At 42.7% G+C, this 103,835-nt stretch overlaps 7 protein-coding genes across 9 annotated transcripts; all 7 read left to right on the forward strand.

Annotated features, from left to right (window-relative positions):
- The first annotated feature begins 7,913 nt into the window (after positions 1–7,913).
- LOC142665089 (olfactory receptor 5AR1-like) lies at positions 7,914–72,463 on the forward strand. Of its 3 annotated transcripts, none has more exons than XM_075844632.1 (3): positions 7,914–7,993; positions 69,992–70,059; positions 71,503–72,463. In XM_075844632.1, the coding sequence occupies exons 2-3, from the start codon at positions 70,043–70,045 to the stop codon at positions 72,461–72,463; spliced, it is 978 nt and encodes a 325-aa protein (XP_075700747.1). In that variant the 5' UTR covers positions 7,914–7,993; positions 69,992–70,042. The 3 variants fall into 3 exon arrangements, with proteins under 3 accessions (XP_075700747.1, XP_075700748.1, XP_075700749.1); XM_075844633.1 differs by lacking the exon at positions 7,914–7,993 and adding an exon at positions 22,639–22,711; XM_075844634.1 differs by lacking the exon at positions 7,914–7,993 and adding an exon at positions 22,658–22,743.
- On the forward strand, positions 11,835–12,785 carry LOC142665049 (olfactory receptor 5V1-like). The gene has a single exon (XM_075844588.1). The coding sequence runs from the start codon at positions 11,835–11,837 to the stop codon at positions 12,783–12,785; it is 951 nt and encodes a 316-aa protein (XP_075700703.1).
- On the forward strand, positions 22,639–49,445 carry LOC142665050 (olfactory receptor 2G6-like). Its single transcript, XM_075844590.1, has 2 exons — positions 22,639–22,711; positions 48,485–49,445. The coding sequence occupies exons 1-2, from the start codon at positions 22,665–22,667 to the stop codon at positions 49,443–49,445; spliced, it is 1,008 nt and encodes a 335-aa protein (XP_075700705.1). The 5' UTR covers positions 22,639–22,664.
- LOC142664290 (olfactory receptor 5V1-like) lies at positions 23,580–24,515 on the forward strand. Its single transcript, XM_075843317.1, has one exon. The coding sequence runs from the start codon at positions 23,580–23,582 to the stop codon at positions 24,513–24,515; it is 936 nt and encodes a 311-aa protein (XP_075699432.1).
- On the forward strand, positions 31,807–32,769 carry LOC142664992 (olfactory receptor 5AR1-like). Its single transcript, XM_075844519.1, has one exon. The coding sequence runs from the start codon at positions 31,807–31,809 to the stop codon at positions 32,767–32,769; it is 963 nt and encodes a 320-aa protein (XP_075700634.1).
- On the forward strand, positions 43,828–45,208 carry LOC142664993 (olfactory receptor 5V1-like). The gene is made up of 2 exons (XM_075844520.1): positions 43,828–44,759; positions 45,115–45,208. Exons 1-2 carry the CDS (start codon positions 43,840–43,842, stop codon positions 45,206–45,208), a joined length of 1,014 nt encoding a protein of 337 aa, XP_075700635.1. The 5' UTR covers positions 43,828–43,839.
- LOC142665096 (olfactory receptor 5AR1-like) lies at positions 71,519–100,709 on the forward strand. Its single transcript, XM_075844643.1, has 2 exons — positions 71,519–71,590; positions 99,749–100,709. Exon 2 carries the CDS (start codon positions 99,765–99,767, stop codon positions 100,707–100,709), a length of 945 nt encoding a protein of 314 aa, XP_075700758.1. The 5' UTR covers positions 71,519–71,590; positions 99,749–99,764.
- Positions 100,710–103,835: the final 3,126 nt, after the last annotated feature.

Raw genomic sequence — 103,835 nt, forward strand, 5'->3', positions numbered from 1 at the left:
CAATGGGCAGATGTTTGGAGGCCTTCTGCTTCCGATTTTTCAGCCATCTTTCGGGACGTTTACAGCTCAAGAAACGGCTGAAAACAGTACGTGTGCACATACCCTAAGGGTAAGGTAAGAAAAATGGCCAAAAAATCGGAAGCAGAACGCCTCCAAACATCTGCCCCCTATGTAATGATGGGGGTAAGGAAACAGACAAGTGAACCCTAATCTACCCGCCACTCAGTCCCTGCCTACTTGCAACGACCCGCCCTAGGCGACGGGGTACAACTGGGCGACGGTCCCTACGCTCAAAAAGTGCACGACAGACAAACAGACAAGGGTACACAGAAGCAAGGGAAAAGGGGCAGTTGCCCACGGCAACACCGTGAGCAGCAAGAGTGGTGAACGAGCCGAGTCAAACCAGGAGTGTACGAAGTACCAAACGCAGAGCAGGAGAGTAGTGAACAAGCCGAGTCAAATCAGGAGAGCACGAGGTACCAAACGCAGAGCAGGAGAGTAGTCAGTAAGCCAGGGTCAGTATGAGGTAGGGTCAAATAGTTCAGAAGCTGCAGCAGGGCCAGGAAACCAAACGAGAAGAATCACAAGCAAGGAGGAACAGGAAAGGCAGGTATAAATAGACAGAGGGCGGGAGCTAGCTCCGTCTGGCCAGGCTGTGATAGGTTCTCCCACTCCTAAGCCTGCCATCCTGAGTGGTGGAAGATGGAGTCAGTCTCAGAGACATAGAAGCAGGTGCAGACTGATTACCTATGGGCGTAGATACAGAAGCTGTGCCTGGCAGATCATTAACACCCTGATTTCAATGGGAAATACAGCATTCTGTTCCGACGTGGAGTTGCTAAAAAAAACGTCTGAAAATCAGGAGAAGTTTTCCCTTGAAAACAGCTTCGTATTTTCAGACGTTTTCGATTTTGTGTGTGAACATACCCTAAGGGTATGTTCACACGGCGGGGGTCCGTAACGGCTGAAATTACGGGGATGTTTCAGCCTGAAAACATCCCCGTAATTTCAGCCGTACCGGCATGTGCAGGCGCTTGAACGCCGCGTCAATTACGGCCGTAATTAGCGCTGCTATTCATTGGAGTCAATGAATAGCGGCTCCAATTACGGCCAAAGAAGTGACAGGTCACTTCTTTGACGCGGGCGTCTAGTTACGCGCCGTCATTTGACAGCGGCGCGTAAATATACGCCTCGTGTGAACAGACAAACGTCTGCCCATTGCTTTCAATGGGCAGATGTTTGTCAGCGCTATTGAGGCGCTATTTTCAGACGTAATTCGGGGGAAAAACGCCCGATTTACGTCCGTAAATAGGCCGTGTGAACATACCCTAAGAATGATGAAAGTGTGAATGACTTTTCAGGTTCACACGGCGTGAATTTGACACAGTTTTTTTTGCGCATTTTACGTGACAAAATTTGCATCAAAAAACTCTTGATTACGCTTTTCATTTACATAAGTATTAAAGTGCGCTTAGTACATACAACGCGCGTTTTTACAAATGCGTTTTTTAAAAAACGCGTTGTGTAAATAAAGAAGTGTCGAGTCAATTCCTTTACACGTAAAACGCGCCAAATGTTCCCATAGTCAATGGGAGTCCTAATTATGCTCCAAAAAGCGCACACAAAATGTGTCACAAAACACGCAAAAAAAGCGTCAAACGCTTGATTAAGCTTCCCATTTACATCAATGAGAAAGCGAGCCTTTAGTTTGTTACACAAGCGTTTTTAAAAAATGTGTAAAAAAAAACAGTGGGGTGGGGTTGTGCGTGGTGTAGTTGCATGTTTGAGGGGATTTGTGTGTGTGTGGGGGGGGTGCTCGCCGCTGATTCTTCAAAACAGCTGATAAGCGGCTATGAAGGATCAGCGGCACACTTGCATACTCTGCTGCACAAAAATAGGACACAGCTCTGCTGTGCACACTACATGCACAGCTCTGCTGCTCGCGCATACACACACAGCTTTGCTGCACGCGGGCACACAGCTCTGCTGCACACGCACGCACAAGCAGCTCTGCTGCACATGCACACACAGCTCTGCTGCACACACAGCTCTGCTGCACACGCACACACAGCTCTGCTACACACACACACACAGCACTGCTGCGCACATAAACACACAGTTACAGCAGGTGTGCGGGTGGGGTCGTGAGCGGAGGGCCGCAGGGGGGGGTCGCGAGGGGGGCTGCGAGAGGTGTGGCTGTGAGAGAGAGAGAGGGACAGACAGAGACACACACACCTTACCTGCAGTGCGGCCGGTCTTCATTATGGCGCCTACAAACCATCTTCTATGCTGTGTCGCTCTGCGCTTGCACAGTACAGAGCCAGATGACAGATGCAATGGACGGGAGACGTTCGTTATGTCCTATGCTGCCGTATTCCAAAAAAACATTGTGTGTGAAAAAATAAATAAAGTCAATATAATATTTTATTAAACAAAAACATAAATTAATAAAAATCAAAAAATCATGACACTGTCCCTTTAATGCCCCAACTACGGGCTCACAACTAGACTGGCGGGATCTGAGAGGGCACGGATCATGCCATAGAGAGTCAGGGACAGGAGTACAAAGTGCCGGCGTCAGCTCCCGGCGAACACGGGCAAGTGCCGGGGCCCACTGCTCTTGCCGCCCAACTGTAGCCGTCCGTGGAGCGCGGTGGCAGATTGCTCAGAGGAGCAGAGCGGAGGCCCCGCCTCTCGCATCCATAATGACAATGCGATGCGGCGCAGATGACGTATTCATGTCACGCTGATGCGATTACGTCATCTGTGCGACTGCGCCGCATCGCTACGTCGTCGTGGATGTGAGCGGCGCCAAGACCAAGTGCCAGTAAGAAGACAGTGACGGGGGCTGCGCCAAATGAGTAAAACTTTTTTTATATAAATTTTTTTTTTTTACAACCCCCTCCCTAGTTCTCCACTGGACTAACAAGTAGAAAATGGCGGGAAAGGGGGTTCACGTACATGCTGCACATCAGAGAGGAGAAATGTTCCTTCCTCTCGTCTGCTGTGTGAAGTGAGCGCTGATTGGTGGAGCAGCAGGGGCCTCTGTCTGCTCCACCAATCAGCACAGCCTGTACTGCACAGTCACACAGACTCCCTCCTGCTGTGCTGCCGCCACAGTGAAGACTCCTCCACGGAGCTCCGGAGTCCGGTAAGAGCAGCAGCTTTAGGTTAAGCCATGTTTATTTATGTGCTGTGTGAGGGAGGAGGAAAGAGGGGGCTACAAATGATGTGTAACAGGATGTATTTTTGCAAAGATCGATTTTGTGGGGGAGGGGAGACTAGGTTTTGTGTGTGTGGATTCTTTACAGATCGATTTTGAGGGTGAGGGGACATTGCTCTAAATGCTATAGGAGTGTGGGGGTATTCTTTATAAATGTATTTTGTGGGGAGGGGGACTTCTGTATAGTTTATTTTGTGGTGTAGGAGCTTATTATGAATCATGGGGGAGGGGAACTTGGCGTTATGTATGGGGAGAAAGGATTCTTTAGGGTACGGCCGCACGGAGCGGCCCTCACACTGTCGCAACGCGGCCAACAACCGGTTGTCAAATACCTCGTTAAGACGTATTCCGGTTACATTCGCGTGCGCACTGCCGCTCCATTCATTCTCTATGGGAGCGCCGGAGATAGCCGAGTGCAGTGTTCAGCTTTTTCCGGCGCTCCCATAGAGAATAAATAGGGGGTAAGTTGTTGTAATTTGCAAAATCGTGCGGCCATAAAGGGTGTATTAATTCATGGCCGCACGATTTTGCAGATAAAGGGACGAATCATGATGATAATTTGCTAAACTAAATAGGCCTGTAATGGGGGTATATTCAGGCTTAGTGCCTAGGGCAGCGTGAGCTGTAAATACGGCCCTGCTAAGGACGCAGATACGATTTAACACTAGCAGAGCAGGGAGGTATCTCCCTGCTCTGCTATCTACTATGCTGGTGGTCCCAACATGAGGTTCCCATGAGAATCCTCCAGGGGTGCCACAACACTCCTCTGAACAACTGCCATGTACGTGCTTTCTCTCCTCATAGCGCAAAGTGGATGTGAGGAGGAGGAGATTTTTTTGCAGAACCCCTGTAGATAGCACCCCCTGACTCCGTAAATGGCACCCTCACCCCCTTCCTGTACATAGCTCCCTGAAGGAGCGGAATCCCCCTGTGCCCGGGGATTGCGCTCCTGGATGGAGCGCTTTATGTCTCCGTCCATATATGGACAGTGACATCAGGGGCAACTCCTGAAGCGGAATCCTCGCCCACAGCAATGTCGAAACGTTGGCCAGTGATTCGGCTCCAGGTGAAGCCCCCGACGTCACTGCCCATAAATGGACAGAGACGTCAGGGGCTTCTCCTGGAGTGGAATCCCCGGTCACAGCGTCGGCAACGCTGTGGACAGGGATTCCGCTTCAGAAGTTAGTTGCCCCTGATGTCACTGATCATATATGGACGGAGACATCAAGCACTCCGTCAAGGAGCGGAATCCCCAGCCACAGGGGGATTCCGCGCCTTCAGGGAGCTACAGTGGCACTACCTACAACGGGGTGTGTGGCACTACAAGGGGGCTGTGTGGCACTACCTACAAGGTGGCTGTCTGGCACTACCTACAAGGGGGCTGTGCAGCAAGGGGGGATTTGTGACACTACCTGCAAGGGGGCTGTGTGGCATGACCTACAGTGGGCTGTGTGGCATGACCTACAGTGGGCTGTGTGGCACGACCTACAAGGGGGCTGTGTGGCACTACCTACAAGGGGGCTGTGCAGCAATGGGGGATTTCTGGCACTACCTACAAGGGGGCTGGCTGTGTGGCATGACCTACAGGAGGCTGTGTGGCATGACCTACAGTGGGCTGTGTGGCACGACCTACAAGAGGGCTGTGTGGCACTACCTACAAGGGGGCTGTGTGGCATGACCTACAGGGGGCTGTGTGGCACTACCTACAAGGTGGCTGTGCAGCAAGGGGGGATTTCTAGCACTACCTACAAGGGGGCTGTGTGACACTATCTACAGGGGGCATCTGTGAGTGGCGGGCTGATGGTCATTTTACTGTGAGTGGGGGGGATGATGGTCATTTTACTGTGAGTGGGGGGCTGATGGTTGTTTTACTGTGAGTGGGGGGCTGAAGGTTATTTTACTGTGAGTGGAGGGCTGATGGTCATTTTACTGTGAGTGGGGGGCTGATGGTTGTTTTACTGTGAGTGGGGGGCTGAAGGTTATTTTACTGTGAGTGGGGGGCTGATGGTCATTTTACTGTGAGTGGGGGGCTGATGGTTGTTTTACTGTGAGTGGGGGGCTAATGGTCATTTTACTGTGAGTGGGGGGCTGAAGGTTATTTTACTGTGAGTGGGGGGCTGAAGGTTATTTTACTGTGAGTGGGGGGCTGATGGTCATTTTACTGTGAGTGGGGGGCTGATGGTTGTTTTACTGTGAGTGGGGGGCTGATGGTTATTTCACTGTGAGTGGTGGGGCTGATGGTCTTCAAGTGGTTTCCACCTCTGACCTCCAATTGAAATTAATAGGAGGAAGAAAATAGCTGCGTCGCTCGTTTGGAGCTTTTTTTGCTGCGTCTTTTGCATTCGCTTAAACGGCTTAAAAAAAATCCCCCAAAAAACCCCATCAAATGACGCTGTCAATTCAAAAGCAGATTTTTTTCTGCCTTACAAAAAACGCTGTGTGAACATACCCTAAGAATGTAGTGCTTATTTTTAGCTATTTTCTGTCTTTCTCTAAACAATTTTTGGCAGGGGTGCCCAAAGGATTTTTTTTTTTTCCAGGGGTGCCTCAAGTCCAAAAAGGTTGGGAAACTCTGTACCAGGCTACAGAGGCGCCTGCAGCCTATGAGGTGCCGGGACAGGATCCCTGCGCAGGTCGGCGTGATGACATCACTGGATCAAGCCGGCCTAAGCAAGGATCCTGTCATCGGCATTGTGGATCAGCTCCATTCGTTGTGGGAACGAGGCCTAGAGGAGTACAATTTTTTTTGTTTTTGAACACTGTTTACAAAGGAGAGGTGGGGGCTGAATGGCACAGTCTACAAGGGGAGGTGCGGGGCTGTATGGCACACTCTAAAAGGGGGAGGATGGGGCTGTATGACACTGTCTACAAGGGGGCGATGGGGGCTGTACGACACTGTCTACAAGGGGGAGTGAGGGGCACTGTGTACAAGAGGGAGGTGGGGCTGTATGACACTCTACAAGGGGCAGGTGGGGGCTGTATGGCACTGTCTACAAGGAGGAGGTGGGGGATTATGGCACTGTCTACAGGGAGGCTGTACGGCACAATCTACAGGGGGCACTTTTTATAAGGGGGGCTGTGGGGGCATTATACTCTGGAGGCCACTAAACGGACATTATACTGTGTAGGGGCTCTACAGGGGAAATATAATCTGTGTGACACTTAGGGGGCATAATACTATGTGGGCACAATTGGACAAAATACTGTGTCCTTGAAGGGGTTATAATATATTACATTATTAAATATTATTATACTGTGTGTGGGGCACTAAAGGGGCATTACACTGTGTGGGGGCACTATATAGGGCATTATACTGTGGGGAGGAATTATACTTTTTTATGAAGGATTTTTTATAATGGTGTGGGGCGCCGAAAGATAATTTTGCATCGGGCGCCATCCACCCTAAGGCCAGCCCTGGCCGTAGTCTGGTATTATTAGGCTGGGAAAGGCCAGAAACAATGGTCCCTCCCATCCTGGTAATGCTAGGCTGCTGCTGTGTTGTATCTGGCTGGTTATGAAAAATTGGGGGGACCCCACGTAATTTTTTTTTTTTAAATGGAAAAAACGACCCCCCATTTTTCATAACCAGCCAGATACAACACAGCAGCAGCAGGCTAGCATTACCAGGGTGGGAAGGGCCACTGTTTTTGGCCTTTCCCAGCCTAATAATACCAGCCTACGGCTGCCCCAGTACCCGACCATCTGTAGCTCTTCTCGGTAGCCCTGGTGGCGGTGGGGACTGGGGTAATAATGGGGCTTAGTGCTAGCCTCTGCACCGGCTAACACTAAATCCCCCCTTAGTAATGGACACTGTCAACCAGCCAGCGGACATTACTAAGGCGGTAGTAATAAAGTTTAAAATAATACAAGGAGATAGAAAAAATATTTTATTGAAATAAAAAAAACACACAACCCTCGTTAACCATTTTATTGAGAATAAAAAAAGCTGTCATCGAAGTAGTCCCAATTCCGAACGTGTAAAAAAAAACAAACACACAAAAAAATTTGTAACATATAACAAAGTAAAACAATTACATACATACACACGCACACATTTGTTTTGGGGGGTGGGCGTAGGTTAGTACAAGGATACTTACTTCTGGGGCCATGTATCTAAGTATATCATGTGTGATACTGTATGCTGAGACAATGCATCCAATTCTATCCAGCGGTGTACCTATAGGGGCCTTAGTCTTAAAGATATGCTGTCTCTGATATGTATGTAAAAATGTATTTATTTTTCGTGGGGGGGGGGGGTAAATATGTCTTGTGCCCCTGATCTTTTAAGACCCTAGCAACGCCCCTGGGCCTAACTAATATATGGGAGCACAAGAGGACCTAAAAAATATATAGGGACACAAAGGGCGCCTAACTAATATATAGGGACACAACTAATATATGGGGGCACAAAAGAGAACTACTATTCTTAACGGGGAAAAAGGGGACATTACTACTGTGTGGGAGCACATAGGGAGGTATTACTGTGCAGGGAGTACAAAGTTGGTACTAAAACTGATCCATAACTGTTTTCTTAAAGGTCACCTTTTTTTGGATGGTTGGCGCACTGTAAGGGACAGTATAGGTGGTATTGGTAGAGGGAGTTTATCAACATCACGTTTACCTCTAATTCCTCCAGGTACAGAAATACTCAAGCTTACAGATACCAGGTCTTCTGGAAATCACAACCTCCATGTAACAGGTACATCAAGATTCACACATCGCAGAAACGGCACTATCTGGATTAATTGGCCCATGACTTACATGTGAATGGTAAGTGATCCATGGTTACATCCTTCTGGCATTATGTTTCTGCCGTTATACTGCCGCCGCTCGAGTTACACCGCAAAGGGGCCCACTAAGGTTCTGTCGCACAAGGGCCCACATAAACCTGGAATCCGCCCTGGGAGTACAGTCACTAGCACTCAGACTGTCAGGGACAAAGGTACACATACCACCCAAACTTCAAGTATCACAAAAAGGGACAACCATAATTTTTTTAAATTTTAAGCAATGCCTCTAACCCTGCCCAATCCACACAGCTGCCTCATACAGCATAATGTCCCCATAGCTACCCCCATACAGTATAGTGCTCACACAGATGCCCCCATACATTATAATACCCCCATAGCTGTCCCCATAACGTAAGAGGCCCACACATAGAATGCTATTTTTTTTGGGGGGGGACCTGTTTTTTTATAGTTCTTACAGGGGTGCAATAATTTGAAAGAGATTTTTAAAGAGATTCCCCCATACAGTATAATGCCCCCATAGCTGCCCCTTACAGTCTAATGTCCCCATAGCTGTCCTCATACACCATAATGCCCCATAGATGCCCCCATACAGTATAATGCCCCATAGCCGCCCCATACAGTATAATGCCCCATAGCTGCCCCATACAGTATAATGCCCCCTTAGCTTCCCCCATACAGTATATTGCCCTCTTAGCTGACCCTAGTGCCTGTGCCCTGAAATAGAGTGCCAGTGCCCACATAGTGCCACCATGCCCATGTGGATAGTGCCACACATAGCGCCATAGTGTCCCTTCAATATAGGCCCACCCCTCTGTAGACAGCGCTACCCCCCTGTAGACAATGCCATTGGGGCTCCTTCTAGGAGCGTAATCCCCAGCCAGAGAGTCGGTAACGCTCTGGTCGGGATTCTGCTCCTGGAGGAAACCCCTAACGTCACTATCTACTGTATATATGGACAGTGACGTCAGGGCCTCCTCCAGGAGCGGAATCTCCGGTAAGAGCATCGGCAATGATATGGCCGGGGATTCCACACCAGGAGAAGCCCCTGACTTCACCGTCCATATATGGATATTAATGTTAGGGACTTTGAGATGCCGAAATACCCGATCAGATCTTTGGCAACGCTCTGGCCAGGGATTCCGCTCCTGGCAGAGCCACTGACGTCACTGTTCCTATATGGACAGTGACGTCAAGGGCCTCCCCAGGCTCGGCGCTTAAAGCAGCTGAGGATGCAGGTACAGTTGACACTGGGACATGCCACCAGACACCCGGGACAGCTCATTGATGCCACCTACTCCTTTGAATGCCTCGGTTCTTAAACTTCAACTGAGGAGGAATTATAAGAATTGTCCATCATAACCGCAGAACACCAAATGTGGATGATACTTGGAGAAGTCAATGCTTGGATAGATGAAGGCCTTTCGCAATTTGGAGCTACTTGGTACTATGGCGGATCGGGGCTTCTCTCAAGCAGTCACTCACACTAACAGGAAGGGTCACACTATTGATCTGATATTTCACACAGAGATGTAAATCTCATATATAAAAGTAAATCCAACTCCATGGTCAGATATCACACAAACTACTTCTCATTTCTCCAGCTGTCATTCACCAAAACCAAGAGCCAAGAGAATATAGGATTCGTAAAATCCTATCTCCCCAAGATATTAGGGGCAACCTGAGATTCAAGGAGCAGACTAACATCTTTTCAGCCCCGAACTCCCTAGTGCAACAATACAAAAAATCTATGACTTCTGCTTTTCATGTTTTTCCTCCCCGGTGCTCCAAACATTTCACCCCAAAACATCATGAACCCTGGTGTGACCCTTCCATCAAGAAGCTTAAAATAAAGGGGTGGGTTCCAGGGGCATTGCTAGGGTCTTAAAAAATCAGGGTCAAGACCTCCAAGGCATGTCAAGCCATCAGTTTCATGCCCCCACCGCTGTATAGCACTGTCTACAGGGGGCGCTGCATAGCACTGTCTACAGGGGGTGCTGCATAGCACTGTCTACAGATGGGGCTGCTTAGCACTGTCTACAGAGGGCGCTGTATAGCACTGTCTACAGGGGGGCTGCATAGCACTGTTTACAAGGGGGCATGTATGGCACAATCTACAGGGGGTACTATCTACCAAGGGGGGCTGTGTGCAGCACCCAGGAGAGGGGAGGGGGCACAGTCAAAAGTTTTCTATGGGGCCCTGTGTTTCCTAGTTATGCCCCTGTAAGACAGATTAGATATTTGAGGCCCATGCTTTCTTGGACAGTTTCAATACATGAGATCATGTGACTCCTTTCACCTTCACACCTGTGACAACCCTTGTGTGCTTCATGAAACAGTGCTCAGAGCAGTTGTCACTTTTTGGAAAATGATCATAGACCCAATGAAGAACCATAAATCCATTTAGCAAATCCAAATAGGTCCAAAACATTTGCCTTGCTTCTCCATACACTCTATGGTGGAAGCGTATTTACAACCTATATGGGACTGTCAATTCTCAGAAACGTCCAACTTTGAGATCATTATAAGACTTAATTCAGATCAGCATATTGTACCCGTGTCTAACTGTCCGTATTCCGGATGTAATACCTGGAATCCCACAGTTCGACTGTAAAGGATCTGCCAGGTACTACGTCTGTGTATACTCCCGGGATTAATCAGTCGACACCTGAGGCCAGACCTCTTAGACTGACACCGGCTCCCACCAACCAGGGTGGCAGGCTCAGGAGTGGGAGAGCCTATCGCGGCCGGGTCAGTCGGAGTTAGCTCCGCCCCCTGTCCATTTATACCTGCCGTGTTCTCTTCCTCAGTGCTTGTTATTCTTCTTGGATTCCTGGCCCCACTGCTGCCTTGCTCCAGCCTGCTTCTGCCGTGCTTCTGCCTTGCTTCAGTTCCCGCTTATCCTGCTTCGCTCTGCCCCTGGCTTGCTTCCTGCTCCGTGCTCTGCGTTTGTATACTCCACTACATCCTGATCCTGACTGACTCATTCACCGATCCGTTTCCTCGCGGCGTTCCGTGGGCTACTGCCCCTTCCCTTGCGTGTTCCCTGTTTGTACTCCCTTGCACTTAGACAGCGTAGGGACCGCCGCCAAGTTGTACCCCGTCGCCTAGGGCGGGTCGTTGCAAGTAGGCAGGGACAGGGCGGTGGGTAGATTAGGGCTCACTTGTTCCCTTCACCTCCTTCCTGCCATTACATCGACCATCAAAGATCAGTTCCAAATGAAGCTCCTCTTTAAAAAGCATAATGTGTCATTACATAATAATGTATTATACTGTATGTATTCAAGAAATGTCTTTTTCGAAAAAGTTCAAGAATCTTAAAAAAGACTTGTACACTTTAATTAGACCGGGGCTCTCAAGTCTTCATGGTAAATTCTTCAGCAGAATTTTCAATAATTAAGACTACAGGGGACAAAAAACGCTTTGGCTCTACTATGTTAATTATATAATGAACCGATAAATTATTCTGAATTTTCCATCCACTGAGCTTTCATGATGACAATACCGTGGATATCTCCACAATGGCTCCTACAGAGAACACATGTATAATACTGGAACATCTAAAGACCAAAATAAGGAATACTGAATTGTAAAGTACAGATAAGCTACGTGTAAAGATAGATACGGACTATATTTTAATAGCAGTCAGCTGGTCTCATCACTGTGGAGTGTCTTTTGGTCTTAAGTTCAACCTTGCTTCCATTCTTCTCAAACTCATCAAAAATGGTTCCAAAATTGACCCCTGACGTGTTAGTGAAGTCAACACCGAAGTCAACACCAAGACAAAGAAAGAACTATCAAAACTTAATCTACCCATTAATAATTCAGTATTTATTTTTGTAAGTCTTTGAGCCCCCCAAAAAATGTCCATAGATGTTTTTGAAAACGCAAACCAGACATCGGTGAGAACATTTATTGTCCTAGCTTTATCTAACGTCCTTGGTCTGAGGGTTATTTTCTCCTTGCTTTTTACTGTCATTTACGCCATCTCAATATTGGGAAATCTTTTACTGATTGTTGTGGTCACAGTCAACGTCAAACTGCAAACCCCCATGTACTTTTTCCTGTGTAATCTCTCGTTAATTGACATCGGTTTTTGCTCAACGGTGGTACCTAAAGTCCTGATCAACACCATCTCTCAAGACACAAGTATTTCATTCTTAGGATGTGCAACCCAAATTTATTTCCATTTTGCTCTAGGGTCTTCAGAGTGTTTGATCTTAGCGGTAATGTCCTATGATAGATATAATGCTATCTGTAAGCCTCTTCGATACAAAACCATCATGGACAAAAATTTTTGTCTATATCTGGCTGCCGGATGTTGGACCGCAGGATTTATAAACTCAATGTTTCTAACAATATTCACCTTCCAGTTGCCGTACTGTAAGTCCAACAGGGTCAACTACTTTTTCTGTGAGATGCCCCCAGTTGTCCGCCTCTTGTGCAAAGATATATGGTTTGCTGAGCTGGTGGAGTATATCTTGGTTGTGGTCACTGCTGTTGGGTCTTTCTTACTTATTCTTACATCTTATCTATGCATCACCTTAACTATTCTAAACATCCGCTCCACCCAACAGAAGAAGAAGGCCTTCTCCACTTGTGCCTCACACCTAGGAGTTGTTTCACTCTACTATGGCACAGTTCTTTTCAATCATTTACGCCCTCGATCCAGTTATTCCCCAAATCAGGACAGAGTGGTTTCCATCCTCTATACTGTGGTGACTCCTATGCTGAATCCCATTATCTATAGTGTTAGGAATAAGGATGTCAAAGGAGCTTTAAGAAAAACAATAGGCATTATGGGATATCACTAAATTTTTCTTTATAAAAAAAAATTGCATCAAGAGTTTTTGGAAGTCCTTCAGTAAATATATGTATCTGTATGTAGCTTAAAACAATGTTTGATTGTTAAAAAAAAACAAAAAAAAAACATTAATTAAAATAAGTAATGGTTGGAACAGCAGATTTTTTGGATATGAAATTATTTGTGATTGAACCCAAAAATTGTATTTCCCGTATCTGATATTCCTGTGTGGAACATAAACGTGTTTTTGTGCGTTTATATCCTGTAAAATTCCTTTAATCCAGCACCTATAGGACCCAAAAAAGGAGCAGAATTGATAAGATTTTCAGATGGGCATGTAAATGTATATAATATGTAAAGAAACATAAATATTCAAAAACATTTTCCAATTTTAAAAAAAATTGTGGAAATTAATTTCACTTGGACGGCATACCCTTGTCATTACATACTGAAGAAATGAGAATTTAAAGAATGTTTTTGAATTTTTCCAAATTTCCAGATTCAGGGAAGGTTCAATTGGTTGCGCATACAGTATGTGTACAAAAATATCAACATTGAACTGTGACTAAATGACATTAACATTTTTAACTATTCACACCCTTCTTCAAGGGGGGGAAGAAAATTAAAATGTAACTTTTAACTGATAAATCATATAATAGATCAAAAAAGTCATAGTTAAAACATACATGTGCAAGTATATCCATATCAATGGGAAGCAAAAGAAAATCCCACTTTAGGAAAGACGCGATAACCCAGTATCAGTTTTTAAACATCATGTATATGACTTCAATGTAAATATCTAGACAGGGCAGAAAAAATTGGAACAATTTGCCCAATTCTAGAAGATCACCTGGTCAGTGGAATGGTCTTTGGTCACAGCTAAAGAGGGACATTAATAATTTCCCATAGAGCCCTGTTGTAAGCCCCCATCTACAAGCTGCCTGACCATGTGGAGCAATCGCCCCTAGAGGGACGTCCCCTTCCAGAACCTGTTCCTTATTTTAAAAAATTAGCCCTAAAAAGTTGTCCCTTACGGTTTGTCCCAACGGGTTTCATCCAGTCTATAACGCTGGACTCATCAGGGGATACAGGGGTGAAAGTAAATAACTTTTCTTTTAAGGCGAGAGCCTGTCATCCAGCTCCTAGTAGTCGCAAAATGTGGTATGCGTATGGCACTACCCCACAGGAGCTGGATGACAGGCTCCTGCCTTTAAAGAAAAATTTGGAAATTCTATTGTTTTTTTTTTCTTTTCAGATATTGCCAATTCATTCATTCATTTAACCATTATGCACATAATGGCTGTTTGGTTACAACTTAACCCCTTAAGGACGCAGCCTTGTTTTGGCCTTAAGGCTCAGAGCCCTTTTTTGAAATCGGACATATTTCACTTTATGTGGTAATAACGTCGGGATGCTTAAACCTATCCAAGCGATTCTGTGACTGTTTTCTCGTGATACATTGGGCTTCATGTTAGTGGTAAAATTTGGACGATATATTCAGTGTTTATTGGTGAAAAATTGCAAAATTTAGAGACAATTTATAAAAAATAGCATTTTTCAGAATTTCAATGCATCTGCTTGTAAAACAGATGGTTATACCACCAAAATAGTTACTAGTTCACATTTCCCATATGTCTACTTTAGATTGGCATCGTTTTTTGAACATTCTTTTATTTTTCTTGGACGTTACAAGGCTTAGAACATAAACAGCAATTTCTCATATTTTTAAGAAAATTTCAAAAGCCTTTTTTTTAAGGTACCTGTTTGGTTCCGAAGTGGCTTTGGGGTGCCTATGTATTAGAACGCCACATAAAACACCCCATTTTGAAAACTAGACCCCTCAAAGTATTCAAAACAGCATTTAGAAAGTTTATTTAACCCTTCAGGCATTTCACAGGAATTAAAGCAAAGTAGAGGTGAAATGTGCAAATTTCATTTTTCTTGCTGAATTTCTATTGTATAATTTTTTTTTCTGTAACAAAGAAGGTTTTACCAGAGAAACACTACTATATATGTATTGTCCAGATTCTGCAGGTTTTAGAAATGTCCCACATGTGGCCCTACTGTGCTCGTGGACTAAAACACAAGCCCTAGAAGCAAAGAAGCACCTAGTGCATTTTGAAGCCTCTTTTTTATTAGAATATATTTTAGGCAGCATGCCAGGTTTGAAGAGGTGTTGAGGTGTCAAAACAGTAGGAATCCCCCAAAAGTGACCCCATTTCGGAAACAACACTCCTCAAGGAATTCATTTAGGGTTGTTGTTACCATTTTGACCCCACAGTTTTTACACGGCACGTATTTGAAATGGGCTGTGAAATTAAAAAAAATTAAATTTTTTCCAATAAGATGTCATTTTTCATCACAATTTCTTATTTTCACAGGGAACAAAATACCCCATTTTGTTGCCCAATTTCTTTTGAGTGCAGCAATACCCTATTTGTGGCGATAAACTGCCGTTTGGGCCCATGGGAGGCCTCAGAAGGAAAGGAGCGCTGTGTGTTCTTTGAAGTGCAGATTTTGCTGTATTGGTTTTCGGGTGCCATGTCGCATTTGCAGAGCGCCAGAGGTATCAAAGCAATGGAAACCCACCAAAAGTGACCCCATTTTGGAAACTACAAATGTGACCATTTTTACTCCATAGTTTTTTCCCAGAACTTATTTGAATTGGGCTGGGAATTAAAACAAAATTATTTTTTTCCAATAATATGTAGTTTTGGCCGAAAATGTCTTATTTTCACAGGAAATAAAATACCCCATTTTGTTGCCCAATTTGTCCTGAGTACCCAATTTGTGGCGATAAACTGCCGTTTGGGCCCATGGGAGGGCTCAGAAGGAAAGGACCACCATTTGGCCTACTGGGGATTTTCTAGTGCGAAGTCATGTATGCAGAAGCCCCTGAGGTACCAGTACAGTTTAAACCCCCAAAAAGTGACCCCATTTTAAAAACTACACCCTTAAGGCATTCATCTGGAGGTGTAGTGAGCATTTTGACCGGAGACATACACCCCATAAACTGTAATGTGGGTTCTCCCGGGTACGGCAATACCCTACATGTGGCTGTTATCAGCTGCCTGGGCACGCAGCAGGGCTCAGAAGGGAAAGACGAGGGGGGATAAGCTGTGTGGAGTGCATCAGGGTAAGTAAAGCTGGGGTAAATTAAAAATCATGGGATGTATGATACATTTTGAAACACTCTTTCATAAGGAGCCTTAGTTTTTCGGGACACGTGTCACATTTATATATTGTGTCCTTCCTTACCCCCCTCTTATAGCAGACTTTGCACCTCTTTTGACTTTTTCCTTTCTTACCAGTTTGGGGAACTTCTCCTGGAAAGTGTTGCCCTGATACGATGCGTGTGGCCCCGCTTCCAGAAGTACTGGGTGCCCCCCCTTCTTGGTCCCTAAAAATTAAGTTTTTGATAACCATCTCTTGAAATTCCAGGAAAGTTCCCGTCTGGCCTGCACATCGACGTAGCACGTACGCATTGTACAAAGCCATCTGTATGATGTGCCCGGCCAGCTTCTTATACCACACCACATGGCGCTGTAGGACTTCAGGGCTTGATCTGACAAGTCGACCCTTCCAAGGGACCTATTGTAATCCAGGATGCAGTCTCGTTTGGGGTCTCTGTACTGGTACCTCGTACAGGTACATGGGTACTGGTGTGATATCTCTCTTGTCTTGTACTTGACACACAATCTGTTGCTGCTGGATTGTGCCCTGCTCTCACCCCTTCTTGTTTGCCTAAGCAGAGTCTTAGGGAAGTCTCTCAGATTTCTTCTAGCAGTGCCGCATGCCGCAGGACTTCTGGAAGCGAGGCAGTTGAAGAGTGGGATGCCGGTATAAAAATTATCCAGGTAGAGGTGGTAACCCTGGTCCAGCAGTGGCTGCACCAAATCCCACACAATTTTTGCATTAATTCCCAGTAAGGGGGGGGGGGGGCATTCTGGGGGCTGAATACTGCTGTCCTTCCCTTCATATATCCTAAATTTGTAGGTATACCCGGATGCACTCTCGCACAGCTTATACATCTTCACGCCATACCTTGCCCTCTTACCCGGCAGGTACTGGCGGAATTGAACCCTCCATTTAAAATGTACCAGGGACTCATCAATACAAATACACTTATCGGGGGTGTATGCTTGGGAAAACCGGGCACTGAAACAGTCTACTAGGGGTCTCCATTTATACAAACGGTCAAAACTGGGGTCATCTCGGGGTGGGCACGGCTCATTATCAGTATAATGTAAGAAGCGAAGTATTGCCTCATTTATTTATTTTTTTGGGTTCCAGTTCAGTTCTGAAGTTGCTTTGAGGGGCCCATATATTAGAAACCCCAATCAAACACCCCATTTTAGAAACTAGACCCCTCAAAGTATTCACAACAGCATTTAGAAAGTGTATGAACCCCTTAGGTGTTTCATGGGAATTTAGAGGTGAAATTTACATATTTATTTTTTTTGTCAGAAAATCCTTTTTAAACCATTTTTTTTTATAACACAAAAGGTCTTACCAAAGAAACGCAACTCAATATTTATTGCCCAGATTCTGCAGTTTTGAGAAATATCCCACATGTGGCCCTAGTGCGGTAATTGACTGAAACACCGGCCTCCGAAGCAAAGGAGCACCTAGAGGATTATGTGGCCTGTAAGGGGGTCGAACACTGTACTTCCCCTTACGTAAAAGAACTGAGTTTATGCTTTTTATTAAGTCTGTTCCATTGTCTATTTGTTTTGCCGTGTATGTATTACATGTGTATCTGCTGTAATGATTTACTTTGGCCACTAGATGGCTCCATCCTGGCAGGAAGGAGGAAGTGACGTGCAGGGCAGTGTGACTGGAGAAAGACTGAGAGGGGCTGCTCAGAGTGTGTTAGCGATGAGGCCCAAACACTGACCATGGAGTAAACGGGTGAGCTGCAATATACACACGTGGCAAGGGCTCGAGTGAGGGATCTGAAAACCCTGAGTACTGAGAGGTGCTGTACAACTGGGTCCGAGTAATAACATGGTGATTCAAGCCAGTTTATGGAACACATGGAGCGGTGAGCAGTAAAGACTTGTCCTCCCCTTTGATAGCCAAAGACTGGTCTCCTGAGGACACGAGTAAAGTAAGTGACCACAATAGATGGCCACAGATAAGGGTGTGTGTGCAGTGTCTAGATATGCCAGGTGGGGCTGGAGCCACCAAGGACTGTAAATACCCAGATTGCTAAGCAGGGCATAAGCCACGGAGTACTGCTCGAACTGTATGCCAAGCGGGGCGGGAGCCGCTGAATAGGCCTAAGTGCTGGATTGCCAGACGGGGCGGGAGCCGCTGAATAGGCCTAAGTGCTGGATTGCCAGACGGGGCGGGAGCCGCTGAATAGGCCTAAGTGCTGGATTGCCAGACGGGGCGGGAGCCGCTGAATAGGCCTCAGTGCTGGATTGCCAGACGGGGCGGGAGCCGCTGAATAGGCCTCAGTGCTGAATTGCCAGACGGGGCGGGAGCCGCTGAATAGACCTCAGTGCTGTATTGCCAAGCGGGGCGGGAGCCGCTGAATAGGCCTCAGTGCTGGATTGCCAAGCGGGGCGGGAGCCGCTGAATAGGCCTCAGTGCTGTATTGCCTAGCGGGGCGTGAGCCGCTGAATTGATATAAGTGCTGGATTGCCATGCGGGGCACAAGCCGTCAAGGGCTGGTAATGACCAGGTTGTCAGCCAATGTATATAGTTGCATTTATTAAGAGACTGTGTTATTGTATTTGTAACGTTCAAGAATTCTGCCTCCAAGAGAGTTTATCTCCAGTAAAGTGTGAACATTGAATCAACTGTGTCTGCTACATTATTGTACCTGTATAAAGGGGGCTGCAATTTCTCCTGGTGTGGACTATTTAGTTGCAAACCAAACTTGTTAAGTTAGCCACGTGCGGCTGTGGCCCCCCATGCACCCTCTAACAGGCCTCCTTTTTATTAGGCACCATGTCCGGTTTGAAGAGGTCTTGTGGTGCCAAAACAGTGGAAACCTCCCAAAAGTGACCCCATTTTGGAAACTAGACCCCTTGAGGAATTCATTGTAGTTTTCATGGGGTGCATGCGGTTTTTTGATGAGTTTTTATTCTATTTTTAAGTGGCGTGGTGACTAAAAAACATAAATTGTACTATTGTTTTTTTGTTAAAAAAATTTTTCAGCGTTCACCGTGCGCTATAAATGACATTCACTTTATTCTGCGGGGCGATACGATTACGGCAATACCAGATGTTTATAGATTTTTTATGTCTTATGGCGTTTGCACAATAAAATACTTTTTAAATAACGAAATAATTTTGTAGTTCAGGCCGTTACGGACGCGGCGATACCAATTATGTATAGTTTATTTGTTTGTTTATATATTTTTATTAGTAATAAAGGACTGATAAGGGAAAAAGGGGGATTTTTACTTTTATTACTTTTAAAACTTTTATTTTCATATTTTTACACATCTTTTTTTTTACTTTATTACTTTGTCCCACTAGGGGACTTGCGGGCAGGAGGCCCTGATCGCTATTCTAATACACTGCACTACATGCGTAGTGCAGTGTATTAGAGCTGTCAGCTACTCACTGACAGCAAGCATAGTGGGTCCTGACTTTGTCAGGACCCACTACGCTTGCGTCGATGGCATAGCCGGACGCCATTGTTAGGTGTCCGGTTGCCAAAGTCACCATCGCTGACCGCTATCGTGGTAGCTTAACCCCTAAAAAGCTGTGATCGCTATTGAACGCAGCTTTTATGGGGTTAATCAGCGGGGACACAGCAATCGGTCCCCGCTGTAGGAGCTGTGACAGCTGCTGTACGAGACAGCAGCTGTCACAGCTCCTGTATGTGTCGGGAAGACGGCCGAAATGGCCGTTACTCCCGTGACGTACTATTAGGTCATGGAGCGTGAACGATACAGCTACCATGACCTAATAGTACGTCCAGGAGCGGGAAGGGGTTAAGGGGGTAAATAATAGAGTATCCATTAATTTGTGTTTAAAGGGAATATGTTCCTTTATTATATGTCCCAATGAATCTTAAATTTAAAAAAATGAAGCAGCTGATTGAAACTCTTCATGTGTCTACAGCTTCTAGGCAGACCTATGTGTCTCCATGGTTACAGACGACAATCCCTGTGTGTAGTCTGATCCTGAAGTCACATGTTACTCTTCCATTCACCCTCTACTTTTACTAATCTACAGTGGATCTCTACAGCACAACTAAATTTGAGTAGCTATTTTTTTAAATGATGACTCAAAAAACGTCCTATAATAGCGGTTATTTGATTAGGATTTGTCTCCGGCATGGAAATGCACTCTACATCAAAGTCGCACTTTGTTAAAGGGGTTTTCCCATCTTGGACAATTATGGCCTATCCACAGGATAGGCCATAAAAGTCAGATGGATGCGGGGTCCCCTAAACCCCATACTAGCTTCGCGGTTCCCGCTGCTTCCGACCACTTCCTGATTAGGTGGTCGGGTGGTAGGGAAACAGCCAAACTCACTGAGCTAAGCTGTTTCCGTCACTCCCATAGAAGTGAATGGGAGTTCCGGAAACAGCGTAGCACGGCGAGCTACGCTGTTTCCATAGCTACCGAGTTACGGAAACACTGTTTCCATAGCTACTGAGTGCCGGCGAGCTATGCTGTTTCAGTAAATCCCATTCCCTTTTATGGGAGTTACGAAAACAGCATAGCTCAGTGAGCTCGGCTGTTTCCGTACATCCCGACCACATAATTAGGATGTGGCCGGGAGGTAGTGGAGCGGAATAAGCTGGAACATGGTAGAAGGGGCCCCGTTCTAGAGATAGGTGCGGGTCCCAGAGGTGGGACCCGCATCATTTGTGGCATATCCTGTGGATATGACATAAATGTCCAAGATGAAAAAAAAACTTTAATGTATTTGCATCTTTTTTTTTAACCATTCAACTCCAAAATAATGTCCAAGGGCCAGATGTACTAAGACCGGTGTTTCATCTGTCAGTTTTAGTTAGATGCCTGTAGACGTAAGATGCAAGTAATTTATTAAGAGGAGCATGATATATATGATCACTGATGTAATGCTTTGGTATACTTAAAGGGAACCTGTCATGTCGGTCATGCTGTCCTATCAGTCTGCAGGCAGCATGTTATAGAGTAGCAGGGGCTGAACAGATTTATACATCGTTTTGTTGGAAAAGGTTCAGGATAACCTTTAATTTATTGATTTAATCTCATGCTCACTGTGAGCTAAAGAGTCCAGTGGGCGGTGTGAACCATTAATTGGCAGCCTACCCTGCATACAGAAATAGCTGCCAATCACTCAGTAGGACCGCCCACTGGAGTCTTCAACCTACAGTGAGCAGGAAGTTAAATAATTAATTTACATGTTATACTGAAGCTTTTCCAACAAAACTATATATGGGGAGAGGGGTGAGCCCCCTCTCTATTTCGAACTGCTCAGATGCAACCACAGTATCTGAGGGGTTAAACTACTGGAATTTGAGTTTTGTCTGATTTTGAACAGCCATATTTGGGTAGCGCACATCTGCCGTACATGTACAGTGGATGTCACTAAAGGGTTCATTTAGATTTTGGCTAAAATTATGCCAATTTTGAAAAATGTGGGTCAAAGAATTAAAGAATACATTTCTGGTTGCCTGCAGCCACCACCAGAGGGAGCGAAGGAGTTTTCTGCATATTGTTGATACATTGAACTCAGTATTAAAACAATATGTGGTAGCTCATAAGCTCCCTCTAGTGGTGACCTCAGGCAGCCAGAATATCACATAACCCTACGTCCATGCAGTAGATATGGAGCTCTCTCTGTATCAGAAAACCAGGGCTGTTTCCGCTATAAAGGTATATTATGAAATGAATCAGAAAAGAATGGTGGACATGAAAATGACAGGATAATAACGGGTGGAGATTCCCCTTTAACCCTTTCAGGACCAAGGGTCATCGATGCCTCAATGACCAGCCCCATTTTTTCAAATCTGACGTGTCATTTTATGTGGCAATAACTCTGGAATGCGTTTGCTTATACAAGAGATTCAGAGATTGTTTTCTCATGACATATTGTACTTTATGTTAGTGGAAAAATTTGGTCAATAAATTCATAGCTTATTTGTGAAAAACACCAAAATGTAAAGAAAATTTGCAAAAATTATAATTTTTCTAATTTTAAATGTAATCTACTTGTAAACCCGATAGTAATACCACACAAAAGTGTTGCTAATTAACATCCCCCATATGTCTACTTTATATTTGCATTATTTTTTGAACATCCTTTTAGTTTTCTAGGACGTTACGAGGCTTAGAACTTTAGCAGCAATTTCTCACATTTTCCAGAAAATTTCAAAAGGCTATTTTGTCAAGGACCAGTTCAGTTCTAAAGTGGCTTTGAGGGCCTTATGTACTAGATAGACCCCATAAATCACCCCATTTTAAAAACTGCACCCCTCAAAGTATTCAAAACAGCATTCAGAAAGTTTATTAACCCTTTAGGCGTTTCACAGGAATTAAAAAATTCTGATATAACATAGGAAATGTAGATTGTGAGCCCTACTGGTGATAGCGAGTGGTGCCAATCATGGTATAGCGCTGCAGACTATATTGTCACTATATTAGCAACAGAAATAAATAATGTCCATATTTACTGTAAGTTATGTTACTTCTTTCAAAAAGTAACATTTTTGGATTTTGACCTAATGCCTCTCGGAAGACTGGAACTGATAATTGATCTGGGAATCTCATTTTCCCAATGCACAGTTCTTAGTGAACTTGTCAGTGCATGAAATGAGCCGCCCTATTGGGAATAAACAGTCTCTGGAAAAATATTTAAACCCAAGTTTTTCTCAGCTCATCTGTTTTACTGCATTCACCTTCTAGGTTTATATGATGGGCCAAGTACAAGATGCAAGAATGTATTTCATTATTCTACAAGGAAAAATGGACATACAGGTAATTGGAGAAGACTATTTCTAACTTTAAAGGTTGGTTCGTCATTTTAATACATCATTCCTATTGATCTAAATCTCTTAAAGGTGCTTATTTTAGCCCTTTTAAGGCCCGGGGTCTTTTTTAACTTTATTGCTAGGCCAAAGTGATTCATTTTAATATGTTCTGGTTCAACGGTTAGATATGTGTAAAAATTATTTAGACTATCCGCATGAAGATAAATTTTTGGGGGAAAAAAGGACTTTTATTTTTGTAACTCTCCTTTTTTACGTTTTATTAGGACCATGATGTACAAAAATTTAACTTGTTCACATTTATAACCCTTCAATTTTTTTTTATTATTATCATTATTTTTTTCAAAAACTTTTTGGGGGTTATATGTAGACATTACATTAATCCAACTGTGACCAATAGTTTTATTTTCGAGTCACTCTTAGTGCTGGTCCTGTCACCAGTATCCCAGATAGATATGAGAGAAATATGGGAAGCGTGGGTGGTTGGGGCGCCCTAGGTTCCCATGATAGTATAGACCATGGGTAATATGACCAGTCAAGTGACCACCGGGACCAAGAAAGACAGTGGACCTTCTTCTTGCTCTGTTCTGCTTTCTCTTGTCTAGGACCAGAAGAAATGTGTCTTATTAGGTAGCAATATAACAAAACATGTAGTCATTTGCATATATTTTACTTTTTTGTGCATGAGATCTACAAAGATGTTGCCTCTCAAGCATGGAGCAGCTGACTATACAAGAAATACTGCCTAAGAACAAGCAGGATTTGGTAATTTTGAAATATACATAAAACATCTAGAGACAAACGTTTCATAACGAAGAACAATTAAGATTTGCAGAAATTTTGAATATTGATTTTGGATGGAAAATTCAACCCAAACTTTTGTGAAAAAATTCTTTCTTCTCGGACTCTCTTCAGTCCCTGCTCTTCAAGTTTTCTTGTCTTTGCTCTTCTTTTTGATGTACTTGTTCACATTCTCAGGGAACTTTATATTGATCCTTGTGGTTCAATTTAACACTCGACTCCAGACCCCCATGTACTTCTTCCTCACCAACTTGGCTCTCATTGATATTTGCTTTTCCACAACCGTTGTCCCCAAGATTCTCTTAAATACCTTGTCTGGAGATAAAAGTATTTCCTTCTTCGGATGTGCAGCTCAGTTATACTTCCATCTCGCTCTGGGGGGCTCAGAATGTTTATTATTGACCATCATGGCCTATGATAGATACACGGCTATTTGTAAACCATTACAATATAACAATATTATGGGCAAAAAGTTCTGTTTTTATCTCGTTGGTGGATGTTGGATTGTGAGCTTCGTAAACTCACTCTTTCTCACATTGTTAACCTTTCAACTTCCTTTCTGTAAGTCCAACCATATCAGCCATTTCTTCTGTGAAATGCCCCCCCTCTTCCATCTCTCTTGTATAGATACTTGGTTCAACGAGTTAGCAAAGTACATTTCGGTTGGGTTGATAGTCCTTGGTTCCTTCCTCTTAATACTCATGTCTTATCTCTGTATCACCTTGACTATCCTAAAGATTCGATCCACCAAAGAACGTCAAAAGGCCTTCTCCACATGCGCCTCTCATCTTACTGTGGTTTCTCTCTACTATGGTGCCATAATGTTCATGCATCTCCGTCCACGTTATGCATATTCTCCGGAACAAGACAGGGTTGTAACTATTCTTTATACAGTTGTGACTCCAATGTTGAATCCCATCATCTACAGTATCAGGAATAAGGATGTCAAAAAAGCCATAAAGAGAACAATGTCTTCGAAAGTTTACCACTGATTTCTGTTTTTTTGAGACATTAGGTCAAGTTAAAAATTTTAAAGTATAATAATATTGTCTGGGCTGTATTGGCCATATGAGAAAATGTGTTATGTGTCTGCAATACTCTCGTAGGATTTATTTTATGACTTAATTTTTGCCATTAGAATAGTGGATGGGGGAAGGGTAGATCAATAGGATATAAAATCATTGAGATCTCCAATGGTACTTTGAGTTGTTTGGCAGGCAAAACTTTAATTAAAGACAGTCATCTATGTAGTAATTTGGGTTAATTTGGGTTTCAATATATTTTTGGTTATATACATTAATTCAATTTTTTTTGTAATAATTTTTTATCACAAGAGGACCTGCCAAGAAAAAAAGGTCAATTTAGTGTGCATTTTAAATGTGAAAGTAATTTCTTAATATCTTACTTCTCTGCTGAGATATGGGCACTTGAAGTTGCAGGCCTAAAGCCTGAGGCTGCACTACTGAGAGATTCTGATGATAACATGTCAGGTACAGTGTTGTCATGGGGACCTTTTGTAGGATACCAACCATCAACCATTTCAATATTTAAACTCTGAATGGCTTGAATTCGGGCAGTTATGACAGGAATCGGGAAGTGTTGTCATCAGAAATTCTCAGTACTGCAGCCTCAGGCTTTGGGCCTATAACTAGAGATTAGCACATAGTTTCTCTGCAAATCGAATTTGGTCCGAATTTTGGCTTTTGTGGTCTGCGGAGCACAAAACGTAGCAAAATGGTGGAAGTGGATGACATTATACCCTCCCCCACAGAAAAACTATAACTAAACTTTTCCCTCGCATAACATCTACAGCTAAAAGTCGCATGTGCTCCAAAATGCCACCAATAAAAACTACAAGTCGTCCCACACAAAGAAAAACCCTCATGCAGCTGCATCGGCGGAAGAGTAAAAAAGGAATGGCTCTTAAAATATGGCGACACAAAAACAAATCATCTGAATATAAATTTAATGGAAAAAACTGGGCATAACAAAATACGGGAAGGTTTTGGGTATTCTGGTTACAATTAAAGCGGCTCGGTCACCAGTTTATAATTTCCCTATCTCCTACATAATCTAATAGGCGCTTTGATGTAGATAACTACTTTTTTTTTTTTTAAAACGTTTATTATTGACCAAGTTATGAACATTTTTTGATTTATGCAAATTTTTTCTAAATGCCCAACTGGCCATTTTTTTTTCTATTCACCAAGTGGGCGTTGTATAGAAAAGTGTATGACGCTGACCAATCAGCGTCAAACACTTCTCTCCATTCCATCCCAGCTTGATTCGCAGCACAGCATGATCTCGCGAGATCACAATGTGATGTCACTTCCTTCCGCAGGTCCTTCAACGGAGCGACGGTAGACTGAACAGACATCGCCTCCAGCCGTGTCATGACGTTTACCCAAATCTGCAGCGGCTGGAGGCGATGTCTGTTCAGTCTTCCATCGCTCCAGTAAAGGACCTGCGGGAGGAAGTGACATCACATCTTGCAAGAACACGCTGTTCTGTGAATCAAGCTGGGCTGGAATGAAGAGATTGGTCAGCGTCATGCACTTTTCTATACAACGCCGACTTGGTGAATAGAGAAAAAACCCCAGTTGGGCATTTAGAAAAAATTTGCATAAATCAAAAAATTTTCATATCTTGGTCAATAATAAAAGTTTTTAAAAGCATACAAACAGTAGTTATCTACATCAAAGCAGCTATTAGATTAGGTGGGAGATAGGGACGTTATAAACTGGTGACAGAGCCTCTTTAACCCCTTAAGGACGCAGCCTAGTTTTGGCCTTAAGGCTCAGTTTTCTCATGACACATTGGGCTTTATGTTAGTGGTAAAATTTAGTCGATATATTCAGTGTTTATTTGTAAAAAATTGCAAAAGTTTTGAGAAAATTTAGAAAAAATAGAATTTTTCTGAATTTTAATGCATCTGCTTGTAATACAGATGGTTATACCACCCAAAATAGTTACTAGTTCACATTTCCCATATGTCTACTTTAGATTGGCATCGTTTTTTGAACATTCTTTTATTTTTCTTGGACGTTACAAGGCTTAGAACATAAAACAGCAATTTCTCATATTTTTAAGAAAATTTCAAAAGCCTTTTTTTTAAGGTACCTGTTCAGTTCTGAAGTGGCTTTGAGGGGCCTATGTATTAGAACGCCACATAAAACACCCCATTTTAAAAACTAGACCCCTCAAAGTATTCAAAACAGCATTTAGAAAGTTTTTTTTAACCCTTTAGGCATTTCACAGGAATTAAAGCAAAGTCGAGGTGAAATTTGCACATTTCATTTTTCTTGCTGAATTTAAATTTATTTTTTTTTTTTTCTGTAACAGAGAAGATTTTACCAGAGAAACACTACTAAATATGTATTGTCCAGATTCTGCCGTTTTTAGAAATGTCCCACATGTGGCTCGAGTGCGCTCGTGGACTAAAACACAAGCCCCAGAAGCAAAGAAGCACCTAGTGCATTTTGAGTCCTCTTTTTTATTAGAATATATTTTAGGCAGCATGCCAGGTTTGAAGAGGTGTTGAGGTGCCAAAACAGTAGGAAACTACACCCCTCAAGAAATTAATGGGTGTTCTGACCATTTAGACCGCACAGTTTTTCTCACAGAACTTATTTGAATTGGGCTGTGAATTTTGTTGCCCAATTTGTCCTGAGTGCGGAAATACCCCATTTGTGGTGATAAACTGTCGTTTGGGCCCATGGGAGGGCTCAGACGGAAAGGAGCGCTATGTGTTTGTTGGAGTCCAGATTTTGCTGGATTGGTTTTCGGGTGCCATGTTGCATTTGCGGAAAACCAGAGGTATCCAAGCAATGGAAACCACCAAGTAGCGACCCCATTTTAAAATCTACACTCCTTAAGACATTCATCTAGAGGTGTAGTGAGCATTTTGACCCCACAGGTATTGTCTAAAAGCTTCAGGGCTTGATCTGACAAGTCCACCCTTCCCATGTACCTATTGTAGTCCAGGATGCAGTCTGGTTTGGGGGTCTCTGTACTGGTACCTCGTACAGGTACATGGGCACTGGTGTGACATCTCTCTTGTCCTTGTACTTGACACACAATATGTTGCTGCTGGATTGTGCCCTGCTCTCACCCCTTCTTGTTTGCCCAAGCAGAGTCTTAGGGAAGTCTCTCAGATTTCTTCTAGCAGTGCCGCATGCCGCAGGACTTCTGGGAGCGAGACACTTGGAGTGGGACGCTGGTATAAAAATTATCCAGGTAGAGGTGGTAACCCTGGTCCAGCAGTGGGTGCACCAAATCCCACACAATTTTTGCATTAACTCCCAGTAAGGGGGGGGCATTCTGGGGGCTGAATACTGGTGTCCTTCCCTTCATATATCCTAAATTTGGAGGTATACCCTGATGCACTCTCGCACAGCTTATATACATCTTCACGCCATACCTTGCCCTCTTACTCGGCAGGTACTTGCGGAATTAAAGCCTCCCTTTAAAATGTACCAAGGACTCATCAATAGAAATACACGTCTCGGGGAGAATGCTTGGGAAAACCGGGCACTGAAACGGTCTAATAGGGGTATTTTTGAAACTAGACCCCTTGAGGACTTCATTGTAGTTTTCATGGGGTGCATGCGACTATTTGATACATTTTTATTCTATTTTTAAGTGGCGTGGTGACTAAAAAACAGCAATTCTACTATTGTTTTTTATTCTATTTTTTTTACATCGTTCACCGTGCGCTATAAATGATACATTCACTTTATTCTGCGGGGCGATACGACTACGGCGATACCAGATGTTTATAGGGGTTTTTTTTTATGTCTTATGGCGTTTGCACAATAAAATACGCTTTGTAAAAAATCATTCACTTTTGGTGTTACCTTATTCTAAGAGGCAGAACTTTTTTATTTTTCCATCAACAAAGTCGTGCGAGGACTTGTTTTTTGCGTAACGAACTGTAGTTTCGATCAGTACCATTTTTTAGGTACATGCAACTTTTTGATCTCTTTTTATTCCATTTTTTGGATGGTGAAGTGACCAAACAATTGGGATTCTGGTACGGTTTATTGTTGTTTTCTTTTATGGCGTTCACTGCGCGGGATAAATAACAACATAATTTTGTAGTTCAGGCCGTTACGACGCGGCGATACCAATTATGTCTAGTTTATTTGTTTATTTATTTATTTTTATTAATAATAAAGGACTGATAAGGGAAAAAGGGGGATTTTTACTTTTATTACTTTTAAAACTTTTATTTTGTTATTTTTACACAACTGTTTTTTACTTTTTTACTTTGTCCCACTAGGGGACTTGAGGGCAGGAGGCCCTGAACGCTATTCTGAAATACTGCACTACATGCGTAGTGCCGTGTATTGGAGCTGTCAGCTACTCGCTTTCAGCAAGCAGATTGGGTCCTGACTTTGTCAGGACCCACTAGGCTTCCGTAGATGGCATAGCCGGACGCCATTGTTAGACATCCGGTTGCCATAGCAACCATCGCTGCCCGCTATCATGTAGCGGGCTGTCGATGGTTGTTTAACCCCTAAAAGGCTGCGATCGCTATTGAACGCAGCTTTTAAGGGGTTAATCAATGGGGACACAGAGATCAGTCCCCGCTATAGGAGCTGCCGCAACTGCTGTACGAGACAGCAGCTGTCACAGCTCCTGTATGTGTCGGGAAAAGGGCCGAAATGGCCGTTACTCACGTGACGTACTATTAGGTCATGGAGCGCGAACGATACAGTTACCATGACCTAATAGTTCGTCCAGGAGCTGGAAGGGGTTAAGCATGGAGCTTTACTCAATGTCAAGCAGCAGTTGCAAAAGCAAATACGATTTTAGGGTCTTCAAAAAGATCTAAATGTAATATTGCCGTTATAAAAATTCCTTAAAGGCAAACTTATTAACATGTATAAATATATGTGTGGTTAATACAAGGAACTGGCACATAATTTATTTATTCCAAGAACTGTACAAAGGGCCAGGTGACATTCTTTAGGTGTGGAACAGTTCTGAAACTCATTTTTAAGAAGAAAGAGCAATGAATTGAGCAGATAAGAAAACAGCGACGCAATTGAAAGGATTGTGAAATTTGAATAATTTTTAACTTATCAAAAATTCAGGTGTTAGAAGCTCATATTGCACTTAAAAAAATAACAACACCCTGGAGTCATTGGGAATCAGTAATTCTCCTCTTAGCTATTAGATCAATTAATTGAAGTAATTACACAGGAAAACTCATCTGCCCCGGGGACCGAGATCCTATTTATATAATACATGAATTGTCACCATTGTTCAGGTTTTATAAATATTCAGACACAGACCAGTGCTATGAAGAATAGATGTAATGAAAGGTATTAATAACTAATATGTTCAATTAGATTTTTGGTAAATTCTAGTTTAATAAAAGTTGCATTTATATTTTTGATATATATTTTAGATTTTTCCATAATTAGATTCTAGCAAGCAGTTATATTTTAGTATTTTATGTGTATTTTATACTTTATACTTTAAAGGATATACCTGTAATTATATCTTAGTAAAACAATTATATTTTATAATTATATATATATATATATATATGTATATATATATATATATATATATATACAGTATATATATATTTATTTTATATATACTTTATTTCATATTTTCAAACAATTGGTAAAATATCCCATATAAATAATCTACCATTTAATCACTTTCTGTTAGTACTACTATTATTATTATAATAGAATTTTTTATATCAATTTGTGTGTTTTTTTTATTTATTTGATTTCTCTGTAAATATATATGGAGAAAAGTATTTTGACACTTCTTCATTATTGAATTCTGGATTTTCATTCAGTCCCATTCCCCCAGGTGTATAACATCCGGCACTCACCATGCAGTCATCTTTACAGACATTAGTGATAGAATGGTCATTGTAACGAGATCACCGAATTCCAGTGTGGTCCTATAATAGGACGCCACCGTTGCAACACCTTAGTCTGTGAAATTTCTCCCCTCCTAGATATTCCACCATCCATTGTGAGTGATATTATTGTAAAGTGCAAGGAACCGCAGCAACTCAGCCACGAACTGCAGACCACGTAAAGTTAGAGTGGGGTCGCAGATTGCTGAGGGGCATAAAAGTTGCCAATGCTCTGCTAAATCAATGAATGCAAAGTTCCTAATCACCGCTGGCATTAACTACCACACAAAAACGGTGCGCCGAGACCTTCATTGCATGGGTTTGAGCAGCTGCATGCCATACGTACATAACCAAGCACAATGCCAAGCATCGGATGGAGTGGTGTAAACCACGCCACCACTGGACTCAGGAGCATCGTTTTCTGTGGAGTGACGCTTCTCTATCTGGCGGTCTGATGGACGGGTCTGGGTTTGGTGAATGCCCGGAGAACGTTACCTTCCCGACTGCATTGTGCCAACTGTAAAGTTTGGTGGAGGAGGGATAATGATATGGTTAGTTCCAGTGACTGGAAATCTTAATGCTTCAACATATAAAACATTTTGGACAATTGTCGCTTCCAACTTTGTGAGAACCGTTTGGGGTTTGGCTCTTTTCTGTTCCAGCACGACTGCGCCCCAGTGTACAAGGTCCATAAAGACATGATTGGGGAAGTTTGGGGTGGATAAACTTAACTATCCCTCACAGAGCCCTGACCTTAACCCCATTCAACACCTTTGGAATGAACAAGAACGATGATTATGAGCCATTCCCCCTCCCCCAACATCAGTGTCTGCCTCACAAATGCCCTTCTGGATGAATGGGCAAAAATTCCCACAGACACTCTCCAAAATCTTGTAGAAAGCCCCCATCAGAGTGGAACTCCCTATTAAAAGATTTAGAATGGGATGTCATAAAAGCTCCTGTAGGTGTAATGTTTACATCTCCCAATGCTTTTGTCCATATAGTGTATGTAGGACATTATTCTAGTCCTCAAGTACTCCCGACCGGCTATTTTTTAAGCATTTTCTTAAACTGTATTTATGATTAGACAATGACCTGTTGTTGAAATACAGTTTTGTATTGATATAGAAACCTCATTTCCTCTACATTAGCTCTTCCTCCTCCCCTCCCCTGCGAAGTGTCTACAGCACGTCACAAAGCATGCTCACAACAATCTCCCATGAAAGACACTGAGTCATTTTGTAAATGTTTTAACTTTCTACAGTAGGTCATATGGAATTTCCCAATGTTTTACCGTCTAAAGCAGTTGAAGGCATATATACCACCAGTCAAGAAATATTACGCAATTTATTTAACTTTCCATTATATTCTTTTACCAGGCACCGTATAATTTTATGGAACATTCAAATCAAACAGCTCCAGTCCGCTTTATCCTTCTTGGATTGTCAAATGTCCCTCACCTACAGTTTATCTGTTTCTTTGCATTTTTATTGATGTTTATGGTCACAGTATTAGGAAACATTCTACTTATCATTGTGGTAACGATGACCCCGACATTACATACTCCCATGTATTTTTTCCTCAGTAACCTCTCTGTTATTGACATTAGCTTCTCATGCACAATAGTCCCAAAAATACTGGTGAATACCCTGTCCGTGGATAAAAGTATCTCCTTTATTGAATGTGCCATCCAGATGTACATCCATTTGGTCCTAGGAGCAACAGAGAGCATGTTACTTGCTGTCATGGCTTACGATAGATTTGTAGCCATTTGTAGACCATTGCATTATAAGACCATCATGAATTGTAAGTTTTGCGTTTGTCTAGTTGCCATGGGATGGACTGTTGGTTTCATGAACTCTTTAATACTTGTCGTCCCCACCTTAAACCTTCCCTTCTGCGGATCTAACCATGTCAACCACTTCTTCTGCGAGATACCTCCTCTTCTCCAAATATCCTGCACAGATACTCGTCTCAATGAGGCATTATTATACATCTCAGCAGGGACCATTGTGATGTGTTTTTTCCTTTTTATTCTAATTTCCTATGTCCATATCATAACCACTATATTGAAAATTCATTCAATGACCGGAAGTTATAAAGTGTTCTCCACATGTGCCTCCCACCTCACTGTCGTCACGCTCTACTACGGGACCATCATGTTCATATATTTGCGACCCCATTCTACATACTATCAAGACACAGATAAGATTGTTTCTCTCCTCTACACTACAGTGACTCCAATGTTGAACCCGTTCATCTACAGTATGAGGAACAAAGACTTTAAAGGTTCCATAAACAATCTCAATAAACAGGTCAATTTACAAAACCTTTTTTGTCTTGATGGTCAAATCTAAATGCAGCTTTCGAGATCAATAAGTTGAAGTCTTTCATATAGTCTTGTATCATGCCTCAAGTGGAACCAAATGGTGGCTGAGTGAACTTAAAGTGTACCTATTATTATAACTTAAAATCAGTAGTACTTGAAACTTTCTAGTATATATTGTATGGGAAAGTATAATCTTTTGCACCTTCCAGCAGCCTGTGGTATTCCGTACCTGACCTTCAGACTCTCTGTAAATGTTTAGAAACTCCTCAGTCCTCAAAATATCCATCTAGTGTAAAATAGTTTAGTAATGACTGTTTTACACTAGATGGATATTTGGATGGAGGAGGGGGATGCAGCTGCAGCTTCTTACTCAAAAAGGGGAATTTATTGAGACTGACGTTTCACATGCCAGTCTTAAAGGGTAACTAAACGTTCAATAAACTTCTGACATGTCATAGTGACATGTCAGAAGTTTTGATTGGTGGGGGTCTGAACACTGGGACCCCCACAATCGCTAAAACGAAGCACTAAAATCAATATAGCGGTGTACGGACTCAATAGAAAGTCTATGAGCCCGTACACCACTTCATCGGCTTTCCGGAAAAAAGCCGAACAGAAATTTAGCAACTTAGCGCTCATATGGGTGCTTCTGCCGCTTCGTTTTAGTGATTGGTGGGGGTCTCAATCCTCGGACTGGGACCCTTCACTATGACATGTCAGAGGTTTGTTGAACGTTTAGTTACCCTTTAATCTAAAGAGTGTTTGAGTAAGATGTGCCTAATTTATTAAGAGGTGCACGCTTCTTAATAAATTAGGCGCATTCCTGGCCGACTCATTTGCGACTTTCTGGCATAGAAAAAATAATACAATTTCCCCAATGTTTCGATTAAACAGCATGAGAGTGAGAGGGGGAGGGGAAGCAGCAGGTTGGGGAAATCTCTTACATAAGAGCAAGCTTAGTCCACCCACCTAATATGTATTGAAAGAGAAAATGTGCCATAGAGAATAAAATTGTCTAAATGGAAGAAATTTAAAATTCATTTTAATCTTTTAACTCCATGTTATTTTTAGGTCTAACATTATATGCTTATTCATTTGATAATATACCTTTATCGTGGTTGGAGTTACATTTTTCTGATATAGAGTTCCCAATTCTCTACACAGTCATTGAGTTAAACGATAAAAGTCTGTCTTATTGCCGCTACCACTAGGGGGAGCTTAGCAGCTTACTGAAAACGTCTTCCATTAAACGCAGTTATAAATCTTTAAGCAATAAACTGAGCTCCCCTTATGGTTAGCTGCCGACAGTTGTAAATTTATTATTTAACTATATGTTTATGTAGAGGATTTGTAGCTCTGTACCAGGAATAAGGTCTAAAGGGTAACTAAAATGTAAACATTTTTTACATAGTCACATGTCAGAAGTTTTGATTGGTGGGGATCCGAGCACGGAGACCCCCACCGATCGCTAAAACAAAGTGGCAGAAGTGGTCGGGTGACCGCTAAGTCGCTTAGTTTCTGATCGGCTTTTCTCGGAAAGCCGAGCACTTGTTGTGCGGGCTCTTTAGAAAGTCTCAGTGCTCGGACCCCCACCAATCAAAACTTCTGACATGTCACTATCACATTTCAGAAGTTGGTAGCGTTAATAGTGAAGTGCGTTACTACAAGTTAAAAAAAAAACGGGCTGCAGAATGTTGGTGCTATATGAAGTTTATTATAAAGAATATTATTAGCATTATTGGGATTATATGATATCGTTAAATGTGTTGTTTTATTGAAGGAGAAAAATTAAACTTTGCACAGTAGTTACATAGTTACATAGTTACATAGTTAGTACGGCTGAAAAAAGACACATGTCCATCAAGTCCAACCAAGGGAAGGGAAAAGGGAAGGAAAAATTTCTACACATAGGAGCTAATATTTTTTTGTTCTAGGAAATTATCTAACCCTTTTTTAAAGCCATCTACTGTCCCTGCTGTGACCAGCTCCTGCGGTAGGCTATTCCATAAATTCACCGTTCTTACTGTAAAGAAGCCTTGTCGCCTCTGCAGCTTGAACCTTTTTTTCTCCAGACGGAGGGAGTGCCCCCTTGTTTTTTGAGGGGGTTTTACAAGGAACAGGATATCACCATATTTTTTGTATGTGCCATTAATATATTTATATAAGTTAATCATGTCCCCCCTTAGTCGTCTTTTTTCAAGGCTAAATAGGTTTAATTCTTTCAATCTTTCCTCATAACTTAAATTCTCCATGCCCCTTATTAGCTTCGTTGCTCTTCTTTGTATTTTTTCCAACTCCAGGGCATCCTTTCTATGAACTGGAGCCCAGAACTGAACTGCATATTCTAGATGGGGCCTCACTAATGCTTTGTAAAGTGGCAATATTACATCTCTGTCCCGCGAGTCCATGCCTCTTTTAATACACGACAATATCTTGCTGGCCTTTGAAGCAGCTGATTGACACTGCATGCTGTTATTGAGTTTATGATTTACAAGAACACCCAGATCCTTCTCAACAAGTGAATCCGCCAGTGTAGCTCCCCCTAGGACATATGATGCATGCAGGTTGTTGGTACCCAGATGCATAACTTTACATTTATCTACATTAAACTTCATTTGCCAAGTGGACGCCCAAACACTTACTTTGTTTAAATCTGCCTGCAATTCACAAACATCTTCCATAGTCTGAACTATATTACATAGCTTGGTGTCATCTGCAAAAATAGAAATAGTGCTATTAATCCCTTCCTCTATATCATTAATAAATAAGTTGAATAATAGTGGTCCCAGCACTGAACCCTGGGGTCACCACTTATAACCGGTGACCATTCAGAGAAGGAATCATTGACCACAACTCTCTGGATACGGTCCTTGAGCCAATTCTCAATCCAATTACAAACTATATTTTCTAAACCTATAGTCCGTAATTTACCCATTAGGCGTCTATGGGGGACAGTGTCAAATGCCTTTGCAAAGTCCAAAAACACTAAATCCACAGCGGCCCCTCTGTCTAGACTTCTGCTTACCTCTTCATAAAAACAGATTAGGTTAGTTTGACAACTTCTGTTCTTAGTAAAACCGTGCTGGCTGTCACTTATAATGCTATTTATTGTCACATAATCCTGTATATAGTCCCTCAATAGCCCCTCAAACATTTTCCCCACGATGGATGTTAAGCTTACTGGTCTATAATTACCCGGGGAAGACCTAGAGCCCTTTTTGAAAATAGGCACCACATTTGCCCTGCGCCAGTCCCTTGGCACTATACCAGTCACTAGAGATTCTCTGAATATTATGAAAAGGGGGACAGAAATAACTGAACTAAGCTCTTTAAGAATTCTAGGGTGTAACCCATCTGGTCCCGGAGCCTTGTGCACATTTATTTTATTTAATTTAGCTTGGACCATCTCTACATTCATCCAATTCAGTATATCAGCCGATATATTAACAGCACTGGCACCGGCTACATCAGCTGCTCTTTCTTCTGTTGTATATACAGAGCTAAAGAACCCATTTAGTAATTCTGCCTTCTCTTGATCCCCTGTGATCAACTCCCCATTACCATTATCTAGGGGTCCTACATGTTCAGACCTTGGCTTTTTTGCATTTATATGCTTGAAGAATTTTTTAGGATTTGTTTTACTATCCTTGGCCACCTGCCTTTCATTTTGTATTTTTGCTAATTTTATTACATTTTTACAGATTTTATTAAGCTCTTTATATTTTACAAAGGCTACAGCTGTACCCTCAGATTTGTATTTTTTAAATGCCTTTTTTTTGTCATGTATTGCCCCTTTCACAGAAGGTGTAAGCCATGTGGGGTTTAATTTGAGTCGTTTATACTTATTACCTGTAGGAATAAATTTTGCACTATAATAACTCAAAGTAGATTTGAAAATCTCCCATTTATCATTTGTTCCATTATTTGACATTAGTTCTTCCCAGTCCATATCCTGAATTGCAGCCCTCATCCTGGGGAAATTGGCTTTCTTAAAATTAAATGTTTTTGCCCTCCCAGCCTGCGTTTGTTTTTTACAGTATAGGTAAAATGTAACTATATTATGATCACTGTTACCGAGGTTTTCACGAACATTGACATTCCCAACAAGATCTGCATTATTAGAAATGACCAGATCCAACAGAGCTTCACCTCTAGTCGGGTCTTCCACAAACTGGCCCATAAAATTTTCCTGCAACAGGTTGAGGAAATGTCTCCCCTTTGCAGTTGAAGCCGAACCATGACACCAATTAATATCCCGGAAATTAAAATCTCCCATTATCACTACAGTACCCGCCTGTGCAGCCCGCTCCATCTGTTTATATAGCTGACCTTCCATCTCCTCAGTTATATTGGGGGGTCTATAGATTACACCAAAAGTAATTTTTTCAGTGTTTACCTCCCTTTCTAGTTCCACCCACAAGGTTTCAACCTCCTCACAGTCTTCACCCACTATTGTCTCTTTCACACTCGCCTTCATATCACTTCTCACATACAGACATACACCACCACCTTTCCTATTTGTCCTGTCTTTACGAAAAAGTGTAAAACCCTGTAGATTTACAGTCCAGCCATGTTTCAGCAACACCAACTATATCTATATTTTCTTCCAGTATCAAGGCCTCCAGCTCCCCCATTTTGCTTGCTAGACTTCTGGCATTTGTGAACATACACTTTAACTTGCCTGTCAGTTTTTCACTTTTATTATCAGAAATGTGATTTGACATTAATCGGTCCTTTTTATTTACACTGATGTTTTGTAACGAAAGGATCTCCTTATCCTGTTGTCCAGTCCTCTCCCCACATTCTGTTTCTCCCCCCACCAATATAGTCTGACCCCTCTCTAACCTGGCTACCCCTTTTTTTTCTACATTGACCTCCCTCCTCAGCCCTAGTTTAAATACTCCGCCACCCCAGCTAGAATTCTCTCCCCCAGCACAGCGGACCCCCTTCCATTTAGGTGCAAATCATCTGCAGAATACAGTTTGTACCCCAATGAAAAGTCAGCCCAGTGCTCTAGGAACCCAAATCCTTCTCCTCTACACCAAGACTTCAGCCATTGACATTTTATTTTTTTCTGCCAACCAAGGTAGAGGTTTCAAAATACCCCACACCCCTTCGTCCCCTGCTGAGCATGCATATTGTGTCTGTATGTATAATGTTCATATATATGTGTTACAGTTGTGTCCCTTCTGTGTCAATTGACTGTACTCTTCACCCCAAAGGAGCCCTTCTTGTCCCGGCCCCGCTGTCAATTATACATTGAAGGACAAATCTCATAAAAAAAGGAGATTCACGCTCAATGTTCCCTTTAAGCCTTTGTAGCTAGTCAACGGGAAAGTTAGGGACCTGGGTGCTGTTCTTTCTATATTGGGAAATACAGCAGCGAATAAATTTTGCTGTATAGCTTTAAATAATTTGCTATGATTAGCTAGGGTAGTTAACGGTTTAAGGGCTTATTCAGACGAACGTTATATACGTCCGTGCAACGCGCGTGATTTTCACGCGTGTCGCACGGACCTATATTAGTCTATGGGGCCGTGCAGACAGTTCCGTGATTTTTACGCAGCGTGACTCCGCTGCGTAAAACTCACGACATGTCCATTCTTTGTGCGTATTTCGCGCATTACGCACCCATTGAAGTCAATGGGTGCGTGAAAATCACGCGCACAACACGGAAGCACTTCCGTGGGACAAGCATGATTCGCGCAACAGCAGTGAAAAGGATGAATGAAAACAGAAAAGCACCACGTGCTTTTCTGTTTACAAACATCAAAACAGAGTGTCATAATGATGGCGGCTGCGTGAAAAGCACGCAGCCGTGTTTCATATGGTGATGACACACGGAGCTGCTAAGTGCCTTTTGCGCACGCAAAACGCCGCGTTTTTTGCGTGCGTAAAACGCACACGCTCGTGTGAATCCGGCCTAAGGGTATCATCCCTGGGGTATAGGGCAGAGTAGGAATTAATGTTTCAAACCATAGTGGCCCAGGGTAGTGAAAGGGTTAACACCAGTATCCCTGGTGGTCTAGGGCAGAGAAATTGATCTTGTTGCATACCTGTGGGTTACTTACCCCTTCAGGCTCCAGCGTTGTCCCTGTAGTAGGAAGGCTGAGACTAGAATGGACAGACATCCCTCTTCTCACACATCTCTCCCCATCTCTCTCCCTATGCCCCCCTCTGTTACACAGACGGCTCCCCGTGCCCCCATCTTTCTCACAGACTGCTCCCCGTACCCCCATCTCTCTCACAAACTGCTCCCCATGCCCTCATCTCTCTCACAGACTGCTCCCCATGCCCCCATCTCTCTCACAAACTGGTTCCCATGCCCTCATCTCTCTTGCAGACTGCTCCCAATGCCCCCATATCTTTCACAGACTGCTCACCGTGCCCCATCACTTCCACAGACTGCTCCCCTTGCCCCCATCACTTTCACAGACTGCTCCCAGTGCCTGTAAGAGGGGGGGGGGTGATACTGCCCTGTTTAAATTGAACTGTCTTCCCTGTACATCTTTCATGTTGGTTGGTACTTTCATTTAGTGTTTAGTATATGCCTGCCATGTTATTAGCAGCCACTAGGTGTCACTGCAGAACCAGTGGCTTAAGATATAGAGCTGTCTGACAGGAAGTGCAGGACTGGGTGTGACATGTAAAACACATGTGGAGAGAGGAGGCTCAGGGGAGGAGCTGAGAGGAGCCAGAACCAGGAAGAGCGGGGATTAGCACTGGAGCAGAGGATTGGTGAGAGAGATAATACCACCCCAGAGAAGGTGCCAATAGGAAAAAGCTGAACAGGAACAGGGAGAGGAGCCATGGAGCCGGCCAACACCTGAGATAAGTGCCCTGTGTAACCTGTGCCCACACTGGTAATGGTGTCTGTGCGGAACATTATACTGCTGAGAATTACTTCAGAGGACTGTGTAAGCTGATTAATCTGGAATAGTGAATCGTTCTCTCCTCTTCTTTGCCTGTTGAAACCCGTTTCCCTGAGATGAAGGAAAAGAGAATATGTTGTAATGTTGGGCAGAGATTTGTGCTAAACTGTTTAAGTGGATGAAAAGGGACTTCATTGGGAGCAGAAAGTTCTTATAGGGACAGGGTGACGAACAACCCAGGACGTGTTGATGGACAAATAACAGACTCTCGCACCTCTACCCAAATCTTGGTTGCGTTCCTAGGCGTGTTCGTTCCCTATTGGCTGCCGGCTGAGGGTGGGAGAGTGAGGCCGCGAAAGGTAGCGGTTAACGCCGCCATGACCCGCGGTGGTGCCGGAAGGTTAGAGTAGAAATTCAGATACCCACAGCGCAGTCAGGGGACGGGAGTGTGACTCTTACCCCTGAATATGCTCACAGTAGCGGGTAGCTCCTGCCGTGACTGTCAGAGTTGCGTCTCCACCCTAGCGGGTAACGTGGGATCAGGCACAAGCTCTCTCAGGGGGACTCCAGCGGGATCGACGTCCCCAACCTCAGTTTCCTCCTTGTCTGCTCCCCAAAGTAGGAGAATCATACAATAATTGCATTGTTGGGTTTACAGTAAAAGAATAGAAGTGGGACCCTGTGTTGATTTAATCTTTTCACCTCACGCCACCCCAACATGCCCCCATCTCTCTCACAAACTGCTTCCCATTCCCCATCTCTCTCAGACTGCTCCCAGTGCCCCCATCTCCTTCACAGACTGCTCCCCATGCCCCCATCTCTTTCACAGAATGCTCCCCGTGCCCCATCTCTCTCACAGACTGCTCCCCATGCCCCCATCTCTTACACAGAATGCTCCCAGTGCCCCCATCTCCTTCACAGACTGCTCCCCATGCCCCATCTCTCTCACAGACTGCTCCCCATGCCCCCATCTCTCTTAAAGACTGGTCTCCGTGACCCAATCTCTCTCACAGACTGCTCTCAGTGCCCCCATCTCTCTCAGAGACTGGTCTCCATGCCCCTATCTCTCTCAAAGACTGCTCCCTATGCCCGATCTCTCTCACAGACTGCTCCCCATGCTCCAATCTCTCTCACAAACTTCTCCCTATGCCCTCATCCCTCTCACAGGCTGCTCCCCATGCCCCCATCTCTCTCACAGGCTGCTCCCTATGCCCTCATCTCTCTCACAGACTGGTCTCCATGCCCCCATCTCTCTCACAGATTGCTCCCCATACCCCCATCTCTCTCAAAGACTGGTCTCCGTGCCCTATCTCTCTCAAAGACTGGTCTCCGTGCCCCAATCTCTCTCACAGACCTCTCCCCATGCCCCATCTCTCTCGCAGACTGCTCCCAGTGCCCCCATCTCTCTCAGAGACAGGTCTCCATGCCCCTATCTCTCCCAAAGACTGCTCCCCATGCCCCATCTCTCTCCCTATGCCCCCATCTGTTACACAGACTGCTCCCTATGCCCCCATCTCTCTCACAGACTGCTCCCCATGCCCCCATCTCTCTCACAGACTGCTCCCCATGCCCCCATCTCTCACACAAACTGTTCCCTATGCTCTCATCTCTCACACAGACTGCTCCCCATGCCCTTCTGTCATACAGACTGCTCCTCATGCCCCCATCACACAGACTGCATGGCTCTCTCTGTTACATAGACTGCTCTCCATGCCCACCTTTAACACAGACAGTTCCTGATTCCCCCCTCTGACAGACTGCTCCCTCCACCACACAAACTGCTTGCACCATGTCGTTCCATTCACTTTTTATGGGGCTGACGGAAACACCCAACCTGCGTTCCCTTGCAGCTTAAGGGCTAACGAAACATTTTTTGTTAAAAAATTGACGGGTCATAGTGACATGTCAGAAGTTTTGATCGGTGGGGTTTCCGAGCACTGAGACCCCCACCGATCGCTAAAACAAAGCAGCAGAAGCACTCGGGAGGCAACTAAGCAGTTTACAGACTCATAGACTTTCTATTGAGCAGTAGGACTTTAATAAACTTCCATAAACTACTGGAAAAAAACATGCACATAAGCAGAAAAAAAATGTGTATATATATAAAAATCAACAACTGTACTGTCTTTGAGGAGCTTAATATAGGTAGCTTACTTATTATTCAATATTCAGTAATAGAATAATAAAAATTTCAGTCTATTCAACTAAATTGGAATAAGTAAAAGAGTAATTATCAGCAAAGCCAGAGAGAGATAAGAATAATTGTCTCCTCCAGGGACCTAGGACCAGATTCATATAAACCAGAAAGAACTGTGGCTCTAGGTTAAAATTATCACTGACATCTAACTTTGTTCAAAGCATGTATCAAATGAAAGGCACAAATATTTAAAAAACAAAATCAAACTTGGACAAATTAGTCTTTATAATTAGGAATATATTTTTTATTTCAAATACATTTGAAGGTTATTTTTGAGCATGTTTTTTGCTATTCTCAACCAAACCTGAAGGGCCAGTCACATAAAACCAATCTGATTTCTGTAAAGGTAAGTTCTCAACTAGATCTTTATAAGGCTATTTGTGTTGTCTCATATATCAGAATTTTAAAAAAAACATTTGATCAGTACATAATATTAGAATGCTGGGAAAATGTGTGTAAATGGGTCATTACCTGGCTCATTTTTTATCGATTACCTATACTTACGATAGGCCATCAAAGTCGAGGGTGTTATCTATGGAACAAAATCAGAATTTTTGAAAGTTACCAATGAGGTGCCAGGAGGGTCAGTATCGAGCCCTGTTTTGTTTTTGGTAATTTTTTTATGACCTTAGAAAAGGCATAGAAAAATGTTTATATTTGCACATGATACTAAGATGTGTAGGATAATTAAAACAGCAAAGAATAGTATTATGTTATAGAGGAATTTTGGAAAAGTTGGGTGGGTAAGCAGGAGATAGATTAGAAATGTTACACCAGGTATAAATGACAAGGAAAAAGATTTGAGAAGGTTAGTATACAGTAAGGTGATCAATAGCAACCAATGCCAGGCAGCTGCTGTCAAGGTAAATACTTTAATTTGATGCATCAAAACAAGCATGCTCATAATACAGAATTTTAACTCTAAATACTTAAATTACACATGGGCTGCATTATATTACAAAGATATAGCAAAGCTCACATAGGTTTATACACTGGCAAACAAAGTAGTTAAGGGAATGGGTGGATTGCAGTATCGTGAACAATAAGTAGGGTTATTTCATTCTATAGAAAGATGGTTTAGGAATGGCTTAATTACTATGTAGGTCAATACAGGGATCTGTATAATAATTCTTTAATACCCCAGTCTGGAAATATTACAAGGGGCCGTACACTAATTATAGAGAAAAGCATATCACTATGAATGTAGAAACTCTATTTATTTCAATGGTTTTAGCAAATGTGGGTGATCTGTCAAGGCTGCGATCCCAGGGTCTTTTTCCATAAGTGGATGAAGTACGTGACAGTAAATCTTTTTGACATTTTAACATCTTTTCAGGAACAATCTTGAAAATAATATCTGAAAATTAGATATAGGATGAAACATTGACTCCAAGAATTTCGAGAATATTCATTGTGACCAAGTACATGATGTCTTACTACCAAATGAGGGCTGTTACCAACAAAACAACTCAATAGCCAGATCCAAGAAATCTTGACATTGAGGGAGTCGACTATACAATAATAAGGTGCTATGCTTCTATTAAGCCCTTTCGCAGGGATTAATAGAAGCACAAAGAAGGCAGACCTGGGGCCTTCATTCGATCCCAGGCATTAGGCCCCTGGCTGCCATGACAACCATGGGCACTCTATTTTTCTAACTGTTTAGATACTGTGGTCGCTATTATAGCATCTAAGGGGATAAACAAGTGGGAACTTTGTAATCTGCGATTCCACTTGTTGGACTGAAGTGTCGGCTGTGACATGCTAACATGCGCCTGTCAGCCCGCTCCATATTTTTCCTCCCGGCCTCCGCCGTATATTTAAGGTGGATGTCGGGAAAGGGGTTAAGGTCCCAGCAGACTGGAAACCTCTGATTGGCCTATCTTCGTGTGACCTTTCTCACAAAAACACATTATACAATTGGATAACCACATTATTTATACCAGATTTATATCAGATTACAATATATAAGACCAATATGACATATGCATTTATGTGTTTTTCTTCCTTAAGGCACCAGCTGTTTTTCATGGAACATATAAACCAAACTACTCCAATCCGCTTCATCCTTCTTGGCTTGTCCGATGTCCCTCAGCTCCGGGTTGTCTATTTTTTTGCCTTTTTAATGATGCATGCGGTTACATTATCCGGAAACATTCTGCTGATTATTGTAGTGACGATGACCCCGAAATTACACACTCCCATGTACTTCTTCCTCAGTAACCTCTCGATTATTGACATTAGCTTCTCGTGTACCATAGTTCCAAAAATACTCATGAACACCCTGTCCATGGACAAAAGTATCTCCTTTCTCGAATGCGCCATCCAGATGTACGTCCATATGGTCCTGGGAGCCGCAGAGAGCATCTTACTTGCTGTCATGGCTTACGATAGATTTGTGGCCATCTGTAGACCATTGCGTTATAAATCCATCATGAATAATAGGTTTTGTATTTATTTAGTTGTTATGGCGTGGAGTGTTGGCTTTACAAACTCCTTTATACTTGTTCTCCCCACCTTGACCCTTCCATTCTGTGGATCCATCCATGTCAATCATTTCTTCTGTGAGATTCCTCCATTCCTCCTAATGTCTTGCGTAGACACTCGACTTAATGAGATACGTATATATATTATGGCCGCAATCATTGTTATGTCTTCTTTCTTGTTGACTGTGATGTCATATGTCCATATTGTAACCACTATCCTCAAAATCCACTCTTTAAAAGGAAGGTATAAGGTGTTCTCCACGTGTGCCTCCCACCTCACTGTCGTAACCCTCTACTATGGGACCATTATGTTCATGTATATCAGACCACACTCCACATACTATCATACAATGGATAAGATAGTTTCTCTTCTCTACACAGCAGTGACTCCAATGTTGAACCCGTTCATCTATAGTATGAGGAACAAGGACTTTAAAGGCTCCATAAACAATTTGAATAAGCAATTTTGTTTTTGAATTTGGCTGCTCCTTTTTTTTTATAATTTCAAATTTCCATTAAACAATATTTTATTAGCATGATTTAGGTGGAATGAAATTGGCTTTACATTTGAGTAAAATACTTCCATATTTGTGGTTTAAATAATCGTTCTTCAACCAGACTGACGGTGAGGAATGTACCATCCCGGCTATGATTACCTCATGTGGGCCAGATTTAGGGAGGGAATATAGGGCAATTGCTTTATATATTTGTATATACATTATATGGATAAAGTATTGAGACACCTACACATTACACCTACAGAAGCTTATCCAATTCTCCATCCATAGGCATTAATATGAAGTTGGTCTCCTTTTTACAGCCAAAATAGCTTCCAGTCTTCTAGTGGCTTTCTACAAGATTTTGGGGCGTCTGTGGGAGTTTTTGCCCATTCACTTAGAAAAGCATTTGTGAGGTCAGAGACTGATGTTGGGGGAGTGGGCCTGGTTTGCCATTCTCCATTCTAGTTCATGCCAAAGGTGCTAGATGGGGTTGAGGTCAGGACTCTGTGCGGCTGGTCAAGTTCTTCCACTCCAAACTCCCCCAACCATGTCTTTATGGACCTTGTGCACTGGGCGCAGTCATGAGGAACAGAAAAGGGCTGAACCCTAAACTGTTCCCACAAAGTTGGAAGCTACAATTGTCCAAAATGTCTTGGTATGCTGAAACATTAAGATTTCCCTTCAATGGAACTAACGTGCCGATTCCTGAAAAACAACCCCATAGCATTATCTCTCCTCCACCAAACTTTACAGTTGGCACAAAGCAGTCAGGCAGGTAACGTTCTCCTGGCATTCACCAAACCCAGGCTCTTCCATCAGACCGCCAGATAGAGAAGCGTCACTCCACAGAACACGTTTCCCTTGCTCCAGAGTCCAGTGGCGGCGGCTTTACACCCCTACATCCGACACTTGGCATTGTGCTTGGTGATGTAAGGCTGGCATGCAGCTGCTCGGCCCCCATGCCATGAAGCTCATAGGGCACAGTTTTTGTGTGGATGTTAATACCAGAGGAGGTTTGTACTCAGCGGTTATTGAGTCAACAGAGCGTTGGCAACTTTTAGAGCTTGAAAAAGCTGACGGCGAAACGTACGTCGGAGTGTCTTGTTGTGGTCTGTGGTTGATCCATTAAGGGGCAGACATGCAAAACATGGGTTGGTATCCTATATTATCTTGGTCTCTATATCTTGGATAACTCTCTGACCTTTTCATTTGTAGAAAACAAGGGAAGAAGGTAGGATCCAGCGCTGAGGCGTTTAAAATGGAAAACGATTTTCCAAGTTTAATGGTTAAATTCTAAAAGGAAGTCCAGTGATATGAAGTCCAGGGTGTATAAGAAATTGAGGGAGGGTATCCTCTGTAAGCCTACGCGTTTCGGACAACGCTGTGTCCTTAGACTTGGCTGTGTTAATTTTGAATAGAGCGCGCTGTCATTTATATCATGTGGGGGTTGAGAACAGCTGATAGGTATATGTTGATTGCGTGTCATGGTTTTGTTTGCTGTGGAACGCAACCTCGTACTCAGATATAAAGTTAGCATGGTTTGTGTCGATACATTTAATAATTAAAAAACTTTCTGCATACGGGTATTTGTACTCTGTATCCAGTGATTACATATCTATATATTGATAACTCTCTGTGATATTTTTGTACAGTATTTTCAATACCTTGATAATACATTGACTGATCACATGTATGTGTAATATGATACATTTACCGCTCCCTTATACCACTACCACATTTGTATTATGTGTTGTTTTATAGTGTATGTGATGGTCTATATATGTTTTTAAATATTTTCTAAATAAAGATATTTTTTGATATATTGGTTAGTGCTTCACTTGTACTATTGGTGACTTATACTATGTCTGGAGGGGAATGGTTTAATCAGAAAGTGGACAGGGCTAACCTAACTCGAGGGCAAGGTTTTGTTGCAGCTTGTAGGTATTCTACCAGGGCTTACCAATTGGAAAAAAGAGACCTGGTAAGTTTGATTGATTGATTGATGTGTAATGCAAGTGGTCAGCGTGTGGCATGTGCCCTGTGTGTGCATGGCGCTTACGCATCATGTGTGCTGTCTGCGTGGCGCACGTGCTGCATGTGTCATATGTGTGTGTGGCCTGTGTCCATTGTGTGAGCGATGTGTAAATGACGCGTCATGTATGCGTTCTATGTGTTAGTGGTGCATGTGCGACATGTGTCCTGGATGTGGGTGGCACATGTGCATTCTTTAATTATATTATATGCTTATATTTTATATATAAAGAATAAAATATATATTTTTGCAGTTTTGTTGTCATTGAAGGGGGGGTAAACTTTACAGAAATAGCATGGGGGTTAGGCTTAAGTTCTGGTGAGGAAGGAGCCAAGGGCTCTCATAATGTTATAGGCCTGACAAAGGGGTCCATCGAACCCTGAAACTCATAGCTTGTGGTCCAAGAAAAAAGGCCACTATCAGAAAGCCATAACCACCACATGTCAAAGTCCATATTATGGCCGCAATCGCAGTCTCCTGTGGTTCAGCTGAAAGGAACTTAGATCATTATAGGGTTCTATGCTGATTTAAGTTTGGTTCAGTCAAACTGTAGGATGCTGAAGTTTTGCGGCCGAAATATGGATACTAAAATGCGTCACGTTATGGCCGTTTGACTGCAGCCTTTGTAATATTCTAAATAAATCATTAACACACTTTCTTGTTCCATTATGTTACATAAACAAGAAATAACTGGCTATTATTAAAATTATATCATCAGAAAATAGATAATGATTGTATAATTCAGTTGGGAAATTCAAAAAGTTACATATGGGAATTAGGAAATATGAATTGAAACATATAAAAGAGCATTTTTCTCATTCATTTTTAAACAAGATGTCAGAGCTTATATCTCATCCATAGAGACTTTTTAGTTTATTTCAAAATGGTTTATAGTTAGTAAAATGTACAAAATATTAGTCATAGTGATTGGACAAAGCATCAACTTTTCCTCTCGTTCTTTGTTTGACCCGTCAAAAACTAGTATTTCAAACTGAAATGGGAGACTTAATTATAAGATTTTGTTAATGGGTCAGAGAAGTTTCTTTATCTGTGTAGATACCAGAGAGATCACGGGAGAAGGTATCGGGGTAAATGTGTTAACATATGGGGAATGTTATGCAGAAAAAACAATTGCTTCAATGGTAACATATCTCCACTGAACTGCCTCTAATTTTCTGGCTCTTATAACTGGACAAATATTATATAAAAGACATATAAACTTAAAGTACTGTTTGCAGTTGGATGTGGGAGGTTGGGCAATGGTCAAGTAAGCGAAGGGCTTTCCCAAAGATGTGAGCAATCTTATATTTTTCATTTTTGTAAAATTACTATGCAAGAAGTTTTCTTGTGAGTTATAAACTATCATCTCAAAGAATCGAATTAGGAATATTTCTACTTTGGGGGCTCTACCAACTACCACTACAGTAATCACTGATCAATATTGGGTTTCCAGAAGGCACTGTCCACCCCCAATGGTCATATCATTGTAACCAAAGTGATCCTTGAATGGTGGTCATCCTGCAGCAGACTAGGCTCCTTCTATTCGGCCATAATTCTCATTGTTGGTCTCAATTATTTTTGTTTCATTTACTATAATTTTTTCCCATTATATAATTTAGAAAGCAATGTGTATTTCTTTTTTTTTATTTATACCAGGAACCGCCTGAATGTTATGGAACAGTCAAACGAAAGTACTTCGGAAGGGTTCATCTTACTTGGGTTGTCTACTGTTCCTCAAATACAAGTTGTCTTCTTCATCATATTTTTGATAATGTATTTATTAACTTTATCAGGAAATCTTCTGCTGATCATCGTTGTGAGGATAAATCCATCTCTACACAGTCCCATGTACTTTTTTCTGACCAACCTCTCCATCATTGACATCTGCTTCTCTTCGTCCATCGTTCCCGTACTCTTAAGGAACACCTTAACCAATGACGGACATATTTCTTTATTGGGATGTGTAACACAGATGTACTTCTCTTTAGCTTTGGGCGCAACCGAATGTGTAATACTTGCCTTCATGGCCTATGATAGATTTGCTGCTATTTGTAGACCGCTGCAATACAACTCGATAATGAACAAGACATTGTGTTTCTATTTAGCCTTGGGATCATGGAGTGTCGGCTTCATTAATTCATTTGTGCAGGTGACCCTCACATTCCAACTCCCGTACTGCAAGTGTCTCAACATCAACCACTACTTTTGTGAGGTACCAGCTTTTATACGAATGTCTTGTGGAGATACCTTCCTTAATGAGTTATCTATATATATAACAGGAGGACTAATCGGCATGTGTACCTTCTCATTGACTTTAATTTCATACGTCTATATTATCTCCAGTATTATGAAAATTAGTTCCTTACAAGGGAAGCAGAAATCCTTCTCCACATGTGCCTCTCACCTCACTGTTGTCTCCCTCTACTATGGAACTATTTTGTTCATGTACCTACGACCACACTCAAAAGAATATACGCATTTCTCGACTAAAACAGACAATGTGGTTTCTATCCTTTATACTGCCGTAACACCGATGTTGAATCCTTTTATATATAGTATGAGAAACAAGGATGTGAAAAATACCCTCATCAATACGAAGAGGAAGCAATGTCTCTAAACCTAAATTCTTAAAAGCTTTTAGTAAAATTTTTTGAAATGAACCAAGACTTCCATCAAATGCTAAAGTCCAGGTAGCATGGCCCTTTCATCTGCCATTAACTTCAGTCATAATAATGCTATTCTACTGGCCAACAACTTCACTCACCAGGTTCCTTCGTTCTAAAGATTGAAGGTCGTCCATCAGAAGATGTTTACTTACTTTTTGAATGACAATGATATCATCATGTCCTTGTCTCTTACTCTTTTTAACTTTGTTGAACACATTGCTCCACCGGCTTAATCAAAAACTTGGCAAGGAGCAAAGACGTTATGAGTCTAGTGGCAAACTCACAAAACCTCTCTGATGTTTCCGAGACTAAAGGATTGTAGACTTACCATTGTTTTTTTTAATCATTTCGTCCAGTCGTTGAATTCACAATTGGACTTTTAGAGAAGAATAGATGAGTTGCAAAAAGAGATGAGCAAAAACTTTTGACCAGTTTAGCAGTCTTTGCGAATTTAACATGTTTGCATAATTTCAGATTTTCTCTAATGAATGGAGAAGCCAAATATCAGAATTCACCTAATGGAAGTCAATGAGGTTTACAACACAGATCTATATTTGATACTATATTGTCTTCTATAGCGCAGAGGGGAGATTGCCTCGGCGTAGACTTTGCCTGTAGGCATGAACTTTTAAGAAGTAAAATATTTATATTTATTTGAAAGAAGCATATAAAGAATAAAAGATAAAGCGACGTGTTAAAAGGGGCAATGGAGGACGGTTCTTGTGAGCGGCAAGCGTGCAGATGCTGTAACATGTTTGCTGTTGAAGTAGACTTAACGAGGGCACAGGGTATTTTGTTTGGTCTGTGTTTTACTCATGGACATAAAAAGAATCAAAAATACGGATCCAAATTTTTGACTCCATTAAATGTCATTCTGAGTCGAAGTCAGAGAGAATGATTTTTCATCCATGCCTTATTGGTTGTTTTTTTCCCCTTTTTCTGGATCAACAAGAGAAAACTCTAGTTACATTTTGTTTTATTTTACATCCACCCCCGACCACCCTCCACTTTCCTGGTTAAACTCAATCGTCATATGTCATTTTTGAACCATGCTTTTCAACTACTGTGGTATGACACATCTCAGACTGGCTCTCTACACTTTTTCATGCAATTTTTAGAGCCAAATTTAAGGGTATGTGCACACACACTAATTACGTCCGTAATTGACGGACGTATTTCGGCCGCAAGTCCCGGACCGAACACAGTGCAAGGAGCCGATGCTAGAAGTCCCTGCCTCGCTGCAGGACAACTGTCCCGTACTGTAAACATGATTATACTACGGGACAGTTGTCCTGCAGCAAGGCAGGGACTCCTAGCGTCGTACATAAGTATGATGCTAGGAGCCCAGCTCCTTGCACTGTGTTCGGTCCGGGACTTGCGGCCGAAACACGTCCGTCAATTACGGACGTAATTAGTGTGTGTGCACATACCCTAAGAGTGGATGCAAAGGGAAGAAAAAGTATAAAGTAAATGCTTCTCCAGGAGACCTGTCATATAATAATCTTATTCCTATACATGGCTGAGTTCACACATCATGGGTTTGTTGCAGATTTTCAATGCGGATCTCACTTTTTTGCATTGCTTTTTATATTAGACTGAATTTCTAAAAATCTTATTTTGTACTTCTTGGCTCCCATTGACATCATTCTTGGATACTTGAGAACAAATCGTTGTTTAACCCCTTAACGTTCCATGACCCACTATTAGGTCATGCTAACTAGAGCATTCGCACTCCGTGATCTAATAGTAGGTCATGGGAATAACCACCCTACCCCCCCCCCCTCCCGGCACTTTCATAAGCTGTGACAACTGCTGTCTCGTACAGCAGTTCGCAGCTCCTTCATCGGGGACCGATCGTGGTGTCCCCGCCGATTAACCCCTTAGAAGCCGCGTTCAATAGCAATCGCGGCTTCATAGGGGTTAAACAACCATTGCCGCCCCGCTCCTGCCTTCAAGTCCCCTAGTGGGACAAAGTAAAAATTAAAAAAAACTTCTATAAAAGTTTTAAAAGTAATGAAAGTAGAAATCCCCCTTTTCCCTTAGCAGTCCCTTTTTATTAAAATTATAAATAAACTATACATAATTGGTATTGCCGCGTCCGTAACAACCTGAAATACAAAAGTATTTAGTTACTTATCCCGTGCGGTGAACACTGTAAAAAAAAATAATAATAAACCATACCAGAACCACAATTTTTTGGTCACTTCACCTTCCAAAAAATTTAATAAAAGGAGATCAAAAAGTCGCATGTACCTAAAAATGGTGCTGATTGAAACTACAGTTTGTTATGCAAAAAACAAGTCCTTGCACGGCTTTCTTGATGGAAAAATTTAAACGTTCTGGCTCTTAGAATAAGGTAACACAAAAAGTGAATGATTTTTTATAAAAAGTGTTTTATTGTGCAAACGCCATAAGACATATTAAAACTATAAACATATGGTATCGCCGTAATCGTATCGCCCCGCCGAATAAAGTGAATATGTCATTTATAGCGCATGGTGAACGCTGTAAAAAAAGGAATAAAAAACAATAGTAGAATTGCTGCTTTTTAGTCACCACGCCACTTAAAAATAGAATAAAAACTGATCAAAAAGTCGCATGAAAACTACAATGAATTCCTCAAGGGGTCTAGTTTCCAAATTGGCGTCACTTTTGGGGGGTTTCCCCTGTACTGGTACCTCAGAAGCTCTGCAAATGCGACATGGCGCCCAAAAACCAATCCAGCAAAATCTACATGCCAAATAGCGCTCTTGCCTTTCTGAGCCCTGCCGTTTGTCCAACCAGCAGTGTATGACCACATATGGGGTATTGCCGTAATCGGAAGAAATTGCTTTACAAATGTTGGGGTGCTTTTTCTCCTGTATTCCTTGTAAAAATTAAAATGTTGTAACTTTTATCAGAAAAATATGTGATTTTCAATTTCACAGCCTAATTCCACAAAATGCAGCAAAAAAAACCCTGTATGGTCTAAATGCTCACTATACCCCTTGATAAATTCCTTGAGGGGTGTAGTTTGCCAAATGGGTCACTTTTGGGGGTTTCCACTGTGTTGGCACCACAAAACCTCTTCAAACCTGACAAGGTGCCTAAAATATAATCTAACAAAAAGGAGGCCTCAAACTCCTCTAGGTGCTCGTTTGCTTCTGAGGCCGGTGTTTCAGTCCATTACTACACTAGGGCCACATGTGGGATATTTCTAAAAACGGAAGAATCTGGGCAATAAATATTGTGTTGCGTTTCTTTGGTAAAACCTTCTGTTTTACAGAAAAAAATGGAATAAAAAGTATTTTCTGACAAAAAAAAAATGCAAATTTGTAAATTTCACCTCTACTCTGCTTTAAATTCCTGTGAGACACCTAAAGGGTTAATAAACTTTCTAAATGCTGTTTTGAATACTTTGAGGGGTCTAGTTTCTAAAATGGGGTGTTTTATGGGAGTTTCTAATATATGGGCCCCTCAAAGCCACTTCAGAACCGGTTCCTAAAAATAGTGGCTTTTGAATTTTTATTCAAAATATGAGAAATTGCTGCTTATGTTCTAAGCCTTGTAACGTCCTAGAAAAATAAAAGAATGTTCAAAAAATTATGCCAACATATAGTAGATATATGGGAAATGTGAACTAGTAACTATTTTGAGTGGTATAACCCTTTGTCTTACAACCAAATACATTAAATTTCAGAAAAAAGCTATTTTTCCAACATTTTCTCTAAATTTTGCTATTTTTCACAAATAAACACTGAATATATCGACCAAATTTTACCACTAACATAAAGCCCAATGTGTCACGAGAAAATAATCTCAGAATCGCTTGGATAGGTGAAATATGTCAGATTTGAAAAAAGGGGTCTGAACCTTAACCCCTTAACGCTCAGTGACGTACTATTACGTCATGGAAAGCGCCCTGTTCGCGCTCCATGACGGAATAGTACGTCTCGGGAGTAACGGCCGTTTCGGCCGTCCTCCCGACACATACAGGAGCTGTGACAGTTGCTGTCTCGTACAGCAGCTGTCACAGCTCCTACAGCGGGGACCGATCGCTGTGTCCCCGCTGATTAACCCCTGAAAAGCCGTGTTGAATAGCGATCACGGCTTTTTAGGGGTTAAGCTGCCATCGCCGGCCTGCTACACGATAGCGGCCGGCGATAGTGACTATGGCAACCGGACACCAAACAATGGCGTCCGGCTATGCCATCGACGGAAGCCTGATGGGTCCTGACGAAGTCAGGACCCACTATGCTTGCTGTCAGTGAGTAGCTGACAGCTCTAATACACTGCACTATGTATGTAGTGCAGTGTATTAGAATAGCGATCAGGGCCTCCTGCTCTCAAGTCCCCTAGTGGGACAAAGTAATAAAGTTAAAAAAAAAGTTAAAAAAAGATGTGTAAAAATAAGAAAATAAAAGATTTAAAAGTAATAAAAGTAAAAATCCCCCTTTTTCCCTTATCAGTCCTTTATTATTAATAAAAATATATAAACAAACAAATAAACTATACATAATTAATATCGCCGCGTCCGTAACGGCCTGAACTACAAAATTATTTTATTATTTATCCCGCGCGGTGAACGCCGTAAAATAAAATAATAATAAACCGTCCCAGAATCCCAATTGTTTGGTCACTTCACTTCGCAAAAAATGGAATAAAAAGAGATCAAAAAGTCGCATGTACCTAAAAAATGGTCCTGATCGAAACTACAGTTCGTTACGCAAAAAATAAGTCCTCGCACGGCTTTATTGATGGAAAAATAAAAACGTTATGGCTCTTAGAATAAGGTAACACAAAAAGTGAATGATTGTTTACAAAACGTATTTTATTGTGCAAACGCCATAAGACATAAAAAAAAACTATAAACATCTGGTATCGCCGTAATCGTATCGCCCCGCAGAATAAAGTGAATGTCATTTATAGCGCACGGTGAACGCTGTAAAATAGATTAAAAAAACAATAGTAGAATTATTTTTTTTTAGTCACCGCGCCACTTAAAAATAGAATAAAAACTGATCAAAAAGCCGCATGCACCCCATGAAAACTGCAATGTATTCCTCAAGGGGTCTAGTTTCCAAAATGCTGTCACTTTTGGGGGTTTTCCACTGTTTTGGCACCACAAGACCTCTTCAAACAGGACATGGTGCCTAATAAAAAGGAGGGCTCAAAATCCACTAGGTGCTCCTTTGCTTCGGAGGCCGGTGCTTCAGTCCTTTACCGCACTAGGGACACATGTGGGATATTTCTCAAAACTGCAGAATCTGGGCAACACGTATTAAGTTGCGTTTCTCTGGTAAAACCTTTTGTGTTATAAAAAAAAGTGGTATAAAAAGGATTTTCTGACATTATACTGATAATGAGCCGTGCCCACCCCGAGATGACCCCAGTTTTGACCGTTTGTATAAATGGAGACCCCTATTAGATCGTTTCAGTGCCCGGTTTTCCCAAGCATACACCCCCGAGAAGTGTATTTCTATTGATGAGTCCTTGGTACATTTTAAAGGGAGGGTTCAATTCCGCCAGTACCTGCCGGGTAAGAGGGCAAGGTATGGCGTAAAGATGTATAAGCTGCGAGAGTGCATCAGGGTATACCTACAAATTTAGGATATATGAAGGGAAGGACAGCAGTATTCAGCCCCCAGAATGCCCCCCCCCCCCTTACTGGGAGTTACGCAAAAATTGTGTGGGATTTGGTGCACCCACTGCTGGACCAGGGTTACCACCTCTACCTGGATAATTTTTATACCAGCGTCCCACTCTTCAACTGCCTCACTCCTGCGGCATGCGGCACTGCTAGAAGAAATCTGAGAGGCCTCCCTAAGACTCTGCTTGGGCAAACGCTCAGAAGGGGTGAGAGCAGGGCATAATCTAGCAGCAACATATTGTGTGTCAAGGACAAGAGAGATGTCCCACCAGTACACATGTACCTGTACGAGGTACCAGTACAGAGACCCCCAAACCAGACTGCATCCTGGACTACTATAGGTACATGAGAGGGGTGGACTTGTCAGATCAAGCCCTGAAGCCCTACAGCGCTATGCGGTGTGGTATAAGAAGCTGGCCGGGCACATCATACAGATGGCATTGTACAACGCGTACATGCTACATCGATGTACAGGCCAGACGGGAACTTTCCTGGAATTTCAAGAGGTGGTTATCAAGAAACTAATTTTTATGGACTAAGAAGGGGGGGGCACCCAGTACTTCTGGAGGCGAGGCCACACGCATCGTACCAGGGCAACAATTTCCAGGAGAAGTTCCCCAAACTGGCAAGAAAGGAAAAAGTCAAAAGAGGTACAAAGTCTGCTATAAGAGGGGTATAAGGGAGGACACAATATATAAATGTGACACATGTCCCGAAAAACTAAGGCTCCGTATGAAAGAGAGCTTCAAAATTTATCATACATCCCTTGGTTTTTAATCTACCCCAGTTTTACTTACCCTGATGCACTCCCCACAGCTTTTCCCCCCTCGTCTTTCCCCTCTGAGCCCTGCTGCGTGCCTAGGCAGCTGATTACAGCCACATGTAGGGTATTGACATACCCGTGAGAACCCACATTACAGTTTATGGGGTGTATGTCTCCGGTCAAAATGCTCACTACACCTCTAGATGAATGCCTCAAGGGTGTAGTTTTTAAAACGGGGTCACTTCTTGGGAGTTTCAACTGTACTGGTACCTTAGGGGCTTCTGCATACATGACTTTGCACCAAAAAATCCCCAGTAGGCCAAATGGTGGTCCTTTCCTTCTGAGCCCTCCCATGGGCCCAAACGGCAGTTTATCACTACAAATGGGGTACTGCCGCACTCAGGACAAATTGGGCAACAGAATGGGGTATTTTATTTCTTGTGAAAATTAGAAATTTTCAGCCAAAACTACATATTATTGGAAAAAATAATTTGGTTTTAATTTCTAGCCCAGTTCAAATAAGTTCTGTGAAAAAACTGTGGGGTCAAAATGGTCACAACACCCATAAATGAATTCCTTGAGGGGTGTAGTTTCCAAAATGGAGTCACTTCTGGTGGGTTGCCATTGCTTTGATACCTCTGGGGCTCTGCAAATGCGACATGGCACCCGAAAACCAATCCAGCAAAATCTGGACTCCAACAAACACATAGCACTCCTTTGCTTCTGAGCCCTCCCATGGGCCCAAACGGCAGTTTATCACCACAAATGGGGTATTGCCGCACTAAGGACAAATTGGGCAACAAAATGGGGTATTTTGTTCCCTGTGAAAATAAGACCTTTTGATAAAAAATGCCATCTTATTGGAAAAAATGTCATTTTTTTTATTTCACAGACCAATTCAAATAGGTGCTGTGAAAAAACTGTGTGGTCAAAATGATAACCACAACCATAAATTAATTCCTTGAGGGGTGTAGTTTCCAAAATGGGGTCACTATTGGGGGATTCCTACTGTTTTGGCACCTCAACACCTCTCAAACCTGGCATGCTGCCTAAAATATATTCTAATAAAAAAGGGGCCTCAAAATGCACTAGGTGCTTCTTTGCTTCTAGGGCTTGTTTTAGTCCACGAGCGCACTAGAGCCACATGTGGGACATTTCTAAAAACTGCAGAATCTGGACAATACATATTTAGTAGTGTTTCTCTGGTAAAACCTTAAGTGTTACAAAAAAAAAATTGAATAAAATTGAAATTCAGCAAGAAAAATGAAATTTGAAAATTTCACCTCCACTTTGCTTTAATTCCTGTGAAATGCCTGAAGGGTTAAAAAAACTTTCTAAATGCTGTTTTGAATACTTTGAGGGGTCTAGTTTTTAAAATGGGGTGTTTTATCAGGGTTTCTAATACATAGGCCCCTAAAAGCCACTTCAGAACTGAAGAGGTACCTTAAAAAAAAGGCTTTTGAAATTTTCTTAAAAAAAAGAGAAATTACTGTTTATGTTCTAAGCCTTGTAACGTCCAAGAAAAATAAAAGAATGTTCAAAAAACGATGCCAATCTAAAGTAGACATATGGGAAATGTGAACTAGTAACTATTTTGGGTGGTATAACCGTCTGTTTTACAAGCAGATGCATTTAAATTCTGAAAAATGCTATTTTTTATAATTTTTTTTATACATTTTGCACATTTTCACCAATAAACACTGAATATATCGTTCAAATTTTACCACTAACATAAAGCCCAATGTGTCACGAGAAAACAATCTCAGAATCGCTTGGATAGGTTTAAGCATTCCGACGTTATTACCACATAAAGTGAAATATGTCAGATTTGAAAAATGGCCTCTGAGCCTTAAGGCCAAAACAAGGCTGCGTCCTTAACCCCTTCAGGACTGAGCCTGTTTTGGCCTTCAGGACGAAGCCGATTTTTCAAATCTGACATGTGTCACTTTATGTGGTAATAACTCGGGAATGCTTTTACCTATCCAAGCGATTCTGAGATTGTTTTCTCGTGACATATTGTACTTTATGTTAGTGAAAAAATGTGGTTGATAAATTCAATATTTATTAGTAAAAAACACCCAAAATTTGCATTTTTCGTAATTTAAATGTATCTGCTTGTAAAACAGATATTAATACCACACAAAATAGTTACTAGTTAACATCACCCATATGTCTACTTTATGTTTGCATCGTTTTTTGAACATTCTTTTATTTTTCTAGGACGTTACAAGACTTAGAACTTTAGCAGCGATTTCTCATATTTTCAAGAAAATTTCAAAAGGCGATTTTTACAAGGACCAATTCAGTTCTGAAGTGTCTTTGAGGGCCTTATATATTAGAAAGTCCCCATAAATCACCCCATTTTGAAAACTGCACCCCTCAAAGTATTCAAAACAGCATTCAGAAAGTTTATTAACCCTTTAGGCGTTTCACAGGAATTAAAGCAAGGTAGAGGTGAAAGTTCAAAATTTCATTATTTTTTTACAAAATGAATTTGTAATAAATTTTTTTCTATACCACAGGAGGTTTTACCCGAGAAATGTAACTTATTATTTATTGCCCAGATTCTGCAGTTTTTAGAAATACTCCACATGTGGCCCTTGTGCGGTCATGGACTAAAACACCGGCCTCAGAAGCAAAGGAGCACCTAGTGGATTTTGGGGCCTCCTTTTTTTAGCATATATTTTAGGTACCATGTCAGGTTTGAAGAGGTCTTGTGGGGCCAAAACAATAAAGACCCCCAAAAGTGACCTCATTTTGGAAACTACACCCCTCAGGGAATTTATCTAGGGGTATAATTAGCATTTTGAACCCACAGTTTTTTTGCTAAATTTATTTGAATTAGTTTGTGAAGGTGAAAATCTACTTTTTTTCTGAAAAAACGTAGAAATGTGTAATTTTTTCAAGGAATAAAAGAGAAAAAGCACCCCAACATATGTAAAACAATTTCTCCTGATTATAGCAATACCCCATATGTGGTAATAAACTGCTGTTTGGACCCACAGCAGGACTCAGAAGGGAAGGAGCACCATTTGGATTTTGAAATTCTGTTTATGCTGGTATAGTTTTCAGTGCCATGTCGCGTTTGAATTGTACTGGAGGGAACAAAATAGTGGAATCCCCCGGAAAGTGACCCCATTTTGGAAACTACACTCATCAAGGAATTTTTATAGGGGTAAAGTTAGCATTTTGACCCCACGGTTGTTTTGCTGAATTCATTGGAATTATTCTGTAAAGGTAAAAATCGACTTTTTTTCTGAAAAAAGGTAGCCATTTTTAATTTTTACAAGGAATAAAGGCAAAAAAGCACACCAACATTTGTAAAACCATTTCTCCCGATTACGTAAATACGCCATATGTGGTAATAAAGTGCTGTTTGGACCCACAGCGGGGCTTAGAAGGCAAGGAGCGCTATTTGGCTTTTGGAGCTCAAATTTAGCTGAAATTTGTTTTGGGTGCCATGTCGCATTTGCAAAGCCCATGAGAGGCCAAAACTGTGGAAACCCCCCAAAAGTGGAAATTACACCACTCAAAGAATCTATCTAGGGATATAGTGGGCATTTAGACCCCACAAGTCTTTTGCAGGATTTATTAGAATTGGGCCATGAAAATTAATATCAACATTTCTTCCACTAAAATGTTGCATTTTTTTCAATTTTACAAAGGATAAAGGGGGTAAAAGCTGCCCAACATTTGTAAAGCAATTTCTCCCGAGTACGGCTATACCCCAGGTGTGGTCATAAATGGTTTTTCATTAGAAAGTAATTAACCCTTTCTGGACTGATCCATTTTTTTCTTTTCCTTTTTAGTTTTTTCCTCCCCGCATTCCAAGAGCCACAACTTTTTTATTTTTCAGTCAATAGAGCGGTATGAGGCCTTATTTATTGAGGGACGAGCGGTCGTTTTTATTGGTACCATTTTTTGGTACATACAACTTTTTGAGCACTTTTTATTACATTTTTAGCTAGAGCCAAGGGCACCAAAAAAACAGCGATTTTTGCCGTTTTAAATTTTTTATTTTTCACGTGAGACGCTCCATACATCACCCCCCACACTACGACATGCTATGTTGTGGTGCGCGAAGGGGTTAATGCGCAGCGCATGGTGCGGAGTGAAAATTACAATTTTCCACTCATATGCCATTTTAGTGCACTACATGTTATGCCCAGTTTGTGCCACTGAAGACAAATACCTCATAAAATATTAACCGGGTTCTCCCGGGTATGGCGATGCCATATCTGTGGACGTAAACTGGTGTTTGGGCACGCTGCAGGGCTCAGAAGGGAGGGAGCGGCATTTGGCTTTTGGGGCGCAGATGTAGCTTGGTAGTTGTTCTGTTTGGGGTTTTACTGGTGTTTCAGTTTGTAATGTGGGGGCATATGTAATCTGTGCGTGGTACATCAGGGTACATGTTATCTGTGCGGAGTACATCAGGGTATATGTTATCTGTGCGGGGTACATCAGGGTATAATAAGAGGGTATAATAATGCAGTAAATAAATAATAATCCGCAGATATGTGGCCGGTGTCGCACTGGTAAATGGCGCCCAATCTTATCCGCTTTTGGAACACTCTGCACATTTTGCATCGCCATATTCTGGGAGCCAGAACTTTTTTATTTTTTCACCACCGGAGCTGTGTGAGGGTTTATTCTTTGCGGGACAGTCTGTAGGTTTTCATTGGTACCATTTTGGGGTGCCAGAAATTTTTTGGATCACGTTTTATTCCATTTTTTGGCAAGCCAGGTGACCAAATACCATCAATTCTGACAATGTTTTTTATTCGTTTTTTTATGGCCTTTACCCTGGGCTATAAATGACCATTATACGTTATTCTGCGGGTCGATACGATTACAGCGATACCAGATGTATATAATTTTGTTATGTTTTGTAGCGTTTGTGCAATAAAATCACTTCTTTATAAAATAAATACATTTTTGTGTCACCATATTCTGAGAGCCATAACGTTTTTATTTTCAGTCAAAAAAGCGGTGTAAGGGCTTATTTTTTACGGGACGGGATGTAGTTTGTATTGGTACCATTTTGGCGTACGTGCGACTTTTTGATCACTTTTTATTGTATATTTTGGGAGGGTTGGTAACCAAAAAATTGTGATTCAGCACTGTTTTTTGTTTATTTTTTTTGCGGTGTTCACCGTGCGGGAAAAATAATATTACAGTTTTATAGTTGGGGTCGTTACGAATGCGGCGATACCAAATATGTGTACTTTTTTTAACGTGTTAATTTTTTTCCTATAATAAAAGACTTATTATAGGAAAAAAAGCTTATGTTTATGTCACTTATAACTTTTATTTTTACACTTTTTAAAAACATTTTTATTATCTTTTTTTTACTTTTTTTACTTGTCCCACTATGGGACACTTAGACTTGCAGCTCTGATCGCTGCTGGAACAAATTACACTACACACGTAGTGTAATGTGTTCTAACTGTCATTGTGACGTGACAGTCACACTGACAGGAAGCAACGGAGGACCGGCCGGAGGCTGATCCTCCGAGGCTTCCGTACATGGCAACCCGGAGGTCATTGTCGGGCCTCTGGTTGCCATGATAAGGATCGCCAGCCCCCGCAAATACATATGGGGGGCTGCCGATCCGCTGTAAACCTCTTCGATGTGGTGATCGCAATCGACCACCGCATCGAAGGGGTTAATTGCCGATTTCAGCGGCGACAGGCCGCTGATCGGCAACGGGGAGAGGAGGGCTGACACCCTGCACAGTTAACCGCCGCTGCGGCGTAGCGCCGCGCGGCGGTTAACTGTTAAAGCGCGGACGTAACTGTACGCCCAGGTGCGCAAAGTTACTGCTCACCTGGACGTACAGTTCCGTCCAGGTGCGGGAAGGGGTTAAGGGGTTAAGGCCCAAACTAGCCTGCGTCACTAAGGGGTTAAATCTCCTGAAGGTGTAACAGAACGAAGAAATGGGACAGATGTTGAAACCATGTTTATTAGTTTTCGTTTCTTTTTTTTTCATCATTAGGAATATTTCCAGTATACGATATTACCACACTGCCATATTCCATTATACCACATAAACAACAAATAAATTGTTAACTGAAAAATATTAAAGATCAGAGAATGATTTACTACACAGGTTATACATCCACTGTATAATTGAGTCGGGAGATTCAAAAAGTTACAACTGGGAATAAAGTATGAATTGCAAAATATACAAGAGGGCATTTAACTCCTTTATTTTGAACAAGACGTCAGGGCTATTATACAGTCTATAGAGATTGTTAAGCTTTCAGCGTATTTCAAAATGGGTTGTAGTAAGTAAGATTTACACAAAATATTAGTAATACTAGTTGGATAAAGCATCAACATTCGTAATTAACCAGGCGGTCAACCAGGCTTCAGAGAAATGCACTGTCCCTGCTGTCTCCTCCCCCTCTTCTGTGGCTCCTCTTTCTCCAGTTTTAACTCAAGGCATTGGTGTCTTAATACAGTCTAATATACATCTTAACATAATTTTTTTTTATTTGGAGTTAGAAATTGTTGTCGGTGCCCCTTCCCTTTGACTATGATTTCTTACGGTATGTCCATGTTATCTCCAGTATTCTGAAGATTCGTTCCCCGAAAGGCTGGCAGGGGTCATTCTTCACGTGGGCCTCATTGCCACCCTCTACTATGGGACTACTATATTCATGTATCTACAACCACACTAAAATTACATATCACTCTATGCAACAGTCACTCCAATGTTAAATGCTTTCATATGTAGTTTGAGGAACAAGGCTTGAGGTTAGTGCAGGGCTCAGTGCCACAATCAAAAATATATGGGCAAATGGCTATGCCACCTGAACTGCCTAATGTGTCTATCAATCTCCATCCTGTATATTTTGGTGGGTACTTGAGGAAGCTTTTGTACTTCTTCTCAATCACGGTGACAATAATTTTGTAATATAATAAGATCTTTATGACCCCTTTTAGGTGAACACCATATAAATAACCCCTTCCCGCACCTTTATGTAATTGCACGTCCACGTGAGAAGTAACTCAGCACACCTAGACGTGCAGTTACGTTTCCACTTTAAAAGTTCACCGGCATGCGACGCTATACCACAGCGGCGGTTAACCTATAGGAGCGACTGCCCTTATCACCAGGCATAGTACAAGGGACCAATCACAGCAGCCACTTGTCAGGATTCACTCCGATTGGTTAGTCTGTATAACCAATATGTCTACTTTATGTTTGCATCGTTTTTTGAACATTATTTTATTTTTCTAGGACGTTACAAGGCTTAGAACTTTAGCAGCAATTTCTGACATTTTCAAGAAAATTTCAAAAGGCTGTTTTTCAAGGACCCGTTCAGTTCTGAAGTGGCTTTGAGGGCCTTATGTACTAGATAGACCCCATAAATCACCCCATTTTAAAAACTGCACCCCTCAAAGTATTTAAAACAGCATTCAGAAAGTGTTTTAACCATTTAGGCGTCTCACAGGAATTAAAGCAAAGTAGAGGTGAAGTTTACAAATTTCATTTTTTTTGCCGGAATTCATTTGTAATAAAAAAAATTCTGTAACACAGAAGGTTTTACCAGAGAAATGCAACTCAATATTTATTGCCCGGATTCTGAAGTTATTAGAAATACTCCACATGTGGCCCTAGTGTGGTAATGGACTGAAGCACCGGCCTCAGAAGCAAAGCAGTACCTAGAGGATTTTGGGGCCTAATTTTTTTTTTAGAATATACTTTAGGCACCATGTCAGGTTTGAAGAGGTCTTGTGGTGCCAAAACAGTGGAATCCCGCCAAAAGTGACATGGTTTTGAAAACTACACACCTCAAGGAATTTATCTAGGGGTATAGTGAGCATCTTGACCCCACAGTTCTTTTGCTATATTTATTGGAGTTTGTCTGTGAAAATGAAAATCTACTTTTTTTTTCAGAAAATATATAAAAATGTTTCATTTTTACATGGAATATAGAATGTAAAGCTACTTCTCCCGATTACGGTAATACCCCATATGTAGTAATAAACTGCTGTTTGGACCCACGGCAGAGCTCAGAAGGGAGGGAGCGCCATTTGGCTTTTGGAGAGCAGATTTTGCTTGGTAATAGTTCTGTTTGGGGTTTTGCTGGTATTTCAGTTTATAATGTGGGGGTATATGTAATCTGGGCAGAGAACATCAGGGCATAAGAGGGTATAATAATGGGGTAAATAAATAATCATAGCTATGTGGCCGGTGTTACACTGATAAATGGTTGCCCAATCTTATCCGCTTTTGGAACGCTCTACACAATTTCTGTCACTATATTCTGAGCACCAGAACTTTTTTATTGTTTTCCACCGGAGCTGTGAAAGGGCTTATTTGTTCCGTTACAATCTGTAGTTTTCATTGTTACAATTTTAGGGTACATCACTTTTTATTCGATTTTTTGGCAATCAAAGTGACAAAAAAACATACATTTTGACAATGTTTTTCGTCCTTTGTTTTTTTTTTTTTTACATTGTTCACCGTGCGCTATAAATTACATTTTACTTTATTCTGCGGGTCGATACGATTACGGCGATACCATATGTATATAGTTTTTTTTATGTTTGGGGCGTTTGCTCAATAAAATCATTTTTCTATAAAATTATTTATTGTTTGTGTCACCATATTCTGAGAGCCATAACTTTTTTAATTTTCAGTCAAAAACGCTATGTAAGGGCTTGTTTTTTGCAGGATGTCGTTTTTATTGGTATTATTTTGGGGTACATGCGCATTTTTGATCACATTTTATTCTATATTTTGGGAGGGGTGATGACCAAAAAAATAGTGATGCTGGCATTGTTTTTTATTTTTTTTTGCGGTGTTCACCGTGAGGGAAAAATAATATAGCTTTATAGTTTGGGTCGTTACGAACGCGCTGATACCAAATATGTGTACTTTTTTAACGTTTTCATTTGTTTCCTATAATAAAAGACTTATAGTAAAAGCATTTTTTTGTTTTTACACTTTTATAAAACATTTTTATAACTTTTTTTAACTTTTTTTACTGTTTGACCTGCAGCACTGATAGCTGCTATAATACATTACACTACCTAGGTAGTGTAACGTGTTATAAACTGTCAGTGAGACGCTGAGTGTGTCACACTGACAGGAAGCACTTGAGGACTAGACTCCGGCTGGTCCTCATAGGCTTCCGTCCATGGCAGACCCGGATGCCGTTGTATGTGTTTTGACATGCAACTGACGGCAGCACCCGCAATCAGTCCCCGGGAAAGTTTGCTGTAGCAACAAAACTTTACAGTTTGTTGCTACAACAAACTTTCCCTGCGATCACATGATTGGGACATGAACCAATCACGTCCCGATCATGTCTCCGGGACCAGAGGCAGGGGTTAACAGTGCGATCCGGGTGTCAGCACTACTCTGAGACACCCGGATCGCACTTTTAACACCCACTGTGAATTCACGTCGGTGCTGCACAGAGCCCAGCAAGTGCCGACGTGAATTTACTGTGGGCGGTCGGGAAACAGTTAAAAATGGTGATTATATTCTCTAGCCGAACCAATCGGTTCGGCTGTCAGAGAACAGGTTGCTGGGGAGCCGCGGACACTGACACCACCGGCGTCAGAGCGATCTCCACAGCACTATGCCGGCAGAAGCAGAGGTCTGCAGATGCACGTCCTCGCTGCACGGGGTATATACGAATAGGACGTGAATCTACAGATTGTCGGCATGAAAGGGTTAAAACATAAATGTAAACCGTATTGAACTAAATTTTACATCAACAGAACGTACAATATGTGCCGAGAAAATTATATCAGAATTGCTTAGATATGTAAAACCATCGACGAGTTATTCTCAGATAAATTGACACATAACAGATTTTAAAAATCTGGCTTCGTCCTAAAGCTCTAAAATGGCTCAGTCCAGAAAGGGGTTAATGGGTCGACTGGAGCCTGTGAATTTACACACATGTGAAAAGAAGGGCATATCTTCATTCAAATCTTTCAAATACACGCTTCTCAAGTTTAGCATATAGGCTGTTACCCCCTTAACCGTGACAGGACTTGATGGAGATGTTTCCGATGCGTAGTCAGATCCGGTGAGAATATCAAGGTGTCGTCCAGATAAACCACCACACATACATACAGAAGATCACAGAAGATGTCGTCTACAAACTCCTGAAACACTGCTGGAGAGTAACAGAGTCCAAAGGGCATCACAAGATACTCGTAGTGACCGTCTCGGTTGATGAATGCGGTTTTCCATTAGTCACCCTTGCGAATACGGATCAGGTTATAGGCCCCGTGTAGATCCAGCTTCGTGAAAATTTTGGCTCCACGAATTGTATCGAAGACCTCAGAGATAAGCGGCAAGGGGTAATCGATACATGGTCGGAGTGATCCATTCTTTTTTTTTTACAAAGAGGAATCCGGTACCAGCTGGTGAAGAAGATTTTCTGATGAACACCCTCTCCAGGTTTTCCTTGACAGTCTCAAGCAATAATGGCAGATCAGAGAATTCCAGGCCCTCTCATTCCAAGATGGAGTTTGCCCATGCCAGGACTTTGCCATAGGGGAGAGATATAATAAAAGCGATCTTGGCCTCATCTGAGGGGAAGAGAGTGGTACAAAACTGAACTGGATCGTACACTGGTTGATGAAGACTCTACAGGTCTTAGGATCCCCGTCATAGCGAGGAGGAAAAGGCAACAAAATTGCAGGCCCAGAACAGGCAGGAGGGATAGCAGGTGGTGGAGCAGCGGAAGCAGCCAGAGGTGGTACAGAAGGAAGAGCCAAACTATAATAACTCTAATAATTATGGAGTTTACTCCCTGTAGTAGCAGATGCTAGCGTGCCTGGACGTCACGCATGTCCACTTGCATCATCTGGACCGCGGATTTGGGTTGACCAGCGTGATCCATGGCCTGAGCGTACTTTCACATCTATGGGGTATGTGGACCCACTAGGCTGCTCCGTTGTAGTGGGCACTTGGCGTAGCAGATGACTTTTGACATAGATGACAATTGGCACAGATGACAATTGGCACAGAAGACACTTGGCATAGATGACACACTCAACTCCGACACTAGACTTCAGACTGGAACCAACACAATTACGGGATGCGGGACACAGGATACGGGAACACAGGAAACAGGATACAACTAAGGCACCATTTGCAATAACAAAATGGGCAGACACAACTACTCTCAGGCAAGGAGGAAGAGGGCAGAGTCCTTTTTTAATGCAGGCAGTGTAGGGATTGGATAGGGAACTTTTACATGTGTGCACCCTAAGCAAGACAGTGGAGTCGAGCGGCCACATGTTCTGGCGTCTCGGAGGAGGGAGACACCGGCTGGAACTCATCGGTCTGTGGTCGCGGCCACTGGCGGTTAAGTGACTTCCGTCATCACAGTAAGAGTATGGTGCTATTATTCAGTCACTATGTGGTTATGTTGTGCCGGTATTCAGTAACGGTATAGGGGTATTATTAAGTCACTATGTGGTTATGGTGTGGTGGTATTATTCAGTAACAGTGTGGGGGTATTATGCAGTCATTATGTGGTTATGGTGTGGCAGTATTATTCAGTAACAGTATGGGGCTATTATTCAGTCACTATGTGCTTATGGTGTGGCAGTATTATTCAGTATCCGTATAGAGGTATTATTGAGTCTATGTCGTTATGGTGTGGAGGTATTATTCAGTAACAGTATGGGGCATTATTCAGTGACTATGTGGTTATGGTGTGGTGGTATTATTCAGTAACAGTATGGTGGTATTATTCAGTCACTATGTGGTATGGTGTGGCGGTATTATTCAGTAACAATATGGGGGTATTATTCAAAAACTATGTGGGTATGGTGTGGTGGTATTATTCAGTAGCAGTATGGTGGTATTATTCAATCACTATGTGGTTATTGTTTTGCAGTATTATTCAGTAACAGTATGGTGGTATTATTGAGTCACTATGTGGTTATGGTGGGGAGGTATTATTCAGTAACGGTATAGTGGTATTATTGAGTCACTATGTGGTTATGGTGTGGCGGTAATATTCAGTAACAGTATGGGTGTATTATTCAGTCTATGTGGTTATTTGGACCTTATATTGTGTTATTATTGGTAATATTGGTCTTATAAAATTTAGTTGTGTTCAGTAATAGTATGCAGGTACTATTTCATCTGCTATAGTGGTATTATGTAATAACTGTATTTGCATATAGATAATTTTTTGGTGTGAGAGGGGGACATTTGCCTTGGGGCTTGTAACACTCCTGGATGCGCTAGAAATCATTGCCTTCTGAATTGACTGCATTATTGATAAAGTAATTCAGTATTTGGGACCACAATTTTGGGCACATAGATAGGCACGTCCGTGTAGCAGACGGTGGGGGGGGCCCTTCCCTCCCTGTGCACTTTCGGCAACTCACAGATCGGCCACCTTCCTTCACATATGATATTGAAAACGTATTAGGAGAGGAGGGGCCTGGCAGGGATTGCTCTGTCTGGTGGTCTTCGTCACGTAGTAACCAGCGCCACTGTCAGATGCAGTGCAACATCTGACAGTGACGCTCACTAGGTGACCAAGACCAACAGATAGAGCGTGCCGCACCTAGCAAGCAGCATCGCCATCTTCGGACCAGTTATTCATCCGGGATAGCGGCGCTGCTGAAATTAAGCCTAATACTGGCTGGCTGAGCCTCTCAGCCAATCAGTGAAAGGGTTCTACTTGCTCCTACCCCTGAGCCTGCTGGTGCTTTTACTCTGTGGTGTGTGTGCTGAGCTTCGTGAAGTGGACTAACTGTAAAATAAAAATAACTAGGAGGTAGTGGTTGCTTCTCCGTCAGTAGAAAATGTTTGGAGTGGACGGGAGCTCAGTGGACAGTTAAAGGGGTTTGCCCTTCTTTAAAATGTATGGCACATCCACAGGATATGGCATAAATGTCTGATCGATGCGGGTCCCACCTCTGGGTCCTGCGCCTATCTCTAGATTGGGGACCCCTAAACCCTATTCTGCCTTTCTCGGCTCCTGCTGCTTCCCGGCCACTTCCTGATTAGATGATCGGGAGATATTTAGATATGAATCCATCGTTGCAGATCACGACCACGATACTTGCTATTTGTCTTCCCTGGGGCAAATGGAATCTTCTAGCAAGACAATGCGACATGTCACACGGCTAGAAATGTGCCACAGTGATTGGAAGAGCACGACCAAGACTTCCGAGTACTTCCCCCTAATTCTCCACACTTTAAACCAATTCAACATCATCACCGACCAGTACCTTATTGAGTCACTTCCAGCCCGTCTAGCTGCTGTCCGTGCTGCACACGGTGGTTACTCTGGATATTAGCTGCTGGTCATAATAATGGGACTCGACTGTGTATAATAAATGATATGTATAAGTTTATATCGTCAGAGTATTCATTAAAAGTTTTCTATTCCTGACACTGAGAAACAAATATAACCCCCAGTAAAGACTAATGAATAACAAGGGAGTTTTAGAATTACTTTCGGCTCTGATGTCCTACAATACATTTGGGATCAATAAAAATATATAAGAAAGATTTCTTAGCCTGAGCTTTCTTTATGGGAAATGCCATTTCCATCATGTCCACATATACATGTGCTAGAGGGTACAAAGAAAACCCCAAATAAATACTTTATTAAACCAAAAATAAAGCTTTGTCAACAAGTTACTGGAAACCCGATTCTGTTGAGGTAAGTGTATTGCAAATTTATATATAAACTGTGGAAATCACTAAAGGAAACATAAAGAAATTAATCAAATACAACAAAAAGACTCATGATGTGCATACGGTTTTACTTATATTGTGGCTTCACATATTCCTAACAGGATTTCTGATGGAGAACTTTATGACATATCCATTAAATATACTAAAAAGTCTGTTCAGTAGTGGTTCAATGGAAATGATAAATAAAGGGAAAAGGGGAAAAGAAAAAATGAAGGGCAAGAAGTGATTGGATCAAATAGATCACTAGTTAATAAACCGGTACTAGTAGGTATAGGTAACCTTTCAGGGATAGGGTGAGTGGGTCCCTGTTCTTTCCTAGAACACCCTATGATATGTATCAGATTCCGTTATCATATCATAAATTGATAATTGTGTTTATTTATTTTATTTCATTCCCAGATAACCTATAAGAAGGCTCCTCTAAGCCGAGAAAAACCAATAACTGATTAAATGGGAATAGAAGAAAGGTGAGAATCACGACTTATTGCAATAGAATTGCTCTGTAAGACGGTTACTTTGTGTGTGTTTTGCTGCTTAGATACATTTGATGTCACCAACTGACAGATAAAGCTGCTCGTATTTTGATCTTTAAGTGATACTATGTTGCTAGGTGGTCCTGTACGTAATTTACGTCTGGCAGATAAATCACGGACCATAAACAGGTTGATGAATTGTGCCTCAGAGAGTGCACTTGCCGGGCAGCACGAAGACTCAGAGAAACCTGCTGACAGTGCAAGGTGAATCAGGAGAAATGAGCTCCGTGCTGAAGATAATGGTCGCCTACAGCACCAACCAGTTGCCACACTCCTGGCAGATATATGAGAGCAGCAGAGGTCCTCGCTATTGTTCTGCTCCGAGACAGTCACAGCGGTAATCACAGCGGTGACCTGTCGTTATCTGTCTCACCGTGTGACCACCTAGACATATAACGGCAGGTCTGATTGCCGCTTCTCTAGCTGAGCGGCTGACTTTCTCTGGTCAGCTGCCGGGTCTAGAGCTGGGCATTGACAAGTCCACCTCTGTGACTGTCTCGGAGCAGAACAACAGCGAAGACCTCTGCTGCTCTCATATATCTGCCAGGAGTGTGGCAACTGGTTGGTGCTGTAGCCGAGCATTATCTACTGTACGGAGCTCATTTATCCTGATTCACAGTATATCTGGGAACTAAATAAAATTAATAAATACAATTGTCAATAGATACTTAATGTACTAACAATGACATGATAATGGGAAGTGAAACTTATCATAGGTTGTTCTAGGAAAAAACAGGGACCACTCACCCTATCCCTGTCAGGTTTCCTATACCTACTAGTGCCGGTTTATTAACTAGTGTAACTACCAAGTATTGAGCCTCGTCGTGACCAATTTGTTCCTTATCTACGAATAAAAACTTGCACTGTTCAACTGCAATCTGTGTTGCGACATTCTGATCGGGATGGCACAACAACCCCTGCACACCACTGGAGTCATCAAACACCATCACTGACTTTTCTAACACTGGGAACCAGGGGCATTTGCCCCATGGCTTTTGCCCAGCCAGATCTTCCAGCATTAGCCACATTCAATTGTATCTGCTTCTTCCACCTTCACCAGTACCCCATGGTAGCCTATCTTCAGAGTCTAACAACACGCCTGTGTCCAATGTGCTATAATAGAGCATAACTGTGTCATCATGGCCACTTCTCAGAGGAGGAAGAGGACAAGGCACTCCATTTTTTTTTGTTTTGCAGGGAAGTGGTGACATGCAATAAAATATGCAAATATAAGAATATATACAGTAACACTCCATTATAGTCTAAGGGAGATATGGAAACAGCATAGAAAGTGTCTTAAACAATTCTAGAAGCTATGGCCACAGTCTCCAAAGTCAACTTTTTTACCAATCGTGAGCTTCTTATTTTCTCTTTCAGATACTGGGTAAATTATATGGAGACATCAAACCAAACAAGTCCAAAGCGGTTCATTCTTCTTGGCTTATCCGACGTTCCTCAACTACAGGTTATATGTTTCCTTGTATTTTTGGTGATGTATTTGATCACATTTTCAGGAAATGTTTTACTAATAATTGTGGTGAGGACCAACCCAACCTTACACACACCTATGTACTTCTTCCTCTGCAATCTCTCTTTCATTGACATCTGCTTGTCCTCAACCATAGTTCCCGTCATCTTAACTAATACTTTATCCAAGGACAAAACTATTTCGCTATTGGGCTGTGCTTGTCAGATATTCTTCATACTACTACTTGGGGCAGTAGAGTGTATTCTACTTTCGGTCATGGCTTTTGATAGGTTTGCAGCCATCTGTAGGCCGTTGCATTATAATCTTATTATCAACAAGAAGGTTTGCGTTTTCTTTGCTTTAACATCATGGAGCGTGGGCCTAATAAATGTCCTCATACAAGTGCCGCTTACTTTCCGATTACCTTTCTGTAAGTCTCATCATGTCAACCATTTTTTCTGTGAAGTGCCTCCTTTATTAAAATTGTCCTGCAAGGATCCGCGGCTTAATGAGATAACAATGTATTTAGCAGCCGGAATTATTGTCATGGGTGCTTTCCTCTTGACTTTGGGTTCATATGTTCATATAATTTCCACGATTTTGAAGATTCGCTCCTCACAAGGAAGACAGAAAGCTTTTTCCACCTGTGGCTCCCACCTCACTGTGGTCATCCTCTACTATGGGACTATCCTGATTATTTATCTTCAGCCTCGATCTTCTTACTCTCCGGAGATAGACAAGACCTTGTCTGTTCTTTATGGTGTGGTCACTCCAATGTTGAATCCCATTATCTACAGCATCAGAAATAAGGATGTTAAGAATTCTGTAATAAATAATATAAAAAGAAAATTAAATCTCCATAAAACATGATCACGTGAGTCCAGGGGTATACATAGAAAAGAGAAGGGCCCAAAAGCAAAAATCAAAATCGCCACCTGATTATAGTGGCAACAATTTTCCACCCAGGACCGAATGGTCTGGTGTTTTTTACCCTCTACACGCCCGTACTTGACCATTGGGCTAATGCCGCACCCTTCTGTTTGTAAACAATGCAGCTCCCTCTGGAGAGGGGTGTCCTGCACAGGTTATTGGCGGCCATTAGTTAAAAGTGATGGGACCAACTAGGGTTAAGACCCTATCACTAAGGACGTCCACCTTAGCCTCATGGTCTACCTGGTATCTATTACCTCATGTGCCATGGTATCTATGACCTCATGTGAGTCCATTTTCTAGACCTGTTTAGATCCTAATAAAACAAATCAGTCCTTCTTGTTGACATAATCGAAATAGAAAATTGTATTTTAGTTTCCTCCTAGATAAGTGATAAAACTACCAAATCAATGCAGAAGTAGAAAACATTTTTAAGACCTCCTTGAACCCTTTTGTGACCAAGGCCTTCAATGTTTGAATATTTACAGCAAAATTTTGGAATGACACATTTTGTTAGGGGAATTTAGAATTTTATTTTCAAACCCAAAAATATATAATATAAATAATAATAAATTTTTTCATACTTTACCCATTCATTGTTTTTTTTTGCCTGTATGGTGCATTAATATGCGACCTATCTTTTAACTGTTTAATTTTGGGCAAAAATAGAAAAGGCAAAATTATTTTCTTTCTTTTTTTTTCTTTTTTTTTTTTTGCAATTTAATATTACTATTTACCCCCTTCAAAATATATTATTTATTATTCAAATATAAAATTTAAATATTTTACCACAGGCGGCACAGATAGCAGATGCCCCCCGTATAAGAGCAGTTTCTGGGCTTCCTGCTCTCTAATAGTTCACCGCCTGCTTTATGGGTGCCCCTTTATATTGAGCCGTGAAATTCACCGTCAAATCCTTACATGACAGCGGACCCTCTTACCTAGCTGCACAGGTTGCACAGAGGTATATGCACCACTGTAATTAAGGCTAAGTTCACATCTACATTAAGGCCTCTTTTGCTGACAGAATCATGTTGGATACATTTTTAATGGATTAAAGCTTAAAGGGGTTATGCTTTTTAAAAAATGTCTAGATTTTGGAAGGGTACCCTGACAAAAAGCCGATCGCAAGTATTCCCCTGCTGGGCACCCTAGGAAAATCAGCTGTAATCTGAGGGGGAACCTCGCAGTTAAGGTACTCTTACACTGGCCACTTTTGGCCGGTGCAATGAGCGCTGATCAACGAGACAACTCGTTGATCGACGCTCGTTTGCTCCAGTCATTTAGAGCTATGTATGGGGAGGAGCGGTAGTTTCTCCGATCGCTCGTCCCCATACATTATCATCAGGTCGGCAGCGCGTCTCCCTGTTTACACAAGAAGATCTGCTGCCGATAATAATATTTTCGTTTTTTAAAACGATACGATCAACAAATAAACAAGCGTTTTCTCGTTCATCTGCTGATCTCTGACCTGTTTACACGGGGCAATTATCGGTAACGAGTGTTCTATGAACGATCGTTTGACCGACAATTGGCCCGTGTAATAGGGCATTAAGTGTTCAATTTGCCTGCAGCACCACCGCAGGAGAATTTTAGCATTACACACATTCATATCATTAAGTTATCTGTGTAAGGCTAGCCCCACAAATCAAATAGCTGTCGGCCAAACTCCCGTGTGGCCATCAGCTATTCCTCCCGATCCTCCCATTCACATGCTTGCTTAGCTCGGTCAAGCGTGCATGTGTTCTCAATTGGAAGAGAAGGTGTAAGCCGATGCCAGACACCTAGCGGTGGTTTATCTCACCTAAGAACAAAAGGTATGTTGAAAACCAACAGCCAAATCCTTCATTCCTCCGACATCTGCCGTTGAGAGTCAGGAGGCCCCCCCATACACATTAGATGGTCGGCCATTTCTGACAAAATCGTCAGGTTCGGCCATTGTAATCCTAATGTGTATGGCCATCTTATTTCTCTACACGACAGACGCATGACACTTGGCGTGGCATAAGACACGTGGCACAGAGGATGAACTCGATGCCAACACTAGACTTCGCTCAGAAACAAACACAACTACTGGATACGAGACACATAAAACACGATACGGGAACACTGGGAGCAGGATACAAGTAAGGGACCATTTGCTAGCGAACATGGGTAGAACCAACAACGCTCAGGCAAGTAAAGGAAGAGCAGAGCCCTTTTTATAGTCCAGGTTGTAAAGGGATTGGCTGAGGAACTAAACACAGATGCGGGGAGTGAGCGCGCGCACACCCTACAGGACACCGAGTGGAGCTACAGCAGCACGTTGCCGAGTTTCTCTAAAGGGGGAGACGCCGGCATGAAGAAAGTGTCCTGCGGTCGCGGCTACTGGTATGTAGGACGTTCCGGCAGTCAGCAACTGCGGGCACAACACAATATACTGCATATATATGTTCCATGTGGAAGTTAAAAGTAGAAAAAAAATATTTTGAAAAAAAATGTCACCACTTTTGGTGGTTTTTAATACATAGATGTAAAACGTATTGACCTAAATGTTACATCAACAGAAAGTACGATATGTGACAAAATAAAATTGTCAGAATTAATTAGATACATAAAAATTATTGATGAGTTATTCTCAGATAAATTGACACATACTAGATTTTTAAAAATCCGGCTTCGTCCTATGGGCTTGTCCACACGCTGTGGAATTGCCGCGTATTTCCGGCCGGAATTTCGGCCAGAAAATATGCAGCAGAATACAGTAGCAGCAAAGTGGGTGAGATTTAACAAATCTCATCCACATGCTGCGTTAAATTTCCGAGCCGAAATTTACCTGTGGTGCGTATGTTTCGAAAACGCAGCATGTCAATATAATCGATAAATTATTTATACCCCAAATGGCAGGATTAAAAAATACAACTTGTTCTGCTAAAAACAAGCCCTTTTACTGCTTAAACGATGGAAAAATAAAAAGTAAATGGTTTGGTCATTTCAGCACAAACAGGCCTGATTAAGGGGTTAAGTGGAGAGTAACCAGTTTACCAACAGGTTCGATTTAATTAGAAAATAATAGGTTTATCGGTTCAGGGCTGTGAAATTTAGCATTTTGGTGTCCTTTTCTAACCATCAATGTAACATCAACAGAAGACATAAAATACACAGTCGCATCACATTATTATGACCACCTCCTACTTTCGACGTAGATCATAAAGGAAGTGATGTGTCAGGGGCCGGCTTGATCGGTTTATAAAGAGTGTGATAGGCTGTCTGAACACATATCACTCGTTATTGTCATGGGTAGAAGGAACAATTTACCAGAGTTGGGATGATTATTGACTTTTGGGCCAAGGGTGGCAGTATTTCTCAAACAGCTCAGTTAGTGAACTATTCGCATGCTGCGGTTTTGAAAGGGTATAGTGAGTGGACAAATGGCACTATTGGGAATAACCGACATGGAAACTGCAGAGCACCACGTGCCATTGATGTGAGAGGTGAACGTCAGCTATGAAGGTGCGCGAGGGACGAACGACACAACACAGTGGAGCATCTCACCGTAAAAAAAAAAACGGGCTACCGAACGTTGTTAGGAAACGTCAGTATCTTTAAGATTGTCATGACTACTAGCCTAGCTTCTGGGTGGCTCCTGTTTGAGTTGCAGAGCCAATCTCAATTCTCTGTTTTCTTCCTATCCGATGCTAGGGTGGAGTATTTAAGTCTGGTCAGTTCTTTCATTGTTGCTTGTGAATTTCTTTGTGTATGCAAGTATCTGATCAATCTCCTGGCTACGCCTTGTATCAACTGACTATTTGGATTCTTGGAACTGGACCTTGGCTTTGTCTTTAGATTAACCCTTTTGCTCAATGTTTTGGACATTCTGCTCCCGGCTAGTTTTGACCTCTGCTACTCCTGGTATTCTTCTGCTTTCTGATCTGGACTTACAATCTCTCCTGGTTGGGTACTCTGTTTGCTGTTTACCCTCTGTCTGTCTGGTTTATATTCTGGTATTGCCTGCATTGCACCTTCTGTGCAACACTCTATTCTGTTAATGCAACCTGGGTTCTATGCAGCCAAATGCAACCTGTCTTGCGGTGGGCTCTGGTGAAGACCATAGAGTAGCCCTAGACTCTGCTGATCAGAGTAGTGACGAACTTGAGGTAGCGGATTACATGCACGCTTTATCCAGATGGTCTCCAGCTGCCTTTGGGAATCGCTTACAGAGCAATTCCATAACTTGCACTCTGGGTAAGTGCTCAACTAGTGATTTCATTACATATTCAAAAGCCCTTTAAAAAAAATTATCTTTCCACTATGGAACCCATGCACAGCCTAGTGAAACAGGTGCTCGGTCTGACTCAGCTGGTACAAGATCTGCCCAAAAAGATTCAACACCATGAGACTGCACAGCTCCAAGCAGTCGTTACAGCTGCTACTCCAGTTGAACCAAAAATGAACTTACCGGATCGTTTTTCTGGTGATCGTAAGTCTTTTATTAATTTTCGAGAGAGTTGTAATTTGTATTGTGCTAAGACCTTTTTCCTCTGGTAGTGAGCAGCAGCGAGTTGGTCTCATCATTTCCCTAATGCAGGAAGATCCTCAAACCTGGGCCTTTTCGTTGAGACCTGATGCCCCTAAACTTTTTTCTGTTGAGACCTTCTTTGCAGTCCTAGGTTTAATATACAATGAACCAGATATCACTGCAGTGGCAGAAGCCAATCTGTGTTTTTTCCAGCAAGGACGGCGTCCTGTCGAAGATTACTGTTCGGAATTTAGACGTCGGTCCGTCTCTTCACAGTGGAATGATGCAGTGCTTCGATGTCAATTCCGCCGAGGCCTTTCTGAAACCTTGAATGATCTCCTAGTAAGTTACCCTCCGCCCTCGACTTAAGAGGATATCATAACTCTTGTTGTGCGTCTTGCCCGATGTCTACGAGCGAGCAAAAAAGAAAGATCAGCAATGGTCATTCCCCTTTCCTCCGCTGAGATCCTTCATCTGATGCACAGCAGCCCTTGCAGTTGGGCTCCACGATGTCTTCTCAAGAACGGAGACTATTCCAGAAATGCAGAGGGCTGTGTTTCTATTGCAAGGACGCTTGTCATATGCTGAAGAACTGTTCCAAATGTCCAGCTCTGGAAAACTATAGAGCCTAGATGGTCCCCGGGAATGCCACTTGGGAAGTCAGATTTTTCCCACATTTTCTAAAAAAAATCCTTATGCCTGTTAATTTATTGTTAATAATGTTTGCATTTCTAATCAGGCTTTTGTAGATTGTGTTTCTGCGGCAAATTTTTGGGATTTTCAGGTTGCTAAAAAATTGGCTATTCCCCTCGTTCAACTGAGTAGCCCCATCAAAGTGTCTGCTATAGATAATACCCCTCTATCTCAGGGGTCGGTCAAATTCTCCACTCTGCTTGTTACTTTGGAAGTGGGTACCTTACATATTGACCTAATCTAGTTTTTTATCCTAGAAAATTTGCCTTCCGAGGTAATATTGGGTATTCCATGGCTGCAGACACAATCTCATTATTAATTGGGTAAAAGCAGATTTAATTAAGTGGAATCCTAAATGTTAAGAATCTTGCATATCTCTGTCTACTACTAATGTATCTTGCAACGCACCATTGTTGCCTCAGTGCATTCAAGATTTTGACAATGTTTTTTCTGAAATTGGTTGTGAATCTCTCTGTTAGGGAATCACAGGTTGAGCAACAGTCAGGATGTCAGTTTTATGAAATTGCTAGGCTGCTGGAAACTACCGGGAGTGAGCGTGCAAATAAATCCGCAACCTCAAATCCATCACAACTCTGATCGACAGAGTCTAAGACTGCTCTATGGTTTTCTCCAGAGCCCACCGCAAGGCAGGATGGTTTTTGCTGCATAGAACCCAGGTTGTTTTAACCCCTTCCCGCCACAGCCCTTTTTCAGATTTTCATTTTCGTTTTTTCCTCCCCACCTTCCAAAAGCCATAACGTCTTTATTTTTCCGTCGATATAGTACTATGAGAGCTTGATTTTTGTGGTACGAGCTGTAGTTTTCCGTAGCACCATTTATGTTGCAATATAATGTACTAGGAAACGGGGAAAAAATTATTTGTGGGGTAAAAAATTTAAAAAAAAACAGTGATTTCTCCATGGTTTTTTGCGCGCCGTTTTTACGGAATTGACTGTGCAATTAAAACTACATGTTAATTTTATTCTATGGGTCAATACGATTACGCCGATACCAAATATATATAGTTTTTTCTATATTTTACTTCTTTTACAAGTAAAAACAGAAGTGTAAAAAAAGAAAATTTATTTTGCGTCGCCAAATTCCGAGAGCATGAACTTTTTAATTTTTCCGTCGATTAAGTGGTATGAGGGCTTATTTTTTGCGGGATAAGCTGTCGTTTTTAATAATACCATTTTGGTGTACATGCGACGGTTTGATCACTTTTTATTTCATATTTTGTGGGAGATAGATTATGGCGTTTACAATTTTTTTTTTTACTGCGTTCACCGTGCGGGTTAAATAATGATATATTGTAATAGTTCAGACTTTTACAGATGCGGCGATACCAATTATGTTTATTTTATTATTTTTTTACTATTCTCTAGGGGGAAAATGGGAAAAGGGGGGTATTTTGAACTTTTAATATATATATTTTTTTCACAAAAAAACAACCTTATTTAGCTAATTTTTACTTTTTTTATTAGTCCCCCTAGGGAACTTCAACCAGCGATCGTTAGATCGCTTGCACGATATACTGCAATACTAATGTATTGCAGTATATCGTGATTCTGACAGGCAACTAATAAGCCCTGCCGGAGGCAGGGCTTAATCGATGTACAAAGATGGCGGACCTGGGGGCCTTCATTAGGCCCCCAGGCAGCCATAGCAACCTTCACCACCCCTGCGAGATTGCGTTGCGGGGGCGCGATGAGCTGTTAAAGGTGGTCGCCCCCCTCTTTCTAACAATTTAAATTCTGCGGTCGTTATTGACTGCAGCATTTAACGAGTTAAACGAGCGGGATCGCGCTTGAGCGCGATGCCGCTTGTTACTCTGAAGTGTCGGCTGTAACAAACAGTCGACACCCGCATCGTATGGAGCGAGTTCACTCCGTGAGCCCGCTCCATACTTCCCCTACCCGACTTTGGTGTATGGATACGTAAAATGTCGGGAAGGGGTTAATAGAGTTCATTGTTGAATAAGAGGTGCAATGCAGGCAATAAATGAAAGGGTAACCAGACAGCCAGGAGGTAAACAGAAAGTCCAAATCAGTAAGCAGGTGGATATCAGGAATATTAAAGGTCAGAACCAGTCAGGAGCAGATAGTCAAAATCAGTAAACAAGGGGTTATCCAGAGACAAGCCAAGGTCAGTTTCCAGTAGCTTGATCAAAACACCCGAAGACAAGGAATTTAACAAGCAAAGAAAGAGGGGAGGAAGACAGGTATAAGTACTCCACCCTTACACCTGACAGGAGGAAAGACAGAGAAGGGGAATAGGCTCAACAAGGAAAATCAGAACCGCCCAGAAGCTAGACTTGTAGTCATGGCGGTCTAAAAGGAACAGGCGTTTCCTAACAGTACCCCCCTTTCTACGAGGGGTCACTGGACCCTTAAACCTCGGCCCAGGTTTCAAAGGAAACTTTAAATTAAAGATTTTAATTAAATGACTAGCATGTACTGAATAGGCAGGAACCCAAGTTCGTTCTTCTGGCCCATAGCCCTTCCAGTGCAACAAGTACTGGGGACTACCCTGACCCTTCTGGAATCCACAATCCTCTGAACCTCAAACACCATATGTCCTTCTACCTGAAATAGAGGAGGAGGTTTAATGAGTGGATTTGATGGTGTAAAAAAAAATTTAAGGAAAGATTTGTGAAAAACATCATGAATTTTAAAAGGCGGAGGAAGAGCCATGCGAAAAGACACAGTATTAATAACTTCAACAATTTCATATGGACCAATAAACCTAGGGGCAAACTTACGAGACTTTATGTTGCAGATTTTTAGTAGAAAGTCACACCTTTTGACCCACACTGAACACAGGACCCACCATATGTGTTTTTTTGTCAGCATTTTTCTTTTGAATAACTTAGGAGTTCTTCAGATTCAATTGAACATGAGCCCAAACTGTGCACAGTTTAATTGATTCAACTTCTACCTCAAGGTTATTACTAGAAGAGGCGGAAAATGAACCAAAACGTGGATGAAAACCATATTTACAGAACGGCGACGTATCAAGAGAAACATGGTGACGATTATTTATAGCAAATTCCGCTAATGGAAGATACCAGACCCATTCAACCTGATTATCAGCAATATAACACCTAAGATACTGTTCCAAGGTTTGATTAAAGCATTAAGTTTGACCATTAGTCTAAGGGTGAAATGCAGAAGAGAAAGATAACTGTTCACCAAGTTTTTTACAGAAAGCTCTCCAGAAGCTAGACACAAATTGTACACCTCTATCAGGGACAATATTTTCCGGAATACCATGCAGACGAACCATTTGATCAATAAATAATTTACACAGAGTTTTGGAATCAGGGAGGCAATGGAATGAAATGACACATTTTATTGAAACTGTCCGCCACAACCCAAGTGACAGTTTTTCCTTCAGAGGGAGGTTAAATTGGTGATAAAATCCATAGAGAGATGAGACCAAGTTTTCTGTGGAACAGACAATGGCAGCTGTTCACCCATAGGACGAGTTCGAGGAGTCTTAGCGCGAGCGCAGCCATCACAAGCGGAGACATAGGTACTCACATCACGAGACAAAGACGGCTACCAATAGAGCCGCGAGGCTAATTTTTTAGTACCTGTTATCCCTGGATGGCCACACAAAACAGAATCTCGGAATCATGTAACTCATTGAGCAAACAAAATCTGAACTGAGGAGGTACAATCAACCTCCCAGCAGGAGTTGCTGATATTCTTTAATCTCAGTTGCAAGATCAGGTGCTATTGCAGAAACCACTATCCCCTTACATAAAATAGGTTCAGGATGAATGTCGGGGACATGTGAGGAACAGAAACTTCGAGATAATGCGTCGGCACTGACATTTTTTAGACCTGGGTCTGTAGGTTACAATAAAGTCAAATCTGGTAAAGAACAAGGCCCATCTAGCCTGTCTGGGATTGAGTCTTTTGGCTGATTCTAATAAAGTCAGGTTTTTATGGTCAGTCAGTAAAGTAATTTGATGTCTAGCCCCTCTAGATAGTGGCGCCATTCTTCAAACGCCCGCTTAATAGCAAGAAGCTCACGATTACCTATATCATAATTCTTTTCTGTAGCAGAAAATTTGTGAGAAAAAAAAACACAGGGACAAAAATTTGTCAATACAGAAGATCCTTGAGACAACACAACCTGCCTATTTCTGAGGCATCAACCTAAACAATAAAGGGACTAAAAAGGTCTGGATGAACAACTGCAGGCACTTTTACAAAGCACCGTTTTAAGGTTTCAAAGGCGGAGACCGCACTAGGTTTCCAATTTACAAGATCAGAACCCACTTTCGTAAGATCCCTCAAAGGTTTGGCAATGGAAGAAAAATGATGAATACAGTTTCGGTAATAATTAGAAAAACCCAAGCACCTCTGCAGAATTTTTAGTGAAGTGGGTTTGACCCAATCAAGAATTGCCTGAACCTTAGCGGAGTTCATATGAAAATCATGGGGAGACAAAACATACCCCAAGAAATAAATTTCCTGAAATCCAAAAATAAACTTTTAAAATTTCGCGTAAAGACAATTTTCTATCAGCACTTGAAGGATGGACCTTAAATGTTGAACATGAGAGGACCAAAACAAAAGAAACAGAAGAAAACAAAAGAAAATATAATTTCACTTATAATTCACTTATAATTAGTCATACCCAGGTACATACAGACATTCATTTGTCTGTTGATTAACTTTATTGTGGCTTTCTGTATGCATCGTCTTTTACTGTACCATCCCTTATGTTATACATACATCAGGATCTTGTATCCAGCATAGGCGTTACTATATTGATGTTGCATTAATTGAGTGTTGACTGGTTCAGAGCTTTATCCATAACCTTATTTCATTCTGTATTTTAAGCTTCTCTAAAAAATTATATATTTTATATTCATAATATTCTGCTCATTATGCATCTGTGGATTCTATGACTTCATTGTTTTCGAGTAGGTTTAAACACATGTGTGGAGTTTTTCTAAACCACTTTCTAACATTGTAGGACCATTGTCTAATTTGCTCCTGTTCAGGTAGAAGGAGATATGAAATTTGAGGTTCAAAGGATTGTAGATTCCAGAAGGGTCAGGGGTACTCTCCAGTACTTGATGCACTGGAAGGGGTATGGGCCAGAAGAATGAACTTGGGTTCCTGCCTATTCAGTCCATGCTAATTGTTTAGTTAAATTGTTTTTATTTGAAGCTTCCATTGAAACCTATGCTCATGGCCCCTCGTAGAAAGAGGAGTACTGTTAGGAAACGTTCTTCTCTTTAAGATTGTCATGACTACTGGTCTAGCTTCTGGGTGGCTCTGGTTTGAGTTGCAGAGCCAATCTTATGTCTCTGTTTTCTTGATGTGTTGAATAAATAACTTGGCCAACTGAGGAGCAGAAGGAAGACTGGTCAGAGGAACGAAGTGGGCCATCTTCGAAACTCGGTCTACCACCACCCAGACAGCACTGCATCCAGCAGAGAGAGGCAGGTCCATGATAAAGTCCATCGCTATATGCTGCCAGGGAGCATTGGGCACAGGCAATGGCTGGAGCAGACCAGCAAGTCTGGAGTGGGTGGCCTTGTTGGCTGCACATACAGCACAGGAAGAAACAAAGTCCACAGTATCCTTGGGCAGAGTGGGTCACCAGAAGTGGCGAGCAATTAAATCCTGGGTCTTACGTAACCCCGAGTGACCTGCCAGTCTAGAGAAGTGTCCACAGCAGAGGATTCTTCCACGATGAGCCAGGCGCACAAAAGTCCCCCCTGGAGGAATATCCCCGATTTGCAGGGGATTGACCGAGACAATGCAAGACGGATCAATAATGTTCTGTGGATTCTCAATGGTGTCTTTTGTCTCGAAAGACCTGGACAAGGCATCGGCCCTCACATTCTTGTCGGCCGGGCGAGAATGAAGCTCAAAATGAAACCTTGCAAAGAACAGTGACCACCTGGCCTGACGAGGGTTCAGCCGTTGGGCCGTCTTAGGCCGTCTGGAGGTAGGTCAGATTCTTGTGGTCCGTAAAAATCAAGATCGGGTGACCTGCGCCCTCTAGTAGATGTCTCCACTCTTCCAGGGCCAATTTGAGTTGCGTTCTGCGGAAGAGAAGAGCATAGAGAAGTATCCACATACCCTTGACTTGCCCTTGGGACCTCTCTGGAACAGGAGTGCACCAGCACCGACAGAGGATGCGTCCACCACCAACGAGAACTGCAGAGAGACATGCGGATGATGAAGGATAGAAGCTGACGTGAAGGAACTCTTCAGGCTGTTGAATGCGGACTCTGCCTTGGGAGTCCACACCTTGGCGTTCATACCCTTCTTAGTAAGGTTAGAGATGGGAGAAGTCAGTGAGGAGAAGTTCAGAATAAACTGCCTGTAAAAGTTAGCAAATCCCAGAAAGCGCCGTATGGCCCTCAAGCCTTGAGGACGTGGCCACTCCAGGACAGACTTTACCTTCTCAGGGTCCATCTCGAGACCTCGATTCGAGATAATGTAGCCCAGGAAGGGTAGAGCATCCTTGTCAAATACGCACTTCTCCAACTTGGCGTACATGTGATTCTCCCTGAACCGCAGCAGAACCTGACGGACATGTCTCTGGTGCGTCATAGGATCTGGGGAGAAAATCAAGATGTCATCAAGGTAGACTACAACACAAACATAGATGAGGTCACGGAAAATGTCATTCACAAACTCCTGGAAGACCGCGGGAGCATTACACAGGCCGAAGGGCATTACTAGATACTCATAGTGTCCATCACGGGTGTTAAATGCAGTCTTCCATTCATCGCCCTGGCGAATCCGGATTAGGTTGTAAGCCCCACGCAGGTCTAGTTTAGAAAAAATCTTTGTACCACGTACACGGTCAAACAGTTCGGAGATCAGTGGCAACGGATATTTATTCTTCACCGTGATCTGGTTAAGACCAAGGTAGTCGATGCAAGGATGAAGAGAACTATCTTTCTTTTTGACGAAGAAGAACCCGGCTCCTGCTGGGGAGGAAGACTTTCGTATGAAGCCCCTTTCTAATTCTCTTTTACATAGGCGGACATGGACAGAGTCACTGGCAAGGAGAGAGGATATGCCCTACCACGGGGAACGGATGCGCCAGGTATCAGTTCAATAGGGCAGTCATATGCCCGATGTGGAGGCAATGTCTCCGCCTCCCTCTTGCTGAAGACGTCCGAGAAGGCAGCATAATGACCCGGAAATCCTGTCAATGACTGAGGCAACGAAGGCTGAGCCTGAACGAATCCTCCCCAGGCAACGACCTTGACACTCAGGACCCCACTGAAGAACCTCTCCCGAATTCCAGTCCAGAACTGGGGCATACAGTCGGAGCCAAGGCAGGCCCAGCAACAGAAGAATTAACAGCTTTAGACAGGACATAAAATGGTAGAAGTTCGGAGTGAAGAGCTCTCACTTGGAGCCTCAGAAGCTTGGTCACCGCTAAAACCGGGTCTGGCAGAGGTAGTCCATTTACTGAAGAAACTGTCAATGGGCTCTCCAGGGGGACAGTTGGCAATTGTAGAAGGTCCACCAGCTCTTTGCGGATAAAATTAGCAGCGGAGTCCAGATACGCAGAGACCAGATGCGTTCCCTCGCCGGACACTATAGTCACGGGTATGGACAGTTTAGACGCAAGTCCCTCTTTGCCCAAGGTCGTCACTCCAAGCAACCCTAGGTTTTGGGACTTTTGGGGACACAGGCGCACAAGAGGGCCCTCGAGGCCTCAATAAGACAGAGTCCAGATGTGAGTCTGCGTTGTCTCTCTTGGGTAGATAACTTATACTGATCCGTAATTACCGATTTCTTAGAAGGATCGACATCTGAGGACAGCAGGTTTTGCTGCAACGTAGGAACCATACTAGGAAGAACTCCCTCCCGTTGAACCTCTTGGCGGCAGACACGGATCCATATATCGATCCGGGCAGACAGAAGGATGAGGTCATCCAGGGTAGATGGCAGATCCCGAGCGCAGGGCCGCCATCAGGAATTTCAGGGCCCCCTACAGCTAAATTTTCTGGGCCCCCCTACCGTGGCACCGCCTGTTAACGGTACTCCGTCCAGCACCATATCATGGTACCCAGGGCCGCCATCAGGGGGGGTATTATGGGTACTGATGTGAGAGGCCCGGCCAAACCTAATTGAAAGGGGGGCCCGGCAACTGCCGTGACTTGCCTTTGGTAGAAAAAAAAAACAGGCCCCTGCAATGGGGCTTGTTTTTTTCACCAAAAGAATGTCGTGAGCTGCGGGCCCCCCTTTCAATTAGGTTTGGCCGGGCCTCTCACATCAGTACCCATAATACCCCCCCTGATGGCGGCCCTGGGTAGCATGGGGGTCGTCATGGGGGCCGTCAAACACTGCCGCCCGTGCGACCGATCGCGCGCACCCGCAAACTCCCGCGCATGCGCACCCGCTAACTGCGCACCGAATTTTGAGGCAGATTTTGACCTGCCCAAACTATCTTGCCGCGTTTTTTGCCCGCGGCGATTGAGGACAGCAGACAAAAAACGCAGGGAAAAATGCATTTTCTGCCTCCCATTGATTTCGATGGCAGGTCAGAGGCGGAACCGCGGCAAGAAAGGACGTGCTGCTTTTTCTTTTTTCCGCGACTGGCTCCCATTGATTTCAGATTAAATCAATGGGAGGCGGTTTTGGAAGTTTTTTGGTGCTGATTCTGACGCAGTGTCCGAGTCAATATCAAGGCCCAAAAACTCTGTGAACTGGGCCTTATTGTTAGGGCTTATTCAGACGAACGTGTAATACATCCGTGCAACGTGCGTGATTTTCACGCGCCTCGCACGGACCTATGTTACTCTATGGGGCCGTGCCGACTGTCAGTGATTTTCACTCTGCTGCGACTGTGATACGCTGCGGATTTTCCACAATAAAATGTGTTGCATAAAATCCGCAGTGTTCATACCTAGTGTGTTCCTACCCTAAGGCCGGATTTACACGAGCATGTGCTTTTTGCGTGGCGTTTTGCGCATGCAAAAGGTCCATAACAGCTCCGTGTGTCAGCCACGCAAAAAGCACATGCTCGTGTAAATCCGGCCTTAGGGTAGGAACACACTAGGTATGAACACTGCGGATTTTATGCAACACATTTTATTGTGGAAAATCCGCAGCGTATCACAGTCGCAGCAGAGTGAAAATCACTGACAGTCGGCACGGCCCCATAGAGTAACATAGGTCCGTGCGAGGCGCGTGAAAATCACGCGCGTTGCACGGATGTATTACACGTTCGTCTGAATAAGCCCTAACAATAAGGCCTAGTTCACAGAGTTTTTGGGCCTTGATATTGACTCGGACACTGCGTCAGAATCAGCACCAAAAAACTTCCAAAACCGCCTCCCATTGATTTAATCTGAAATGAATGGGAGCCAGTCGCGGAAAAAATAAAAAGGAGCACGTCCTTTCTTGCCGCGGTTCCGCCTCTGACCTCCCATCGAAATCAATGGGAGGCAGAAAATGCATTTTTCGCTGCGTTTTTTGTCTGCTGTCCTCAATCGCAGCGGGCAAAAAACGCAGCAAAAAACGCGGCAAGATAGTGTGGGCAGGTCAAAATCTGCCTCAAAATTCTTTAAGGAATTTTGAGGCAGATTTTTTCGGCCTGCAAAATACTCTGTGTGAACAGGGCCATACATAAACAGCACTTTGAGACACTTTACTCACCGTGTCAGAAGAGCTGCTCCCACTCCAGTCCTCTTCAGGCGATGTCTTCGGTCCAGATGTCGTCCTTGACCTCCAGGCTCCAGAAAATGGCGGGGATCGTAGAACTCCTGCCGCCGCGCAACAACTAGACTCCTCCCCCTCTCCTTACGCAGCTACGCACTGGAGAAGGAGGACGAGGCGGAGTCGGACGAGGAGGACGACGAGGAGGCGGAGTCGGACGAGGAGGCGGAGGATGAGGAGGCGGAGTCGGAGGCGGGCCAGCAGGTAAGTAAACTGTGCGCCGCTGTCCCTGTGTGGCTGTCCTTCCCCGTAGATCGGACTTGTGTTGCGGGCGCACCGCCTCCCTCTCAGCGGCGCGCCTGGTCGTTCGCGCGTGGGCGCGGTCATGCGCGCGCGGGTGCGAGCTTGCGGTCGTTCACGCGCGCGCGCAAGCGGTGTTTCGCGGCGGTGATGAGAGGGGGGCCCGCAGCTCACGGCGGTGTTTGACGAGAGGGGGGCCCGCAGCTCACGACATTGTTTTGGTGAAAAGAACAGGCCCCATTGCAGGGGCCTGTTTTTTCTACCAAACGCAAGTCGCGGCAGTTGCCGGGCCCCCCTTTCAATTAAGTTTGGCCGTGCCCCCTACACTAGTACCCCTAATACCCCCATGATGGCGGCCCTGTGTAGCGCGAATCACGCGCGTCACCCGGAAGTGCTTCCGTGTGCCGTGCACGATTTGCACGCACCCAATGACTTCAATGGGTGTGTGCTGCGCGAAACACGGGCAAGTATATGACATGTCGTGAGTTTTACACAGCGCACACACGCTACGTGAAATTTACTGACAGTCTGAGCGGCCCCATTCACTAACATAAGTCTGTGCGACGTAATAAATATCACGGACGTATAACCCGTTCGTGTGAATAATATTGTCATTTGTAGTGAATTTTCGGTGCACAATCCGCACCAAAAATAGGAGGCAAGTAAGTGGCTTATTCAGATGTCCATGTTCGGTCTGTGATATAAGGACCGTGTATCGGCCATATTTCCCGGACCGACCACAGTTCAGGGAGCGGGGTTTCTAGCATCACAGTTATCTATGATCATAGTCCCTCCCTTCCCGTGGGAATACTGTCCCCGGTCCCGTACTGAAAGCATCATTACAGTATGGGACAGTATTCCCGCAGAGAGGCAGGGACTCCCAGCAACACTGATAACTATGATGCTAGGAGTCCGGCACCATGAATTGTGGTCAGCCTGTGAGATACAGCCGATACACGCTCCGTATGTCACGGACCGAATGCGGCCGTCTGAATAAGGCCTTGGTCTAGTTACACAGTGCGGTGAAATCCCATTTTTTTGCCACAATTTTTGCAAAAAAACGTGACTTGACCGCACTGTGAGAATATAGCCTAACAGCACTTTTCATGTTTTGTATCTTTTTTTTATGCAATTTTCGTAATTACGGCACAAATCACGCGGTTTTGCCGCGATTTTTACATAATCGCGGCAAAACTGCGCCATTTTTGCCGCGATTACGAAAATCGCGGCAAAAAAGCGCTAGGAAAATGAAAAAATACCAAAAAACTTTTTAACCAACTTTATACAATCTACAAATGGGGTCAGGGGGATGGGAATCAGAATGGATAGGGGAACATACTCACCAGCCTGCAGGTCCGGTCAGCAGTGTAGAGGAGCTGGGGGCCGGGATCTCCACACGCAGCTTCAGCACATGCTGCATCTTCCCCTCCAGTGAAGCTACAACAGGTATGCAGGGGCTGCCGCGAGTGTTGCTAGGGGAGTGTCGCTAGGGGGGTGTCGCTAGGGGGGTGCCGCGGGCTTTGCGAGGGGGGCCCGTGAGCGTTGCGAGGGGGGGGCAACAGTCCGAGGGGGGGGGGCGACGGCAGCCCGGCGGGCCCCTTTTACTTCATCCATGTGGCCGGGCCCCTGACGGGAGTACCAGTAATACCCCCTGATGGCGGCCCTGCCCGAGCGGCAAGCTCGTCTTTAATTCTGGAAGATAGTCCGTGCCAGAATGCATCCACCAGAGCCTCATTGTTCCATGCGAGCTCTCCCGCCAGGGTGCGGAAGTGGATGGAGTACTCACTCACGGAGGCGTCTCCTTGGTGCAGGTCAATCAAAGAAGCCGCTGCAGATGAGACCCGTTCAGGCTCCTCAAACACCATGCAAAAAGTCCGGAGGAAGGCAGGGAAGTCACGGGTCTCTGGTCCTTGTCTCTCCCAGATAGGGTTCGCCCATGCAAGAGCCTTTCTGGTGAGGAGGGAAATGATGAAAGCGACCCTGGCACCATCAGATGAAAATGTCCTAGCATACAAGCTGAAGTGGATCTGGCATTGATTAAGAAAACCACGACAGGTACTTGCATCTCCGTCATAGTGATCAGGAAGTGACAAAGAAACGAGCGGGTCAATACTGCCAAGAGGTGTAGACTGAGGATCCACATTGCCAGGAGGTGTAGTAGGAGGAACAGCAGCTTGTGCCTCCTGCCGACGTGCAAGAATGTTCAGCGCTTGGAGGAGTTGGTCCTGTCGGGACCGGAGGTCCAGCATATCCGCTCGCATCTCCTGTGTCGTCATCATAGTCTTGAACCGGCCAGTGGGGTCCATGGCCTGAGTGTACTGTCACGAAGGGTCTGTGGACCCACTGGGCCGTACCGACTTGGCAGTAGGGCAGCTGGCCAACCGGGCGCAGGTCACAGTCTATGGTATATAGGGTACCTGTGGCAGCACGGACAGTAGCTTGGCAGGAACTAGGCAACGGGTGGACGTCAGGCGTGGAGAAGCAGGCAAGCGTGGTATCCAGCACAGCACGACTATAGCAAGCACGGCACTAGAACGGGATACAGGTACAAGAACGGGAACAGGAACACTGGGAGCAGAAAACACTAGGGGACCATTTGCATAGACAGACTAAGGGATACACTACAACGCTCAGGCATAGAATTAGGGGACTGGACCCCTCTTAAAGTCCAGGGTACTCACGGACCAAAGTTTGTCCATCCGGTCCGGTGCGCGCGCTGCCCCTACGGGATCCGGCAGAGGTGAGTGGACTCGTCTCCTGAGGAGGAGGCTGGGGCCAGCGCTTGCCGACTCGTTGCTGCGGCTGTCAGGGCAAGGTTGGAGCTGACAGCCCGCAGCCACGGACATTACAGTTATGATGTGGTGGTATTATTCAATAACTGTATGGGGGTACCTGTATCTGGTACAGTGGTATATATAGTGGTATGATTTAGTAACTGTATGTATATGGATAATTTTTTTGTGTGAGAGGAGGGACATATGATTTGGGGCTTGCAACACTCCTGGAGGCACTAGAAATCAGCAATGCAGTGCTCTGTACAACGCCTTCTGAATTGGTTGCATTACTGATACAGTAATTCAGCATTTGAGGCCCCACTTTTAACTTTGCCTAGGGTCACAATTTGTTTAAAACCGGCCCTGGGCATATGGAGTGGCACGGTCGTGCGGCAGACGCTGAGCTACGCTGTTTCCGTAACTCCCATAGAAGTTAATGGCAGTTACAGAAGCAGTGTAGCATGATAAAGTCATTATAAGTTAGTTACATGAGTGCTTTGTGTTATACTCAGTTGTTAAATATGGAAATAATTTGCATTATTTATGTTTGTTACTTGTGTTCTAAACTAGTAATAAAATGTGCAATATAGATTTGTATAGTTTTATCAGCGCGTGGGCGTGGTTAGGTTATTGGGGGCCAAGGCACATTCTTTGCACAGGGGCCCTCTGCAGTCTGTGTCTGCCTCTGCAGAGAACAAACACCCAGCAACCATTGCTGGAGGAACACAAACTGGTGGCGGCAGCGTTATGGCAGAATTTTTTCATGGTATTCTCTGGGTCACTCATCCATGTGGACGACTCTCTGAACCGATTTGGGTATGAATCCATCATTGCAGATCACGTCCACCATACATGCTGTTTATCTTCCCTGGGGCAGATGGAATCTTCCAGCAAGATAATGCATCATGTCACACGGCTAGAAATGTACGTCAGGTTTTGTAAGTGCACGACCGAGACTTCCAAGTACTTCCCTGGCCCCCTAATTCTCCAGACTTGAAACCAATTGAGCATTTGTGGGACCTCGATCGTCTTGTTTGCTCTATTGATCCTCCCCCCGCGCACTCTCCAGTAAATGTGGGATGCTCTGCAGTCAGCGAGGCTCCAGATACCTGAGACCACCGACGAGCACCTTATTGATCACCCCCAGCCCGTCTACTGCTGTCCATGCTGCACACGGTGGTTACTCTGGATATTAGTAGTGGTCATCATAATAATGGGACTCGACTGTGTATAATAAATGATATGTATAAGTTTATATCGTCAGAGTATTCATTAAAAGTTTTCTATTCCTGACACTGAGAAACAAATATAACCCACAGTAGAGACTAATGAATAACAAGGGAGTTTTAGAATTACTTTGGGCTCTGATGTCCTACAATACATTTGGGATCAATAAAAATATATAAGAATGATTTCTCAGCCTGAGCTTGGTTTATGGGAAATTCCATTTCCATCATGTCCACATATACATGTGCTAGAGGGTACAAAGACAACCCCAAATAAATACTTTATTAAACCAACAATAAAGCTGTGTCAACAAGTCACTGGAAACCCGATTCTGTTGAGGTAAGTGTATTGCCAATTTATATGTAAAGGGTGGAAATCACTAAAGGAAACAAAGAAATTCATCAAATACAACAAAAAGACTGAAGTAACTGATAGCAGCACTAATATCTGTGTAGAATTGTTGACAATATTAATATTTTGGAAATGTGCATATTGCTTTGCTTATATTGTCACTTCACAGTTACTATATTCCTAACAGGGTATATATAAGAGGTCTTCGCTGTTGTTCTTCTCCTTAGCAGTCACAGCAGCGATCACATCGGCGGCCTGCCGTTATCTGTCAAGCCGTGTGACCGCTGTTCACCGCTTCTCTAGCTGAGCGGCTGACTTTCTCTGGTCAGCTGCCGGATCTAGAGCTGGGCATTGACAAGTAACTGCCGATGAGCAGAACAACAGCGAAGACCTCTGCTGCTCTCATATATCTGCCAGGAGTGTGGCAACTGGTTGGTGCTGTAGCCGAGCATTATCTTGAGCATGGAGCTAATTTCTCCTGATTCACAGTGCACTGTGAGCAGGTTCCTCTGAGTCTTCGTGCTGCTCGGCAAGTGCACTCTCTGAGGCACAATTCATCAACCTGTTTACGGTCTGTGATTTATCTGCTGGACATAAATTACGTACAGGACCATCTAGCAACATAGTATCACTTAAAGATCAAAATACGAGCAGCTTTATCTGTCAATTGGAGACACATCAAATGTATCTAAACAGCAAAACACACACAAAGTAACCGTCTTACAGAGCAATTTTTTATTTTTATTTTTTGTTGTTGTTTTGTTTGAAACATTAGTTTTTTTAATTAAGATTTTTGAACAAAAATTATAGGAAATAAAAACTACATAGTGATATGGTTATATCATCAAGTGACATATTAGGCACAGTTTAAACAATGTAAAACCGAATAGGAAAAACAGAATAGAACAAAGTACAAAGTAACTGTGATCAGGTGTTTGAGATTATTGTTGATTTTTTATAATTAGTTATGAGCCATACTAGTCCTTCTCAATGAATTAGAATATCATCAAAAAGTTAATTAATTTCAGTAATTCAATTCAAAAAGTGAAACATGTATTATATAGATTCATTACACACAGAGTGATTAATTTCCAGCATTTTTTTTCTTTTAATGTTGATGATTATGGCTAACAGGTCATGAAAGCCACAAATTTAGTCACTCAGAAAAATTAGAATATTTGGTAAAAGTTCAAGATTGTAGACTCATGGTGTCACACTCTAAACAGCCAATCAAGACAAAACACCTGCAAAGGTTTCCTAAGCCTTTAAATGGTCCAACAGTCGGGTTCAGTAGGCTACACAATCATGGGGAAGACTGCTGACTTGACAGTTGTCCGGAAAACAGTCATTGACACCCTCCATAAGGAGGGGAAGCCACAAAAGGACATTGCTAAAGAAGCTGTTCACAGAGTGCTGTATCCAAGCATATTAATGGAAAGTTAAGAGAAAGGAAAAAGTAGGGTAGAAAAGGTGCACAAGCAACAGGGATAACCGCAGCCTTAAAAGGATTGTCAAGAAAAGGCCATTCAAGAATCTGGGGGAGATTCACAAGGAGTGAACTGCGGCTGGAGTCAGTTCTTCAAGATCCACCACATACAGACGTATCCAGGACATGGGCTATAACTGTCACATTCCTTGTGTCAAGCCACTCATGACCTAGAGACAACGTCAGAAGCATCTTACCTGGGCTAAGGAGAAGAAGGACTGGTCTGTTGCTCAGTGGTCCATCTGTTTTCAGATGAAATTTAATTTTGACATTTCATTTGGAAATCAAGGTCCCAGAGTCTGGAGGAAGAGTGGAGAGGCATCAATCCAAGTTCCTTGTGGTCCAGTGTGAAGTTTCCACAGTCAGTGATGGTTTCGGGAGCCATGTCATCTGCTGGTGTTGGACCACTGTGTTATATCAAGTCCGGAGTCAACGTAGCCGTCTACCAGGACATTTTTGAGCACTTCATGCTTCCCTCTGCTGACAAGATTTATGGAGTTGCTGATTACATTTTCCAGCATGACTTGGCACCTGCCCACACTGGCAAAAGTACCAATACCTGTATTAATAATCACAGTATCACTGCGCCTGATTGGCCAGCAAACTCGCCTGACCTAAATCCCATAGAGAATCTATAAGGTATCGTCAAGAGGAAGATGAGAGACACCAGACCCAACAATGTAGACGAGCTGAAGGCCGCTGTCAAAGTATCCTGGGCTTCCATAACACGTGAGCGGTGCCACAGGCTGATCGACTCCATGCCACGCCACATTGATAACACCTTAGCAGTGCCACAGGCTGATCGCTTCCATGCCACGCCACATTGATAACGCCTCAGCAGTGCCACAGGCTGATCGCCTCCATGCCACTCCGCATTGATGCAGCAATTCATGCAAAAGGAGCCCCGAACAAGTATTGAGGGCATATACTGTACATACTTTTCAGTAGGCCAACATTTCGGTATTAAAAATAATTTTTGAAATTGGGCTTATATAATATTCTAATTTTCTGAGAGACTAAATTTTGGGTTTTCATTAACTGTTCGCCATAATCATCAACATTAAAGGAAAAAATGCTGGAAATAGATCACTCTGTGTGTAATGAATCTATATAATACATGTTTCACTTTTTGAATTGAATTACTGAAATAAATAAACTTTTTGATGATATTCTAATTCATTGAGAAGGACTAGTATATCCCAGCGCTTAAGGAAATAATCTTTTTTGTGGAGAGCTGAAGCAGACATGCATTCAAACCAGCAGTTGTCATTTACATTTCTTATCAAGCCTGATAAGGAAATAGAAGAGTTCTCCTTCCAAGTGGAGGAGATCATGTGTCTAGTAGTTATGAGAACATTTTGTAATACAGTTTGAAAGGTTATCGGAAAAGTATTCAATTGAATCGAAAGAAGAGCTATCCCTTGGTTGGGAGTTAAAGTAGTTCCATACAGATTTGAGAGAAGTTGGAATACTTTATTGCACAATATTTGGACTCTTTTACAACTCCGCCATAAGTGAAAGAAGGAGCCCTCGAGACCCACATATACAACATATAGTAGAGAAGTCAGGGATGATTTTTGACAATCTCAGAGGAGTGTAATGCCATCTATAGAATATTTTTCTAGCATTTTCCATATTGTTGATACACTTAAAATGTTTAGCGACTGCATTAAGAGCTGATTCCCATTAACCATTTGTGATTGATTGAACAAGGTCAACAGCCCACTTAGATTTAATGGAGTGAAGTGGATCTGAATTTTGAGTTAAAGAGGCTCTGTCACCACATTATAAGTGGCCTATATTGTACATGATGTGATCGGCGCTGTAATGTAGATTACAGCAGTGGTTTTTATTTAGAAAAACTATCATTTTTGGCGGAGATATGACCTATATTAGCTTTATGATAATGAGTTTCTCAATGGACAACAGGGCGTGTTTTACTATATGACCAAGTGCGCGTTGTGGAGAGAAGTGTATGACGCTGACCAATCAGTGACCAATCAGCGTCATACACTTCTCTCCATTCATTTACATAGCAGATAGCGATATAGCTATATCGCTATCTGCAGCCTCATACACACACACACTAACATTAGTGCAGTGTCCTGATAATGAATATACATTACCTCCAGCCAGGACGTGATGTGTATTCAGAATCCTGACCACTTCTGTAGCGTCTCTTTGATTTACAGCATAGCAGGCGTAGTCTCGTGAGATTACGCTGTAAACTGTCATTCACAGAGAGATCTCGCTGTGCTGTGCTGTAGTCTCACAGAGACGTGCAGAGGAGTGGTCAGGATTCTGAATACACATCACGTCCTGGCTTGAGGTAATGTATATTAACTGTCAGGACACTGCAGTAACGTTATAGTGTGTGTATGTGGCTGCACATAGCGATATAGCTATATTGCTATCTGCAGTGTAAATGAATGGAGAGAAGTGTATGACGCTGATTTGTCACTGATTGGTCAGCGTGATACACTCCTCTGTACAACGCCCATTTGGCCATATAGTAAAACACGCCCAGTTATCCATTAAGAAACTAATTAGCATAAAGCTAATATTGGTTATAACTCCGTCAAAAATGATCGTTTTTGTAAATAAAAAACACTGCTGTAATCTACATCACAGCGCCGATCACATCATGTGCAAGATAGGCCACTTTAATGTGGTGACAGATCCTCTTTAATAAGATTTTGTAGCATTTAGAAATGCCTTTGTTACAGCAAGGGTTTGAATTGAGCCAAGTTTTCAAAGGTAATGGCGAATATATTTGAAGGCGGTGGGAGAAGTTGTAATGCATGGCGTATTTGTAAATATTTGTAGAAATCATGTTTGGAAAGGTTACAGAAAGAGGTTAGTTGAGAAAACGAGGCAAAAGATCCTTTGTTCCATAGTTGGTGTAATTTGTTGAGATTATTATTTTTCCAGTTGATTAGAGATAGATAAGGAATGGTAATTTCCAGGGGGTCTGGAGGATTATCATATAGATTTTTTTATCGGACAAAATCGGCCATAGGGATGTTACAGCTTCTATGGTAGATAAGGAGTGTTGTTTTGGAAGTCCTAGATGTGACACTGCTATTAAAAAATGTTTCAAGTGCTTAAAGAGGCTCTGTCACCAGATTTTGCAACCCCTATCTGCTATTGCAGCAGATAGGCGCTGCAATGTAGATTACAGTAACGTTTTTATTTTTAAAAAACGAGCATTTTTGGCCAAGTTATGACCATTTTTGTATTTATGCAAATGAGGCTTGCAAAAGTCCAAGTGGGCGTGTTTAAAGTAAAAGTCCAAGTGGGCGTGTATTATGTGCGTACATCGGGGCGTTTTTACTACTTTTACTAGCTGGGCGTTCTGACGAGAAGTATCATCCACTTCTCTTCAGAACGCCCAGCTTCTGGCAGTGCAGAGACAGCCGTGTTCTCGAGAGATCACGCTGTGTCGTCACTCACAGGTCCTGCATCGTGTCGGCCACATCGGCACCAGAGGCTACAGTTGATTCTGCAGCAGCATCGGCGTTTGCAGATAAGTCGATGTAGCTACTTACCTGCAAACGCTGATGCTGCTGCAGAATCAACTGTAGCCTCTGGTGCCGATGTGGCCGACACGATAAAATCGGCCATTTTGCCCGGCCGGTTTGCATTAAGTTTTGCATCCGTGCCGGGCCGGGCAGATCCGGACAGTGACATCAGCGGCAACTCCTGAAGGGGAATCCCCATGTGTTCGGGGATTCCGCTTCAGGAGTTTCCCCTGATGTCACTGCCCAGATATGGACAGAGACATCAAGCGCTCTGTCCAGGAGCGGAATCCCCAAAAACACGGGGATTCCGCTCCTTCAAGGAGCTAAAGTGCGGCTAGCCCATAGCAGAGCGGGGAGATACCTCCCTGCTCTGCTATAGTGGCGTCGCTACAGTAGTAGCAGCCACAGCAGCTGCAGCTGCTAGCGGCGCCATCGAAGGGCCAGGGTGCTTTTAAAACAAGCAGGAGAAGGGAGCCAGCGCAGCGCTCCCTTCCACCTGCTGTACACCCCGGCCCTGCCACACAGTGTACAGCGATGCCATTCGTCAGAATGGCATCAACTCCTCCTCCTCACATGCAGTCTGCGCTGTGAGGAGGAGGAGATAGAGCGCAAGCGCCGGAAAACCCGGCCATCACTCGGGACACATCCCGGTGATGGCCGTGTAATACCCGGCCCCATAGACTTCTATGGGAGCCGGGCGGCCGGGTACCCGGGCGAAGATAGAGCATGTCCTATTTTTTGACGGCCGGTTTTCTGGGCCGTCAAAAAATCGGTCGTGTGAATAGCCCCATTAGGGGTCTATTATTCCTAATGCAGGCGGGTGCCGGCCGATTTATGAACGGCCGGCACCCGGCCGGGAAACCCTGCCGTGTAAATGAGGCCTTAATGTACTAAAAATAATATGATCCAATCACTTCTTGCCCTTCTTTTTTCATTTTCCCTTTATTTACTATGTACTATTGATGGTGTTCATTAGGGACGAATAAGAAGTGTTAAAGACCCCATAGCAGGTATTTCCAACTCTTCAATGGAAATGACCCAATGCCAATTCTAATAATTGGGTTTCCTGGTCTCTATTTGTGGGCGAGAAGTGACCATGCATACACAGTCACTCTCCATTATAGTCTGTGGAAGATATGGAAACAGCCAAATTACCGTAAGTGGGTATTTCCAGGTGCCGCGTTGTGAGAGTGGCCCAAGGTGTATATTATGTTGATCATGATTACAAAGAATTACATGTTATGTTTTATATATATCTATATATGTATAGATATATAGATATATATTTAAAGGATCATTCTGTTTTATTGAATGATCGACCTCCTGGTTTTGCTAAAATGACATTGGTCGTGGCGGCTAACTTGCCATTTCCCGCGAAGATCTTTCACCAGAGAGTACTGCAGCGTGTTAGGGGAGATGCTGTAGATACTATATAAGGGGAATAATTTGAGCCAAAAGGTTGGTTGGGCGTGTGCCCAAGAGAGTTTGCGCTGTGTCCAGCAAAAAGCCTTGGTGGTGACGCAGGGTCTAGAGAGAGTCTAACAGAAAGGAGTCAGGACTAAGCAGAGCTGAGGAGCAGAGCTGGGAGCTAATGATTTATGACCTGAAGGAGAAACAGAGACGCCCTTTCTAAACTGCGGTGGTAGTGAGTCCGTATCACCTCTGAGCCTTGCACCAGTAACTAAAACAAAGTGTCTATACCAGATCGACAGTGGTGTGACAGGAGAGCACCTAATGCTAACAGAGGGTAAAAGTATATCGGAGGGCTACTACATTTAACCCCACAGACCCAGTACGGGTGGATGCAACCATCCTCCGCATGATCGACCCCAGGCCTCTGAGACAGACGCCAAAATTGGGTTCTATCCAGGCAGTGAGAACCAAAGTTTACTCTAGAGACTTTCTTAGTTACATTGCTATTGGGGCAGGTAAAGTCTAGTTTCCTGCTAGTGTAACTACCAAGTATTGAGCCTCGTGACCAAGTTGTACCTTATCTAGGAATAAAAACTTCTGCTGTTCAACTACAATTTGTGTTGCGACATTCCTAATCGGGATGGCACAACAACCCCTGCACACCACTTAAGTCATCTAACACCATCACTGACTTTTCTAACACCGGGCACCAGGGGCATTTGCCCCATGGCTTTTGCCCAGCCTGATCTCCCAGCATCAGCTATAGCCACATTCAATTGTATCTGCATCTTCCACCTTCACCAGTAGAGTCTTTTTTTTTTTGCAGTTAGATACGCAATATAAGCATATATACACTAACACTCCATTATAGTAACAAAAGAAAGAAAGGATCCAGCGATGCGTGGTATAATTGGGGAAACTCGTAGGCTTTCATCTATTTGCCATTCCTACCACCTTGTCATCCCTCCTGGTGTTCTGTAAAGTTTTGTCTGCTTACACTTCAATAAAGTGGAAACCGAGTTTCCCCACTTATACCACGCATCGCTGGATCCTTTCTTTCTTTTGTTACTATTACCTGCCGTGTGCCGTCGCGGAAGATCCGGGCAAGATTGGAACACAGGAGCGTGGAACTGGTGAGCTGGAGGTTTCCTCCCATCCCCTTTCTCCCTGCTATTACTACTCCATTATAGTCTAAGGGAGATATCGAAACAGCATAAAAAGTGTCTTAAACAATCCTAGGAGCTATGGCCACAGTCTTCAAAGTCAACTTTTTTACCAATCGTGTGCTCCTTATTTTTCCTTTCAGTTACTGGGTAAATAATATGGAGAAGTCAAACCAAACAAGTCCAAACGGGTTCATTCTACTTGGCTTATCTGACGTTCCTCAACTACAGGTTATATGTTTCCTTGTATTATTGGTGATGTATCTGATCACATTTTCCGGAAATGTTTTACTAATAATTGTAGTGAGGACCAACCCAACCTTACACACACCTATGTACTTCTTCCTCTGCAATCTCTCTGTCATTGACATCGGCTTGTCCTCCACCATAGTTCCCGTCATCTTAACTAATACTTTATCCAAGGACAAAAGTATTTCCTTATTGGGCTGTGCGTTTCAGATGTTCTTTATATTACTACTTGGGACAGCAGAGTGTGTTCTACTTTCGGTCATGGCTTTTGATAGGTTTGCAGCCATCTGTAGGCCGTTGCATTATAATCTTATTATCAACAAGACGGTTTGTGTTTTTTTAGCTTCAACATCATGGACCGTGGGCCTATTAAATGCCACCTTACAAGTTCCACTCACTTTCCAATTACCTTTCTGTAGATCTCATCATATCAACCATTTTTTCTGTGAAGTGCCTCCTTTCTTAAAATTGTCCTGCAAGGATCCGCGGCTTAATGAGTTATCAATGTATATAGCAGCAGGAATCATTGCCATGGGTGCTTTCGTCTTGACTTTAGGTTCATATATTAATATTATTTCCAACATTTTGAAGATTCGCTCCTCCCAAGGAAGACAGAAAGCTTTTTCCACCTGTGGCTCCCATCTCACTGTGGTCATCCTCTACTATGGGACCATCCTGATTATTTATCTTCGGCCTCGATCTTCTTACTCTCCGGAAACAGGCAAGGCCTTGTCTGTTGTTTATACTGCGGTCACCCCAATGTTGAATCCTATTATCTACAGCATCAGAAATAAGGATGTTAAGAATTCTGTAATAAATAATATAAAAAGAAAATTAAATCTCCATAAAACATGATGACATGAGTCCAGGGATATACATAGAAAAGAGAGGCCAACCCATTATTGTGGCCAAAATTTGCCACCCAGGACCGAACTGTTTTGTGTTTGCTGTTTTTTACCCTCTACACGTCCTTACAGGACCCTTTGGATAATGCCTCACCCTTTTGTTTGTAAACAGTGCAGTTCCTCTGGAGAGGGGAGTCCTGCACAGGTTATTGCCACCCATTAGGAAAAAGTGATGGGACCAATTAGGGTTGAGACCCTATCACTAAGGACGCCACCTCAGCCTCAAGGTCTATTTCTATGGTATCTATGACCTCATGTGAGTCCATTTTCTAGAACAGTTTAGACCCTAATAAACCAAATCAGTCCTGCTTGTTGACATAATAGAAAATTTAATTTTAGTTTCCTCCTGGATAAACGATAAGTGATAAAACTACCAAATGAATCTAGAAGTAGAAAACATTTTTAAGACCTCCTTGAACCCTTTTGTGACCAAGACCTTCAATTCTTGAATGTCCACAGCAAAATTTTTGAATCATCTTTTAGGGGAATGTTCTATTGTTTTTTAAAAATAATATATAATATAATATAAATAATAATGTATTTTATCATATTTTACCTACTAATTGTTTTGTTTTTTTGCCTGTATGATGACTTACCATGCAACCTATCTTTTAACTATTTTAATTTTGGGCAAAAATAGTTAATAATAATTAAAGATGCGGGTCAGCACTTACAGATCCATGGCTGCGGCCGTCAGGAGGTGAGTAATGCTGACGGCCCGTGGCCATGGGTGTTACAAATACCAGCTGGAGCCTGTGAATTTATACTTATGTGAAATGAAGGGCACAATGTTTGGAACAAGGGCTGCATACTATTCCCTATTAAATATGTCCCTTTAATTATTATTTTTTTAAGTGAAACATTGGAGCATCCATGCAGGAATTAGTGGGTAATGTGTGAATGGCAGCTCATAGGTTAGTTTGGGACATTTATTTGTCTAGACCCCTGACAGTAGTACCATCTATATGTCCCTATTGGTGGATTTGGCAGGTCCTGAAGGGTCGGTGCATGACCCAGGGATTTAAAAAACATCCGATTAGGAATCGCTGGGTCATGCACCGTCCCCTCAAGCTCTGCTCTAGGTATTACACAATGTATCGTTTTGCCTAGAATGTTCCTTTAACCTCTTAACGACCAATGACAAACATATCCATCATGAGCTGGTGCTAGTTCCTGCATCATGACTGATAAGCCTGTCATCATGGGTACTGCCATCGTACCAACGAGATGAGCGTCAGGAGCACAGCTTTTTTACAGAGTCGGGCTCCTGTCACAACTCCTGGGATCAGCGATAAATTAAATTCAGCAGTTTAACTTCTTAGGTACTGCGGTCAATAGCGACTTCGGCATCTATGGTGTTTGATAGAGGGAGCCGCCAGGTCTTCAAACGGTATCTGCCTATAAGGTCAATAAATTATATGTATTCCAAAACTGTACTAATAAAAACGACTACTTATCCTGCAAAAAAACAAACCCTCAAACAATTACATCGGCAGAAATGTAAAAAAGTTTTGGCTCTTGAAATGCATCAACACAAAATCACTTTTTCCCTTAAAACATTTATTTTGTGCAAAATACTAATATGTAAAAAAACAAAAAACAATATAAATTTGGTATCGCCACATTTGTATGGATCTGTCGAATAAAGTGAACATGCTATTTTTGCGATACAGTGAATAAAAAAACACAAATAACAATGACAGAACATCTAGGTTTTTTTTGGCATTCCGTTCCCCCCCAAAAAAATATAAAAGCTAATCGATAAATTATTCATACCGAAGATAGTGGCATTAGAAAATACAACATGGCCTGTTAAAAACAAGCCCTTTTACAGCTGAATCGATGGAAAAATAAAATTTTATGGCCCTGAAATTTGAGGATGAAAGAACTAAAAAAAATGGTTTGGTAATATTTATTTGTGTGTTTGTGTTTTACTTTTTTTATTTTTGAACTTTTTCTTGTCTATGGGGGCTGGCATTTTTTTTTTTCATCTCTGTATGTGTCGATTAACGACACATACAGACATGGAATACGGCACATACAGCCCCATAGTGAATGCGAACGGGAGCCGTTCCATTCACTATGCTGTACAGTCCAAATGGAAGGATTTCGGCCGAGCAACGTCCGGCGCCATTTTCTTGTGGACCGGAAGCCGTGGCCGGACAGTAAGATGACTACTTCCGGTCGCCGCTTCCGGACATAAGTTCTGAAGCAAGCACTAGGAGCGGAGGGAGCAGACGGGGCGGAGGGAGCGGCGGCGGCAGGAGCAGGTAAGTTAGGTTTGTGTATGTTTGTGTTTTACTGTGTGATTACCACTGTATGTAAGCCTACTACACTGTGTATTCGCTCAAAAAATGGCGACACACAGTGTAGGAGGTTTGAACGTTCAATCCCCTTCTTTCTCCTGGCACTAGCCAGGAATAGGGGGGGTGTTTGAGGACGTTAGAGCGAGTGTGTCTTCTCAAATTTTGCAGCATAAAGCAATGTGGTTGCTTTACCACATGCTAATGCTGCAATTTTGGGAATTGCTCCCTCTAGTGACCAGAACAGGGAAATATTATAGATTAGAATCTAATTTATAATATTTCCTGACTCGTGAAAAAATAAAAAAAATTAGAACAATGTTTAATCAAGTATCCACTAACTGTTTGACTAAAAAAAAAAATAATAATTTCTAGCGACACATTCCTTTTAAGGGGTTAAGTGGAGAGTAACCAGTTTACTAACAGGTTCCCTTTAATTAGAAAACAAATAATAGGTTCATCGGTTTCGGACTGTGAAATTTTGCATTTTGGTGTCCTTTTCTAACCATCGATGTAACGTCAACAGAAGACATAAAATACAAAGTCGAGTCACATTATTATGACCACCTCCTACTTTCGACGTAGCCCATGAAGAAAGTGATATGTCATAATATGGCTGGCATGGTGGGTTTATAAAGTGTGTGATAGGCTGTCTGAACATATCACTCGTTATTGCCATAGGTAAAAGGGGCGATTTATCAGAGTTGGGATGATTATTGGCTTTCGGGCCAAGGGTGGCATTATTTCTCAAACAGTGCAGTCAGTGAGCAGTT

This window comes from Rhinoderma darwinii, chromosome 12, assembly GCF_050947455.1.
Source record: "Rhinoderma darwinii isolate aRhiDar2 chromosome 12, aRhiDar2.hap1, whole genome shotgun sequence".
Lineage (NCBI taxonomy): Eukaryota > Metazoa > Chordata > Amphibia > Anura > Rhinodermatidae > Rhinoderma > Rhinoderma darwinii.

What these genes read in the sequence shown, in the direction of transcription:
- LOC142665049 (XM_075844588.1), top strand. Translation starts at nt 11,835, where the DNA reads ATGTCCATAGATGTTTTTGAAAACGCAAACCAGACATCGGTGAGAACA.
- LOC142665050 (XM_075844590.1), top strand. Translation starts at nt 22,665, where the DNA reads ATGCAAGAATGTATTTCATTATTCTACAAGGAAAAATGGACATACAG. An exon ending in AAGGAAAAATGGACATACAG is followed by an intron (nt 22,712 to 48,484) that starts GTAATTGGAGAA and finishes TATTTATACCAG; the next exon opens with GAACCGCCTGAATGTTATGG.
- LOC142664290 (XM_075843317.1), top strand. Translation starts at nt 23,580, where the DNA reads ATGGAAAATTCAACCCAAACTTTTGTGAAAAAATTCTTTCTTCTCGGA.
- LOC142664992 (XM_075844519.1), top strand. Translation starts at nt 31,807, where the DNA reads ATGGAACATTCAAATCAAACAGCTCCAGTCCGCTTTATCCTTCTTGGA.
- LOC142664993 (XM_075844520.1), top strand. Translation starts at nt 43,840, where the DNA reads ATGGAACATATAAACCAAACTACTCCAATCCGCTTCATCCTTCTTGGC. An exon ending in ATAAACAATTTGAATAAGCA is followed by an intron (nt 44,760 to 45,114) that starts ATTTTGTTTTTG and finishes TCTCCTTTTTAC; the next exon opens with AGCCAAAATAGCTTCCAGTC.
- LOC142665096 (XM_075844643.1), top strand. Translation starts at nt 99,765, where the DNA reads ATGGAGAAGTCAAACCAAACAAGTCCAAACGGGTTCATTCTACTTGGC.